Source organism: Excalfactoria chinensis, chromosome 17, assembly GCF_039878825.1.
Source record: "Excalfactoria chinensis isolate bCotChi1 chromosome 17, bCotChi1.hap2, whole genome shotgun sequence".
In the NCBI taxonomy this organism is placed as follows: Eukaryota; Metazoa; Chordata; class Aves; order Galliformes; family Phasianidae; genus Excalfactoria; species Excalfactoria chinensis.
In genome coordinates this window covers 96,129-222,840 of record NC_092841.1, presented here as the reverse complement: position 1 = coordinate 222,840, position 126,712 = coordinate 96,129, and the positions used below count along the sequence as shown (strand labels likewise).

At 44.4% G+C, this 126,712-nt stretch overlaps 1 protein-coding gene across 5 annotated transcripts; it reads left to right on the top strand.

Moving 5' to 3' along the window:
• Positions 1–10,639: 10,639 nt before the first annotated feature.
• GAS7 (growth arrest specific 7) lies at positions 10,640–115,294 on the top strand. 5 transcript variants are annotated; one of them, XM_072351631.1, is made up of 15 exons: positions 10,640–10,919; positions 49,767–49,887; positions 70,309–70,380; positions 71,366–71,451; positions 74,053–74,106; positions 82,380–82,469; positions 85,287–85,402; positions 90,337–90,423; positions 96,081–96,155; positions 99,955–100,033; positions 104,099–104,227; positions 106,120–106,243; positions 109,605–109,684; positions 111,921–112,019; positions 112,715–115,294. In XM_072351631.1, exons 1-15 carry the CDS (start codon positions 10,737–10,739, stop codon positions 112,826–112,828), a joined length of 1,509 nt encoding a protein of 502 aa, XP_072207732.1. In that variant the 5' UTR covers positions 10,640–10,736; the 3' UTR covers positions 112,829–115,294. The 5 variants fall into 5 exon arrangements, with proteins under 5 accessions (XP_072207732.1, XP_072207731.1, XP_072207734.1 ...); XM_072351630.1 differs by having other exon boundaries at positions 49,764–49,887; XM_072351633.1 differs by lacking the exon at positions 90,337–90,423.
• Positions 115,295–126,712: the final 11,418 nt, after the last annotated feature.

Genomic DNA, 126,712 nt, shown 5'->3' with positions numbered 1-126,712 from the left:
ACAGCATGGGAAAGCAGTGGGGGGAAATGCCATGCACGCGAAGCATGGAGGACGGCTGTGAGCAGCCCAGGGCAGAAGCAGGGGCAGGCGGCCATACAGTAGGACTTTCCTTCTCCTTCCTTCGCAGAACTACATAGTGTCACTGCTCCTCCATCCTCATTTCACCCCCAAAGATGATGGGCTGCATCCTTAGGTGCAGCTCAGCATCTGCAGGGCATCCCTCACTGTGTTCTGGGCAGGGTCTGGATGACCAGAGCTTGTTATGAGCCCTTGGCCAGCCCAAGGAGCCTGTGGCTGTTTCCACAGCCTTAGTTTCCGTGCACCTACTTTGGGCTTCTCTAGCACAGCAGGGCTGTGCTCTTACTGCCCAACACCACTCTGGCACCCGATGATCTGGTGCCCTCTGTGCTGGGTTAGGGCTGCACATCAAAAGAGAAGAGCCATGCTGAGTCTTCCTTGCCCAGCACAGGTCTTAAATGAGCTGCTTGTCATTTTATTTAAATCAACCCTAAAGGGATCACTTCTTTGAATCATAGATTTGTTTCAGAGGAAAAAAAAGAAAAGAAAAAAACAACAAAGATGTCCAGGAGACAATGTGCTGGTTGGAGCTTCCAAATTTTCTTTATAGAATGCCTCCACGTTCACTGTAAATGGGAGCTTGATTTTATGGTGTTCAGCAGGTTCATCTGACTGCCACTCAGTGTCCTTGATCAGTGCTGTCTTTCATTTGTGTTGTCAGTCAGAAGTGCCACCACATCTGACAAGGTTCCTACCTCTCCTCATTTGAATTCAGTAATTAGCAGCCTGCTGTCCTTTGTGTTCCTTCTTCCATGCCATTCCTTTTTCCTTTTGCCAGTTCATCTGTGGCAATTGTTCTTGTACCATTGTGTTCAGTTTGGGACTCTGCCATCCTCTTGTGTTTTGTACCCTGTCATCACTGTTGGCTGTCACCCATCTGCCTCCTGACTACTCATGGGCCTCCTTGCACACAGGCCCATTGTGCCAGTCTCAGCTCTCTGATGTTTTGTCTCTTGATGCCCCACCTCATGAAGATCTGTGATTACTGTCTGTCAAGCTGATCAAAACCATCTCACTGTTCCTCTGCTCTGTGGCTACCTGCAGTCACTGGCTCTGGCATGGATGTTCTTTAGCACAGTGTTTTCTGTTGTTAGAGATGTATAATGGACAGTCTCATCTCAAATACAGCAGTCTATGACTTGAATCATTATTGAGTCCAGCCCCCTCTACAGTAGCAGTCCTGCCCACACTCTCACATGACATGATGCAGTTTCATTGTACAGCTGTGGACATCATGGCCATGTCTATCCCAGCCAACAAATTGCTGTGGCAAGCACAGTGATGACAGAAAGATCATAAGATTAGCAGAGTTTGCGCTTTTCTGAAGAACAAACTTGTTCTCATACTCTCGTTTGTATATTCAGAAAGAAAAATATGAAGAGGAGAAACAGCATCTGTGCTGGAGTTTTGTTCTCAGGAGTGGATTTAAATGCTATTTTCTCTTTATTGTGATTAGAGCTACAGGTGTATTTATGAAGCTGAAAGAAAAGACTTGTCTGAAAATGTCTTTGCAATCTCAGAAGCTTCTAAATGTGCAATGTTGCCACGAGATCTCTAAAGTCTAGGGGATATGGTGTGAGTACGCAAAGCTTACCCCTCCTATGCATGATGCCTGCTCCTCCTCTGAGGTGCTGAGGGAACTGATGGCAGTTGTTCATTCCAAAGGCCTGCAAGGGCTTTTGTGATGAAAGAGGGTAAACTGGGAGTTTGCTTACATCTGTGACTGACATCAGGCCTTATGCAGCTCTAAAATTATTTTGCAGAAAACTGGGATTTTCCAGGCATGAAACAGTACTCCCATGTGCCATCATTGCTCCCTACACAAATTGTCAGACAAAGCAGAAGGAGACTGAGTGTCTGGCCTTTTCACCTCATGTTTGGTCTAATTGACCTCATGTTTGTTCTAGTTCTATGAAATAACCCTGTTATGTTCTCTACCTGGAATAGAACAGCTCCTGCATCAGTGCATGCTGAGTATTAACTGGCTAGAGTGCAGCTCTGCAGAAAAAACTTTGGGATCTTCATGGAAAACAAGCTGGATATGTGTTAGCAGTGCACTCCTGCACTGATAAAGCTAATCAGATTGCATTGCACTCAAGTAGTAAGTAATCAATAATCATGCAGGTGGCGGAGGGATGTGATTATTCCCCTGAACTTGACACTGATGAGGCTGCATCTGCAACACTATGTTCAGTTTTGTGTCCTCCCACAAGATGTTGACATACTGGAAAGAATCCAGCAAAAGCGCTCAGTATTATCAGTCAGCTGGAACAGATGCCACATCAGGAGATGAAAAGGGAATTAAATTTGTTTGGCCTGGACAAGAGGATGCTTAGGGACTATCTGACTCAAAACTAATACTGCTTTGAAGCAGAGTGCAAGTTAGATACATCCAATCTTTTCCTGCAAGTGCACAACGAAAGGCCAAGTGTTAATGGTCTCATGTTGCACACCAAAGTTGTTTTCTGATAAAATGAACACATTATTTACCATAAGAGTGGTGCTACCCAGAGGGGTAATGGAATCTCTGTCCTTAGGGATCTCAAGGATTTGCATGGGCAAGGCCCTGAGTTTTGAAATAAGCTCTGCTTGGAGTCAGAAACTGGGTTGATGACCTCCCGTATCTCTTCTAACATATTTTTCACTGATTCAGTGAACAATAGCTTTCTGCTGTTTGAAGACTGATCAATTCAGTGAAAAGACTGGGAAATACAGGAGAGTCAGAACAATGCATCTAGCAGGAATGGTCATGGCTGGGAAAGAATAGCAGGGATTGTCTCTCAAACACCATCTGAGTGAGCTATGAAATCACCACCTGCAGCCTGTAAGTGCCCAAGGCTATGACTCTGGGTACAAGGGTTGCCCTTTTTCCCTCATGATATTCTTACAGCATAGATTTGTAATGTCCATCTTTGAAGATATTCAGGAGCCATCTGGACATGATCCTGGTCAAGCAGATCTAGGCAGCCCTGCTTTTGGAGTAGATGACCTCCAGAATCCCTTCCAGTCTGAACCATTCTTCAATTCAGTGATGTCTTGGTTTTAACATCTGGCCCAGCTCCGGCTACCAAGGTTCACTCACATGCACAGTAGGCTGTTTCCTTTCCCATATTAGCAGCTCTGACCCCTTACTTATCACATAAAATCTTAAAGAACTTTTAAAATCTAAGATTAAAACTTGTAATTAAAAAATAAATCTAACTAAACATTTTAATCTGGTGTGAACAAGTTTCCTGGATGTGGTCTATGTATCTAGTTTGACAGTATGCCACAAAGCAGAAATTTACCCACTAGCCAGAAAAGCTCACTTAATTTTCAGAAACCCTTCTCTCTCCCATACACAGGAGACTGTCTGAGAAAATCTTCTAAATATTCCTTTTTTTTCACCAATTTCCAAAGTCCCCAAACTTGCTAGGTATGGGAAACAAAGGCCATGGTTATTAGAATCACAGAATATTACGAGTTGGAAGGGACCTTAAAGTTACAACTTTCCTCTGGACCAGGTTTCCCAAAGACACATCTAGCCTGCCTTTGAACATCTCCAGGGATGGGGCATCCACAGAATCTCTGGGCAGCCTGTGCCAGTGCCTCATCACACTCTTGGTGAAGTATTTCTCCCTTATGTCTACATCTCCCCTCTTTTTTTTAAGGCCATTTCTTGCCCTATCACTACAATCCCTGCATGTTTTTAGTTTAAATCCATTTCTCTTCTCCCATCACAACACTTTCTGATACAGAACCCATCTCCATCTTTCTTGTAGGATCCTTTTTAAATGCTGGAAGGTTTCCCCCAGGCCTTTTCTTCTCCAGGCTGAACAACCCCAAGTCTCTCAGTCTGTCTCCATAGGAGAGGTGATCTACCCCTCTTGTGAAGGACAGATCTGGTTTTCCTTTTGTTGTCTCAAAGCTTGTTTTGTGATAAGACTCTGACTGGCGACTGCTAACTATCTAGGAGGGTGAATGGTGGTTGCTATTGTGCCATCTCTGCTTATGATTGCAAAGATAAGCAGAGACAGGACAAGCAGTCTTTTTCAGGGGTGCTGCTTGAAGGAGCTGACCACTGCAGAAGGTGATAATGCTTGTGTCTGGCAAACAGAGGCACCACCAACCCCTGCTGGCCTATCTGTGGGCCAGGAATGTCACAAAAGCTGGTTTTAAACCATTTTACAGAGTGTTTTCCTGCTTGTTTAGAAGTTCAGTGTTTGTTCGAGATACATTCCCAAAAATGCTGAGCATTCTTGTAATCCTCAAACTTCAAAGAAGAAGAAAAACAACCCCACCGAAATGGGGGATAAAAGGCCCTCGCTAAACTGGGGATCTTGAGAGACGATCTTTGGAGACAATCTCTGGAGACGAACTTTGGAGACGAACTCCCAAAGATGGCTTTGACGGAGAATTCCCTGAGGGGAAACCTCTTCGGAAGGCCGGCTTGCTGCAGAGCTTCCTGACTTTCTGCCATCCCCCGCGGTGATCAGACGAGTTCCTGAAATCAACGGACCTACTGTGTACCTCGCTGGACCCACGGTGGTGACTATCTCTTTTGCTCTCTATGACTCCTTGCTTATTTTTCCTACTTTTCCTATCGCCCACCTTCCCTTCCCCATCTCCCTAAAAAGGCTAGGACTTTAATAAACTGGTTGGACCAACATTTGAACCGTTGCTTCTTAATCTCACGCCGGGTATACACATATCAAAGAACCTTGCCTCCCTCCTACAAATTGGAGCGAGACACCTCTGAGCATTCTTATGGCCTCCACTGGACCCACACCAACAGGTCCATGTCCTTATGCTGAGAGCCCCACAGCTGACAGCAGTATTGCAGATGGGATCTCATGGGAGTGGAGCAGATGAAGGGAATCTCCTCCCTTGACCTGCTGACCACTCTTCTTTTGATGCAGCACCAGGTATGGTTGGCTTTCTGAGCTTCAAGTGCACATTGCTGACTCATGTTGACTTTTTTATCCACCAATACCACCAAATCCTTCCCTTCAGGGCTGCTCTGTATCCACTTGTAGACAAGTCTTTATTTATGTTTGGGATTGCCCTGACTCAGGTCCAGAGCCTTGCACATGGCCTTATTTTTTGATACCAGTATGAATGGCTCCTTCAGATAGTCCCTGTGGCCATCTTCACAATATTTTGGGCAGCTCCAGGTTTAAGTATAGCTTGTTGGGTGCAAGAAACATTGACCCAAAGGGCTGAAGAAAGCAATCTATGAAGGTTAAGACAGATTAGTGAGTTGAAAGAGTTGCTAGGTGGATCTGCACTGGAAAACAGAGCAAAGAAAGTGTTGGTCACAGTAAGCAGTGCAGTACTGGGTCTTTGTAAGAAGGTTTACTGAGGAGGGCTAGCAGTGGACTTGCAGTGCCAATTTGTTGCTTGCTGCTAATCTGTTGTTTGTAAATGTGTGTCAGCAACAGCATATTTTAAAAATTAAAGCCATCAGAGAAAACTAATGCTGAGTTTATGAGATTGAATTTTCATGTTCATTTCTACTCAGGATGAACACAGTTTTTCTGCCTAATTCTTAGAGACTTTCCTATATGAGTCATTGTTCATGAGAGAATAGAAGCTTTATACACAGATGGTTGCAGAACAAAGTCACCATTGAGAGGAAAACACTAAGACATCTATGTCCTGCAGATACAGGCACACACATATTCAGAGATCAACAACTTTATCCACAGAAAACAGCCAGTCAGTCCTGCTCAGTATGTTCAGGCAGAGTCTCTTCTCTTTCAAGACATAAGAAATCCCTGATGGGTTTCAAGTCATGAGCAGTACATGGTGAAAAGTGGAAGTTTAGTGTCTGTGAAATATCAGTGTCCAGGCTTGCACATCCAGGAGGATTTGGGATGAAGGACTGCCTGGCTGGGTTGCTCTTTTTGGCTGGCTGGAAGCCTGGCTCTCCTTGGGATCAAAGGAAAAGCTCAGATGCTCTGGGACCCACCAGGCTCTGTAGATGATCTGGCAAGTCCTGATCACAACACAAAAAATTGTATTAAACCAGACAGAAGGATATTTGAAGGAAGGTTTATCTGCTTTCATCAGAGGCTTCTTGGGATGTTTTTCTGCTTTTTCCAATGCTCCTTCATGTGATCTTGGACAGGTTCCTTAAGATGCTTAAAGTAGGTGAATCACGGATGTGCGTGTACACATCTCCACATGCAGGTAGCTTTTAGTTTAGCACTTCAGGTTTGAACATCAGTAAAGCTATAACAGTAGGAATCACAGAATCACAGAATGACCCGGGTTGGAAGGGACCTCAAGGATCATGTAGTTCCAACCCCCCTGCCTAGCAGGGCCACCAAACATACGCCTTTACTAGATCAGGTTGCCCAGAGCCCCGTCCAACCTGGTCTTGAACACCTCCAAGGACGGGGCATCCACAACCTCCCTGGGCAGCCTGTTCCAGGACCTAACCACTCTCCTAGTAAAGAACTTCCCCCTAACATCCAACCTAAATCTTCCCTCTTTTAACTTAAAACCATTTCCCCTAGTCCTGCTATTATCAGCCCTTTCGAAGAGTTTGCTCCCCTCCTGGGAGTAAGTTCCCTTCAGGTATTGAAAGGCTGCAATGAGGTCACCCCGCAACCTTCTCTTCTCCAGGCTGAACAAACCCAACTCCCTCAGCCTGTCCTCATAGGGGAGGTGCTCCAGCCCCCTGATCATCTTCGTGGCCCTCCTCTGGACCCTTTCCAAAATCTCCATATCTTTTTTGTACTGAGGGCTCCACACCTGGACACAGTACTCCAGATGGGGCCTCACAAGAGCAGAGTAGAGAGGGACAATCACCTCCCTATCCCTGCTGACCACCCCTCGAAGGAAGGTCAGTGTGGGTGGGTTGTGCCTTTGGTAGCAGGCCAACACTGTCATAGATGAAACAGGCAAGGGACAGATTCCTAAAATGGAAAACCTGTCTACAAAATCATATGGATACCAAAAGTTTTCATGGGCTCTGACAATTAATACCTAGAGTAATGAAAATGAACTATTATAAATAGAAGGTACCATTTCTCAATGGGGAAGACATGAACTACAATTTTCAGGAAACTGAGAGGATGTTCTGCAGAAATAGCTTTCTGCACAGGTCCCTTTTCCTACTCTTCTCTTATTAGACATTACTGGAAACGGGATAATAAATCAGACAGATCCATGGTCTAACCCAGAACTACTTGCCTTGTGTTCTTGTATCAGTGCTAGAAACAGAAATCCAAATGGCCATAATTTGACTGCTGCTGATCCTTAAGCAACATGATTCACATGTAATGTATTTCTATCAAGGGCTTTTCTCCTATACATGAAATAGTTAAACTTTCAATAAAGAATTACTTAAAATTCTAGTTATAGAGATCATCTGGAAGAAGACACAAGAAGGTTGGTTATAGTATCTGCTCTAATGAATATAAATGTTCAGCAGTCATTGAAGAAGTCTAGAGTCAGATCCCTGTAAGTATTCTCGCCACTATGAAATGCCCCAGCCTATACCCAAAGCATACACTTCTTGCACCAAAAGAATAGCAGCAAGACAGACTGGTAGAAGATCTCTGCTGGAAGTCTGTAACCAGCTGATGGGAGCACATTTTTGTAACTTAGGTACTCCAGAGTAGAGAGCAGAATGCTGAACTTCTGGAGAAAAGGCACGGCATCAAGATTTCAAGCAAGGGGTTTTGTGACAACAGGATGTTGTTGACACCCAAGTTGGAGAGTCATTTATGAGACACATTCATATGACTACACATGTCCCTGCCATGTAATAGGGTGGGACCTGTCCCGCCTCTCCACAGGGAATATGTTGACTGTAAGGAAGCTGATGTTATCAGAACAGTTTGTTGTTCTCAGCTTGTTTTCAAGACAGGAGGTGAATGGAAGCAGTCCGCTCTCCAGGTGAATTATTCTGGCAAGCAAATCTAGTTTAGTCTTAGGTGATTCACCACAAACTTCATTCACTGCATATCACTATCCCTTTACAGGCAGAAGGTGTTTATAACTGACTCTAAGGTAGTAGGCACAGCTCTGGGTGCTGTTAAGAAACAGATGACTAAACCTGCCCTGGAACATCACTATGTTCTGCAGCAGCCATGGTAAAACGATGCTGTGAACTCTGATCTAATTTGTGGAATTAACTATGTACACAGGGAGTCCCAAGATCAGCAAAGCCATCTGAAACAGGGCTAAATGCAGAATCAAAGGTAAAGCTGTTCTGTATCATTATTTTTAACTGTGTTCAAAACCTATATTTGGTCACATGAATATGAGTCGTGAATCTGACTCCTCTCCCTGGAATGTCTGAATTCCTGGACACCCAGTTTCCAAGTGTGATGCTCCAGAGTATCTGGCATAGGAGGTCCCTATGTTGCAGTTTGGTGGATGATGGGAGATTTTCCAGGGGAAGTACTGCTCTACATTATCCCGCTCTTTCACTCCACCCCTTGTATTCTCTAAGTTGCTTTCGGAAGCACTGCTGACTAGACTAAATTTTGTTCTGTGCTCATGTATCTGTTCTTATGTCTTGTTGTTCAAAGCACTCAAAATGGTCCTTACTCATAAAAAGCTATAGCATTTAAACATGTTAAAAACTGTATATTTTCCGTACAAACTCAGAATATTTCCTCTCCAACAAGAGAATTTCTGCTAGACAATTAGATGACAAAGGTCGTTTAAATATCCAGTGCTACATGTGTCTTCTTTTTAGTCTCTTCCTGAGCTGATTCTTGGCCTCAGGAGATCTGGTGCTGCTGTCTCTTGAAACAGGTAAAGCCTCTTTGATAAGAGCTGCTCTCTCTGAAAGAAGTAAAGGCATTCTGCAGGCTCAGGAGGTGGGCCAGACATATCTAAAGAGAAAATGGCTGTGTAATTATCTGCAAATTGAAATGATTGCTTGTGGGACCCGTTCAGGAGACATGCACTTCCAGTGACTGAAAAGGATCCTCTGTAGTGAACAGAGCGCTTCTGTTTACAGGTTGGATCTGTGAACGAAGCCAAGTGAAGCTGTACTGATAGATTCAGAAAACAAATATGTTAAGTATGATCTTAGTGCTTACACTGGGTCTTGTCTGCTACTAGGTGTAAAGTCCTGAAAAGCTGAACTTTGTTTCGGGAGATGGACAAACCCAGGACTAAAAACCGACTGAAGGCTTTCTCACTGATAAAGTTCAGCAACAGAACGTATGCCCTTAGAAAAAGAGAAAGGAGAACAAGCTGGAAAAGCATAAAAATAGCAGAGGAATAAGTATCAGAAACTAACAAAACTAACCACCATTTCTTAAAACTCCGAGGAAAAGAGAGAAGGAAAAATACCATAATAAACTGTCACATGAATTAAAGCCTGAGACCAGGAGACATGCATGTGATGATCCGTGATGGGCACAGAAGGAGGCAGTCTGTTCTGAATGTGCTCCTCGTTCCTATGCACTGATTGCAGAGCGTGAACCAATTGAACGAATGAATACGAGGCTAATCCTCCTTGCATAAGGATGGAAGAGAAAGGAATCTGAATCATAGAAATAGGGCAGACCATACAGGATACAGTGGCCAGATAGGGCTGATTAAATGGACAAAGCCCATAGAAAAAAATGCCATAAATTCTGCACACCCCCAGGTGACCCACAGAAGCACACCTGTGTCCTCTCCACTGGAAAAGAATTCGACCCATGAGCCTGAAGATGCAGAGCCACACCAGCACCGGCTCCTCGAGCTGCTGGTGGGACACGGCTGTGTGGGACACGGCTGTGTGGGACAGGCAGCATACAGGTGCTGTAGGGTGAAGCCGTGCGTGCAGAATGGGCGCTCACAGCCCAAGTCACAGTCATGGTGGTGTCACAGGGGTGTCACACAAATGAAGGTGGCACCATGTGGTGTGCCTCATGCACACACAGAAGTGTTTCACACGTGCAACATGTACACACTGAGTGCATGCGGAGCAAGCGGGGTGCTCAGTGAGTGCCACAGACGCACACTTGGGAGTGTGTCACCCACACCTGTGTGTCACTGTTGCAAACCAAAGCGGCTTGTGGTATTGATCCCAGACTCTGCAAATAAAGACTTGGAATGGAGTCAAGATGTTGACTGAGCAAGGGTGTGCCTTTATTTATTCAAAGATGAGCAAGAGAAACCCGTAACACTGACACTGTCACACACACTCGTGTCACTCACACACGTATGTCGCTCTCACTGGTATGTTATGCTGACCTGTCCGTCACTCACTCCTTTACCCCACACGCACACCGGTATCTCACACACCTGCATGTCACACAGCCTCGGCTGTGTCTGGCGGTCAGGCAGAACAGATGTCCCACACAGACGCGCCTCACAAGCGCACGGCTGACATCATCACACGCGCGTGTATCTCACACAGTTCAGACAAGCGGTGCCTCACGGGGCGCGTCGTGGCTCCTCTCCGCAGCGCGCACTTCGTCCCCGTCTGAGGGCCGCACACCCGCCCCCCCGCGCGCCCCTCCCGCTCTCTGCCGCTCCGGGAGCACCGTGACCGCCCCGCCCCTTTCCCGCCGCGCTCAGCCTGCGCCCCCGCAGCGGGCGGAGTGGGACGGGGCGGGGCGGGGCGGGAGGGGTGCGGCCCTCCCGCAGCCCTCGCTCCGCGGGCGGGCGGCGGCGCCCCGGGCGGGCGTGGAGTGGGGGCTGCGGCGGCTGCTGGCAGCATGTCGGGATCGCGCTGCCAGACGCTGTACCCCTTCTCCGGGGAGCGGCACCGCCAGGGGCTCCGCTTCGCCGCGGGGGAGCTAATCACGGTGCTGCAGGTGCCGGACGGCGGCTGGTGGGAAGGGCAGAAGGAGGACGGGCTGCGCGGCTGGTTCCCGGCTAGCTACGTGCAGCTCCTGGAGGTAGGAGCGGGGCCGAGGGGCGGCGGGGCTGCGTGGGTGGGAGCGGCGGACTGACCGGGCCGGGCACGAAGCGCTCCGCAGCGGTCCCGTCCCGCGGGGCTCCGAGCGCCGGCACTGTTCGCGTGGCGCTGCGCCGGGACGCCCGTGGGAGCGGGCAGCGCCCCGGGGCGACCGGTGCTGTGGAGCTGCGCTACGAAACGCGGACCGCTCCGGACGCTTCTGTTTTTTCGCTGTTGCTCAACGGCAGCGGTCAGCGGAGGAGGCGATGCAGCTACTGGCAGCCATGCGTGTCCGCCAAGTGCTGGGTGAATGCCTCCTGCTCCTCTCCCTTCACTAAGCATCTCCTGGGTTGGTGCTCTGGAAGAGGTAACCCAGATATGTCCCTTCTGCTGCAGAAGCTCTCAGCTGGCAGGGCACCCTTCCAGCTCATGTGGTCTTGCCCAGAGCGCCTCAGGGCCCTGCGCAGCCCAAAGGCCGTGACCTCAGCACTAGGATGCCAGGAAGTGCTGTACCTTCTGTTGTCCTGACAGCCCTGTGGCTCGAGCAGCAGTTCCATTCCTGAAGCACTGCTTGCTCCTCAGCTGGCTTGTTTCTTTCGTTTCTGTGCAGGGAAGACACTATCACAGAATGGCCCAGGTTGAAAGGGACCTCAGGGATCATGAATTTCCAACCCCCCATCCTGCTGCAGGCAGGGCCACCAACCTCCATATTTAATAGCAGACCAGGCTGCCCCAGGCCCCATCCAGCCTGGCCTTGAACACCTCCAAGGATGGACGGGGCATTCACAGCCTCACTGGGCAGCTGTTCAGCACCTCACCACTCTCAGAAAGAGCTTCTCCCTGACATCCAACCTAAATCTTCCCCCCCTCAACTTAAAACCATTTCTCTTTGGCCTGTTGTTGTCTACCCTTTCAAGCAGTTGACTCCACTCCTGTTTATGAGTTCCCTTTAGGTAGTTTAGGCTGCAATGAGGTATTCCAGATAGGGCCTCACAAGAGCAGAGTAGAGAGGGACAATCACCTCCCTGGCCCTGCTGGCCACCCCTCTTCTGATAAAGCCCAGGATCCCATTTGCTTTCCGCGCTGCACGAGCACACTGCTGGCTCATGTTAAATTTCTCGTCCCAGGACCCCAGGTCCTTCTCTGCAGGGCTACTCTCAAGGACTGCTCCTTCCAGTCTGTATAAATGCCTGGGGTTCCTCTGGCCCAAGTGCCAAACTTCACACTTCGCTGTGTTGAACCTCATTATGTTCACCCAGGCCCACCTCTCAACTCTACTGAGGTCCCTCTGAATGGCATCCCTTCCTTCCACCATGTCAGCCGCACCACTCAGCTTGGAGTCATCAGCAAACTCGCTGAGGGTGCATTCAATTCCATCGTCGATGTCACTGATAAAGATGTTAAAGAGCACCGGTCCCAAGACAGACCCTTAGGGGACACTGCTTGTTACCGGTCTCTACCTGGACATGGAACCATTAATCAGCACCTTCTTTCTGCGGCCCTTCAACCAATTCCTTATCCATCAGGTGGTCCACCCATCAAATCCACATCCCTCCAATTTGGAGATAAGGATGTGATGGGGTCCATGTCAAAGGCCTTTTCAAGTCCAGATAAATGACATCGGTCATCTTCCCTTTGTCCACCCATGCCTCACTCCATCATAGAAGGCCACCAGATTGGGTACGCATGACCTTCCTTGGTGAAGCCATGCTGGCTCTCTTGGATCGCACACTCATTTCTCATGTGATCAAGCATGTTGTCCAAGTGGATCTGTTCCATGATCTTCCTAGGTAAAGAGGTGAGACTCACTGGCCTGTAGTTCTCTAGGTCTTCTTTGCTCACTTTCTTATAAATTGGACCTCCAGTCATCTGGAACCTTACCTGACAGCCACAGTTTTTCAAACATGATGGAGAGCTGCTCAGCAGCCACCTCAGTCATCTCCTTCAGAACCCTGGGATGCGTGCCATCTGGCGCCATAGACTTGTACACTTTCGGTCTCATGAGGTGGTCTTGGATTTGCTCTGCCCTTACAGTGTCCAAGTGTAAAATTCATATCTGCCTTCACAGTCTTTGCATTTGCAAAAGTGAAATTTGCAGCATCTCTTAGCACTGCCAGAATCTGCCGTGAGCCCATCATCCCTGCTGCCTGTGCCCCAATGTCACTCGGTCAGGCCATGGACATGGTGCTGTAGGGAAGCAGTGAACAGTGCAGTGCTTCTCAGTCACCTCTGCCTTCCAGGTTTCTGCTGGGATGCATTTCCTGCTGGGCTGTGTGTGCCCCAGGCCTTCCCCTCCAGGACATGGGGAGGGCAGGGTGCGCGGCACTGGGCAGAGCTGGATCGTTGGGTGCCTGCAGAGCAGTGTTCTGGGGGCAGGATGATTGCCTGTAGATCCGCAGTTACCCTTCTGTTTTGCCAGTCCAAATGAATATAAAAAATCTGCGGTGTTTCCATGGAGTTGCTTTTGCTCATTCTTAGCTGGCAGAATTTCCCCACTCAGCATTACAGGAGCGAGGCCAGGGACTACTCTCTGCCTCTGGAGCAGTTGAGAATTTTTGTTCTATAGTTTAGGAATGTGGGAGCCCATTTGTTTGTCAGGTTTGCCACCTACAAGATCATTTACTGAGATACGTGAATGTTTGTGGTCTCACACATTGCCAAACATTTACACATCTAACCAGGAATTTAGAAATCGTTGGAGGCAGAGTGGATCATGCAGTGAGACAAACCTTGATCAGTGGGAAGTCACACAATGACTTTTACATCATCTCCCTCTTGGAAACTCTTCCCTTCTTGCAGAGATCTGAGTGTGTCACACTGTGCTCGGTGTAGCTGACCCAAATGAAGGCACCACAGCAACCCTGTATCTTCCATTCTCTATCCTGCACGCTGACACTGGGACTGGCACGGGGGAGTTAAGAACACGTGGAGGATGGGGCCATGAGCACGATCCTCTGATCAGCACCCATGCTGGCTTTGGGTGCCCCTTTCCCACATCTTCTGGTTGTGTTCAACTCTACGTTGGGAGCAAAATTTACACTCACTGCTGTTAGGACAGGACCTCTGGTGGCTGCCCTAATAGGGGCAGTGCTCACACCATCAGGTACTGCAGCTCACAGATCTTTGCCCTGAAGGACAGCTATCTGCCAGCTCTGCTGCAGCGGGAGGTAGCAGATCGTGATCCTTGTCCTTGTATGCTGATAGCACTTGGCTCTTGTAAAGAAAAGTAGGTGTTTATGCCTTTTGGCTCACCAGGGCTGCTTTGAATGGCACAGGGAGGTAAGAAGGAGGTTTGGCATCCTCTGGTTTCCGCTCCCTGCCATTGTAGGTTGGAAGGAGCAATATGATGGCTGGGAGGTCCCGGTCATGGCAACGATGGAAGTAGTGAGAGCTGGAGAAACAGTGCAGTCTGGGGAGGATAGCTTGGAAATAAAGATGCCTCTGTGAGCTCAGGAGAGGACACAGATGTCCCAGGGCAAAAGCAATCACATGGAAGGAACGTCCTATGAGGAGAAGCTGAGGACACTTGAGTTGTCTGTTTTGGAATGATGGAGGCTCACGGAGGGAGGTACTGGTACTTTGCTCCCTGGTCACTGATGACAGGATGTGTGGGACTGACACAAAGCTTTCCCAGGGCAGGCTCAGACTGGACATGAGCAAAAAGCTCTGTACTGTGAGGGTGGTCAATGACTGGAGCAGGTTCTGAGTGGGGTGGCTGATGCCCTGTGCCCATCGGAGTTCAGGGCATATGGGTGCTTTAACTTTTGGTTAGCCCAGAAATGATCAGGCAGTTGGATCTGATGATCTTTGTAGGTCCCATCCAACTGAACTCAGGAGGTTCTAGCTCTGTGATGGGGTTCCAAGTGGACTCCCCGAGGCACAGCTGGTTGGTAGTCAGTAAGGCTGCTGTGTTCTTGCTGTCAGAATTGGAAGATGTGTCTGGAGATCACCTGGTCTTTTTCCCTTGACTTTGACCTATGAGGTTTTGAATACATTCCATAGCCTTTCTGGGTAACATATTCTAGTGCTTCTGTTTCAATGGGGTATTGTGTGTCTTAATTTGTGCCCACTGCATCTTGTGCTTTCACCGGATATCACTGAGAAAAAGCTGTCCCTTTTATTTGTTTACTTATTTATTTTTTAAACTGCCCCTCATAAGTTTTTATATGTATTGATTTTGAGTTATAGCCATGTCAGCAATGACTGACATGACTTGACAGTCTACAGCATGGATGTCCAATGAGAAATTTGTACTTGAGGTATAAAAGTAGCAAACCTTATTTTTAATATTTTTTTATTAAAGCATTTTTTAAAAAGGAAGTGAAAAAAATCATAAAGCTAGTGGGATAATTGAGCTTGCTTTCATGAAATGAATGCATCAGTCTGGTTTGATGGAAGTGGCTGCAATTCTCGGTGAGTTCTCAAGGTGTTCAGTAGGGATTTTGAATGATATTTTACTCTTCCTGTGTTTGATCCTTGAAAACAGTTGTTCACAGATGTACATACTGCCAAAAAGTGATGACATGAAGTAGTCATGGCTGTGAAGTGAGGGGTATCTTTCACTGGTAAGAGAGGGTGTAATCAAATTTCTCTTCAAGTTGAACATCTGACTGCGACTTTATAGATTCCATTAAAAAATTTGCAGGTAATCAACAATTTTGCAGGTATTTCTGTTCCCTGAAAACAGAGTTGCAAATGTACAAACAATTGTTTTTTTTGGCAACATGAAAACCTGTTCTCAAGTTTCTTTATCAAAGTGGAAAATGAGGCTGCATGTTTTTCACAGTTCTCAGGACTGCATTTAGCCTGTATGTCAAAATGTATGAAATTGTTTTTCATAACTTGAGTTTGCCATCGCTGAAGTTTCACTTTGAACATTGTCATGGCTTGAAACGTAGCACATACAAGTTGATTTCCATCATGAAGACACATGTTTGACTCATTTAAATGAGTGGCCAAATCCACCACAAAGCTGAATCTGTGAGCCATTTTTGTCTTCAAGTTCTGGCACAAGTTTTCCCTCTGATTTCGTAACTGATTTGGTTTCATTTCACAAATGATAAAATCCTTTCGGTATTTCACCTCAACACAGCCGCCTTCCTTCAGAAGAGGAAATGATGACCCCATAATCAGCACCTGCACTTCTAAGGAGCTCCTGGGATCGGTAATGATTCAGTCCCTGAACTTCATGAAATTCACAGCTTTCAGGATAATGTAAAGTGTACAACATGTGGGTCTCGATCAGTCTGCGTGTGTGTGGCAGGCCCCAGAGGTGGGTCAGCCCTGTACCGTGCCCTCCTTTGCCCAGAGTTCCACAGTCACCTACTGTCTGTGCTTGAGCTATGTGCAATCAACTCATGAAAACTAACACTAAAATCATAAAATAATGTTAAAAGGTTATGGCCTTCCAAGGTTGCATTACCAGCTGCCCAGGGCTGCATGCAGGCTGCAGGTGGCTCGTGCTTGGTTTAGGGATGGTCATGTACTTCTGCCTTCTCCTCCCTCACATGCACTTCTGTTTTGGTCTGACCTTTTGGCCACTTGAACAGAACCAGAGACTCTTAGACTGCTGCATTCTAGGGCTTGTCCTTCCTAGTCTGGTGCAAAGAGGAGTCTGTGTGTGATGAGCAATGCTTCATTGCAGTGAACACAGATGCTGAACAGGTGGAATGTGGTGTGAGGATGAGGATGTAGATGAGTGGGGATTTCTTAACAGCTGTAGGCAACAGTGTATTACCTACCCAGAGGCTCTGCACCCTACCTGCAGCAGAGATGCGTGGGATGATAATGTGCGCAGACATGGAGCAGGTCTGTGCAGCTCCAGACCTAGGATAATCCCTGGAGAAGTTTCAGCTGTCTTCCAGTTTGCCAGGATGGGTATTGGTGCAGAACAGCAGCAAGAGGTGGTGGGGGATGGGTGGGAGGTGTGGATTGTACTCCAGGACATGCTTTGTGTGGGGTCCTGTGGGGAGATACTGGCTGTTTCATCTGTCTGTTCTGGGATGCACCTTGCATGAGGATGGAGAGGTGTCATTCAGTCACATTTGCAAATGGTTTGTTTTATAATCTATTTTGGGTGCAGTTCTTTGTATTTGTGGTTAGCTGGAAATCACTTTTATGAGCAGCAGCAGTAGCAACAAATGCAAATCTGCTGATAATTGTCAGTGCAGCCATCCCCCAGATGTGAGTCTTTGTGTGAAGTACAGCATGTGCTTCCAGCCTGGCGGGAGGTGGCTGTGGAATCTGATTGAGCTGGATGGAGAAGGGCTGATCTTGTCTGCACAGCATGGCGTGCTGCAACTGTGAGATGTTCTGGAGGGAAGGAGTGGTGTGCTGTCCCCTATGCTTGGAGCACATGCTGGCAACGTTGCGTGTTACTTCTACCACCATGTAACATCCTTGGGAGAGGAACTCATCTCATGTAACCCAACCTGTGACCCATGGGCATGGGAAGTGCCAGAGGCAGAGCAAGGAGGTGGGGGCATGCTGGGCTCCAGAGCTGCTTTCTTCTTTGTGCTGAGGTAGTGATGAGGTAGAACGGGAGTGAATAGATTAATTAAAGCAGTAATACCTGTGATTTATTTGATAATGGCAGAAGAATTGTAGAGGATTTCTGCATCAAGCTGTTATCTTGTAAGCTGATGTGATCTGTGCTTAAGGAGAAACTGGAATCTGTGAGCTGATTAGCAAGGAGTATTCCACTGTGTGACATAATTCTGTAAAACAGAATTTCCTGATGCCTTCATTTCTGTATCTCTCCTCTCAAAAATCCATGTTAAAAGTCACAGGGAGCAGCAAGGGGGATGTGTGATGGGCTCAGAAACCAAGTGCAGGTGCTGCTGCTGCTTTCTCAGCTGTTCCCAGGGTAGGGACTGGCATATGTTGGAGGGATATGTGCTGTGCTGTAGCTGGAGGCTGCAGTGTTTTGGGGGCAAGGGAAGAGTTTTCAGAACTCAGTGTGCACAGCTGTTTCGGCTTCTCCATGTGATTTAACAGCCAGCCTTTGTCTGAAAGTGGATCTTAGAGGTATTTGTGATATAGCAGTGACAATGAGAACGGTCTGATATTGTTTCAAAATTTGAGAGGGTGACTGAGACTGCTATGGACAGATGTAGAGCATCCAGCTCCTCCCAAACACATTGCAGTCAGGATATATGCAGCTGTGGCTTGCACAGGCACTTTAATGGCAAAGGATAGTTTCTGATGTCTGTGACTATCTGCATCTTTTCACATTGGAGCACCTACATTTTTGGAGAATGAGAACAGAACTAAGCAGCCTATCTTCTCCTGCTAAAAGAGTGGAGAAATAATGTTTTGCTGTGAGAATATCACTTTTTGATCAGGATTTTTGAGATTTTAAAGTACTGTGGGAATGTGCAGGCTGCAATCCCTCGCTTGTAAGAGTGTCATTTGTGTGCATGGTGAAAATTATCTTCAGCTGTAGAAGTTCTAGGAAGAATTTCAAAACTGAATAGTACTGTAAATACCCCAAAATGTGTGTAAGGGGGCGTTCCTGTTGGCAGATGGGGGATTTTGGTGGGCTCTTTTTCCTTCTGGACAAGGTGAGGCGTTGCAGGATCTGTACTCATGGATGCTGTGTCTGTAGCACATGAGAACAATCAGACCTCTTGCCTTGCTGAAGTTGCGTGGAACAGAATTTTTACAAATGTTTTTATTTATCTTCAGCAAAAAGATGAAAATGGGTCACAGAAGACTTATCCTGGAAGACCCTCTTTCTACCCATGGGTTGCAAAGGGAGTCTGAAACCCATTTCACTGCAGGGATCTGCCTTGTAGATACTGAAGATCAAAAGAGTTGCATTGTAGGGGGTGGATATATAGGGAAGATGAAAAATGCAGATAATCTAAAGACTGCTTTCTTCACTGACAAATGTCCTGTTAATTCTGTGCTCTGAATGGGACACACCTCCTGTGGAAAAGCTAAGAGTGCTTTCTGTAGAGATGGTCTGTCTCATTTTCTGGTGTGGGTGCAAGATTAATGTTCAGCATCATGAGTGTTGCACTGAAAACCACATCCACCGAATATATTACATGGTGTATTACACTGAATACTTTTCAAGGAATAGTGGGAAGATGCTGCTGTCACGGGTTACCTAGATTTACCTGTGCCCGTGACAGGGGCAACCGCTCCGTAGGGCCCCCTGGACCAGAAATGATGGGAAAAAGGGGAATGGAAAAACAGCGGCAGCAATCTAAGGAGGAAAACTTATTTTACTAAATACCATATTGGAATACGAGATAACACAATATAATACAATATAATCGAGGCTAATAAATCGAACAAAACAGAGAGAGAGAGTCCCCGAAAACCGAGAGGCCTACTGTGAACTCTAGGCGACACGGCTGGAACGCTTCCCACTCCCTTGGAGTCCAAGAGAGAGAGAGTTCCAGCCTGGGAGCGAGATTATATACATCATCGTCCCGTGATTTATCTCTGGCTGCGATGTCCTCTCTGATATGTTGTTCTCCTCCGAGAGCTGAGTACTCGGGACGCTGCCATTCCATGGAACTAGAGCGTGAACCTTCCAGTGATCCATACTGCACTGACGTTATGATGTAGAATATTGACAGCAACATCACAAAACCATGACAGCTGGACACTCAGTATTTTCTAAAACGACTTTTATTTTGATGCCCAAATTGGTAAATACTTGTAAACAAGACCAGAAGATTCTTGCAGATTTTCTCTATTTGTTTCACTTTTACCTGTGTGATAATAAATGACCAGGTAGAATTAACTGATCCTTTTAATAACAACATTAAATTCTTGTTTTGTGTTTGTTGTGTTTTTTGTTTTGTTTTTTTTAATCTCTGGTTGCTCATGTTTCATGGCTCACATTATCATCATTAATGCACCTTCATTCTACGTTAAAAGAGTCTTGAATGTTCAGGTATGTATGCAGAACTTGTTTTGGTTCTTTCACTGGCTGCTGACACTAAGTACAACCTCAAAGACAGGGCATTCTGTTTTGGAGAAGTCCCATAATAATGGTAATAAAAACATGGTCCTGCAACATTTGGAGATTGTCTTTTTTATGGAAATATTTGGGACTCTTGCAGTTGTTTTTACAGTGGCCACATTATAACTTGGGCCAGAGAGTGTAATATTTCTCAAGTTCTTTGTGTTAATCCTATTGGGATGAGGAACCACTCCGATGGGCCTGGCGAGCAAGCAGCACTGCCAACTTGTGCCTTAGAATAACTGAATTAAGGCACTGATATCTCTGTCTTTGGTTTCTGGTGCTTCCAGAGTGCACTTGCTCTGTGTGGCTTTGTCATAATCCAGCACTCATGGGATGCATCTCACTGTGCATACACGACCGATTTGCTGGGAGCTTCCCAGGAGTTTGGCTTGTTGCAGTGGCTGCTCCCTGCTGTGCACACTCCATCAATGACATGAGGCTCTTCACTGGGCAGAATTTGCAGACCTACTGGGAAAACCTGAATAACCATAAAAGGCTTGACCATTGTGTGCTCTGCTCACTGTCAACTGTTAACGACAGTTTGAAGTGTCCTTGGCTGTATTTAATTACTCATTGCACTCCCTTGTATTGGTATGAGCCACTCAGTGCAGAACAGTGTGAAATCAAGACCAACCATTTCTTCAGTTGGTTTTTCAAGAGCAGGGTGCTTCAACAAGTGTTTGCATTGAAACACATGGGTATGATATTGCATAGCTGGAATGTTTACGTCATGCCACTGTGTAAAACATTACTTATTAAGTGGACCTCATGTAAAGGACTAGTTTGTGGCAGGAAGCCCAGGCCATCAGCTGTGCAGATCTGCACTGTGCAGTGCAGCACAGAGGCCAGCCCTCTGCAGCATGCAGCTGCAAGCAGAGCAGGGGGTAGGTATGGGCAAGCAGCGACCAGTAGGAGCCCCTGGCACACCTGCCTCCGCAGCCACAGTGCACTTCTGTCTGATAATACTGGCTTGGCTTGAGGGACAGGGCAGGCTGCATGAGGGTTGCAGAGCTGCTGCTGTGTGCTGTTGGCCAGAGGACTTCCTCTATGGACGCTGTGGTCACCGTCTGGGGGAGGCACTTGCTCCTGCTGGTGACCCAGTTTTCCGCATGATGCTGTTAAAATAGCTTTTATATCAGTCTAGTACATTTGTGGTTAGCCTTTTTTACTGGCAAATTCTTAAAGGATGCAATGGGCTACTCAGGAAATACCACTCCATATTTTGTAGAACACCTACAGCAGTGGCACAGGCTGGCACATTCTTGTCTTTTTCATTGCTTGTGAGCAGTCCCTCTCCAGTTTTCAGTTGCTTTGGAATGAATTTAGGCAGACAGACAGGTGACATTCAGAGGCCTTTGGTCACTGATGTTTGGGTTCCTAGGGAGGCACAGAACCGAAGGTCAAAACTACTTCCTTGGTATTGCTGGGGAGTGGTCTGGCACTTCATCTTGTGCATCCAGTTGGTAACAGTAGACTATGCAGAATCTTCTTGAGCAGCAGATTTCTCCACTGTGATGCTGGCAGCAAAAGCACCATGGTCTTCCAGGTTTGTTTGTACAGATTTCTCAGCTCTATGGCATCTTGAAATAGCCCTCTGCACCTTGCTACTGTGGTGTCCAAGCTGTAGCAAAAAAAAAAGTGACTTCAACATTAGCTGTTTTGTCTTGTATCACTGTTTGCATTTGTATTGATCAGTTCTGTGTCTGTCTGTTTTTTTTTTTTTTTTTTTTTTGTTTTGTTTTTTTCTATTGGGGAAAGGTAATTAAAAGTTTTAGAAGACCTGGGAGGGGTCAGGTCAAGGTCTGGAAGGAAGATGTGTGAGAGAGCTTTCCATGGCTGTCTCACACGGTGCTCCAAGGCAAGGAAAACAGCTGATGTGGAAGCTGTAGAGTGTCTTCCTGGCACAGTTGTATTGTCCTTTGCCACTCCAACAGCAAATCCAGAGCTGAACAGCATTGCTGGTAGTGCTGCCAGAAGATGGGTGATGCTGCAAGGCACATTACATAGAAAAAAAAAACAAACAACAAAAGCTGTCTCTGGGTTGCTTATATCACCTCTAATTGTTAAGTTATCCCATTAGCACTGTGTCTTAGTCTTTGAAGTATCTTCTTGCACTCATCTAGTCCAGGAATGGATAAAAGGGAGAATGGCTTGAGAGGGCCATGAAGATGCTCAGAGGGAACACCTCTCCTGTGAAGACAGGCTGAAGAAGCTGGGCTTGTTCAGCTTGGAAAAGAGAAGGCTGCTGAGGGACCTCATTGTGGCCTTCCAGTATGTAAACAGGAGGGAAATCAACTTTTTACTTGGGTAGATAGTGACAGGACAAGGGGGGGTGGTTTTAAACTAAAGGAGAGAAGATAAGATTTTTGTTAGAAGATTTTTCCCCTGGTACTCCAGAAAGTTCCTTTAAATTGGCCGGTTGGAACTGTTTCCTCTTCCTAATCCTTTCTAGTTCACCTATTCAGCACTCATTCAGGTTCCCAAAACAAAACTGCAGTTGCTGTGTGCCCACATGCTTCTCCTTGAACCACATGCCACAAAGCCACAAATTGAGATCTACAGTGACAAGCTGCTGCTTAGCAAAAGCAGTTGCAAAGTGAACAGTGTTTGTGTGCTGCAGAGGTGAGGCTGGGTTGTAGAAAGGCAGCGTCACAAGCTGGCAGATTTCTGGGAGGAGAAATTGAAATTTGGAGGGACAGAGATTGCAGGGGGTGGCAGAGAATAAAAGATTGAAGAGTGAATTTGATTATTGATATGGAAAAGTGCCATATAAAAACTGCACAGAAGATACTTCCATGGGGTGGGGAAATGCTCAACTCAGAAAGCAGCAGGCAGAAACTGGATTGATGAATGCAATGTATTTTGCAGTCCCAGGGAAATCTTTGTACTGTTTGCAGAATTCTTTTTAAAATTCCTGCTGAGGGCTGTGTGTAGTACATGGCTGAGTAGTTCCAGCACTGCCCTTGTAACAAGCTGCCTTAGCAGCAGATTTGCTTCTCTTGTGCCAGCTTCTGTATAATAGGACTAATTCATTACCCAAGGCCAAGTAATCACTCTCAATAGCAAGATTTAGAGGAGAGCCTATGACTTATCTCATTGTGCTATGAACTGCTGATTATCAGTGATGGCTGGCACCAAATGAAGACTGGAATTGAACCTCAGTGTGTTATGGGATGAAGAATGGAACTTCAGGTATTTCGAAGACAAAATCATGTTTAAATGATCTATGGGTCTGTTTTGGAAGACTGTTTTGATTGCCATCTCAGCTGCACTGCCCCAGGCATTGCTGTACTCCTTCACTTCTACACCCTCTGCTCCTGACCAGTTTGATTTACCAGAGCTGAAAAAGACTACAAAATTATAAAATCAGAAAGGCTGGAAAAGATCATTAAGATCACCAAGTCTAATCATCCTCCCATCACCACCATGCCCACTAAACCATGTCCCTTACTGTCACATGTGCACATGTGCTTGCTCCCTCCTTCTGGATATCCAAATGAACACCACGCCAGTATGATCTAGGAAGCATGGGGACTGCCAGCTCCTATGTGACCATGACCAACAGCACAGTGTTCACCACAATCCCTTCTGCAGGCCAAAAGCTGCTCCACACAAATCTGGGCTGAGAGACAGTTTGCAGCCATTTTAGATAAGCAGATCATCTTGTTATATCATTTGCATGAGTGTCACATGGGAAGCTGCCCACATCTTGTCAGTTCTGGCCTGCAGACTGTTTACTTGGAGAGCTGGGCTGCCCCAGCCACAAACTGACAGTGCCACAGCCTCGGTTGCACAGATAACCTCTTGGGAAGGCTGCTTCTGCCTCCTCATTTCCCTTTCTGCTGACCTCAGTAGACTTTGCATTAGGCTTGGTGTCTCAGGAACCAACAGGTCTCATTCCTTTCTCATTGTTAATGATAAAGAGGAGTGTTGGCACTGCTTTTCGGTGCTTTGGTAGGACTGGAGGTGTTGCTGGTGCTGGTATGCATCTGAGTGCTGTGAGCTGAGTCTTGTGCAAAATATGGGCTTCTGGACTTTGCACTTAGAAAGATGGTGATTCTTAGAACACAGAGGATGAAGCTGGCTGCACTGAATGGGGTGGCTTTGTGCTGAACAAGATAATGAATCTCTGGAAATAGCTCTTTTGTGACTCTAGGATGAGAAATATGAAAGCAGGAATCTCTGTACTCTTTGTGTTAGCACTGATTGGTGTTCTGTGAGTGTGCGTGCGTGAGTGTCCCTGATTTATGCAATGTTTTTAAAGTCACATGCCTGAGCCTCCTCCTCCCTTATCCCTTGTGCTGCCTTTTGCAGCATGTCTGCTCCTGAGCTCTGACAGCACCACTGGATTCAGCAGATGTTCCCTTCCAGCCGCTGAACAGGCGATCAGGAGCTCCAGTCTGTTTCCAGCCCCACTGTCAGCCTCCAGAGCAAGTGAATTTCCAGTACAGAAGTTCATTTGCCTTGCAGTGCTGGAGGATCCAGTGGAGGGCAGAGAGCTGGAAAGCCTTTTTCCCCCTCCCCATGGTAGGGAAGAATGCTGGGGAGGTTACTTGGAACTGCTGTGCTCAGGCTCTTCCCTCACTGCTGGAATGGAAGGTTTCCTGCTCACCAATACTTATGCAATCTTTTTTTTTTTCTTTCTTTTTTTTTTTTTTTTAAAAATCCCCTTACAGACTTCATGCTTTGCCCTCCCTGCACCTTCATCATTAGTGCTGGTAAAGCTTCAGGAGAGGGCTATTGCACCCTCTGCATTCCTCAGAAGCAGTTATGTGCTCAGGGTGCTGCGATTGCCACTGGAATGTTGATATTTTTATGCCTTCTCTAATGCCGTAGGTGAACCAGCCAGAGAGCTGGGTCTGGGTGGGAGGTGATACAGCAGACAGCCTTATCTTTCAACATATAGGGGCTCATGAATTGCAAAGGATTTGTGCCTGAGGGCACAGCATCTCGGAAGGGTAGATTTTTGCATGGGGATTTTAATCTGCTGAACCTGCCCATTCATAGAGCTGTGTGCTGTCACTGCTGGTTTGGATGTTTGAGAGTAAACTAATTGCAAGTTCTGTTTGGTAAATCAATCCCCTGGTCCTTTTGGACCTCTGATAATCCAGACTATTGTCTCTCTTGTGTGTTATCTGAATAGGAGAGCGATCAACCTTTGTCTTCTGCAGCCTATTGACTACCCGGCTGGTCACAACCCATGCCACTCTTTAGAGCTACTGGTTGAAAATTTCGACTGAGGAGAGATTTGCAGTCCAAACAGTTTCTTCAGTTTCATTGTGTAGAGACAAATGTATTTTATTTCTCTGATAGGGTGCCATTGTCCTAAATTGTGACACTGTGCCTGAAAGCTTCACCCTCCCCCACAGTCAGTGTAACTGCATTCAGTTGCCACATCAGCAGTAGGAAATCTACTCTGCACTCTACAAGAGTGGCTGCTGTGGGAAGACTGTCCCTGCAAGGATTCAGGCTGCCATGTGTGCATGCACTGCCTGGATCTTGGCAGAAATCAGTTCAAGTTTTCTCCAAATGTGGTTGCTTGCAGGAGTGGGTATGTGCACGCACAAGACTTTCTGCAGTACCCCGCAGGAACTTGCATCTGTGGTCCATTCTGTTCTCTGGATAACTGGAAGAGAGACTTTGTGCAGTTACATTGCCACAACTGCAAGAAGTGAGACCAGCAATACAGATTGCTGGGGTTGGTAGTAAAGCACCAACACTGCAGCCTTGCAGGGCTTATCCAAAAAAAAAAAAAAAAAAAAGCCGATGTGGCCTTTATTGATGAATACTCTGTTGAAGTTATCTGCTACAGAAGTGCTTGGACAAAGAACCACTTACAAGTTAACGTTGGCAACCCATTCCAAGTGTTTTTTTAATGACTGCTTTATGATGAGAGGTAATGGCCTTGAGTTGCGCAAGGGGAGGTTCAGGTTGGCTGTTAGGAAACATTTATTCTCCATAAGAGTGGTGAGGTATTGCAACAGGCTGCCCATGGGTGTGGGGGAGTCCACATCCCTGCAGGTGTTCAAGAAACATGCAGATGTGGCACTGAGGGCTGTGGCTTAGTGGGTATGGTGGGGTTGGAGTAGATGATCTTACAGTGATTCTGTGACAGTCTACTTGTGTTACCTTGCTATCTAGTGCTTATATAGCGTTCTGTTGTGTTCCAGGCAGTCACTTTCAGTCACTCAGAGACGTATGCCAATATCAATCTTTAGTCCTTTTTTTGAAAATAGAGGTGATGTGGGCTGACAGCTTTTGCCTTGCTCTGTGTGATGGAGGGCTGCAGAGTGGTTCTATTGCTTATTTAACAGTGTAGCTCCCAGCACCTCTTGGTGGCATCCATCTGGGGCGTACACCTCTGCTGAGAAATGCAGCACGAGATTTGTTAAGACTGTTTGGCTTCAGTGCAATAGACAGCCGTCAATGAGTAGTTCTACCTGCCATGTCAGATGCCAAGCATACATTTTTAGGTCATAATTAGTAGTCATTGCCTCCCCTTTGTTCAAATAACATGCAGCTGGAAGGGTAGCTTGTTATAGCTTGAAAAGCAGTACATCTAAAATCCATATAAATACCCCCTTTTATTTTAACAAACTAGTTTACTGCTAAAGCTCTGATATAGCCCGTACACCCAAGCTGTATTATTATGCTCTTTTTGTGATGTAAATTACGACTGCCTAAATTGTCTTAGCAGAATTTTGCCAAGGAATCAATCATTGCAACACAGGACACAATTTTTCATTTGTTGTAGACTTTTTCCTTTATTTATGATGTTCTCTTCCTTGATAATTTCTACATGTAATTCTCAAGGTGAGACATTTATTTCTAAGTTTCTATGCCCCTCTTTGGCATTGGCTCAGTTTTTTCCCTCTGTCTGCTCGGCATCAGCTTGGCATCAGCTCCAGCAGTAGGAAGGCAGCTTCTTCAGTTGAAGGAGTTAAATATATCACCCCAGAAAAGAGCAAGCCAGATCTGAAAGCTGTTCCTGTGAAACTAAATTTGATCTTGGCCATGCCTCCTATCTAAGGAGTTTCTGTTTCAGTGCAGACCATGCTCAGAGCATCCTGAGAAAAAGGTTTTCAGCTTCAGAGATTCCTTCTTTGAGGAGCACAAGATGAAGGATGAGACCCATAAGTTACAGCATAGATGTTGATTCTCTGTATTTTTAAACAATATTATGTTGGAGAACAGTAACTAACATTAATTGAATATTAATGAGATGACCTCCCATATTTCCCTCAAATAATGCAGGCTTTGTTTTTCTTCACATTGTGAGATCCTGCAGCTGTGTGGGATTCACCAGGGGAATGAATAACTTCTGCAATCACACCAACTATTCGCTCTTAATCCAGTCAATTACAGAAACATGGGATGGACAACAGAAAGCTTCTGTGGCAGGAGCACTTCTGCACCAGAAAAGGTGGGGAGTGACAGAACCTTAGCGTGAATGCTGTGGGAAGGGTCACAGATGCAACACAGACCCTGCTGATCTTTGTCCGTCAGCTCTCACTGTTCTGGTTCAGCAGCTGTCGCTGTGATACTGAGTCCAATGCAAGGGATGTTGAGGCTCAGGATTTGGTTGTCCCCTTGGTGCCATTGCCTGAGTGGCTTTGGCAGGGTGGAAGGTTGGTTTGGTGTGGTTTGGTATGGCCTGCCCTCCAGCCCACATTTGGCAACAGGCCCATGCAGCCCCTGTAGCCTCCCTTTGTGAACCAGGTGTCTTAGCAGGAGGTGACTGTTTTCCTGGTGCAGCTTTCTGCAGAGTGAGCTTGCAGGGCTACCAGAGCCTGTTCAAAGCTTGGGTGGACACTCTTCAGGACAGCTCCAGGCCTGCTGGCGCTGCTGCTGGGGCCACACAGTCTGGACTCAGGGTCACATGACAACAGATGCAAGCTCCTCCCTTGCCTCTCTAGAGGTTTGGTGCTGGGGTGAGGCCTGCTGAGCACACAGCCAGGGATGAAACGGGTCCAGCCACAACCAGGCTCCTCTGAGGAGGAGTTTGGAAACCAAGGGGTCTATTCTAAACCTTGTGCTGTGTAGGAGGACCACATGTATTTGATAGCTCTTGCTGAGGGAGCCTCATGCTTTATTAAAAGCTACAGAAGGAGGAGACTGTTAACCACCACCTCTTGCAGCATGTGAGCAGCTTGAGGGCAGGAAGTTGGTTATAGGGCTTCTCTTGTTCTGAGAAGACTCAAACTTAAGAGATCTCAGTTCCTGAGGAGCACATTAGCTGTCAGGCTGTGCCCTGAAAATCCTCCTGCTTGCATGTGCTGGCTGTGCTGTCAGTGGGTAGGAGCCCAGGGGCCACAAGAAGAGCAAGCAAAGGGAATCCGCGGGGACTGCAGGTTGCTTTGAGGCCTGTTTCTGATGTGATGGTCCAGTGTAGGCAGACAGGTGAGCTCTGGAGGAAAAGCATCCCAGTCTAACATGCAGACAGCAAAGCATAACTTCACCTTACCTTACTTCAGAGAGACAAAACAGTTACTCAGATTCCTTTACAGTCAGATGAGAATAAGTTATATCTGAGTTGAGCTCTCCCAGTGATTTTTCAGATGTCCTGCCTGGAGAAGCTGAATCTTCCATTTCTCACCAGCGGTTATGGGGCACAGCTGTAGACACCTGTGTTCACTCAGATGAACTCTGCAGTGCTGTACCCAACTGGAAAGTTTCACCAGCTGAGTGTTGATGTCCCTACACTCAGAACTCTATGACCCTTTCCATGAGGAGGCACACTGAAATGCAGTTCTTGTGTCTTGCCAAACTGTTCTTCCTATTGCTAACTCAAAGTTCTGGAGCTTGAGAGAGTTGCTGTCATTCTGTAGTCTGAATTTAGCATCTGTTCTGCATTATTATGCTTCTCTCCTAGGCGTGAGGCCAAGGCTGGCATTTGGTGGCCTGGAGGAGGTGGGACCTGCCTGTACGTGTAGTGCTATGCTAGGGCTTCTGACTCCTTTCTGTTGCAGCAGAACATGAAAATGCAATTAGTTTTTTTACCAGACAAAAAGTGTCTCTCAGGTATAAATCGTAACTGTTTTGGTTTTCTTTTTGTTTTGTTTTCTTTCTGTGTCTGTGTCTCTCTGAGCCTGACACAGGTATTCAGGCAAGGGGGTTCAGTCCCACAGAAGTCAGAGGGGTTGTCCCGTGGACTTCATAGCACAGAGTAGTTTCAGTTTTGGATGGGCCTTCATAGATCGTCTGTTTCAATTGCCCAGCAACTTCAGGGCTAACCAAAAGTTGAAGCATCTTACTGAGGGCATTACCTAGATACCTCAGCAACCCTGACAGGCGTGGGGCATCAGCCACCTCACTCAGAACCTGTTCCAGTCTTTGACCACCCTCACAGTACAGGGCTTTTTGCTTATGTCCAGTCTGAGACTGCCCTGGTGCAGCTTTGTGCCATTCCCACACATCCTGTCATCAGTTCCCATCGGTTCTTCTCCTCAGCAGTTACAGACAGAAATGAAGTCACTCCTTGGCCTCCTCCTCTTTATACCATATTACCCAAGTGTCATCAGCCTTTCCTCACAGCATGTGCCTTCCAACTCTTCTACCAGCTTTATTGTCCTCCTCTGGATGCTCTCCAGTGCCCTAATGAGCTTTTTATACTGTGGAACCCAGAATTTCACAAAATACTCCAGGTGAAGCTGTGACAGTGGACTTCTATGCACAGCTTCAGGAGAGAAGTGGTGCAGAAGGTGAGGTACTCTGAAAAGGGCAAGCAAGCTGTTGACTGACATCTCAGGAGCTTTCTTTTTTGCGTATTCCTTGGAGGGCATTTACCTTGCTTCTGGATCAGCTGTATCAAAAGCTGTGCTGCAATGCTCCTCTGCTTTTTCTTTTTTTTTTTTCTTTTTTTTTTTTACAGTTTTTTTGCAATCCCCAGCTTTAGATTTCCTCGACCACAAGTAAGATTGTGGTTCCTGTGCAAGCTGTTCGCAGGTTCATGTGGAGAGGGTTATAGCCTAGGAACTACTTCTCTATACCTCTTCAAGGTAATATTGTCCATGAAAGAGCAGAGGTTGGCCTGCAGAAAAAATGTCATTTACTCAGTGTTAGGTGTACTGGAGTGCTTTACTTCTGATTGCTGGTAACTTGATGTGCTTGGGCTTCATTTAAATGTAATGTATGTCCTTAGTTTCCTGCAGTTAGGATGACCATTGATTTTGCTAATGTGAAGATGTTCAGTTTTCTATTGGTAACAAGCATGCCTAGTTTCTTTGCATCGGCATGAGTGTCATTCATCCCACTTATCTTAAAACATTTAAAAGAATATAAATTTCCACTAATCAGTTCTTTACAATGAAAAGGAGAAAAATACCTGGGGCTGTTGATGTGAACTGTATTAGAAATTCCTTTTTGGAATGGACTGCATTAGATTTGGATATTAACTTTTGGATATCTGCTTGAACTTGTGTGTGCAGTTATTTTACATTTTTTTCTGGAACTTTCTTTTGTATTTGGTTATTCCTTCTAAAGAAACAGCCACTGAGGATGAAGTCCTTTTTCCTTAGGACAGGATGTTTGAGCCAGGAAATGTTAATAGATGTTACTAATAGACAGAATAATAGACAAAAATATTTTCCTAATTTTTATGGACAAAAATTAATTTGCAAATAACCTTCTCAAAATTTTACTTTCAAGTTCTGAAAATCTGAAGTTAGGATTCACAGGTTTTTTATTTTTTCCTTCTATCATCTTAGTAGTAAAAGAAAATTAATTATCTAATCTCATAATAAGTATCCTGTCACCTAAAATTACCTAACATTTCAATTAATTGAAATCTTTTACAAATTTCACCTGTGAAGATTTTATCTCAAACTCCATCTGGGATTGTGAGTTAATATGATTAAATAATTTAAATTTACAGTCACCATATCCTGTACGTACTAACTTTTCTAGCCAGTAAATAAAGTCATATATCAAATACAGTCTGTTATATTACAGAAAAGCTTTATGGGATGTATTCTAGTATTCTAAAAATACATGATAACAAACGATTCTGGGCTTATTTACAACTGGACAGAACAACTGACTGGAATGAGGAGCTGGATGTCATGATCCCTTCAGGTTCCTTCCAGCTCAGGATGTTCCAGATACATTGTGATTCTGTGAGCAGGTGCTGTGGCTGCGGCTCTGGGCTGGAAGAAGAAGCAAGCAGCTCTGTGTTTCAGCCCCGACAGAAACCCTCAGCTGTAAGCGTGTGTGCGCTGTGCTGCCTGAAGCCTTTGGCAGAGACCACTCTACCACATGGGCTTAGAACAAATCCAAGGTCACTGATCTGCAGAATCCTTTGTATAATGCAGCACAGGCTTGGATCTAGGATGGTAGAGGTTCACAGGTTTCCTTAAAAACAGACTTTGTATCTCTGTTGCTCAAGTGCCTCCATTTCTACTGGCATTTTCTGAGGCCGTTATTTATGTGGGCTGAGGAAGTTCTACTGGATCACTCCAGAAGCTTGTCTCCTTCAGAGTGGGCTGAAGAAGTCCTCTCACATTTGGCTTATGAAAGCAAGTGAAACATGACTGATCTCAGAAATGACCGGAGAGCAAAACTGACCCCAGGCCCTCTGTGTTCTTTCAATCTGTTGTGGTTCGTGTCTCAATAGGGAGATATTACTGGTTTGGCTGATGATAGTTGAATGACTTGTATTTTTTCATAAGTGTCAGGATTAAGGAGAGGTAAAACCCACTCCACAGTGATCTCTGGGGCCTTGTTTTCTGTTGCTGTAAGTGTAAATGGTTGTTCTCTCAACAAAATCCATTACCCTCCTAATAAATTATCCTCTAGGACAGGAATGAGTTAAACAGTTTTTCAGTAATTGCAAAACTTTGGCATCACAGGCCTATAGAGGAAAATGGTTTGTGATAATTATTAAAGACTGCAGTATGCATGCATTCAGTAAGATCACATACTCCCCCCCCCCCATTCTGTAACTTTCAGTTCTAAGTGTTGGCCTTTCCTCGGTAGCATTTCCTTACATTAGATATTGTTTTCATTACACAGTCCCCTACTTTAAATAATATTTCCATTTGCTAAACAAGTGAATACATTCCAAGTCACCTCAGGGAACATCTGCATAGTGTGATCTTTGAACATACTTGCCCAGGGAATGTATGCATATTGTACTATAGTCATAGGCTTACTCCTCTGCTCCATGCAAGGCTTGATGATGTGTATATTATTTCTGAAAAGCAGTTATCTGGTCTTTCTTTAAGGAAGTTCAAGCTGAATCTTTCTGCCTGCAACTGAAAACTGCAATGCATTTTTATCCTGCCTATTATGAACAGGAAAAGAAACCATACTTTCTCATATTTTTTCTTTCTTTTTTTTCTTTTCTCTCTTTTTTTTTTTTTTTTTTTTTTTTTTTTTTTTTTTTTCAGCAGCTTTGTGGCATATCTGAGATGCTCCCTTCTTGCATGTTTCTCCTCTATATTAAACAGCCTTTCCTCTTTCATTTCATGTCATTTCTTCCAGGTCTCTGGCTTTTACTCTGTTCTGGATGACCCAGTTTTTCGTATCTTGAAGAATGAAGTTCAGACCTTGGCACAAAATCCAGCCTACCAGGTCCATATCGATCAGGTGGCTGTCTTGTTTTCCATCTTACACTAGTGTTCAGGCAGATGATCAAACTCATTTAACAGATCTACCTGTGACAAAGTGCTGTAGGCTTTTAATTATATCTTCTTTTTCTCTTCTCAGAGTCCATTAAAAATTAGTAAACAATTTATTCAGCTTTTGTTCTAGAAATTGGAATATAGACCGGCTGCTTCATGACTTCTTCTCCCATTTCTACAAGTGGGATTGTGTGTTTTGCCTTTTCGGTGTTAACTCTCCATCTGTGATTCTCTACTAATTCTCAGAGGTGATAGCAAAGGCACTCATATTTATGAGATGGTTCTTTAAAAGTCTGACTGTAAAGCTGAATCCCAAAAACAAAATTAACATGCTGGATGTAAAACAACCAAGTAGACAGATTTGCTTTGCCCATTTTGAGAAACAGCATGGGTTGGTGATGAACCTTGAGTAAGCAGCAGGCTGTAGTGTCCGGACACTGTAAGAATGTATCCTCACTGTGGGACAGAATAAGAGGAAAATGATCTGGGACTGTCTGTTGACAACTGGCTGAAAGGAAGCCAGCAGTGTGCCCTGCTGGCCAAGAAGGCCACTGACATCCTAGCTTGTATCAGCAGTAATGCAGTCAGCAGGAACAGGAGGTGATCATCCTGTTGTGTTAGCACTGGTGCGGCTGCACCTTGAGTACTGTGTTTACTTTTGGGCCTTTCACTGCAAGGAAGACAGTGAAGCCCTGAAGAGTGTCCATAGAAGGGCAATGGAGGTGTGAGGGGTCTGGAGCACAAGTCTTATGGGAGCAACTGAGGGAACTGGGATTGTAAAGTCTGGAGGAGACTCAGGGGAGACCTTATGGCTCTCTGCAACTCCTTGATAGGTTGTGGCAAGATGAGGATCATCCTCTTTTCCCAGGTAAGCAGTGATAGGATGAGAAGTAATGGACTTAAGTTGCTCCAGTGAAGGTTCAGATTGGATAGCAGTAAAAATTTATTCTCAGAAAGAGTGGTGAGGCAATGGAATGGACTGCACACTGAGGTGGTGGAGTCACCATGCTTGGAGGTGTTCAAGGAAAGGGTAGGTATGGCACTGAGGACATGGTTTAGTGGACATGATGATGATGGGCTGATGGTTGGATCAGAAGATCTTCATGGTCTTTTCCAAGCCTAATGATTCTGTGTTTCTTTAGTCCCAGGCCTCTTCCAAATGAGTACATTCAGTTCACAACTGCATTGAGCTTTGTATACAATGGTGATCAGGTCTGATGCACTTGGTGCCTTTGCCTTCCTTTGTATAGCTGAAATAACACAAAGTCAAAATTGCATTTAAACTTTGATGTGCTAATAGGTGATTTCTGTGTTTGCTCATTCTGTAGCTAAGACACATGGGCTGAAGCTTACCTGGAATAGCAAAAGCTGTGAATTTCACAGAAATTCTGATATCTGGGGTCAGCCCTGAATTTTGTACAGCTACGTCTCATTCCATGTCAAAAACAGTAATGCCATGACATGTTTCATCAGTGATGCTTGTCACTGCGTAGAGTCCATGTTCACCAGTAGAACAGCTTTGCTCCAGGTGGAAAGGAAACCTCTGGTGGTACATGCAACATTACAATTTGCACTATTTCCCAGAAAAACTTGATTTCCCAGCAAAAATCTATTTCCTACACACACCACTACCATATTGGTTGTCCATTAGCATACCCCTGCTTTAAGACCAGTCTTTTTTCCAAGAACTGCCAATTTGGGGTGAAGCACCCTCATATACTAGAGGCTTGAAGTCTGGGCAAGTCCAATTGGGAATGGAGTGTCAAGAGGGAAATATGGCAGTTTTAAAATGGGGGAATTTGTTAATTTCCTCTATATCAGTATTAGTGGAAGGGAGGAGTGACTTGACAAAGGGGTGGTCCAGTGATGCTATGTTCGTCTGAGGTTGTGCTCAGTGTGGAGCACATCATAAGTCATCGATGACTGTTTCCCAGGATTTCTCTCCCACAGGCTGGCTTTTGGGCTGTTTTGTTGTACTTGCATTTTTCCGAGCTGAATCTTGTTATTTCCTGTCCATGTTTCTCCCTGCTTTACTTCATTGTGTGCGTCTGTCCTGGCTGCAGCCGATCAGCTCTGACTGATGGCTCCTGCTGTCCTGGACCTGCTTGGCTGCAGCAGCTGGTGCTTTCTTTCTAGTGCCTTTGTCATTGCTAGTATCTGCAGCCCTTCCCACTGCCTGCAGTGTGCTGGGTTCAGTGTTATTGTCTTATATGGACTGTTCCAGGACTAAATGAATTTGAACCAGTGACCTGGTTTCTTTTCTCAGGTAGAACTCTTGCACTTTGAAGTTTCGTTTCAAAGAGGTAAGCTGTACAAATGAGATCTGAACTCCCTTTGGAGCAGCAGCTCTGAGGACAAGAAACTGAGGTTTATCAGATGCTTAAATGCTCGAAGTTACACTACTAGTTAGGAAGTATACATGAACAGACATGTCAGTGGTGAGATGTCAGAGGTAAGAGGCATCTGTGTTGTCACAGATGGCCCAGTCTGTTGAAATGTCAGCTCACTTCACAGTCCTGTGAATGTGGCATGTGGGAAAGACCTGGGCATCCTCCTGTGTATCAGGCGGGCCATGGGAGGATCAGAGCCCCTGGGCAGGGAAGCCTGGGGGAGACATTGGCCACAGAGCACTGTGAGGGTCCTTATGGGCTGTGGCATGGCCAGCCCTCACCCAGTGGCCAGGCCCTGGCTGCTCAGCACACAGAGGGTCGGTTCCAGAAAGCTGATGTTGCTATCTTACCTGCACCTTGTGTTCACACTTTTTTCCACACCTGTATTGGTAAGAAGTTTTAAAGTGAATATAGCGTCCTGTCATGCCAGCAGACATCTCTGTCCATTCTGGTGTGTCCCGGAGCCCCAGCCCTGCCCTTGCTGCCGACGTCCTGTCCTGCAGGCCCCTCCTGCCAGCCACACTCTGCCGGTCTGGCGGAGCCGCGACTGGGATCTCCCCCCAGGGCAGCCACTGTCTGTTAGCGTGTCTGGCTGCTGCCTCTCCAGCTGCAGCCCATCCGCCTGTCTGTCCTTGGTGCTGGTGGGGGCAGTGGAAGACACAGCCCTGGGGACTCCAGCTGTGGCAAGTGCTGGGCACTGCCTCCTCGTCTTGCCTTTTGTTTGTTTGCACATTTATGAAGAGTTTTACTGTTTGGTAGCTGCAAAAACAACAGCTCAGTGCCATGTGTCTGTCCAAGAATGCTTTACTGCAGACTTACAGGCAACAACAGTTACATTCCCCGCGCCTGTGAGGGATTATGAGGGAGTGTGCAGGAATGTGCATCTGGCAGCACTTTGTCTCTTGGCCATTTCATTGTTTTCTCTGCATCTGAGGTTCCCAAAGTTTTGGTCATGGAGGGCCATTTAATCTAGGGAATATCAGGTCAGGGCTGCACAGCAGATTTCCTCTGCAAGGAAGCACCACTCCAGAAAAGCAAAGGACAATTGAAAATAAAAAGTCCCATCCAGGCTGCGTGCAAGAGTAGGTAGGAGCTTTATTTGATCTACCACAGCTACAGGGAGAAGCAGTTTTCATCTTAAAGTGCAGGAAAATGTAGCAGCAGCATGCCAGAGCCTTAATAACTCTGCTGAAGTCCTGGGGCCAGGAACAAAATCTGAATCAACGATTCCAATTTTAGTTTAATTGCAAAGATTTTGAGATAATGTTTCCAATAAAAGTATCTTTTTAAACATGCAGATCATCAACATAGGTTTCTCTGCAACTCAGTCTCAATATTCTTCCGAAAAGAGAGAGGATATTTGCAGTCATTAAATAAGTAATTAAATAAAAATACCAACCACTAATGCGCATTGTGACAATCTCAGAATATCCTTTAATTAACCTCTCTCAAAAGGAGAATACAGCTGTGGAGGTCACAAACTCTTTGGTGTTGCTTTCACTTCTTTCCTTAACCTGCAGTTTTTTACTTGGTACAAAATGTTTATGCAAATATCCCTTGCTGACAGATGAGGTGAATGATGCCTGAGCTTTGCTGTGTGTGTGTGCATCTGTATAATTTTAGGGAGAATCCCTTCCTTCTGAAGAGAACAGATGCAAGCTGTGGGCTGTGACAGGGCTATTTCCTCACTCCTGGGAAGCTACAGAGCACAGCAGCAGAATTGTGCTCATTAAAAACATGTGGAAATGTCTGAGGGATGAAACTCAAAGCCCTGACACGAGACTGACACTGTGAGCAGTGTGTGTCCACCAAGGAGTGCTGCGTAGGTGCATTGTGCCCTTGAGAGAACAAATGCCTTGTGAGGTGACAGAAAAACCTATGGTTTTGTCACTATTGTTTTATTTTCACTGTACTAGTTCTTTTTGCATCTTTTGTGTTGCTGTAATGGAAGAGCATTCATGCAAACCACAAAAGTAAATGCCTCTACTGCTAGGAGCTGCTGTGGTGGTACCACACTCACACTGTCCTGCTGCCTGCCATCTGGCACTGAGTGGGAGCATTCTCATGGTGCTGCTGCCATGGTAGGTGTGGGGTTCTGTTGCCTGGCTCTGTGCTTCCGTGTCAGCCGGTGTGTTGCAGCAGGTGCTGGTAGTTCTGGGAGCTGTAGAGCACTTTCTGGTCCCATGAACTGGTGGGGACTCAGCAGTGCAGGGGGGCAGCCCTCCTGCCTGGGCCTCAAGTGTGGCTTTGAGGTTCAGAGGGGGCAGTGTGGAGTGGTGCCATGCAGCAGGTCAGGGCCTAGGGCCAGGGATGGAAGTGGAAGAGCCGAGCAGTGAGCAAGGAGGGATTTTCTCTGCCACATCTTCTCGTTTCTGTTTTTGTTCAGCTTTTTCCTATTTAAACAGCTATTTCTTCCCATTTGCCTTCAGATAAAATGAGGCCTCTGTTTGCAGAAGTCATAGAATCATAGAATTGTTTGAGTTGGAAGGAACCCTTAAATGTCATTTAGTGCAACTCCCCTGCAATAAGCTAACCCATAGCTCTTGTCAGGTGCTCTGGAGGTTCCGCTGGGCCTGCTGCTCAGCCTGTTTGGGTCTCTCTGGATGGCATCCCATCCCTCTCAGGCATGCTTACTGCACCACACAGCTTGGTGTCATCAGATCCTGTGGCACTATGTTAGGGGTGGCCGGAGCTAACTGTGAAACTGCATCTGACCCCACATCATTATGAACTTTAGCCCTGACTGGACAGGCCAAGCACATCCCTGCATGAGACACTCGGGACTCCATCTTGGGCTGAGAAGAGTGCATTCTGTCAGGGCATATGGAAGAGCGAGCTTAGCCAGGCTGAACTTTCCCACAACGTAAGTAGTGGAGGTCTTGTATAAAAACATTTGGCATTGTTCCCAGATGTTTTATTTCTTTAGAACCAGATGCACTCCCTGGGCCCCAGCAGCACGGAGCTGGCTGGGCTGCCCAGCTATCTGCCTGCTCTTTGCCTGCTGTGGGTGACTTCTCTGCTGCCCTTCTCCATGCTGTAGCCACAGTGCACTGCAAGGCTGTGAAAGTCATAAGCACGCTCAGTTAAGCAGCACAGGGACAGGCTGCAAATTTGGGCAGCCATGGAAGATGTCCTTTTTTTAACTGCTCCCAGTCTTCTTCACAGTTTAGAGCACCCTCAGCACACAGCGTGCCTCAGCTCCACGGCTGCCTCTTGAGCATTCAGTCATCTTCTGAGTGTGCCATGCTCTGCAGTCCCTCAGAGGTGGGTCTGTCACTTCCAGCTGGAGACAAGCAGTAATGCTGCAGCTGGCCAGGCCTGCCCTTGTGACTCTCCAGGCATATGCGGGGTAAGTCTTACAGTACAAGATTTTTCCAACAACAGGCCTGTTGTCCCGAGCTGCCTAGGGCAGCAGAATCTTTCAGAGTGCTTGGCCCTGGTGCTCTGCCTTGTACCAAATGCTGATGTCAGAGATGGAGCTGGAACATCCTCTGGAACATAGCAAGTGGAGGGGGGTGCCACGGGCTGTGCTGCAGGCTGGGCTCCTGGGCTGCCCAAATGCTTGTGAGGTGCTGGCGGCGCCTTATCCCCAGGCTTGCAGCTTCTCCTACGCATTCCTGCAGTGCTGCAATAGTCCCTTCCTGGGGAAGACTTAGGATTCAGGTGAGCCAGCTCACAGTGGCCTGTGCAGAGCTCTGGGTCTCAGTTCCTGTTGAAAAAATGGGGTGTGTTGCAGTTAGCTCACCTCAGAGTTTGTCAGCTAAGTTTATGTAATGGCAATGCAGAGTTTGGGCATGGCAGCCCGAGTCTGTGTTACATTGAGCTGTGGATCTCTTGAGAAATGAGCTTTGTCCCAGCTGGCCTCACTGGATGATTCTATGATCCTATTCTTTTGAGACAGCATGGTGAGAAGACTTCACAACTTCATTTCCTAACAACAGAAACGTGGGTGTGCTGTTTGTTGGTGACCCAAGCTGATTGTGTACAAACATATAAAATGTTCCCAGATCCCCATAGCCCATATTGGCTCTGCTAGTTGGGAAATCAGATGCAAGGTATTAACTCTGAACATCAAGAAACAATGCTGGTGAGAAGAAAGCAAGAGGAGTGGGACAGTATTATCTTTGCTATTTCTATTTGAGAACAAGAAAAAGGACTACAGGTATTTTGTAGAAACGTGCTATGGGGCAGCAGACTGCTGCAAGGGATTGCTCTGTGTTTGAGGGATGCAGTTTGACACAGCTGTGTTGGTAATGGATGAGAGGTATCCCCTCAGTCCTGGGCATTTTTACACTTGCCTCTTAAGTTCTGTGTGGCGTGTGTAAGTGCCAACTTCTCCCGGGTGTCCCCAAGGCCTCACAGAGATGCTGAGATCTGCTTGTTTTCTCTTCACAACCCGGTGCTTTTGAGTGGTGGTATGTGAAGTCTTTTCATACCCAGCACGGTAGAGCTGAGCTTCTGCAAGATGGAATGAATGTGAGGTGGTCTGCATCGCTCCCCCATTTTCCAAGGATTGTAGCAGGGCACAGACATGTGACTCAGCTTTGTTTTGACCTGGGATTATTAAACATCAGCTAAATGTCCTCCATGTCAGCAGCTGGAACCCACCCCTGTGGGCTGGGAAGCACGTGAGCACTGTGTTAGGAGCCGCTGAGTCTGTTAGACAAGCAGAGGTGAGGTTATGAAAGCTCCACGTCCCAAGGTGCAGGCAGCAGCAATGCTAAGCATGTACTCACAGTAGGTATGTGACAGCATTGCACATAAGACAGTATTTACATACATACGGCCAGCTGCACACATTCAGACTGACAGAAACACTCATCTCTCTCGCAAACAGCACCAATAGTCTCATCCTTTCCCCTTTTAGACACCTGTGTATACTTTCACCTCTCACACACACAAGCAGATGGATCTCAGCCAATTTCCAGAACACACAGCCCCTGCGAGGGATCAGGTCTGGACCTCCTGGACCCTCATGTTGCCAACTCAAATAGCTTCTACAGTGTCTGGCCCTCACTCATGTCTGTTCTATTACCTGGATATCATACCATCTTGATATGCAACCACAGAGTACACCTGTACTCTCATGGTTTCTACTGTATTTTCTACCACGGTTAATTAACTCTTGGGCAACCTCCCCCCATGTCCATACTTTGCATCCTGACTGCAGATGGTTAGATGTTTCTTCAGACACTGCCCAGGTTCTTTCTCCCTGGGATGTGGCCTGTATCTTCCCTTGTAGTTGTATGCCTATGGGTTTCAGTGCTTCTGGAAGCCCCCTGATTAAAGGGGTCGTCATCTCAGGATCAACAGGCATCATCACAGGTGATTCATGGTGTGGATGCAGCTTTCTGTCATTTGGAGACAAGCAGCCTTTTGAACATTTTCCACTAATTGATCAACTGTCCCAATAATGGGAAGAGGGTCTCCCCTTTCTATAGGGTTAAGACTACCTGTCCAATAGGCAGCCCTCTGTGTTAAGGACCAAGGAACAGGATTGTTGCCAGTAGTTAAAAATACTCCTGGCCCCCAGTAACCTTCAGCTTCCTTTTCAGATAACAGTATTTGGTCTCCACCAGCGAGACTAACCTTCCATACATACTCTGTCTCTGGTTCCTTTGGAGAGCGGCTGTGCATCACTCAGCCTCAGCCACATGCAACACCGAGATTCCCTAACAGCTGGTACAGGCGAAAGGCGCTTTTCTCACTGAGGAAGCAGATTGGTGTGGCAGAAGATGACCAGAGCTGAGGTGCAGTGCCCAGAGAAGAAGAATGCCACCCACTGGGCTGTGGCAGGCAGTGGCCACATCTGCCTTTGCAGAGTCTGCTGAGTTTCTACTGCAGAAGTGGAGTCTGCAGGGACACCCAGGGAGGGGCGGGAGGGGCACTTCCCGCAGCACCCCATGCCATCAGATGCAGCTGAACGGGAGTTGTGTTGGTTGCCATAACAACTGGGTGAGCTCATATGACCCGTTCCACTTTCTAAATATAAATCTGTTTCACACAGTGTATATGACACCATGGAAACCAAATGTTGAGCAAGAAAGATTGCATAAAAATGAAGAAAACACAAAATGATTCAATGTGCTAGAGAGACTGGGCAGTGCCGGAGGGGCTCCAAGGGGCCCCGATGTTTCCATTTGCCATGGTGTGAGTTACAGTGACTGTGCTCACACCCAGCCTGCAGAGGCCATGTGGGGCATTTCTGGGGTGGGAGCTTTATTCTGGGGGGTGGGTGCAGGTCTCAGTGTCTCAGCGTCTCACTGCTGCTGCTGAGGGCTTTCACAGACTTCTCTCAGTAACAATCCTGTTTGAAGCATCAGCTACACTCAGATGCAGACTCAAACCCCAGTTCTTTGGCTGCACTGTATTGGTCTTAATTCTGCTTCACGCAATTGTATAGATGCATACCTTTGTCAAGATCAGTGTTTATGGAACCTGTAGCTAGACAGAAACATCAGCTCATTGATGTCATCACAGAGCAAGCTTTTCTACCCAGGACAGGGACTGTTCTTGTGCAGAGTTGTGGCAGCTTTTCCCTGTTGTGTCACTGCATTCCTTCTTGCAGGTGGTTTCACTGCATTTTGTTGTCTGTTCTCTGTGCGTGATCCTCTGATACTGGGCAGAACACTGCAAGGACTTTGCAGCCTTTCTCTTTCTCTATACTATCAGGCCTGCTGCAGAAGTGCAGTATGACTCCAAGCGAGTGGCATTAGCAGGTAGTACTGCATTTAGTTCATAGGATTGTAGAATGGTTTGGGTTGGAAGAGACCTTGAAGATCACCTAGTTCCAACCTCACTACTATGGGCAGGCATACCTCCCACTAGTCCAGGTTGCTCAAATTCTCACAGCTAGAGATATCCACTTCATCTGCTTCAGGGCTGGGTACTCTGCTTTAATAGGGCCGTACAGTCATAGAAGAACTGAATTTGGAAGGGACTTCTGGAGGTCATTGCTTAGGGTGTTCAGAGGTTGACTTGCCTCTGTGGGCTGTGTGTTTGAGAGAGCCTCAGGGTTGCCCTCCCCTGGAGTGCAATGTGAGGTAACACATCTCCATGAGGCTTTTAAGCACACAGATGTTTCCTCCCAAGGATCCCTCTATGAAGGAGAAAGGGGATTTCCTGCAGTTTGAAAATGGGAAGTGATCATACTCTGTTGAGCAAGGCTAGATTCATCTCAGTGGATCAGTCATCATGGGATGGACTGATGTGTGTGGGCCCTTCATTCCCTGTTGCCTCATTTGGCTGCATAAAATGAAATGCTGTTCTGTGGCCAAGACTGTGGCTCCCAAGCAGGTCATGACACACTGGGGTGGCTTCTCTGCCCCCCATTTGTTGTCCACTCCCTAACATCCCCCATCTGATGCCCATCAGTGCTGGAGGACTGGGTCACAGGTAGTGGTCAGGTTCATGTGCTCTGCCATAAGAAGCACATCTTTCTGTCTCCATCAGTGCTAGCGTGGGTTGGTCCTACTTTCTTAGGTTTGCTTTTGTTATGCTCTCAGTGGAATCATTAAGGGTGGAAAAGACCTCTAAGATCATCAGGTCCACTCATCAACCCATCACCACTATGCCCACCAAGCCATCTCCCACCCAGTCCTATCTTCCCCATTGTGGGCACAATCTCCCCAACCACAGCTGCCCAAATTCCCCTCCACTCCCACCCAGCTCCCTGGCTGTGGTGCAGATGTACCCAGAGCTCTGTTTTATGGCAACACACCCCTAAAGACTGTGTTTGCAAGGAATTTGACTCTGGGGGCTGGCATACTTGTCTCTGCCAGCACCCTACACTTGGAAAATGAAAACTATTTCTGAGACACAGGCTGAGAGATGTGTTGTGACTTCATGCTGTGGGAGAGACCAAAATGAGTGCTTTGGTACTAAAGAGCTCAGTGTTTTGAGATTCATCTGATATTTCATGTGTATTCCTGGTTCCTTTCTGGCTTTCATGTATCAGAAGACTCTTCTCCCTGTGCTTCTGCAGACGGCACATGAAAACAATTTGTCATGGAGAAGGAAGCCTGCTGGGCAGGTGGCTCCTCACTCAGTGCTCCTGCTGAATGGATGTCTGATCTTAGAGAATCTTATAGGAGAGAAATGCTTGTGCTCTTGATTTTGAATGTTTGGAGAGACACTTGGGTTCCCTTTCCAGTCAGCAAACACAGATGCAGAAGGATTTTGTTGGGGTCACACATTCTCATTGTTCACATTTCCTGTTTCCTCCATGGTGTGCTGCAGACATCCTTTCCAGGTCCAGATTTGCCCACCAGCACCGTGTAGAGGTTGGTGTCTCTCCCAGCAGTGACAGCTGGGGGTGTGGCATTGTTTCTCCCAGCTCAGAGGCACTGTGGGAGTTGTGAGATTTGAGAGACAGGAAGGCTTGCCAGCCCACCCAACCCCAGCTTCTGCACAGCCGGATTGGGGAATTTCTGAGTCCCGTCTTATCCCCTGACTGTAATAGAGCACTTCTTCTAGAAAGGGGAACTTAATCTTGATGGAGGAACTGCAAGAAGTGAACGGTCCCCTGGTAAGTCATTCCAGTTAGTAACTATCCCCATGACTGACAGATTCTGTTTAATATGAACCTGTCTAGTCTCAACATGCAGTCATTGTCTGCTATTCTGTCTTTGCCTGCTGGTTCATAATGCTCTCTGCTAATAACAAAACCTCCTGTCCATGTTCACTGTCCTCTATTGCGATTTACAGTTCTCATAAACTATACTTTTTGTTTTTATTCTCCTAAAAATAGTAACAAGATACTGGAGTGATGGCAGGCTTGCCGAGCTGTCCAAGGCAGGGGTGTGCAAGCAGACATGCTTCTTCTCCTGTGATCCGAGTTGGGGCACAGGGTGTGCTCTGCTAAGAGCGGGGCTTGGGGAGAGAATTGGAAGCGTGTCTGTGTGTGCAGTGCCAGCTTTGGAGCTGGGCTCTTGAACACCATCTGCTGGTTGCTTCCTGTCCCTGTGTTGCCTTCTGGCTTTGCCTTGTCTCCTGCACTGTGAGTAGAATTGCCTACATTACATGCCATGTTAGTCTGAACTCCTCTTGTGTGGGTGTGCAAGTATGGTTCAATTGTAACTGTGCTGATGCTGGAAAAAGGGAATGTCTTGGACTGGACTGTGTCTGCCGAAGCAGAGTCACTCTACTCTGACTCTGATCTCCTGACAGAGCTGGGATGGTGCACTGTCCCCGTGGCCTCCACAACACTCATTTCTCAAGGATGCACAGCTGAGTCAGGCAAAACTATTGACTGTGATGCATTTTAGAGCCCAGTTCTATATGCCGCTGTCCCACACCATATATCCCAGAGCTTCCTGCTATCTCTGCTTCAGTGAGTGCAGGCTGCTGAGGAGTAGAGGTTGAAAACAAGTTTCATTTCTTCCTTGATCCCTTCTCTGTTCCATTCTCACTTCCTTTCTTCCCCTCAGAGTATTTAACGGGAGCGGAGCTGTGATGGGAAGTGCAAGTGTGTGCAGGAGGGGACTCCAGTGGGACCAATTAGAGATTCTAATACAGAAGTGGCCCTCGTAAACAGAAGTTCTTCTTTTGCAGACCCCAAGGTGGGGTAAAATACTGCACAGTATTCTAGACAGAGCTACTGTCTAGAATCATATTCCTCACAAATAAAAGGAAGAGATCCACATATCCGTAGTTCGTGTGTATCCAAGCAAACCAGTGTTCTGTTGTTTATTAGAACTACTGCATTTAGCAGCCCTGTGGTTTTCCTTATGTTCAGCCCTCTTGACCATCATTCACAGGGACTGTTGTGCTCTCAGCACTTTAGTATTTGCAGAATCAGAAGCAAGAGTAGAAGTATTACTAACTTCAAAATAGAATTAGTAATTACAAAACATGTTTGGATGCTTTTTTGAACTGATACATTTTGACAGAAGTTCGAGCTAAAACATTGGCTTAATTTTGTTCTTTATACCGTTTTTCACTCTAGTTTAAGTGGTGGTCACAGTGGTGCCCAGTCTCTGTTGTCTGCCTCCATCTCTTGGCTTTTATTTAAGAGCACATCTGTAGCATCTGACCTCTGCATTTGCTGCAGCCTGCCAGGGAGACCAGAAGCAACTGAAAAGGTCGCTCAGAGGATGTTGGAGCAATTGCAAAGCTTTCATTAAGCAAACCAGTGGGTGTCTGTCCTTGCAGGGTGCTGGTGCCAGTGGTGTGAAAGGAAGTGATATAATGGGGCCCTAAGAGTGTGCCAAACTTTGTTTTGACCTTCTTGGTATAGGGGTACACTGTTGGGCTTCATTAAGCAAAAGGAGGAACAGGGATGGATGTGGTTTCAGCTCCAGGAGGCAAAGAAGGTGTAAGGACAGAAGTGGGAAGAGCGCAGTAAGTGTATACAATTCTCTAACTTCTATATTCTGGAACAGAACCCAGGATGGGATTACCCTGAATTCCTCTTCATTAGGTCATCTTGCACAGCTGAGATAGTCTGTTGTAGCTTTGTAACTATCTTCAAGGTTGAGCAGTGAATCCCAGTCTGCTTTCTAATTCTTCTGGAGCTGGTAGACTCTTGCACTGTGGAATTTCAATTTTCTTCAGTATGTTTTGTCAAGCAATAATGAGGGTCATTAATCCTTCAGTAGAGAGTTCAGGAGCTCACCCCAGAGTTGTTCCCTTACTCTGTGCTGCCCCTTGGAAAATGTTTGGAGAAGGGCTGGTTTGTAGTTAAAAATATAACCTGGAACTGACTTGCTTTCTGTTCTGATCTGAACTTCCCTGTGTATGTCACTTGACCTCAAACCTCTGAGCATCCTTTGGGCTCGGCTTTCTTTACAAACCTACCTGTGCTCTGGATAAGGACTGTGTGTGGGTACACTTCAGGAGGTACTTCTGTAGAAATCAACCAGCCTTCCTCTTCGCTATCAGCAGAGTGACTGGGGTAACTGCACTGATTGGGCACACTTGTTGAAGTGTCCTTTCTAGTTCCCCATGCTTCATTCCATTAGGTGGGGCTGTAGAAAGGGGGAGCTGAGAGAGACAGAAATGGAGAAGCTCCTCAGTGTGGCAGGAGAGAGTGACGTATTCGCCAATTAACCCGACTTATCCCGGGACCTCGACTGTCTGGGGGAGAGACACAAACATGGATGCCATGATGTCTTCTCTCAATTTATTGCTGCATCCCATTTCTTATATACCATCCTAAATCCCGCGCAGACGCGTACACCCGCTGCGCAAAACCCGATGCACGCTAGAGAACCTGTACACACACCTACCTAAACCCCCCGCCCACTAACTCTTAAGCTACAGGCCTAACTTAGCTATTCTAGAACACTCCATCTACTCAGAACTACTGTATTCACTCATAAATCCTTACAAAGATAACTTAGTAACCCAACAGGGGAGCACACAAACGAAGAGCAGCCAAAGCCATCTGGCACAAAAACAGTTTTGTCTAAGGCTCACACGGTTGGTGCCGCAGACCCAGGCACTGGTCAGCATTGCCTGCGCGAGCAGTGGGTGCTCCCAGTGACATCGCACCTTTGGGAGCTGCAGGGAACTATTTTCAGTCCTGACTGAGAATAAAATCAAACAGAAGGTGATGGTGGATGCTGGGTCTGTATGCATGGCTGGGCAAGCAGGTCCTTTTGTGGTGCCAAGACATGGCTGTAAGGAATTGGAAACAAGCATGTGATTGGCGGAGCTGTGTGCAGAGTGGCATTACTAAGTGAAACAAGGCACTGCTGTCAGCAAGCACTGTGGTGGAGAGGAACTCAGATAACCCAAAGATGAAGGTGGGATACCGGTTTTTCTGTCAGATTCTTGAACTTCAGTGTTTTCATTAGTAGGATTAGTCACTTTCACAGTGGGCTGTATGAAACATGGAGGTATTTCTGTGGCACGTGAGGAGCAATCCTGCCCACAGAAAAGTGGATATGGTCGTGCTAGTTTGACTAAGACAGGAATTTCATTTTGTACATTTCTAGGCAATATGTAAGAGAGGTTTCCCTGGCATGCTAAACTGAGATCAGCAAAAAGTAAATATTGAATAGCAACGTAAACCATGAAAAAGTCTGCTTCCTCACATGTACATGATTTCATTAAGCAGAGAGCAGAAGAATCATAGAATGAGAGAATCACAGAATTACCAAATTTGGAAAAGACCCACAGGATCACCCAGTCCACCCACCCAGCCATCACCAACAGTTTTCAGTAAACCACGTCCCTCAACACAACATCCAAACGTTCCTTGAATGCCTCCAGGATCGACATCTCCACCACCTCCCTGGGCAGCCCATTCCACTGCCTGACCACTCTTTCAGAGTAGTTCCTAATGTCCAGCCTGAGCCTCCCCTGGCACAGCTTGAAGCCATTCCCTCTGGTCCTATCACCAGTTACATGAGAGAAGAGGCCAAACCCCAGCTCACTAAAACCTCCCCTCAGGTAGTTATAGGGAGCAATAAGGTCTCCCCTGAGTCTCCTCTTCTCCACACTGAACATTCCCAGCTCCCTCAGCCTCTCCTCATAAGGCCTGTGCTCCAGACCCCTCACCAGCTTTGTTGTCCTTCTTTGAACACGCTCCAGGGCCTCATTGTCTTTCGTGCAGTGAGGGGCCCAAAACTGGACACAGCATTCAAGGTGCAGTCAGGGAACAGGAACAGATAACAAAGATCCTACTGATCAGTTGTGTGAAGCACTGTGCTAGCCTCAGGCATGCAAAACATACACTTGAGTCATATTCTATAGAGAGCCACAGAATCAGACTCACAGAATGTCTGAGGTTGGAAGGGACCACTGGGGACCATGTAGTGTAACCCCACAGCGTCAGTCGGGGTCACACAGAGCACGCTGCCCAGTAGCACATCCAGGCAGATCTGAATATCTGCAGGGGAGATGTGCAGCATTTGCCAGGGCTCTGCCACCATCACAATGAAGCATTTGTTTCTTGTGTGCAGATGGAGCCTCCCAGGTTTGAGCCTCTTGTCCTGTTGCAGGGCACCACAGAAAACAGCCTAGTCCTATACTTCACCTAAGATACTTGTGCACATTAATAAGATCCCCTATCTGTCTTCTCCAGGCTGAACTGGCCTGGTATTCCCCTTAGTATCTCCCTTGCTAACTTGTCCAATTCACATTGGGTCAGATGTGTCTCCCAGGCTCTATCTCTGCCCAAGAGAGGAGCTGAAATCTGAATCAGCACAAGCTCAGTCTGTGCTGCAGTGTCAAGATAATGCTTATCTCACACTGGATCCATACGGCTGCCTTGCAGGCTGTGATCTGCCTTTACCAGCTACCTGATGAGGCACATATATAAGATGGTTTTTTTGTTCATTGCTTCCTGAGGACCATCATAATCCATCTTCTCAAATTGAAAAGAAAAGCAAAATAAACTTTTGGCTCCAAAAACACTAAATGTCTCATTTGTTCTGTATTGGAACAGAGTTGAAATTTCCTGCAGAAATCAGATCTGTAGGAGAAAGGCACATCACAGTGTGTTTTTTTTTTCTAACAAATCCATTCGTTTTGTCAGTGTTTGAATATCATATACAGCAGATGCTGAAACTCTGCCTTCCCTCAGTGTGGCTGCCTTTGAATTTAGTGCTGCCATTTCTTACCTCTTCACCACGTCAGAAGGCATGTTCTGGGTGGAGATTTGCTTCTGTTGAACAAATAAATCAATTTCACATGTTTTTCCTTGTTCTCCTTTATTTCTAAGGCAAGGCAAACAAACAAAAATTCCTAAAAATCAGAATATTACATGCCTGGTTTGCCTTAGGGAGTGAAAAAAGACAAAATGATGTTCTCTGAATGTGAGCCAGCAAGAGGCTGTTGGGCTCAGAGTTGCAGGCCTGTGAATCTGCGACTGGCAGTCTCTGGCCATGTATCTCAGGTCTTGTCATTCAGTGTCCCTGGTTGAAGGGAACAGACAGGGATGAAGCCCACTTTGCTGTTCTCACATCAAGCAGCTGCTGTAATTCCCTCTCTACCAAGGAACTACCAGAGCTGCTTGGAAGAGGTGATATCACCAGGTGTTACAATGTCGTGCCCTTCAGCTTCACCTTTTCCTTTTCCTTGCAACCTGAACTCCAGCACACCAAGGCCTGCAACTGAGTTGATGAAGAGATGTACAGCTGAGGTGGCACTTGAACCTTCATAGCAGTTCTGAGCAGCAGCATGATGCTTATTCCTTGCTCTTCCGAATGATGTGGTTCACTCCTAGTAAGTTGGATCCTAACCATCAGGATGATAGCCATATAAAGACATCATCCTGCTTCCACATGATGTGGATGCAGATTACATCTGGATCAGTAATTTATGCACTGATAATTGTATACATTATCAGTATATAATCAGCATACTGATGATTGTACTTTAGCATGCTGCTCCTTTTAGGCAACAGGGCTCTGCAGTTTCTTCTTGACAACGTCTAAAGCTGATGGTGCCACTATAGATTAAATTTGGACAGAACCTTTATGACCAGTGCTTTCACCTGCCAGTATATTCATGTTAATGTAAATGATAGTGCCACATGCAAGTCTTTCTTTCTCAGGTAGATGATTGCCTTCTGCTATGCACATTATCATTTAATGAGAGTGCATTTGTTAGACAGGTCCAGTGCTTGTGGAGCATCAAATAGATTCAGATCAAAGAAGCTTAGAAGCTATCCCAGAGCTCCAAGGGAAGATTTCTAGGAGATAAGCTGTGTTCTGGGGACAGGACAGATAAGAAGAGCAATGGATGGAACTCTTTGGATGTCTTGCAGTCTCTGGAATGCTAAACCATATGATCCTTTTCCAGATGTGTGTCTGGTCAGACTTTACATTATCTAGATATCAACTTAAAGGATTGTGTTTTTTCTTTCTTTTTCTTCTTTTTTTTTTTTTTTTATTTTCCCTCAGCAGAAGCCCAGAAAAGCAACTCATCAGCCAGGAGAAGATACCTTGAACGGCCATCTTCCCCCAGGCTGGCAGAGCTATATGTCTCCACAGGGCCGCAGGTACTATGTGAACACCTTCACAAATGGTAAGTGGAGGCTCCAGTAGATGTGTCACTTCATGGCAGACATCTGCTGCAGGTAGTTGTCTCTCAAGTTAGTTTTGATAGTTGCTAGTCCCAGAGAGTTACAGAAATGAATGAATGACCCTGCTGCCATATAAACTGATTACAACTAGATCTAGTCTCTAGCCCTCTTTCATCTTAATTATGACCATTCAAAGATGTCTGTAAAGTAGAAGCCCTGCCATGAATGAATTAGAATATAAAGCATCGTAACAATTTAATTTCTACTACATTTGTTTATTTCTTTTCCTTTCAGCTGGAGATATGTGTACCTATCTATGTACATACATTTAGGGTTGTTTGATGCTGATGTTCAGCATCACTAAAGCATCTTCAGGGGAAAACAGAAATAGTTAATTGGAAAGTTGCTCAAGTTGGAGTCAGTTTCTCTGTGGAATCAGAAGAAGAAATGCATGTGTAATGGGATATCAGAGATAGACTTTTCAGTCCATACTTCTGTCTTTAAATCACTGTCTTGCTAATAAACAGACTTAACTCATAGTCTTATCAGCAATTCAAGACCTGTCAAACTTGTACCACTTGACTTTTACACCGTCTTACCTGCTTTTCTGGTCGTGAGCTTAGAACACCATTGCAAAACTTGTGACCTGCAAAACCAGATGTTTGAAACAGAAATAATGACAGGATGAGGAGAGGACAGCAAGAGATCACTGTGTTTACAACATAACCAAAGCCACCAACCTCTTTCTGACTCACTGTAGGGGCAAGAAAGAGGCATGGACTGTCAATGAGCCTTCTGGTCCATTCAGGGACTGATGTGTTTTGCTCCAGATGACTTTGTCCTAGAAGTCTGCCAAGTCCTTATTTACCTTAGCTTTATGTGCTGACATCTCACTGGACTATTTAGAAAGCACGTTACCATTAAACACTTGCCTTCATTTTGAAGCATAGTGTGCTCTGGCTCATTGACAACATCTCTTGCAGGTTGGAGAGATCATTAAAAGTTAAGTGCCCTGCAATCGAGGTGGTGGTTAAGCTCAGTCCTGAGCCAGCTTTTTACAGACAATACAGCAAGGAACAGTAGCCCTGTCCTGCTTCAGAACACTAGGTCAGAAATCAGGCTCTCACCAAACAGACAGGGTAGCTCTGGTATAGGCTGCGTGGAGAGGTGGTAGAATCTCCATCCTTGGGGGTTTTCAGTGCCTGGATAACAAAGCTGTGATGTGTTGTTGGCAGTGATACTGCTCGGAGAGACTTCTCACTTTCAACCTGTCCTCAGAGAATGCCCAGATCACCACTATTTGCCATCTCACTTGATGCAGTGGGATTGCTGTGGAGCAAGGAATATGGTTTACAGAGCAGCAGAGAATAGAAGAGTGGATAAAAGAGGGATTTCTGTATTCTGGTCCTTGCTTTAGGGAGCACTTAAGTTCTGTTTAGGTGTTATGGTTTTGTAATCTGGTTGGTGTTGGTATTCCACATCAGAACATCATGTAGGATAATGGGAGTTACGGGGACAAGTTTTTTTTTCTGCGGGCTGCCTTAAATGGGCACGTGGGGGGCGGCACCGGAGGGGAGGTCGGGAAGGGGACGGGGTTTCTGGCCCGGCTCCCTGCCAGGAGACAGCGTGGTCGGGACTTGTGCCTCCCGCAGCCCGTCGGTGAGATTAGGATTTGGTTTTCTCCTTGTTGAAACTCTCTCGTTGTTGTTTAGTGTTACTGGGTTTATTAAATTGCCGTTCGTTCTCAGATCATCCTTTCTTCATTTTTTTTTCCTCCCAGACCCATTCGCGGTCTCCCTTCCCGTCCCCTCTCCGGGAGCGCACGTGGCCGGGCCGCGCCGCGCCGCACCGCGCTGTTAGGGAAGGGAGGTACTTTTGTTCCTGCTCCCCTGGGTTTGTTCCCTTGTCACGAGGGAGCTCTAGAGAGAACCCCGTGACATTAGGTGAGTGGGTAAAATATATAAACGACTTTAGGAAGACCAATTAGAGTCTAAAACTCCTCCCTAGAGTAGTCATAAATTCAAGTGGTATCGAAGCAGGACTTTTCTGTCATGTTTGTCATACTGCACTCAAGATCCATGCATTTCTGAGCCTCCCACACCTTCCATGAAGTCTGTAGCCCTTTGTGAGACAACAGTATTCTCTTGCAAGCACGTTCAAGGACACTGTACAGGGACAATTCCAGTTTACCTGGTGTTCTTGGCCAGCTCAGTTTCTCCCAGTCTGCTCAGGCAGAATGTGCTACTGCATGAAAATCTGTGTGTATATTACTTTTGTTTGCTAGACAGTCATTTTGATGGTTTTGCTTGTTTTTTCTGTTTTGTTTTGTTTGTTTTTTGCTAAAGTTGGGACATACTGTGGTGTCACATTCACATTGCAGATGTCTTCCTCAAAGTGAGCTGTTTGCCAAGGAAGTGTGACACCTGTAGTGTCATTCAGGCCTCAAACAAAGCAGAAGTTGGATGCAACCTCCAGACCTTTCAGTTGAAGCAGGTGATGAAGCCCCATCCAGCCCTGGCAGGACAGTAATTTTATTGCATCTGACTGGCTCTGAGCTTTGTTCCTGAAACATTGGTAGTTCAGGACATAGGAAGCTTGTTCAGTCTCATCTTGGATATGTGCTTTTTTCCTTGACTTTAATGCACAGTTGGTGCTGCTGTGCCATGCAGTCACCACAGTCACATTCGGCATTTGAGGCCTGCTGTTTAACAGTGGGATGGCACCTTGGCACTCACACTCAGAGATTATTACTCAGCTTTGAGACTAAGGGTATGTCAAAGATAATATGCTATAAACCTGCTGTCCCTACCTTTCCTGTGGCAGAGCTGCATTGGCACAAGTAATGTTTATAGCAAGTTTCATAGACTGGACATCTCACTGATGTCACCTGCTGTTTTTTCTTAACTGCTTATTTGTCTTGTCAGTGCTGCAGCTGCTACTGGCAGTGTTTATCATGGGGATATGGTGCCAGCATACATCTCTGTCACAAAGTTTCATGTCCCTCTATTTGCCACCTTGGCATCATTTTTTTCAGTAGCAGAACCTAGTTTTCCAATGAGGTCTTTTCTTTTGTGTGGATGCACTGTAAAATTAGTCTCTGTTGTAGCAAAATGATGATTGATGGAATACCACAGAGATGTAACTGTTAAGTTGCACAAGCATGGTAATATGAAGGCCAGTAGCTATGTTCCTAGAAACTAACTATGTTCCTGGTTGGCTTCTAGCCTCTCTTAAAAAGTTAAAGGTATTTTGCTTACCATTACCCACCAGTAACAGTTGATCCAAAATTGTTGGCTTGTGAGGTTGTAACCATTTTACATATCTCCCAGGAAGCAGCTGTCTCTTTATAGAATCACAGAATCAGAGAATTACAAGATTAGAAGTGACCTACAAGATCACATAGTCCAACCATCCTCCCATTACCGTAGCTACAGCAAACCAGTAAACCACCTCTTGTAGCTCCACATCCAGATGCCTCTTGAACACCACCAGGGATGGTGACTCCACCACCTCCCTGGGCAGCCATTCCAGTGCCTGACCACTGAGAGAAAAAGCTTTTCCTTATGTCTAATCTAAACCTCCTCTGGTACAACTTGCGGCCATTTCCTCGGGTCCTGTTTGTTGCCTGGCAGAAGAGGCCGAGCCCTCCTCATTACAACCTCCCTTCAGGAAATCATAGAGTGCAATGAGGTCTCTCCTGAGCCTACTCTTCTCCAGGCTAAACAATCAAGTGTGTCTTCTCCAGGCACTGAAGCGCCAAAATTGTCTAAGGCAACTGTAAAACTTTGTTTTCAGCTTTGTTAGAGTGGTTTGTACGTTATGTACCCGCCCCCTCCCCCCCCACACACACACACTTAAATCTTTAAATCCATAAAGAAATTTATCTGTCTCAGACTTGGTCTGAACTCAGCTTGGTGAGAGAGCAAATGGTTTTGAAGAAAAGATGACAGGCTATTCTCTTGGTTTACAGCTGGTGTGTCGAGCTGCTGTGAAGACTGGAGTTCTGTATTTTTTCCCTTTTTTAAAGAAGTTAGAATATTCTTCCTACCAAGGCATTTCTCTGTTATTTGCTCTGTGCCTCCTACCCACTGGGGCTGAAGCAGGCAGTGAAGCTGAAAAGAGGGAAGAATTTAATTCTGCTAATTCATGCAGAAACTTCAGAGGATAAACTAATAATAACTAGGAAAAGCAAACAACTGCCCAGTGGGAGGAGTGGGAGATGCAAGTGTGCTTCCTCAGGTAGTGATATGGGGGAAAGTGGCCAGAAAGTGAATGGAAGGAAGGGTGAGCTCGTCTCCATGTCAGAGCATCCAGGAATATCCTCAGCTCTCCCTGCCTGGAGGCCTGCTTACAGTTTGTTTGAGGTCTGCCTTACCCATGTTCCATTCATGCCCTGGGGAGCCTGTCCAGCCACTTCCATCCAAGAATGCAACCGCTCAGCCTCTGCCTACAGGATGCTGCAACAGAAGCTGTCTCTAATCCCACCTCTGCCAGAGTCTAGAGTTATCCCAACTTGGCCTGCCACAAGACACCTAAATGCTAGTTTTAGAAAGTGGTGGGATTTTTTCTTCTTAACTTCAATACTGAGGTTAGGAAGTAAATGTAACATTGCATTTTTGGTTGAAAGGTGCTCTACAAGGTCTTCTGTAGTCTGAAGCGCTCAAAGATCCCAAAGCTTCCAGCTCATTTTTATATGTGTTTATTGCTATCATGTGTATGTCCTTTGATTATCATTGTATGCCTCTCATGCATGAGGTAGAGGATGGTCCCTTAGTTCAGCCATATGCTAATCATATGTGGAAGGTTCAGGCACTGGGTTCACTGTCTATTAATTTAACTACTGTATTTGGATATTCCCTGAGTGACAGACATGTCCTTCTCTTGCAGTACTCCAGGTGTCATATGTGCCCAATCAAGTTGCCCTGTCAGACTTATCTCAGAATGGCGTAGGCTGTGGCTGTTCACCTAATTCAGAATTGTGGCTGAGCCCTGGGATGGGTAGGAGCACAACATAGCTTCCCACCACACTCTCACCATGGTGTGGAGCTGCAGGGCGAAGCATCACCTCACAAAAGGTGAGCGCTGGCAGAAGCAGGCTTTCTTGGCAAGGTCACAGCCATCTTAGTACTTCTGTCACCAACAAGAAGTAATCGGATGAGGCATGCACCCTCTCGGCAGGACTGTGGCTAAACATCTGTGCCTCCAGGCAGGGCAAGGACCCCACAAGCAGCAGGGCAGCTCTGTTACAGGAAGTCAAGTCTTAAAAACAGCAAAGGCAATTTGAAAGCTGGCTGGTGGAAAAGCAAACTAAATAGAAGAAAGACTTTGTGAAATTACTATAAAGATGCTGCAAAACTGCTGGGAGAATCATATTCAGAAGAGTGGTTCTCAATGGTCCCTTGTCAAGGGAAGTTAGCACTGAAGGAAATCCTGCAGAGATTTCCCCAGGCTTTGTTCTAGTCAGTATTTCCAGTAATGAATGGCATGTTGACACTGAAAGTACTTACTCAAATGTTAACTTCAAATGAAAGCTGGGAGAGAACATTGTGTACTGCACAGAACAAGCTCAGAATTCAGAATCATGCTGCTAGAAGGGTAAGAAACTGCTCAGTAAAGATGTGTTTAAGATGGGAGATTTCATCAGAACTGATTAAGTGACAAAGGCAGGCAATGGAGCAGTATACAGACAAAGATTTAGAAGGTTTGGAGGGTCTGAATCTGAGTGCAGGCCAGAAGGTTTGTGCTGTTACAAAAACAGCCAGTATTTTTCATTGTATAAATAGGAGTGTTGTCTGTGCGGTATGAAGTAATCCTTCAACTGTACATGGAAATTATAAAGCCTCCACTGGAATGTTTTATCCTGTTTGGCCTCTACACTCCAAGAAGAATGTAAGCTGGCTGGATAAAAAGAAGAAAGCAGCAAGGAAGATGGGAGATGTGGAAAGCGTGGCATGTGGGTGCATGTTGACGTTGGGTCTGAATGCCCAGCTATTTCCCGAGCAGCAGCAGCCCCCCTAGCCAACTCGCTTTTATAGCTTTTTCACACAATGTCATATGTTGTCCAGTTTGGATCAGTTGTCTTGGTTCTGTTCTCCCATCTCCTTGTGCCACCCAAAAATGATTATTTATATTGAAGACTGTTTTGATGTTGAAGAGATTGGGGTTGGGAATGATAAAGTCTAGTGTCAATGGATAAGGATCTGGGAGAAGGCCTGTGGGGGAGACATCTTGGTTGGGATTTGCAATAGACGGCCTCATCAGGAGGAACTGATGGATGAGGCATTCTATGAGCGGCTTGCTGAAGTTGTGTGATCACCAGCACTCGTTCTCATGGGAGACTTCAAATTCCCTGATATATGTTGGCAATTTAATACAGCAGAAAGGAAGCAGTCCAAGAGATTTCTAGAGTGTGTGGAAGATAGCTTTCTTACGCAGCTGGTATAAGAGCCTACCAGGGGTTGTACCCCGCTAGACCTGCTCTTCACTAACAGTGAAGGACTGGTAGGAGATGTGAAGGTTGAGAACTGTCAGAAGGATGACTACAAAACTGCTGTCTTGAACTTCCAGAGGGCAGACTTTGACCTGTTCAGGACGCGTGTAGCACGGGTCTCTTGGGAGTTGCTCCACAAGGGTAAAGGGGTCCAGGAAGCCTGGATGCTCCTCAAGATGGAAATCTTAAAAGCACAAGAACAGGCTGTCCCTGAATGTCACAAGGCGAGCCATAGGGGAAGAAGACCAGTGTGGATGTACCGGGAACTATTGTTGAGACTCCGGAAGAAAATGAGTCAGTGCCCTCTGGAAGAAGGGACAGGCTACTTGGGGAGAGTATGAGGAAGCTGCTAAGGTATGCAGGGAGGAAGTTAGGAAGGCAAAAGCCTGACTTATAGAATCAAAGAATCATAGAATTACGCAGGTTGGAAAAGACCTTGAAGATTATCAAGTCCAACCACAGCCTAACCAGTACCCTATCTAAAAACCCTCTGCTAAATCATATCCCTGAGTACCTCATCCAAAACAGCTCTTGAACACATCCAGGGATGGTGATTCAACCACCTCCCTGGGGAGCCTATTCCAGTCCCTAACCACCCTTTCTGTAAAGAAGTTCTTCCTAATATCCAACCTAAACTTGCCCTGGCGCAACTTGAGGCCATTTCCCCTCATCCTGTCACTTGTCACTAGTGAGAAGAGACCTGCCCCACTCTCACTGTAAGAACCTTTCAGGTACTGGCAGATGGCAATAAGGTCTCCCCTCAGCCTCCTTTTTCCCAAACTGAACAGCCCCAGCTTCCTTAGTCTCTCCTCATAGGGCTGATTCTCCAAGCCCTTCACGAGCCTCATTGCCCTTCTCTGGACCTGCTCCAGTACCTCCATGTCCTTCCTGTGCTGAGGTGCCCAAAACTGGACACAGTACTCGAGGTGAGGCCTCACCAATGCTGAGTACAGGGGCAGGATGACTTCCCTAGTCCTGCTCACCACATCATTCTTGATACAAGCCAGGATGCCGTTGGCCTTCTTGGCCACCCGGGCACACTGTCGGCTCATGTTCAGCCGAGCATCAATCAGTTCCCCCAGGTCCGTTTCCTCCACACAGTCCTCCAGCCACTCCGCCCCCAGCCTGTGGCGCTGCCTGGGGTTGTTGTGGCCAAAGTGCAGGACTCAGCATTTGGTCTTGAACTCAGATTGGCCAATGCAGTAAAAGGGATAAGAAATCTTATTACAAGTATATCAATGGTAAGAGAAGAACCAAGGAGAATTTCCATCCTTCACTTGATGCAGTAGGGAATGTGACCACTGAGGAAGGTCCTCAATGCCTTCTTTACATCTGCTTTTAATAGGCAGATCAGTTATCCTTAGGGCATTTTATGCCCTGATCTGGAAGTCTGGGATGCTATGCAGAATACACCCCTGGTGATTCAGGTGGAGATAGTTAAAGAGCTCCTCCTCCATCTGGACTGTCACAAGTCCATGGGACTGGATGGGCTCTACCCTTGAGTGCTGAGGGAGCTGGTGGGGGTAATTGCTGAGCCGCTTTCCGCCATCTACCAGCATCCCTGGTTATCTGGAGAGGCCCCAGAGGACTGGAGGCTTGCCAATGTGACTCCCATCTACAAGAAGGGCTGTAAGGAGGATTTAGGGAACTACAGGCCTTTCAGCCTGACCTCGGTACCAGGTAAAGTTGTAGAGCAAATCATCTTGGATGAGATCACACAGCATGTGCATGGTGTCCAAGGGGTCACGCCCAGCCAGCACAGGTTCATGAAAGGCAGATCGCATTTGACTGTCCTCATCTCCTTCTACAACTGGGTGACCACACTGGTAGACGAGGGAAAGGCAGTTGATGTAATCTACCTAGACTTCAGCAAAGCCTTTGACATGGTCTCTCACAGTATTCTCCTGGGGAAAATGTCTGCCCATGGCCTGGACAGGTAGACCCTTCTTTGGGTAAGTAACTGGCTGGAGGGCCATGCCCAGCATGTAGTGGTTAATGAAGTTAAGTCCAGCTGGCAACCTGTTACAAGCGGTGTCCCCCAGGAGTTGGTACAGGGGCCCGTCTTGTTTAATATCTTTATTGATGAACTACATGAGGGCACTGAGTGCACCCTGAGTAATTTTGCAGATGACACCAAGTTGGGAGGTGGTGTTGATTTGCCTGAGGGTAGGGTGGCCCTCCAGAGGGATCTGGATAAGGTGGATCACTGGGCTGAGGTGAATGGGATGAGGTTCAACATGGCCAAGTGCCGGGTCCTGCACTTTGGCCACAACAACCCCAGGCAGCGCTATAGGCTTGGGGCAGAGTGGCTGGAGGACTGTGAAGAGGAAAGGGACCTGGGGGTGTTGGTTGATGCTCAGCTGAACATAAGCTGACAGTGTGCCCAGGTGGCCAAGAAGGCCAGTGGCATCCTGGCCTGCATTAGAAATGTGTGGGCAGCAGGAGCAGAGAGGTAATTGTCCCTTTGTACTCAGCTCTGGTGAGGCCGCATCTCTAGTACTGTGTTCGGTTTTGGGCTCCTCACTACAAGAAAGACATTGAGACCCTGGAATGTGTCCAGAGAAGGGCAACAAAACTTGTGAGGGGTCTGGAGCACAAGTCTTATGAGGAGCAGCTCAGGGAGCTGGGGTTGTTTAGCCTGGAGAAGAGGAGGCTCAGGGGAGACCTCATTGCACTCTACAACTTCCTGAAGGGAGGTTGTGATGAGGAGGGGCTTGGCCTCTTCTTCCAGGCAACAAACAGGATCTGAGGAAATGGCCGCAAGTTGTACCAGAGGAGGTTTAGGTTAGACATAAGGAGGAACTTTTTTTCTCAGAGTGGTCAGGCACTGGAATGGCTGCCCAGGGAGGTGGTGGAGTCGCTGTCCCTGGCAGTGTTCAAGATGCATCTGGATGAGGAGCTATGAGAGATGGTTTAGTGACTGTGGTAGCAATGGTGATGGGGGGATGGTTGGACTAGATGATCTTGTAGGTCCTTTTCAACCTTGTGGTTCTGTGATTCTATGAAAAACGATATACTAAGACAGAAAAGGAACACAGAAACAAAACTGTGATGACAACTATATATCAGGTTGCTGGAAAAGTAGTCCCTCCTATTTATTTCCATGGAAATGACAACAGATAAAAAGAGCACAACAACAATATTTGATAGAGCAAATTCTCAGCTGCAAATATTTTTTCAACACAGACAAAATTATTAGCTATGCTTTTTTGCCAGTGATGAACAAGAGCCTGCATGCTGTGCAACTTGAAATCTGCATCAACATAGTTGACCCAGTGTCACTGTCACCACTTCTGAAACACACCACCCACCACTTAACATGCACACATCCACTGATTGGTCTCCATAAACATTCAGGTTTTTCCACATGGAGGAATTCAGTTCCCTACCTTTACTGCATCTGCACTTTCATGTCAAGATGGTATTCAGAGTGCCCCTTTGCTGCCATTTATCACATGGAAACAATATGTAACAGGATATTGGTGGGAAGGTTCAACCTCTAATGCTAACCCACTGACATCTGCCATTGATGCTGTGGGTCAGCATAATAAAATAGGAGGCATTACTTTCAGAGCAGCCATCATATATGTATATAAATGAATAAATGTACACAAAAGTAATGCCTATTCACCGACCAACACCTCACCCTCTGACTGATGCCTAGGAGCCCCTGAGCAGCAGCCACTCCCAGCCATGTCCCACAGCTTTATGACCTTCAACATGGTGCTACATGGTATGGAATCACCCGATTCCCAGTTCAGGCCACCTGGCCTGGCTCTGCCCCTTTCCCTGCCCTGTACCATCATGGCCACAGCTCTTCCCCACTGAGTGGCCTGACCTGCCCTGACTGGGCTGAAACCAGGACAATATCCAACCCTTAATCAATATCAATTATATCATACTTAGGCCCCACCCTTTCCCATATACCCCCATTAGTCACAGATATGGTCTTTGGGCCATTCCTCTAAATTGTCTGTGGAGTTCATTCAGTTCATGACTTTGGGTTCCATCTATCACAGCAGTCTTTCAGGACAGGAGGGATGGTGCATGGTGCTGGATCGTTGCATGCTGGAGCCAGTTCTGGTTTGGAGTAAAATGTCAGAATTCATTCTTTAATTTGGGTGATGGTTACTGTAATAGCGTTGATAAAGCAGCAACCATAGCAACAATAGCAGTGATGACTTGCAGTATTATATAATTCAATTATTGGCTGTTCTCACCCAGCATCGGATCCCCTTGAGGTTCATACCAAGTTTCCCCATTCTTCTACATTACTCACCAAGTGCACCCAGGTCCTTGAGCATGGATGACTTGCCTTCGCCTGTGGTAGGAATAACCCAGACAGTCTTGTCCAGCATGTTTTTCATGTCTACTACAGGGACTTTATCTCCTTCTACAGTGCACAGGAAGTTTGATTGGGCAGGGCCAGTTCTATTGGCAGATCACCAGGTGCTGACTGAGTGACTTTTGCAAAATGTGTGTCCTGGTGTTCGAATGTTGCAGTACCCATTGATCTCAGTGTAGTTTTTAACAGTCCATTTTATCATTCAGTTTTCCCAGAGGCTGGTGTGTGATAGGTGATGTGATATGCCCTCTCAGTGCTGTGCTCTTAGGCCCAGGTATCTATGAGGTTGTTTGGGAAATGAGTCCTGTTGTCTCACTCAGTTCTTTCTGGGGTGCCATGTTACCACAAGACTTGCTTTTCAGTGCCCAGGATAGTGTTTCAGACAGAGGCATGCAGTATGTGGTATGCTCCCAGCAATCTGGATGTTGCTTCCACTGTTGTAAGCAGATGGTGCTTGCCATGGTGGGTTTGTGGGAGTGTAATATAATCCATCTGCCAGGCCTCCCCATATTTATATTGATATTGTTCTCCATACCAAAGAGGTTTTATGCACTTGGCTTGCTTAATTAAAGCACGTTTCATGTTCATCTATAACCTGTGCAATAGTATCCATGGTCAAGACCAGCCCTCAATTCTGAGCCCAACATCTCTTTCGTGATGACATTTATGTGATGTACCTTTACAGTCATGTTCTCTACCTGAGCAGCAGCGTCTTTCCGTAATGCAGCAGCCCAGATGGGTTTGCCTCTTTGCTGCCAGTTATTCTGCTTCCATTGCTGTAACCACTCCCATAGCACATTGGTGACCATCCATAAGTCAGTGTAGATGTAGAACACTGGTCAAGTTCTCTTGTTCAGCAGTATCTAAAGCCAGCTGGATGGTCTTCTGCAAATTGGCTCAATTTACCTTCTCCTTCAACAGTTTCTGCAGCTCATCATGTATCATCATAGTATCATAGTATCTTGCGTGTTGGAAGGGACCTTAGAGATCATCGAGTCCAACTCCTGGGATTCAAGACCTCTGTGTAGCAAAGCGGCACTTGCGCCACGGGGGATTCGAACCCGGGCCTCCGGTGTTGCAAGTGGCAGTTCTTCCACCATGCACCACCAGGGACTCTGTACAGCCTTCCACCTCTGATACTTAGAATCATAGAATTACCCAGGTTGGAAAAGACCTCGAAGATCATCAAGATCAAGTCCAACCACAGCCTAACCATAGTACCCTATCTCTAACAGCTTTCTGCTAAACCATATCCCTGGGTACCACATCCAAACAGCTCTTAAACACATCCAGGGATGGTGACTCAACCACCTCCCTGGGGAGCCTATTCTATTACCTAACTTCCCTTTCTGTAAAGAAGTTCTTCCTAATATCCAGCCTGAACTTACCTTGGCACAACTTGAGGCCATTTCCCCTCGTCCTGTCACTTGTCACTAGTGAGAAGAGACCTGCCCCACTCTCACTGTAAGAACCTTTCAGGTACTGGCAGACGGCAATAAGGTCTCCCCTCAGCCTCCTCTTCCTCAGACTAAACAGCCCCAGCTTCCTCAGCCTCTCCTCATAGAGTTGATTTTCCAAGCCCTTCACAAGCCTCGTTGCCCTTCTCTGGACCTGCTCCAGCACCTCCATGTCTTTTTTGTACTGAGGTGCCCTAAACTGGACACAGTACTCGAGATGAGGCCCCACCAATGCCGAGTACAGGGGCAGGATGACTTCCTTAGTCCTGCTTGTGTCCTTTTTCCAATTGCTTTGTCAGTGCCCTATTCCCTAGAAAGACTGCCCAGTAAGTCCAGACTGTTATGCCAGCACTGGAGCAGCAGGGTGACAATGTTCTTGCCTGGATGACAGCTGAAGTCTTTTCACTTGCAGCTGACCGACAGTTAGAGATCGGACAATTATTGCCTCTTTTATGAATTTTGAATTCCTCCTCCTGTCCCTGTGGCAAAAAGACACAGAAGTACAGGAAACAGTGACAATCACCCTTGTACTTAATTCCTAAACTTCTGAGCCAAAATGACTCCTTCCTGACCTCCTTCCCCTTCCCCACCATCTCTCCAATTCTTTTTTTCTTTTTTTCTTTTCTTCTTTTCATCCAATGTTGACTTGTTTGGATAAACTCAAGTCCCAGCATGATGAACACCCCAGTGCTCTGTGCAGAATCCTCTGTTTCTGTTTGTGACTCAGGTGAGGAGTTGTGATTTTTGGTCTTAATGAGGAGAAGCCATTAAATGTTTAAGTGAATTGCTGCATATCCCTGTTTGGTTCTTCCAGCCTGTGTCCCTTTTACCAATTTGGCTGAGATTGCTTGTTGTTTCTGTGCATAGGGATGTCCCTTCCCAAGACATGTACCATTACAACAAGTCAGCCAGAAGCTCTGTTGTTCTGCTGGAATTACAGGAAATGTGTTTTTCCAGGTTGGTCAGAGTTGCAAAATCACAATGTGCAAAGCTGTCAAAACCTTTCATGTACATGAGCTGATGGAAGGACTGAGAATAGAAAGAGATCCTGTCTGGGACAGAGTACAAAATAGAGTGCTAATATTTATGTTCAACCTTGAGCACATCCGAACAACCTCTGGGTGATTTGGAAGCTGGTGCATGTGAGATGAAATAATATCGGATAGGTGTAAGGAACTGTGTACTTCATACAGCCTCTGAAAACTGTCTTCAATGCATAGACAGTATTTATCCATCTTTAAGAAAACTTGAGAAATCACTTCCTTGACTTTCAGTTAAACCTCTTTTCGGCAGGAAATTGTTGTAAAGTATTGACTGAATTGTGCTGGCAGAGCAGAGAAGAATGTACATAATCTGGATTGTAAAGGCATGTGGAAAAGTTTCCATGCTTCAGAGCACTGGTGACATTGGTTTTTCTTGAGAGGAGAGCCCTAGAATTACTTTGCTGTGCAAAGTCTGAATGCAGCATGTGTTCAAAGTGCACAACTGCTTACTACTGTGTGTGGGTGGTAGATTCAGCTGGAAAATATTTGATGATGCTGAAGAACTTCTGTGATGTGCTGCAGCTGTAATACCTCTTGTATTAGTCAAACAATGCACTCCAGCTACCTTACCCATCACATTAAATATGACATATACTTATGACACAAGTGTTTGTGTGGCTTGCTGCCATCTTGCATTCTCAGCTAAGGTCAGTGTTTCATGGTGCATCCTTATTTCCAGGCTTTTCTCATCTGTGATGTTACGTTCTCATTTCCTGAACAGCTTTTTGTCTCTTGGTAAGCACAGATTTTATTTTCACATTATCTTCATCATAATTAAGACCCATTTATTCTCATCATCACAAAAACAGTTCTTGAGAGGAATCTTGAGAAGTCCAGAACTTGAGAGACTCAGGAGAATGTTCTCTGTTTGCCTCAAAGAATACATTTTCCTTAGTATCCTCCTGATTCTACCAGCCAGCTTTTCTGCTTCTGTTTTCATAGATACTCATTTGTGCTTATTTTGTTTTGGCATTAACCTTTATTTCACTGAAGCTTCTAATTCCTGGCTGGTCTCTGATCCAGCTGTGCAACCATTGCAACCTGTAGCCTGCTAACCAACATTAGGAGGATCAGAAACAGCAAGTTGTACTTTTCCAGACAGTGCTCAAACAATAGCTGAAAACTCATTGCCAAAAAGGTATCGCATTTCCCTTGCAAATATAATGTTCAGTGACCTTAAGCATCTTACAGCTGGTGAACAGCTGGATTCCTTCCATCAAGTATCCTTTTATCTTTTTCTTGTTTCCCAGGGCACCAAACCTCTACCTGCTAAAACATCTCGGTGGTGAAGAACTGACACATCTTAGCCCCCTTGGAATCACAGCTGGAAGCTGCACTGCTCTTTGTCCTAGTTGTACTTTGTCCATAGGCCACTGTCGTGTGAATGGTGCCTACTACAACATCATAGTATCATAGTATCATAGTATTGTGCGAGTTGGAAGGGACCTTAGAGATCATCGAGTCCAACTCCCGGGATTCAAGCCCTCTGTGTAGCAGAGCGGCACTTCTACCCCCTGCTCCACAGGAGGGGATTCGAACCCGGGCCCCCTGGTGTTGCAAACGGGAATTCTACCGCTGCGCCACTGGAGGCACATGTACAAATAGAACACAGTCATGGTGGTTATAGTCATGTTTTCTGCAATACCATTGCCAGCAGGACTCTTGTTTGGTCAGAGAGTATACATGGAAACTCAAAGGGTTTTGAGGTTCTCCATCCTAAAATTTATCATTTGCTAAATTTATGTCTCATAGCTTCTATGCAGTGCCAGAGCTGATAGAACTGTAACCTTATGATGCCACAAGCTCAACTATTCTTTCCTAAGGTACATAATTTTTAAGTATTGTAAGTGCATAAAAAGGATTAAATTAAGAAGCATCAGGTGTAAAGGAAGCCTCCTTGCTGCCCTGTAATAAGCCACAGCTTAGCTTGAACATGAAAGCAATTTTAATACTGCATTTCACTGAGTAATTAAAAGATGACAAGAGACTAAGCAAGAGAATATTGTGACCTGTAGTCTCATATTTGCTTTTTCACTGATGCTGTTTTGAGAAGGGGAAAAAAAAACAGTTAAATACAGGGATTGGCCACTGTACAGAGGAAATGCATACAGAATCCATCCTGACAGCTCAAGCACAGACTTGAAAGAATCTCACTAAGGGTGCCATTAAGGCTATTAATAACACATTGGTCATTTTGTAGCTTTGCTTCCAAGCTCTAACAAATCTTGAACTCTTTATTTTGACAGAATAAACAATAATTATTTTATCTTTGCTTGGTTAGAAGACAACCTCAAAGACAAGTGTCATGCATTGGATGACCTCTTTCCTGTGTGGCAATCAGTACTATAATGCTGGAAAATATTGAGGATGTTCCAGAAATCTTCTGAAGTACTGGTTGCTCTGCCTGAAGTAAGAGATGGAAGGAACATAACGATGACCTGCTCTTGTACTTGTTCTACTTAATTATTTTCCATCTCTTGGGAGAGTTTGGAGGGATTCGGTCTGTAGGTTGAGATTTTTCTTTTGTATCTCACCAGCCATAGGGAACACACTCAAACCAACTAAACTTAAGGACCACATCTGAGACACTCTGGAAGCAAGTAAGAGATGGCAGGCATTGCAATTGTGTCTTTTCTATTGTTTCTTTTTTCTCCTACTGATAAAACCTACCAGTGACAGTTTCCCTTTGATACAGTAACCTGCCCTGGAAAAGTGGCCTAAATCCTAGAAAATCAAAGCAAGTCTCAGGAAATGCTGGAAATAGCATTTCTGTCTCTACCAAGCTTGCAGTATTGCAATATCAGTCTCGCTTTTGTGCGTCATGGTCTTTCCAAAAGGAGGGCATGTTACAGGTCCCCATGCTCATTTTAAAAGATACTCTGAAAGATGAAATAAAGACTTTGTCTGTAGCTTTTCCCATGTGTTTGAGGTAGTAACAACATTCTTATAAACACAGAAAACTGTGTTTACATTGCAATGGTTAGGGCCAGAGAATAAAAGCTATACTACAGTCTCAGTTTCTGCATCGAACTGCCTGTAGCAATTGAGTTGGATTTGAGATCTGAGGCTGTAGCTCCTGCTGAACTAGTTCATGTACTACATTGAGCTTTACTTTCAACACTTATAAGACTGAATCTTATATTTCATGCAGGTGCAAAGAGATTTGCATCTGTCATTTCTGCCTGCTTTTCCTGTCCCTTGAAATTTAAATATGAGGATGGAAGTGAAGATCAGGGTCTTGGGAGGCCTGTGGGCTAGTGTTACTTTGAAGCGCAATGGGAACACAACATGTAGAGGACAGTGCTGCAGTTTAGAAGCTCATGCATAGGATGGTTGGTTGTGCCTTTTAAGCTGTTGTTACCACAGCCATGTACTGCAGGGCTCAGTGGGTCAAGTTGTTGGAGTACAAAGAAGAAACAGCTGCTGTGATGAACTGGGAGACCTCTCCCATTCTGGTCTGCAGGAGATCAGGAGGGGAGAGCCAAAATCCAACTGTGCACCGTCTCTGTGAACTGGTGAGACCTCATTCAAACTAAATGAAATCTCCTTGTGCTAGATGTCTGCTATGGAACAGGGGAAAAATATTTTCATTGTACTGTCATTCACCTATCCCTTCTGCTTCTAAAGTGTTGAATGTTTTACTCTAGTCTTAGGGCATTGCAAATCATTTCCCTCCTTTCATGCACAAACCTACACATTTCCTCTGCCCTTTTTTAGGGCTGTTTTCTCCCACTCACAATATCAAGGAGTGAAGCATCCTCAAGCCTTTTCTGACTCATTACAAATGTGATGAATATCTTAGCAAGAAAGGTGAAGATGCAAGAGCACTGACAGCAGTCTGTCTCTTTTCTGCTGGGTGAGGTGGCCTCCCATCAAAGCCAAGTGAAGCGTGGCAGCGCCAGGCAGCCTGGAGGTTTGGACTGTGGAATGCGATGCTGTGCAGTTAAAGGAAACCTGTTTTCAGAGCAGGCATGTTTGCACTCCCTTTGACTCATGGGTCAAAACAAATTTTGGACTATAAGGAGCCACAAAGAGGCAGCAAACCTTGCCAAAAAGGCAGCAAAGCAGGGCATAAGCAATTCATGACATTCCTGGAATGCATTCTCCAAGAGACAGAGAAACCAGTGAGGAGGTGCTCTGCTGGACCTCTGTTCTCATCAAATGGAGAAGTTGATGTGGAATATGAAGCTCAAGGACAGCCTTGGCTGCAGTGATCGTGAAATAGCAGAGCTCAACATTCTTAGGGCAGCAAAGAGAGCAAACAATAAGCTTACTACCCTGGGCTTCAGGAGAGCAGATTTGGTTCAGCTCAGGGATCTGCTGTCCACTGACTGGATAAGAGGAAACATAACACCCATTTTTTAAAAGGGAAAAAAATAAGAGAGGTTTCTGGGAAGACCTTATGATGGTCTTTCATTGTTTACAATTGGCCTGCAAGAAAGCTAGAGAGGGGCTCAAGAGAGTGTAGTGATAGGGCAAGGGGTAATGGCTTTGACCTAGCTATTAAAGGGGAGATTAAGTTCGATGTGAAGAGGAAATTCTTTACCGAGAAACAAATGCGATAGCTGTGGCTTGCAATAGGTGGCAGCACACCAGTACAGTCCTGGTTCGGTAACATTCCACTTGCGCTCTTGCAGCTGCACTATCACTGTTACTATGTGTACAGAAAGGGATTTTCTTTCCTCTCAACACTGAAAACAAGAGGTGTTTAAAACATTCTTGTTCATTTCCTGTCCAATAAAATGTTTCTATTTTATACATTTTAATTGATTTTTTTTTTCTTTTTCAATCTGCATCAATCTACAATCAACTTAATTTCTGTATTTTGAAAATCACTAGGTACTTTGGATCACATTCACAGCTATGCTAACTGCTAAGCAATGGGCTTCTTTGTGCAAAATTTCTGCCTTCAGATTATGTATCTGGAGTTTTTGTATGGCTGGAGACCAGCTCCACAACAGCCAGCAGGCAAAGCAGAGACCACTTACTGGAAGCAGCTGGGAATTTAGAACAACTAATTATGTTTCAAATTTATTTGTTAGGTTTCCTCTGTACAGTCTCAAAAATGCAAAAGCTACACTTGCATAAAAAATATATGAAAGTAACTAAAGTACCTTCTAACTGCCAATGTCCAAGTCAGTTATGATAAAAATATATTACCTTATGGATTGCGCTTTGGCATTGAGTGGACATCATAATTCCTCTACAGAGTTGCTCCTAAACCTCCAAGAACTTGTCATTTACAATATTCAGGAAACAACTTCTTACATTAGAAAAAAAATACTATAAAATGTGAGTAGAATATTTTACTGTTTACTTTAACAATGCAATAAACATTAATCAGATTTTACCTATTTGACCACACACAGACGTGTTTTCAGCCAAACTGACTCATAAAAGACAACTTGTATCACTTGATTTTCCTTCTGTTTAGCTAACACATCCCAATCCTGCCTCATTGGCCAAGACTGAAATTCATTAATTTGCTACCCAATTCACAAAAATCTGAGCATAATTTAAATATTTCCTCAGTGATTCATCAAAGCTCCAGTTCACCAGGCTGCAAGAGAAAAAAATAGTCAGAATATTTTGATTTGTAGACAAAATAAGAAGAGAGGGGCAAATCAAGCAGCAGAGCGTGTATGTTCAGGAATGTGATAACCATAGGTTTGGGGTGCAGCACCTTCCTCCTTCTGGGGTCTGCAGCTCCTGAAATAAGGAATTTGTGATCACTTTTTCTGAAATGAGGAACCTAAAGCAACACTTAAGTAAAGGCCTGTAGCAGAGGGGTTGGAACTAGATGACATGACATTAAAGGTCCCTTCCAATCCACAGCATTCTGTGATTTTATGACTGTGTTAAAGGCCTTGCACATGTCCAGGTAGATGAGATCAGTTGCCTTTCCTTTGTTCACCAATGCTGTCTCTCCATCCAAGTGGTTTAAAGTCTTTTTTGATAGTTTTTTTATTTCCTAGTCACAACTGCATGTGACTTAGCTTGAGAGACCAAAAGTAGATAGCAGTTCTCTGGCTTTATCATATCTGATGTCCTCTTGATGCAGGTATGTTGTCACATGCCAGTTCCCATCCAGAATATTGAGAGATGCAGGATTTCAGTCTTTGGTGGGGTTAGATTGCTCCAGGATGGGCTTTGTGAATCACAGTTTGAAACGAAGTGGTTGATGTGTTGACTTGCTTATTTTCTTAGTCGATATTGTCTGGCAGCCAGCGGTATTTATTTTGTTTGATACCAACATATTTGTTCCATAGATAGGAATGATGGTTTGGGCTTTATAGCTACACTTTTAGAGAAGTTGCTGTTCTAATTCCACTATGCGCCACTTGCAATTTTAATGACATTTTGCAATAAAATCCTCTGTGTTTAGCATGTCACCAAGGACAATTGTCTGTTTGCTAAGAAAATGGGCAAAATGGCTAGAGGAGAAAAGAGGGAAAAAGCAACAGCAGTCTTTTGAGTATCGAAAGTGGTGTGATGTGCATTTACTAGGGGACCCAAGTGGAATTTGCTGGGGCAGTAGCCTTTTTTGAGGGGGAAAAATGTGCTGTAGTCTGTGTTCCTGTTGCTGAAGCTACATCTTTGAATCCCAGCTGAGTTCAATGTGGAGAGCGGGGACAAAGACAGTGCGGTTCAGTCCCTGTCCCCAGGCTGTGCTGTGTCAGACTGGCTGCTGTGCCCACACAGGCCACAGATGGGGCCCAGTCTGGGCTTGCTGGAATCTAGTTAGAAATCCTGACTGCATGGGTTGTGGCAGCAGCTCACAGGCAGTGAGTGGCTTCCACATGCAGCTGTGGCCCTGCTTTCTTCTAAGTGGCCCTGAGATAGAGCTGCACTGGAGGAATCAGTGATGCTGTTGCTACTGATCTCAGCTAGCTGCTGAGGACTGGGGGTTGGGAAGGGAAGGCAAAGGGATGAGGGAGGAGATGAGGTGCACGAGGGGGCACAGACATACTCCTCATGGGGTGCAGCCCTGGAGTGGAGAACACTGGGGGTCAGAGCCATTTGTGTGTCACAGGCACATGATGCTGTTGGCCTCTTGTCACTCTTATGCTGCTGTTTTCCTCCAACAGAGACAACCTGGGAGCGGCCGAACAGTGTGCCTGGGACCCCAAAGAGCCCTGTGACACAGCAGAGCCCAGCAGGTACTGTGCATTGCCACTCCTGAGCGCTGCATTGAGTGAATCGCCTTCTCTACCAGCCAGCAGAGCAAACAAAAATGCTGTGATTAGGCAGGATTTATACTTCATGTCCATAGTCCTGTAGTCCCATGTACCTGCTCAGGGCTAAGGTGGTCCTTCCTGGGGCACAGAGGCCAACAGCAGCTGCCAGCATTGGGGAGCACATCTGTCTCTCCCTCCTGCTTCTTGCAGCTGTGGGAGAAACAGGTTCAGGGAATGTGGGCTGCCTGCAGCTGCTCCCTGCACAGCTCATGTACACGAGGACTGTATTAACACATGGTTGCTGCAAGGCTGACCAGTTTGCTTCTGGGGGAATCTCATACCAGAATCAGCTAAAAATCTGCAGGGGCTGCATGAAGACAGAGTAAAGCAGAAACTACACGAGAATAAAAAGGGTACTTCTAGCAGCTGACTGTAAACAATACAGTCTAGAGAATGTCTTCAGCCAATTTTTTGTCAAATTGATGCGGGTCTGTATTTACTGAACTGAGAGGGAACCATGCTTGAACACTGTGTTTTGCTGTGACCAAAGGATATGTAACATAGCTGCACTTATCTCTACTTAGACCATTATTCTTTGCTCATTATTTTCCAACCATACAGCTGTGTACATAAACCATAAACATCTTACAAGGCATGTTTTCTTGGCATAACAGCCCATCTCCATGAAAGCCTTGCTTTCTACATACCCTGCTTCTTCAGTCACATCATGTTATCAAACTGTGGGATGCAGGAACTGTTTGGCATTTTGGGACCTCTTTTTTTGACTCTTCCAATTCACTCACTCCTGTTATAACTGCTGATAAAAGCCTGCTGCAGGGTGCTGAGGGCAGAACAGGCCCACGGGCTGAGTTTCAGTACAGTACACAGACTGATATTCAATTACATGACTTGTTTTTAAAATGTGCAACCTGCAGCAAGCCTGCTCACTTCTTACATGTTCTTACAGTGAACGGCTACCACATTTCTGGAACCCCGGTACACCAGCTAGACTCTGTTCATATGAATCTCCGAAAAGCCAGTGGGGACCCCCAGGTAAGTTTTGGGGGAAAAGGTCCAAGCAGTGTTATCCACACATAAGTGGATGTCTGCTTAAGCAGACTGAGAGTCTGGTAGAACAGGATGTCGAGAGGCATTTTCTTTAAGGAAGTGTCAAATCAGTCAGATTCATTGCATCTAGAAAAGTCACTCTTTGTATTCTACTGGTAAAACAGTACAAAATACCAAAATACTTTGAATTTTTGTGTCCTATCGCTCCTTTTGGAAAATTCCCTGAGGCCACTTCAGTCATAATTAACAACCCTGCCTTTTCAGCCTGAACTCAGAGCTTGTCTCCAGCACAGTCCTCTCTAGAGATGAACGTCCGCCCATGCCTCTATCTTATTGTATTTTCTTTCAGCCTTCCCACCCAAAGACATTATTCACAAAGAATCCGAGTGACGCTGTTTTATGGATTACTTCATCCATGTCAGCGTGTCCTTTTGCAGGCCCTCCTCCTGCCTTTCACAGCCTGTGCCACACCCATCACCACCTCTGGCTAGCATTCCAGATGCTGACTTGTTGACAGTCTCCCTCATCTGTTTGGCTAAATTGTCACTCAGTATTTCTGCACTGCTGATTGCAACACTTCTTGTCTCCAGGAGAGTCTTCCCTGCAGATCTGCCAATGCAGCACAGGGCCCTCTTCCAGCTCCTCCCACGAGGTTCTTTGTTCCCTGCCAAAGCAGCAACAGCTGAGCAGTGTTGCTGGGTTGCACTCCTGGTGTGTTGTGCTTCCTTGTCTGCTGGCTGGGAAAAAGGGCACAGGACCTCAGTTCTGTTTCATTTCTCTTATTAGCTGCTAAATTCTTTTGCAAAGCAGCTATTAGAACGCTCCCTACAAAATGTGTTTTGTGCTGCCTCAGAGTTCCTCTGAAGTCCTGTTTCTTGGTCTAAATTGTATGTTGTCTGCCAGCTGCCCCACTTTGCTTTTACCATCTCCCTTACCATTTCTAGGCACTGGCCTTCAGTGCTGTGCTTTGCACTAGCAGTGCTCTTTCAGCTGAGCCTGTGTTTCTGGGTTCCTTTCCACATGGATTCATGGCATTTCCTGGTACACAGTGTGTCATTTCAGGCTCCGCGTCCATGATCAACATCTCTCACTTAACTGACTTGCATTGTTTCTTCTCTGAGCATCTTACATAGGCTGGAGATGGAACATATGGGCACCAACGGAAACTTAAAACCATTTTAATAACCTCTACAGCCATTGGTGGACTCCAGTGTTGAGAGAACCCAGATCAACTTGCAGGCTCTGACTTCTTTTAACATAAGCAGTATAAATCTTTGTGCAACAAATGCCATTTTCCAAAGGTATCTGCTTTGTCTACCAGCAAGTCTGCATAACTGACTCCCCCAGAACTTTATTTCTGGTATTTGCAGTTTTTATGGTGCTGAGTCTGACTCAGGTAAATCTTGTAGACTCAAATCACCTTTGTGCTTGGATTTGCTTTAGAGATACAGTTTCCATGCACTTTTCAGCTCTGATGAGATGACTCAGGTACAGGGCCTAAAGGAGTCCTGTTCGTGACTTCCTCCATTCACTTCAATAGCCTCCATCACACTTTCTTTCCATTACTCTTTAATTATCAGTTTTCCCAGACTCAAGTCCTGGCTTCATTTGTGCCCTGAGCTTGAGAGCAGCTTCTGTCCACACCCACGTTGGAGACAGCTTTTCCTGGGAGCTGTGGATGCTTTTGCAGAAGAGCCCTTAGTAAGGAAGAAGTCCACTGTGTGCTTGCTGGTTATAGGAAGGGTTCTCCAGACCCCAGACTCTGGCTCAGTTGTGCCCACTCCAGTCCCCGTTCCCGGGCTGCTCTGTGGTGACTGTGACTCTGCAGCTGCTCCCAGCAGCATGGCTTTCTCCTGAGACAGCCGCCTCCAGGTGTGCTGCAGGAACAGGGCAGCAGCCACCACGCAGACGAATGCTCGGGAAAGCTCAGCCACAGTTCTTGGAAACAGGTCAAGGAGGAATGAGCTACAACTGAGCGCGAAGCTGCGCCGTGCCGTGCTGGGCAGAGGGCCAGGCCTTGTTGACGACTTCCTAGATAGCAGAGCCGCGCTGCCCGCACCGATGAACAGTCACAAACGAGCAGCAGAACAGTTCCACCGATCTCGGGCTGCAGCTCAGAGTAAATGCCGCTGCTCAAGGGTTGCAGCAGAGCCCAGGGTGACTCAGAAACGCTCCCCCCACACCGCCCCGCGTCACCCGCAGCCTCCGGGCACAGCAGGGGAGCCCTGGGCCCAACGCTGAGCCCAGCGCGGGCGGGCCGCGACTGTGGTGTGTGGCTCCGCCCCGCACAGCACTGCGGGCTCTGCTCCCGGCCCGGCCCCGCTGGGCGCCGGTCGACACCCCTGCAGCTCTGAGGAACGCGGGGGGTGCGGGGCGGTGCTGAGCCGAGAACCCGGCCGGGATACGCCGGGCAGTCCAGCGCTGCTGACAGCGGCGAGAGGGCGCAGTCCTGACGGCTGGCGACGCCGCCTCCCGCTCCTCCCCGCGCCGCCGGGCTATGGGGTCCGCCTAGCCCCGGCACGGCCCGTGCCCGCCATGCTGGGCTCCGAGCGCGCTCTCGACGATGTCATCCGCTTCTCTCCACAGACCCCGGGGTCCCCGGCGGCGCCGCGGAGGCAGAGCAAGGAGAGCAGCCTGACGGTGAGTTCGGCCGTGTGGCGGTGCGGGGCACGGGGAGCGATGCCTGCCCAGGACGGGGCGCTGCGGGATGGAATGAATGCCGCGCGGCGGGATCTGCCGCCGGCGAGAGTAGTTCTGCTCTGTTTGAACAGTGCGTCCGGGGGGGCCCAGGAAGGCTTCGGGGTCTCTGTAGCGAAGAACTCATCCCCGGGACGGGTTCGCTGATGCTGGCGGGGCCCTTCCAGATCGGGATGTTCTGTTCTGGCCGTCCCACGGGGTTCTCAGAGTGCAGTTCCTGTCAGATTTCTCCGTTTGGTTCTGGGGTTCTGGGATGAGCAGGAGGTGAGGGGGTACTCGAAAAGGGATCTGACTGTGGGTCCTGACCAAACGCGCTCCACTGTGGGTCGCTGCCCGGCCCTGGTCTGTCCGGACTCATTGAAGCAACAAAGGGTGAGAAAGGATTAGCAATGGGGATCACTGCCCTGTGGGAGAACTTTTGTCTTCTCAAAGAGGCATCAGAAGTTGTTTTTCTTTGCCAGTGTCCAGTTGAAGATTTCTGGTAAAGGCAGAGATTTTCAGTATAAAGTGATCATCAGATTTGCTTTGAATACATATATATAATTGATAAGATGTTCAAAGTGTGAGGTTTACAGACACTGATGAACTCTGCAGGACTCGTGACTCCATCTGGAACACGGCTTACAGTTGTGGACTCCTCAGTGTTGAACAGATGTTTGAAATCGGGAAAGAAATCAAAACAAATTAATGGAAGTGACTGGGCTTGCTACGATTCATTGAAAAGGAAATAAAGATTAATGAGAAGACAGACAAATTGCAGTGGTAAAAAAGAGGGAATAAAGGTATCTGCTCTATCTACTCTGCTCACAGCCTGCTCCCTGTCTGAGTATAGAGCAGGATGGCAGCAGGCTGCGTGGGTAGCCCTGAGAGTACAGACATGGTCTGTGTGTGCTGCAGAGAGCAGAGCATGAGAGCACCTGTGTTTGTGAAAGACTCGCTTTGTACTAGGCGAGGACACGGGCTGCTCATTGGGGTGCTTTTCCATGTCATATTTGCTGGTCTGTGTGCCATCTGGTAGCATCTGCAAAGCAGTCAAATGTTGTGTGTTACGTAAGGGTCACTGTGTGCCTTTCTCCAACAGAAGTCCGGAGCTTTCAAGTACAATGCTTCAGACAGGCAGAACCAAGCTAATTTTAACAGCCACTTGCTTCAAGCCACTGCCTGCGTCAAGGAAGCGTTATGAAAAATAGCATTCTCAGATGGAGTGTAAACTGTAAAGCAATGTAAATTCCCTCTCTGCTGCCCCCTCCCTGGAGGTTTTATTTGTTCAACACTGCTCCAGCTGGCATTGGGATGCTTTGGTTAACAGGGCCGCAGGGCATGTCCTTAGCTTGCTTTTGAATGGCTTTCCTTGGGCTGCAGCAGCACTCAAGCATAACCTCTTGTGAAGAGGATTTTTGTCATCAGTTTGGGTCTGTCAGACCTCCATTCAAACAGAAGCCCACTGATAGAGAAGTTGCAAACATCAGGTCATGACACCTAATCAGCAGCTACAGCCCAGCACCCTGTTTAACTGCTTTCCTTGGGGGAATGGGACCTTGTTACTGTCTTCCAAGGAATGTAGGTGTCTTCTCTATGTCTGAAGAGCACGGATTTACTCTTCTGGTAGTCCTGAAGGCAGGTGTGAGCTGGAGTATGTATCCCACAGGAAGAAGAGTATGGCATTCTCAGTAAATGAATATTACCAGCATTAAGGATCAGTTTTCACTGGAAAGGAAACTCTGATGGATTATATCATAGGCTGCTACAAATCTGCCATACGCGCAAATTATTGTTTCTCATAAGGAAGCAGAAGTGCAACTCTGTGGTCCACATTGATTTTGAAGTGAGTTTCAAGGTGTATTTACTAGCTTTAGCATGGATTGTTTGCTGTCTGATTTCTGAAGAGATGTCCCTCTGGACAGGAGTTTTGTCTGTGGAAGCTGAAGCAGTAGATGAGGGAAGGTACAGTACATGTTGTGTACAAGGGAGAATAGAATTGTATTTCACCTGAAGAGCAAGAAAACTGAGCATGTCTGATGATACAGTAGTTTCTGAGTGTGGATTTCTTTCTAAGAAATGTTTTAGTGCTTAATGAAGGTAAGACATGACTCAGAAAATGATGGCGTTTATATTCCTTACATTGGACACCCAAATGAACATGTGCTGTGTATGGAAGAGGGGCAGCCTGCATGCAGTAGCTTAGCATTTTGTGCATCTGACATAAAGAAATTAACACAGTGCAAGGCTGCCTATTCAGCAGTGTTCTCTGCTCTGCCCTAGGGTTGACAGCATGGCAGAAGCTATCAGAAATCCACTACTTTGGTGCACACTAAGCAAATGGTTTGCAGACATTTCTACAGATACATGAATGAAGAAGCTTCCTAAACACTTCTGGCAGAACCTAATGTTCTAAATACAAAGTGGATGAGTTTTCTTTGTTAATGTTCAGAGCTTCAGTTGGCTTTTCTCCCTTCCTGTCGTGCTACAACTGTGACATCACTGCCACATACAAATCTGTGATGCTGAAGTTACTTAGACACTTGTCATTTACCTGGATTTGAAAAGGCCTTTGACATGGTCCCCCATCACATCCTTTTCTCCAAATTGGAGGGATGTGGATTTGATGGGTGGACCACCTGATGGATAAGGAATTGGTTGAAGGGCCGCAGAAAGAAGGTGCTGATTAATGGTTCCATGTCCAGGTGGAGACCGGTAACAAGCAGTGTCCCCTAAGGGTCTGTCTTGGGACCGGTGCTCTTTAACATCTTTATCAATGACATCGACGATGGAATTGAATGCACCCTCAGCGAGTTTGCTGATGACTCCAAGCTAAGTGGTGCGGCTGACATGGTGGAAGGAAGGGATGCCATTCAGAGGGACCTCAGTAGAGTTGAGAGGTGGGCCTGGGTGAACATAATGAGGTTCAACACAGCGAAGTGTGAAGTTTGGCACTTGGGCCAGAGGAACCCCAGGCATTTATACAGACTGGAAGGAGCAGTCCTTGAGAGTAGCCCTGCAGAGAAGGACCTGGGGTCCTGGGACAAGAAATTTAACATGAGCCAGCAGTGTGCTCATGCAGCGCAGAAAGCAAATGGGATCCTGGGCTCCATCGGAAGAGGGGTGGCCAGCAGGGCCAGGGAGGTGATTGTCCCTCTCTACTCTGCTCTTGTGAGGCCCCATCTGGAGCACAGTGACCAGGTCTGCAGCCCCCACTACAAGAAAAACAGAGAGCTGTTGGAGAGGAGGGCCACAAAGATGATCAGAGGGCTGCAGCACCTCCCCTATATAGACAAGCTGGAAGAGCTGGAATTGTTCAGCCTGGAGAAAAGAAGGTTGTGGGATGACCTCATTGCAGCCTAAAGGGAGTCCAGGAACAGGAGCGGAGTCAACTGCTTGAAAGGGTAGATAACAGCAGGACACAGGGAAATGGTTTTAAGTTGGGGGTCGGGGGGGGGGAAGATTTAGGTTGGATGTCAGGGAGAAGCTCTTTACTGTGAGAGTGGTGAGGTGCTGAAACAGCTGCCCAGTGAGGCTGTGGATGCCCTGTCCATCCTTGGAGGTGTTCAAGGCCAGGCTGGATGGGGTCTGGGGCAGCCTGGCCTGGTGTTAAATGTGGAGGTTGGTGGCCCTGCCTGCAGCAGGATGGGGGGCTGGAAATTCATGATCCCTGAGGTTCTTTCCAACCCAGGTGATTCTGTGATAGACACAGCCTAAGCATGCCTGGGTGGAGTTCAAACTACCCAAGCTTTTTTTTTTTTTTTTTTTTGCCTGAGCTCTTCAGAGATGTCAGCCATCCTCCCAGTCTGTCTGTTTGTCCCAACAGCCCTGTTTGACAGATGATCTTTGCAGAGTTGGCTGTTGTAGTTTTTGTGTTCAGGTATTGAGATTGTAAAGCAAATACAGAAGTTAAGCTAGCTGGGGAAGTTGTGTTGTCTTTAGGTTCTGTGAGTGTGCTTAAGTTGAAGAAAAGAGCAAGTATGTTGCCCCTCTGTAGTTGTTTTCACTTCAGCACAGCGCAGCGCAGCTCACAGGCTGTCTGCTCACTTATCTGTGTAGCGTCTTATGTAATAAACATGTATTTGATTATCTAAACCTTCCATCTTGTTTTATGCATGTTGCTTGGCATTGTGTCATTTACAGAGGCTGCTGGTAGCCACTTCAAATCATGCAGACTACTTTGAAGTCTGTGGAGTGGATGTTCGTGTCTTGCCCCAACAAAGTGTCTTGTGCAAATCCTGCAAACACACCTATGTCCCTGTGACTTTTTGTGTGTAAACCTTTAGCATTTCAGACCTAAAAATAATAATAACAATTAAACAGCTCATTTTACCATCACTCATGAAATATGAGCTGGAGTGTTTGGCTGTGAAGACTGCAGTTGTTTTTGCTGATGATCAGTACACAGGCAAAAGTATTTTTTATGTGTTTCTTTATTTGATAGAAAACAGAGTTGTCCAAGAAAGGCACTGAATGGGGTTGCTCATCTGCTCTTTGCCTTCCAGCTTTGTTGTCACCATGTTTGTCACAGCACGGCTTCTGTGTGCTTTGCTCTGACTTTGGCAATCCAGCAGGTGCCCAGACCTCTTAGACAGGTTTTGTGTTGCCACCAGCATTCTGTGGCAGCTTCAAGGACAGTCTGCTTTCCTCCCATCTCTTTGCTTAGCTCATGTTTGGAGCACACCTTGCTGGCATCTTTTCACTGAGGTTGCTTTGCTGCAAGCTAACAACCATTATTTTTGTTAGCGAAGAGTCCACTTGAGGACTTAATGCCATGATGAGGCTGATGGTCGCCTGGGCTGTCCCAGTGACATCCATGCAAACATAATGCGAGTCATAATGCCTTGTTTTCAGGTTCTGTGAGTCAGTCATTAGTTATGTTCTTTAATATATATTTAACATACATATGGCAGTAACAACTGCAGCAGTCATTCCTGCATGTTTTTGTATGCCCTATTGGCTCAAAAGTCAATGTTTTTGAAAGAAATTAGCACAGCTGTTGTCTTTCATGTTGTTTGAATTTAGACTTTATACCTTGACCCACTGTCAGATATTTGATTAATGAGATTGGTGGTCCCTTGAGGAGGGAGCAGACACCACACTTTATGGGGTTGATAAGGCTATTTAATGCCATGGGCTGGGCTTTTAAACATCAGGATGCCAGTGCAAATGACTTTGACTTGATCTTGCATCAAGCAAGCAGCCCATTGGCAGGATGGAGCTAGTGAACCAGTGTGTTTTTCCAGCTATGTTTGATTTCAGAAACAAGAAAATGAACAGTTCAGAGGAAGACTTGTTGGGAAAAAGAGATACAGTGCTCCTGCATGGCCTTGGCCTGTTCAAAGCTTACCCAGTGATTCCTGTGCTGCTGAGAAAAGCTGAGACATTTCAGAAATGTTTGGAAATTAAAATCCAAGAGTTCGAGTAGAAGAAATGTGGGGAGATGAAAGGGGGAGTCATGGGACAACTGTACTGTTTTAGTAATATTTCTAGAGTTTAATAATTTTTCATGCTACATCTGGGTTTTAATGTAGGAAACAGTAAGCTCTCTTTTGTGCTTAGGTATGTTTGTTCGTTTTCTTGTTTCTTCTCTTTCTTGAGGACTGCAAAAATCTTCTGCACTGTACTTCTAGAATTCTGACATCAGAATATTTGCTTTTAAATACTGTGCTAAACCAGGCTGTCTTTTTTCCAGCCAATTCAGCGTCATTTCTGTACAACCAAGAACAAACTTTTGAGAAGTGAATAATGTTTGATTTATTCAGAAGAATTTGAATCTCATTATAGTCTCTGAGAAACACACGAATTAACCCTACTCTCATCACTTGTTGTTAGATACTCAGTGTTTTTCTTTCTTCCGCATGTCTGGAAGTGGTATGGTGTATTCAGTGCATCTCAGACACCTTCACCTTTCCAAGTGTGGGACTTTCAAGTGACCCTGTTTATTTTATCAGCATATGAATGACATAATAGCAAGTCTTAAATAAGCAGCTTCCAGCTAACACAGGTTTAGTTTTTATGAAACTTGCCATATTTAACAAGAAATATGAATTTCCATTGTGCTTGCCCATTGCAAATTTAACAGTTGCAATAGTAATGCTCCTGACTGGGAGATCTGAATTATTTCTGGTGTCCCTAAGGCCTCTTTCACCAGATTACACACAGTGTTCAATACAAGCAAGTGGCCTTTGTCATATGTGGAAAGTAGTTGTGCCTAGGTTTGGAGGCCATTTTATATTTTAAGTCAAAACTAAGATACAGTCTGTCATTTAAGAAAAGAGATGAGGCTGTGTGGTGGGCAGCGTGCTAAGATGCAGGAGCAGTCCATGACTAGCAGTTGTTTGCAAGGCTGGTGCTTGTTGGGTGCTGTCTGAAAGCAGCAATCTGGCCTGGGATTTCAAGCTGTTATTTTAAGGCCCTTGGACAGATCTGTTTGGAAATGTCCCAGTGGGGTGAGAGGAGCTGCCATCTAGCAGGGTGATGCTTCTGCCTGAGCTTCCCTTGCCCAGAAGCTGCTCAGCAGAACTCTGTGTGATGTGGACTCCTCTCTGGTGCTGTTTCGAGAGAGCGGTGGGCTCTGCTTGCAGGCCTTCAGACTTAGTGGTCCCTGAATGGAAGAGCGAAGGTAACCTAATCTACCTAACGCAAAAATAGGACATGATAGGCTTGCAGTGCTGTTCTGAAATGATTAAGCTGACAAGGGAGAGGAAAATGTTAGCTGAGGCAGTAGGTTTCCTCAGAAAAACTCCCTCAGACAGAGTTAGTGCAGAGACTGCAAGGACAGAGGTCAGCCTGGCATCACATAGGTGCCCTTCGCTGCACCATCTAGCTCAGAATTGAGCTGGCTTTACTGTTCCTGATGCATGACACTTCTGATGGGGGAAGCTGGACACCACAAGGGACAAGTCCTGAGCTCGCTTTGAAATAGAGCTGGCAAGCTCTGGAAAGAAAAAGTAATCCTGGAGGAGGAGGAGGAGGAGGTGGAGGAGGAAGAAACCTTTGTGATTACATACAGTACAGCCACTGAAACTTTAGTGCAGGCAAACAGTGGCAGAGTTGCCGTGGGTTTGCAGGAACAGCGTTGTATCAGCTAAAAGCTTTATCTGCATTGATCTGGCATTGTGGATTTATCCCATGTCAGTGCTTTGCAGCAGCATGCTGTATCCTTTCTGCTACTCTGAAAAGCCCAAGGGCAGATTTACAGCATATCAGTGCTAGATGTGGGGCAGCTTGTGTTATTGTGATAGCCCTGTCCACAGTCCCTTGGATTTCCTTTGTATGTTAAGCAATCCCCCCTTAGGAAAAGGTAACAGTTGTGATGCTGTGATGCTTGCACATCCCTAATTTCTCTTGATTCTTTGGTTAATATACAGGTACCCTTACTGTCCAGTGAACCTGCTAGTATGCTGGGAGGATTGCTTTTAGTGTGCCTGCCCAGGAGTTTTATGAGAGCAGTATGTAGTGACAGAAGTCTCTGACTCATGCTGGTGCTTCCCCGATGGGCTTAGCTGCACCCAGAATTATTCTGCAGCGTGTTCTGCAGTAGCTGTCACATCCTTCGCTTACGCTGTGCCTTTATCAGGCTGCATTTTCTTCTGTGATAACTTAATGAGCACTTGGACATTTTTGTGCCTTTGTTTAATGACTATGTGATGAGTTCTGTCTTAAAAATGTGTGGCTTTCATGCACTGAAGACTAGCTAATTTTAGAGAGTCCATTCCCATTTCTTTCTGCGGGATCATCAGCTTTATGTGAAAAGGTCTCTAACTGACTGAGGTGCTGTTTGCTGAAAAAATGAGACCTTTTAAGTAATCCTGCAAACCAAAACTGGCTAATGAGATAGGCCAATAGCAGTGCTTTCAGTGTTTTCAGATCTTCACGGTATTTCTTGTGGTCAGGGCTTGCTCATGTCAGGTATTTCACCACAACTTTTTTAGGGATCTAGAAGTTGGTTGTGGTACTTTTGAATCGGACAAGCATTCCTCATGAGAAAAAGTTCATTTTCCTATGAGCTGATGCTACTGCTTGCTCAGATGAGCTTTTTGGGAATACTGAGCTGCTGTTTCCATGCAACAACCAATTTCTCTTCAACAGCATGCACTCACTATGTTGTTGGTTTCTTTTTGTTTGGAGTGCACATATATAATCTTTCATTTGCATTTTTCTCATCAGCAATTAGATTTCATTACCTTCTAACTATCTTCTGCCTTCTTTTTTTTCTTTATTTTTTTTTCCAGATAAACTCTGTAACTTTCCCCCACCCTGACATAATGCCAGAGCAGCAGTTGTTGAAACCTTCAGAGTGGAGCTACTGTGATTATTTCTGGGTAAGTAGTAAGTAGGCAACCAGCCACATGTCATATTGCAGCTCTTGAGCTTCTGAAAAAGAGGAGTGAAAAGCTTGCTTTGTGGTACAAGGTAAAGAAGGATTTGGACTGAGCTGCAGTGCAAGAGAGACCGAAGAAGCCAGTGAAGATTGTTGTAATGCATCTCAGATGAGGACAGTTACTGGAAGAGTGTCCTGAAAGGCAGCACGAGCTGTTGGGACATAGTTTTGTCAGGAAATGGATGGGATGTAGAAAAACTACACATCTCAAAATACCTCAGCCAAACAGCTGTGCAGCAGAAGAAGAATACACAAATAGGTAACATGTCAGTGAATGTTACTTCGGTATTTCTAAGAGCACAACAGCTAGGAGTGCACAAGTAAACTAGAGATTTAACATCTACAGTCTTTCAGCAAAATTGTGAAGATCATTCTCGTAGTTTACTCTGGAGGCCAGATGATAAGTTCATTTTTTAAAGGGTTAGATGTATAGGGTTACCCGGCAAGGTTTTGGTAGTGTGGGGTGGGCTGCAGAGATGGCCTCTGTGAGAAGAGACTGGAAGCTGCCTCATGTTACAGATGAACCAGTTTATGAGCTTTTGTCGTTGTGTTTTCTTCACCTGCTCTTCTGTGAGGGGAGAATGAGAGACCATCACTGTGGTACTGAGCTCCCTACCAGTCTTAAATCACCACAGGCATTCAGGATGGCAGTGTTTTCTGTGTGCTCTCTTCTACTTTGCTCTGCTTCTAGGATAAGATCAGATCAAATTAAACTTGGGTTTGTTATGATAACAGGAGTCAATACTTCAAGTGTGGAGCTGATAGAAAGGGTCCTCCACTGGAAAACTATTTTTTGGGAGGGAGGAAGGGTTACTACCTCAACAATGAAGATTTTATGAATTTCACATGTTTCTGATTACTAACTGTTGAAAATGACAAGATGGACGTGAGCTAATGATGTGCCCTCACAGCCCAGAAAGGCAACTGTATCCTGCACTGCATTAGAATCAGTATGGCTTGTGAGTCAAAGGAAGTGATCCTGCCCCTCTGCTCTGCACTGTGAGATCTCACCTGGAGCACTGCATCCAGATGTGGAGTCCTCAGTACAGGAGAGGTGTGGAACTGTTGGAGCACGTCCAGAGGAGGGCCACAAAAATGATCCAAGAGATGGAACACCTCCCCTGTGAGGGCAGGCTGAAAAGCTGGGGCTGTGCAGCCTGGAGAAGAGAAGGTCTGGGGAGACCCAAGAGCAGCCTGTCAGTATCTAAAAGAGGGGCTATAAGAAAGCAGGGTCTGTGGTGATAGGACAAGGGAAAATTGTTTCAAACTAAAAGAGGGGAGATTTAGATTTGTTGTAAGGAAAGTTTTTACAGGGATGGTAAGGCAGTGGCACAGGTTGTCTGGAGAGCAGTCCTTGGAGATTTTCAAGCTTAGGCTGGACCAGGTTCTGAGCAACCTGGTCTAGCTGAAGATGTCCATGTTTATTGCAGGGAAGTTGCACTAGATGACATTTAAGGGACCCAACTCAAATGATTCTATGATTCTATGAGGGGTTTAAAAAAAAAAATTAAAAAAAAAATTCACTATAAAGTGTGCAGTTCTAGCTGCTGCAGCACTTCCCCTTCAGAGTGCCCAGCATTGTGTGAGGCACATGCAGCAGATTATGATTAATGGCAGTAACTTGCTAAAATACTGTATCATGTTTTCCAATGGTCACATTACCAAAATAATAGCATTCAATTTCTTCCAGGCCTCTGATCCCACTAAACAATAAAATACTTATGGGCATATTTTTTATTTGCCTTTCAGAAGACACCACCCCAATTGTTTCTTTTCATTTACATTTGATTACTGCTTGGTTTAATTCACATCTTTCCTTTGGTGGAACTTGACTGAAAGTTGCCTTTCTTCTGCAAGTGTTTATCCTCCCATTTCTTCTTATTGAGCTTTATAATCTGTGATCTGACTTCTTTGATGCACTACATTCCTCCAGTCTCAGGCTTGTAACGTGCTGCTGCCTGTTGTTAATGGACGTTCATTCATTGTAAAGTCTCACTCTTTGATTATTGTGGCATTTGTGACAGCAAAAGCTGTAATCATTTTGGAGTGTTCTCTGGACATGTTAGAAGTGAGTGGGAAATTAAATTCTGAAATTAGAAAAGCAGAGATAGAATAGAAAAGAGGACACAGTGTTGGTCCTTGCAGTGAACTTGAAGTCAGTGAGGGAAGGGATTAAAAGGATCATGTAGGAAAAATAAATGAAAGACGGGATAGATTGCATTAAGCTACTGAACAAGTTGCTGTTTTGCCCTGCTTTACAGACTGACTGTATATTTTTTTTTGTGTGCAGATCAGAACAGAATTTTACAGTCTATTACAGGTTATAAAAGACTGCAGCATGGTCTTCTCCTTTCCTGCAGCAATTCCATTGTGCTGGCCCCAGGGTCCATTTTTTTCTTTGTAGGGTGTTGTCAGGGATCATGATTGTCAGAGCCAGCCCTGGGGATTTAGCATGTGTGAAAGGCTGAGAGCAAATGGAAAGGCAGTACTGCCCCAGCAGCCTTTTGCTAGCTGAAGACAACCACACAACTTCTTTTTTAAGGGAGAAATGAGAGGGAATGAGAGTGTTTGAACATTCCCTTGAGAACAGTTGAGGTGGGGGTGTGGTTAACAGATTTGTCACAGGAGATGCTTTCTGCAAAATTCTCTTCAAAAACTTCTTCAGTGTGGTCAGATTCCTTGGAGTCTGCTGCTGGGAACTGTGTGTCTGCCTTTGATTCCCCTATATCATTTGGTTGAAATTCCTTTTTTCTTTCAGGCTGATAAGAAGGATTCACAAGGAAACAATACGGTGTCAGGATTTGAAATTCTGCTTCAAAAGCAACTTAAAGGGAAACAAATGCAGAAAGAAATGGCAGAGTTCGTTCGAGAAAGGTAATCAGCACTTTGCTATCAAATTAACTGTTCTGGCCTGTATTTTTTTTTTTTTTTCATGTATGAGCATTCTGTGTACATAAATCATAGAATTTAAACTGTGTAAAAGATATGCTACCAATTCTTGAAGTGCATTAAATACTTCCCTAATATCTATCCACATTCTCCAGTTTTCTACAGCTATCACTTATGTCTCAGCTATCTCGCTTATACTGCCCAGTATGACCATTTAGATGGAGGGAACCCGGAAGTTTTAAGTTGCAGAGGTAAGGGAAAAACCTGGATATGGGAAAAACACAGATGTTTAGAAAGGATTTTTTTATTTTTTTTTTTCCCTGAAAAATATAAAAGCTCTAGTGACAACTTTTGTTTCTTCAGGGGTTGGTATCAAGACTGCTATTTAACATTTTTGTCAGTGACAGCACCCTAATTGCCAGTGATGTGAAGCTGAGTGGTACAGTCGACATGCTGGAGGGAAAGGATGCTACTGGAGAGACCGTGATGTGCTTGAGGGTCCATGTGAACCTTCTGAAGCTCCACAAGGCCAAGTGCAAGGTCATGCACCTGGCACAGCGTAGTCCCAGGCACAAGTATAGGATGGACAATGAGTGGATAAAGAGCAGCCCTGGGAAGGGCTTAGGGTTGCTGGATGGTGGAAAAACTCAACAGAAGCTGGCAGTGTGCTTTCAGCCCAGAAAGCCAACTGTATTATGGGGTGCATTGAAAGAAGTGTGGCTAGCAGGTTGAGGGAAGATATTTATCTTCTCTAATCTGCTTTCATGAGACCCTGCTTTCAGTACTGTATTAGCTCTGGGGCAGCCAGCATAAGGACAACATGGATGTGTTGGGGTGGGTCCAGAGGAGGCCATGAAGATGATCGGAGGTCTGGTGCACTTTTCCTATAAAGACAGTCTGAGAAATTTGGGGCTATTTAGCTTAGAAAAGAAGAGGGTTCAGGGAGACCTTGAAGCAGTCTTCTAGTATTTAAATGGGGCCTTCTTGCATAGGAAAGCTGCAGATGTCAAAGGGTATAGTGGTATGACAAGAAGTGGTGGTTTTAAACTACATGAGGGTAGTTTGAAATTAGGTATTAGGAAGAAAATCTTTACTGTGAGCGTGAGAAGGCAGTGAAACAGGATGCCCCATCCCTCAAAGTGTTCAAAGCTGGGTTGGATGGGACTTTGCACAACCTGGTCTAGTGGGAATTGTCCCTGTGGTATGGGTGATAGAGCAAGATGATCATTAAGGTCACTTCCAACCCAAATCATTCTACTAATTGTTGGCGTGGAACAGCATAGGCATAACTTACTAGAAGCTGTATAAAAACATTGCTTGGAATTCAGGCTGTTAATGGAGCTAAATTATACACACAGATATTTAGAGTGAACCTGAAATCATAAAGACAGATATTAATAGCAGAAAATGCCAGAACGGTATAAATTGTCTGTTGCTCTACGAACATGGTAAGTGCACTGAGCACCAACCACACCGTTGATAGATACACAGTTCAGTCAGGTATTAGAGATGGTGTGACATTAGTTATGAGTAATGTTACCATCATTTGAAATTGCTTGTCATGTGTCCAAAACAGTATAAGTCATCTTGAGGATGACTGTCAGAACATGAGAACAGCTCATAGGGAACAAATAATTAATCTCAAAGGAAGGTCAGATTGTGTTTATCTGTGTTCTGTCTTGGAGGCAGTTGAAGGAGCTGCTATCCTTAGTTATTGCCTCTCTGTTTGGGCTTCCTGCTGTGCTGATGTTTTCTTCCTGCTCCACTTCTACAGTCACAGCATTGTTGTACTGATGGTTCATTGCTGTGGAAGCAATGAACAAGGCAAGAAGCAAACACAGACATTGAAGCTTGTGGAGTAGTTTGAGTGAGCAAAACTTGTAGGTAATTCCTCCCTCTTAGCTTTTTTTAATAACAGAGAGGTATGGCAGCAGCAGTAAATAGGGGTATGGCAACTATACAAAGTACAGCATAGTCAATGAAGACAGCCTGATGTAGGAGGTTCAGTGTGCCTGGCACCCATATTTGGTTCCTGTTGTCTTTGGTGTAAGATAGTCTTAGAGACAGTTGCCTGTATGATCCATGAATAAATACGAGCTGTGGAAGTGGGCAGAGAAAAATATCATCTGGCAAAGGAAACATAAAATTGAGACATGGACATGCTAAGCTAGAAGATGGAAAGAAAGCAAGCAGAATCATGATGGAAATGGCCAGGGAATGCGATCTGAAGAAAACAGTATAAAATGGAAATTTAACAGAAACAAAGCAATGGAGAATTCAAGAGAGGCAGATTGGGCATGAAATGCAGGTAGGCTGGGCTGGAGTAAGGAGAGACCAGTTCTGATGCTGGGAAAAGGCATGTTTGTTTCATTACTAGGAAAGTTACTTGTTTCCTTTATTGGAAGAAGTAGGCATGTTGTGGAAGAAAAGAGAAAAGATTCACTGTGTTCTGGTAACAAAGAAGGTTTGGTATTGAATTTGGAGAGGGTCTAGAGAGGAGCTACAAAAAGCTGAGTATATTAATGTTTGGAACAAACGATTCAAGATTGCTGCATATGGAAAAGGAGGATGTACAGTTAAACAATTATACAGTCAATAGGTAAACAAAGGTTAAACAGATGTTTCATATGAAAGATTATTGTGATAGAACAATGATCTATGATAAATGGAAAATACTCGCTGATGTTGAAGGTTTGCAGTAAACTCCACAAAGGAGCAATCTCCAGAGAAAAAGATCCTGCCTTAGTGGCAGTCAGCCCTTAAATGAGATCTGGGAGAGGTGGAGCCAAACTCCACCCCTTCCGGTAGCACAGCTGAATTACCTTCACCTGTGCTCCCGCAGCTGACTCATTGCTTGCCTCAGGTGGTTAATCAGAGGATCAGGCTGTGATCAACAGTTTCCCATACACTCCACCCCTTCACAGCATGAACCAAAGATTAGGTGAGCTTTCTCCTTTTATAGAGATCTGGCACATCATGATGCTTATCCAGTTTCCCATTGCAATGTATGCTGACACAATCTGAGCGATGACTGGTGAAGGTTCACGTTCTTCTGTGGGCTAGCGCTTGATTGGTGTTACTGGAGGCATGAAATCATGAGGTGCATGTCCATCTATGTTTCATCAGTCCCATGTAGGTCATTACGAAGTATTGCATGATGTGGCAGCAACACTGGAATGCTTTAAGGATATTTTCTTCCAGTGGTCCTGGAGGCTCAGAGGCTCAGGGGGAGTAATGCAGATATGTCAACGGTACCAGGAAGGGAAGGTCTGTCCTCCAGGGCAAGATGCAGGCTGTATTTCTGTCCTAGGTCAATGATTCAGGTTGTACCGGGACATGCCCTGGCCACCAATACCACACCCTTTGGCCAGATATCTATGGCTGCATAACTATATCAGGCACCAAAGGAGGTGTCTTGATCTTCCATAGGGTATGATAGGGGTCCCTTTAGCAATGAAGATTGGAGTGTTGACCACAATATCTGTAGGCCATGTACCTATTGCTGGAGGGACTACCAAGCCTCCCACCTTGAACAATCTCCCCCAAGGTGCAAGTAGGCCACACCACTTGGGTCCTACCTGCACTTTCCAAAGCCATTTTATTCTGTGGGTTCTTGGATCTAAATTCTCAGGGGCAGGGCGCAGAAGATTATTTTCATTACCAATCCGGGGTTTTACCTGATTATCAATGCCTTTAATTTGGATTCTAAGTAGGAAGGCCCATATTATCTGTAGCGTTTTCAGGGCACTAAGTCTGTCATCTTGAGGTCTTTCATTCAGGTCCCGCAGGGTTTCATAGAGTCTCTTTGTCCACACCTGCAGGGACTGGGAGTCTGTCTTCAGGGCAGCCTTGAGAATACCGTTATAACGTTCTATGAGGCCTGCCCCTGTTGGATAATATGGCTAGTGGAATCGTCATTCAATGTTGTTTTCTTCTGCCCAGAGCTGCATCATTGCACCAGTAAAATGGGTCCCTTAGTCGCTTTCAATAACTTGAGGTGTCCCGTAGGCAGACATCAGTTTAGTTTAGCCTTGATGGTATAAACCTGATGTGCTTTTGGCACTAGGTAGGCCTACAGTAGCCCACTTACAGTATCGACACAGGTCAGGGCATATCTTGCCCCCTCAGACCATGGCAGGGGCCTGATGTAATCAACCTGCTGTTGTTGGGAGAGGACTGTATCCTCTAGCAATGTGAGCTGTTATTTCAGTCAGTGATCTCGGTCTCATCTTAGAGCAAGCATCGCAATCTTGGCATGCCTGGGCAATGTCAGATAGTTGTACGGGCAGCCCCCATGCTTTAGCAGCTGCCCACATTATCTTTTGTCCAGCATACCATAGTTTCTGGTGTAACCAGCAGGCGATGTTCTCAGACTGTGAATTCTCAATCTCATTAAACACGGCCCAGTACGTTGGCTTCGTCATTTCCTGGTGACTGTAGGGGTTGGTGACCAGTGACATGGTAGACACGTACAGTCCTGTGTTTAACTGTATTCCATATGTCTAACTACATGTCTTTACCCCAGATTGGTTGGGTGTGGATAGTCCATTCCTGGGTGGCCCACTGTGCAATCCAAAGAGTGAGCCCCCAGTACACAGCCCAACTATCTGTGCAGATGTTCAGGATACCATCACCGGGTTCTTTGGTTACAACCATCCACACGGCTCACAGTTCTGCCCATTGGCTGCTCTGACCATTCCCCTCATCAAACCAGATTGTCTTAGTGGAGGGATGATATGCTATCCCTCTCCACTTGCTCAGGTTGCCCTTGTTGGATCCATCTGTGTAAAACGCATCTTAGGAATAAGATATTTTCCTTCCTGAACAGGACTCTTTTGTGGTGAAGCAAGCAATGTTTCTTTTGCTGCATCACTACGGTGTGTCACTGGGCCCAGGATCTTCTGTAATTCTTCTTTCAGGGGTGATGAAAACAGACTACTTCTCTGGCTGAGAGAGGCGACCCATCATGCCACTGTTTGTGCTTCGGCCACCCCCATCTTAGGAAGGTGGGTCAGATCTTTTACCCACCCTTGAATCCCATAAGTGCAGTAGACAGGTCAGTACACTCTCTCCAGGTTTCTGTTGATACTGTTGTACCAGATCCATTAGTTCTGTTGCTGTGTATGGTCAGGCAGCGATATGAAAATGTGCTTGGGCAGGGAGCCATTGATCAGGAGGCACCCGTGCTGGTCTAGAAGTTTTTTTGTTTTATGGGTTATGAGAGGATGGAGTTCCAAGGAGGCGGTCTTAACTGGCTCTTCTAAATCAGTTGTAATGATTTTATTTTCTTGTTCAACCAGGTCCATTCTTTCAGAGATATGGTTGTTATTCATTGAAATATTATGGACATGGGCCATTGGGGAATGTACGGATGGTCTTTTCTCCATTAGTATGCTAAGTTCTTGTTCTAACTTTCCAATACAATCTTTCAATAATTGATTTTCATTTTCCAACGTGTCAGCTCTGACTTCTGCCTGATTTAAGGCATTTAACAGTGGCCATGCCACTGTAAAGGCAGCTATTTGTCATTCTTTTGTAATCAAATTATCCTTACTTAATCCTTGAAAATATTCTGTCATGAGGAATGGGGAAATATTCCCCATAACCCACAGGGGACCCCACTTTTCAACTGTAGCGGACAGTTGATAATAGAGAGAACTCATAAATTCTGGGATCTGCCCAGGAATCATTTTGTCTAAGGGGGTGATGTTCTCCCCCCGAACCATTTATAAATACCCCACAAAAAAGACATTATGTCTGTTTGGCCTGCCTGGTTCACCAAATGTACAGTTATACAATTATACAGTCAATAGAGAGTTATACAGGAGTTAAACAGAGAGAGTTATACGGGAGTTAAAGTTGTGTGCCTCCAGTGGCGCAGCGGTAAAATTCCCGTTTGCAACACCAGGGGGCCCGGGTTCGAATCCCCCCCTGTGGAGCAGGGGGTAGAAGTGCCGCTCTGCTACACAGAGGGCTCGAATCCCGGGAGTTGGACTCGATGATCTCTAAGGTCCCTTCCAACTCGCACAATACTATGATACTATGATATGATATGATAAACAGATGTTTTGTATGAAAGATTATCATGATAGAAAAATAATCTATGATAAATAGAAAATACTTGCTGATGTTGAAGGTTCAGAGTAAACTCCACAAAGGAGCAACCTCCACAGAAAAAGATTCTGCCTTAGTGGCAGTCAAGCCTTAAATGAGATCTGGGAGAGGTGGAGCCAAGCTCCACCCCTTCTGGTAGCACAGCTGAATTACCTTCACCTGTGCTCCTGCAGCTGACGCATTGCTTGCCTCAGGTGGTTAATCAGAGGATCAGGCTGTGATCAATGGTTTCCCATACAGAGGAGGATGGCTGAAGAGGAAGTGAGAGCTCAGGCCTCCAGGGGAGTCTTTACTTCTCTGGCTAAGAAGGAAGAAATAATAAGATTTTTGTGATCATCATCAGGCTACTGCTACTAAAACCATTTCAAAATGGCTAAATCCAAGAGTCAAGAGCAGAAAACTCTACATTTGCTAGAAACTGCGTTTTGGAGTTAAGGCTTAAACAGCTAATAAAAATAGCTACAAATAGTAAGCCAGGATGAGATTTACATGATTTTGCATTGTGACAGACACTTTGAGGAGGGGCAGAAACTCGGTAAATAATGGAAGTACTGGAAATCCTAGTACCAGGTTATGGTTATGTAACATAGTGGCAGGCACATGGTAAAGAAGCATTTCTAAAGCTAAAGTGTTTAGTTCTTCAGAACTGAAGGGATGGGAAGAGATTAAGAGAGGTGAACTGAAAGATCAAGTGTTTGGGTGTGAAAGAAGCAAAGAATTACTTCAAATTGGAGCTGAATATATGGTCCAACATTTGCATTCAAGTGATTTGGACTCCAAAACAGCCTGGAAAACTTGCAAACAGCACTGAATGGTATTAGTCCCTCAGAGTATAAGAAGGAAGGTGTTTTTATTAACCGAGGAACAACACTCCTCAGCGTTTGGCCACTCACACTTTTTAGTTGAGCTAAATTGAGATTAGAAAACTGTAAAATAAATATCAAATTATTTAACTATGAGAAATGAAACATAAGCAGGGTAATGGCTGCACAGAGTGTTACAGGTCTTTGTAGCCGAGAAACTTCACTCTGAGCATACCAGCATTCAGGGCTTAGGAGAAAACCATCAGAGCCTTTATCCTCCCACCTTATGTGTAGGGATTACCAAAAGCAGAGTTGGCATGAGGTTTGCCTTGTTCAGCAGGTATTTGTAAACTAATTTTCACTGTTTGTCTAATCCTTAAAAATCTTTTGTTTTTTTGACAGTGGTAGTGTTTTACAGCAGAGACTTCTGCAGTGCACTTATGTGCCACAGAAAGTAATTCTGTTGTCTCATAATTTTTAATCTCAAATGATAGTGTAAAAAGACTCCTACCCACTGTCTTCACACAAGTGACAGTTGTTTAGGTGTCTGTCAGATATCCTCTGTCACCTGTTCCCTGTGTTCTCTGTGTTGTCATGATCTATTTCATTTTTCCCTACATGATGGTCGCATCAGATCATCTTTACCTCCTGTTGTAGCTCCCTAGATTTTCTTTATCTATTACAGGATGCCATGACTGGAACTCTTAACTATTTGAATGTGAGCACACAATGTACTTTAAAAAAAAAAGAAAAAAGAAAAAAAAGAAAAAAAGAAAAAGAAAGAAAAAGACAGAATAGGAAATAAACATCTGAAGAGCAACTAGAACAAATAAAAATTAAGACAGTACATATAAAAATGTGCTCAGAAACTGATGCTTCTCACTACCCAGGGAGTGAAATATTTTGTTTTCAAGCAAGTTAGTGGAAACAAGAAACTTTATATCTGTGTGAAGCTGAAATAATTGCATATCAGTCGGTGATTTCCTGGAAGTTGTCAAACTGATCTAAGGACTGTTGCATATCTGGTGTGTTGCTGTTTCAAGATAATCACAGATGAGTATTTGCAGGGTAGGCAAATTGGGCAAGGCCAGGAAACATTTTTTTTTTCCCATTTTTGAGGCATACCTTTGTCTTGCTGTTTTCTTCCACTGAATCTAATGCCTTTCAGGTCTTTTTGCCAAAGGTTGGAGTGGGGGCCACTTTTGTCTTAAAGAACTACTGACTCCAGTAACATGTCCTTTCCCCTTGCCTTCTTACTAGTGTCTAATGCCTAGTTATATATTTGTTTGTATCCTGAGACTTCAGTCCTGCATTTAGTTTGACTGTACAATTACACTTTCCTTTTTCATACAAATGAATTGTTTGTTGTGCTTGGGAGGAATATTAAATAAAATACATTTTAGGTAGTTGGTATGCTTGTTGTAGGATATGACTCACTCATGTATCAGTACAAAGGCTGGAGATTCAGAAGGTACTTCCCTCTCTGCCCCAAAGTGAGATTGATGGGATTTCTGCAGGCTTTACTTCTCTCAGTTCTGATCTGTTGTCCTTTTCAGACTCCGTGGGAAGAATTTCTTAGACAGTAGACATTAGCAGGAGCTAGATGCCATTAATCTTGCTTGCAGATATTCTCTGGCACATTGTAACAGGATTTTTTATTCCTGGCACAAAGGAAATTATGTTGGTGGGGTGGAGTGAAGGTGAGTTGCTGGCTAGAGCAGTGCTGCTGGGAAGCAGGCTCACAGATCAACTGACATGGAAATTAGGTCATTCCTGTGAATCCTTCCAACGCTTAAAGTGGGCCTACACAAAAGCTGGAGAGGGACTCTTCATTAGGTATAGCAATAATACAGGGGATAATGGCTTTGAACTACATAAGGGTGGATTTAGATTAGATATTAGAAAGAAATTCTTTACAGAGGGTGGTGAGGCAGTGGCACAAGTGAAACTGGATGCCTCATCCGCAGAGGTGTTTAGAGCCAGGCTGGATCGGATAGTACAAGTTCCAGCCCCCTGGCAGGAACACCTCTCACTAGATCCAGTTGCTTGATCTGGTGGTCTTTTAAAGGGCTTTTCCAATCCAAATCATTTCATGATTTGATGCAAAATTATCCATATAAGTATGCTTTCTTTTGTCATATGTTCTAAATTGACGTGAGAAGAGTGCTGGCAGATAGTGGTGTGGGTGAAGGAAGAGGTGTTGAGGCTGAATTAGCATGGTGCTACTGGTCGCTCTGACTTGTTCTGGTTCTGCGGTCCAACCAGTGACCTGCAGATGGGGACCAAGATGTGGACAGTCAGCAACTTGATTGTTGACCAAAACTGTAAACCTCTTTGTGGCAGAGGTGATATCTGAGTGGTGTTCTTGTAGAATTGGCATTGAGCTGGCTGATTTTGTACTCAGAAAATGGAAAGAGAACTCACTGTGCTGGGTGAGGTTGGTAGTTGCGCTCTGCTGTACTGCTGCAAAAAGCTGGGTATCACCTTGGTCTCAGCCAGCTGCATCTCAAAGTAACATCCACACCATGTTTTCACCAGCCCAGAATATTAGGTGTATCTTAGCTAGTCAGAAGGATCCCTTTATCTTGAATGCACCACACATGGCAGTGTGTATTCATCTAGCTACTGCAAACTGGTATGCCAGAAATATCCCACCTTCTGTCTTACTTTTCTTCTGTGTATAGCTTAGCACAGAATCAGGAGCTGCTCCAATTGGGTGGCACACTGCTCTTTGTCAGAGGTGCTAAACTGAGCAAACTTGTTTGAAAATTGGCAAAGCAGTTGTCCTCCATAGTCAGGAGAACTTTGCAAATGTTTGGCTAGGTGAAAATCATCAGTAGAGCTGGATTTTAGCTTCAAGCATGATTCATGTCACCTCTGAACCACTAGCTGTTCCTCCCCTCCTTGATGTGCAGTAAGAACTTACCCCCACCACCTTGCTTAATGGTTCTTTTCCCTGCGGCCATTTCTACAGCTATCCTGTGCCAACAGCTGCACTCTTCCTCCCCACCAATGCTGGCAAGTTCAGCTGTTACTGGAATGGTGCTGCCGGGTGAATGTAGGCAACATACTAGGATCCTGCTTCAGCACTGGATGCGTAGGTGAAAGTCGTGAGCTGCCCTCCTGTACATGGGTTGCAGAAGCCTTGGCCACATATTCATGAGCTTTGTCATCTGTAACAGCAGCTAGGAAGCATTTGATGTCACTATTAAAGGTGCAGTCCAGCAACCCAGATTCAGGTACCATGGCAAACACGGAGAAGCCATTTATGTACTGGATACTTGATACCATGTCTCCACTTGATTTCCTCCTCTGTAATCAAATGGAATTGATCTCTTTCACTTGCTGTCGGTTATTTTCTAAACTCTTCCTTATCTTTGCTTCAAAGATGTGTGACTTCATATTTAACAGCGCATTGAGACATATATGTCTCGAGTGAGCTCAGTTTTGCAGACAGTTCATGTTGTACCATGGAAACACTTTGTCCTTGTTATTTGTACTCCAGAACTGTAGTTTTTTTTCTAACTTTGTTCTCCTGCATGTATCTGTGTTCTTGCCACTGCATTTTTAGCATATGGAAGGGAGAGAAAGATCTTGAAACTGGTGCCAACCAATGAAGATTGGAAGGAAAAATCCTGTGGCAAGATCCCTTTTAATACAGAGATTTTCCTTAAACTATGTGTGTGGGTTTCTGGGTTAATGCTGATTTACTGCTGTCTTTCTATTTTCTCTGTGTGTGTGTTTAGGATAAAGATTGAGGAGGAATATGCTAAGAACCTGTCCAAACTGTCTCAGAATTCCTTGGCTGCTCAGGAAGAAGGGTAAGTTTGTCACTGACTTTAGCAGTAGGCAAGAATTTTTAACATTAAAGTCATTCCTCCCACACAGATACAGGCATTCTTCCTGAGCTCTTCCATTCACTAGAGGTTTATTTAGCTTAGCATTTTGAGAGTACTGGGAAAGACAGAATTGGTGTGCAATGTTTTTATTTTGAAGATATTCGTGGTAAATTTTTAGCAATACCTATATAAAACCTTGCATTTCTAATGATGTGTTTAGTGCTGTCCTTGTTGGGACGAGCACTATATCCCCTAGGGATTAGCATGTATGCATACTAAATTACTTTGAATATGGAACAATGTATAGAATAAAAACGCTGCTGAAAGCATATTCACTGCTGGAAAGGGAGGGATCAAAGAGGCCTTGCTGAGGAGCACAGTAGAACGCTGTTGATTTTCCTGGCATTGGGATGTCCCTGGCACCAGTGCTTTTTGCCTTAACAAAGACTGAATAACAAACCACAGCAGCAATGCATCAAAAATTATCAGGAAGATAATAAGCAATATACTTTGACTAAACTACAATTCTTTAGTAATAGTGAAATTATACAATTCCTGAAGGCTTAAAAATAGTTAGCTGTCTATTCCAATGCAAACCACCTAAGCACTGGAATCTGAGGCTGGAAATCATAGAATGACTTAGGTTGCAAGGGACCTTACAGCCCACTGAGCTCCAGCTTGGGCTGGTTGTCACTCACTAGGTCAAGCTGTCTGGCCTTGAATACGTCCCAGGATGGGGCACCCACACCTATCTGGGCAGCCTGTGCCATTGCCTCGCCACCCTCATAGTAAAGAATTTCTTCCTAATACCCAATTTCAGTTTCTACTCTCCTAGTTTAAAACTGCTCTTTCTTGTCCTATCACTATCTACCCAAATGACTGTCCTTACCCAAGTTCTGACACTTCTAATAGAAGCTCTGCTTCTAATAGACAAGAGGTCAGCCTTTTGTTAATTAATTTTCTAAGCATCTAAACTTAAATCCAGGCTTCAGCTGGGACAGAGTTGATTTTCTTCATAGAGTCTGATATTATGTTGTGCTCTTGCTTCAGGAGAAAAACAGTGTTGACAACAGCAGTGTTTTAGTTTTTGGCAGCTTTTCTTGATGTCTTGCCAGTAGTAGGCCTAGGGGGCACAAGGAGCTGAGAGAAGACAGAAACAGGACAGCTGGCCTAAATAAATAAATAAATATGAATATATATATATATATATATATGTAAATGTTATTATTATTTTCCCACCATGGTTGAGAGGGCTCAACTCATTGCAGCACTGTTAGGAGTTTACAGATTGTTATTTTAAAATTAAAGATGATGGGGAATTTTTAATGCTACTAGGAATGGGTAAATATAACTGTTTTTGAAAAGGAGGTGGGGGAAAGAGAGAGAAGGATCTGTGAAACTGTAGATCAGTCAGCTTTATATAACCTTGAGAAAGTGATGGAACAAGCAGTCAGGCTTTTTAGAAGCACTTAGTTGAAAACAAAGTGATGAGCAATTATTGTGGATGAATACAGAACCAATGATGTCAAACAACTCAAATCCTTCCAATATGAGAATAACAGACCATGTGGAAGAAGGAATGTGCATCACAGCCGTTAATTCAGTGTAGCTTTTGACAATGGGAGATTCTTGTAGGCAGGCAAGAAAAATGGGCAAAAGGCTGATGTTCAAAACTAGATAAGAAATTATAGTTACCACTTATCTATATGAGTAGCCATGGATTGAGAGTCCACAAACTTTGTCTTAAGTCTAGTTGTGCTTTTTTTTTTTCCCCAGTATATTCATTAATGATCTGTGATAGAAAAAAGAATGGGTTTATTGAAATCAGAGATGAGACTGACATGTAAAATTTGTAGAAGAGATTTCATTTCAAAGTGATTTTGGTAAGCTAGAGGAATGATCTGAAAAAAAAATTGAAATTCATTTCAGTAAGGAAAAAGTACCAGGTTTTATGCTTCCACAAGGATGTGAAGGATACAGTTACATAACAGTTTGTGGGAGAAGGATCTGTTTATAGTGAATCACAAGCTTATTCATCAACAACTTCATGCTGTTGACTAAAAAAGCAGTTGTACTGAGGTCTGCAGAAGAAAGAATGTCTGATACAAGATAGTCTGCGACCAGTTTAGCAACTGGAAGATGATGTAGCTTTTGTTATGACACATAGGTATCTAGGCTATTGGAGCGGGTCTAATGAAGGCACGTCCAACCCGTGGACCCCATGCAACCCTGGGCAGATAGTAATGCAGCCTCATAAGATCATGAATTTTTAACATTATAATGTGATTTTTAGCATTATTTTTCATTAGTCAGTAGCTCAAGCACTGACAGTAGGTGACTGTGGAACTCTGTGCAAAGGAGGGCACGGTACAGGGCTGACCCACCCCTGGGGCCTGCCACACACACGCAGACTGATTGAGACCCACATGTTGTACACTTTACATTATCTTGAAAGCTGTGAATTTCATGAAGTTCAGGGACTGAATCATTACTGATCCCAGGAGTTCCTTAGAAGTGCAGGTGCTGATTGTGGGGTCATCATTTCCTCTTCTGAAGGAAAGCGGCTGTGTCGAGGTGAAATACCAAAAGGATTTTATCATTTGTGAAATGAAACCAAATCAGCTATGAATTCAGAAGGAGAACTTATGCTGAAACTTGAAGGTGAAGAATGGCTCATAGATTCAGCTTTCTGATGAATTTTGCCGCTCATTTAAATGAGTTAAACTCGTGTCTTCATGATGGAAATCAACTTATCTGTACTACATTTCATACCATGACAGTGTTCAAAATGAAACTTAAGTTACAGCAAGATGAAGTTAAGAAAAATCATTTCATACATTTTCATGCATTGGCTAATGACTGCTCGCAATGTGCCGGTGCCTCCCTTGTTATAAACAACCTTTTTCCTTATATCCAATCTAAATCTCCCCTGATACAGTCTTTTGGCAGTACATACATTTGTGAACAGCTGTTTTCAGGAAGAGTAAAATTAGATTAAAAAAAAATCTTCGATAGGCAACTTCAGAACTCATTAAGATTTCGGCCACTTCCATCAAACCAGACTGATGCATTAGGCTCACAAAAGCAAGATCAGATATCCTACTGGTTTTTTAGTTCTGTTGTCTTCTTTTTTATGTTTTAATGAAAAATATCAAAAGAATTTGTTACTTATATACAGTAATTATGCTATATATTTTGTATGTGGCAAAGACAATCTTCACTCAGGGTGGCCCAGGCAAACCAGAAGGTTGGACGCCTGTGGTATAGAGGATTGTACCTAATGTTATATTGTCTGGAAAATAACTTGTCTGAAAGAAAAAGAAGGTGAGAGAAAGGACCTGTCATTTTTCAAATACACAAAGAATTAGAATAATTTGCTCACTGACTCTAGTGTTTAAAGCAGAAGTGGTAAAGGAAAAAATGCACTTCTGAAGATCTATTTTAATTGTAAAAAAGAAAAAAAAAGTTGGATAAATATGTCTTTAAAACTTTAAGGATAAGATAGAAGAGTATCTGTCTTAAGGGCACTGGAATCTCTGCAACTGGAGGTGGATATGAGCAGTTTTTTCAGAGAACTGCCACATATAGTGCAAATGTGATTAATTATTCCTTGGTCACAGAGACCAGTTGTCTTTGCAGATTTCTGCTGTCGCTGTTCCATGATTTTGCAGAGCATGGTTTGTCACAAGTCTTTGCTGTTTCATATGAATCTGCCCGATGAATCTTGATGTAAGGATGTTCAGAAAACTGCACTGATCATTGCTATGCCATGTTTTTTCAGCACACTGGGAGAGGCTTGGGCTCAGCTGAAGAAGAGTCTTGCTGATGAAGCAGAGGTTCATCTCAAATTTTCTTCCAAGGTAAATAGTTTGTTTTCCCTGTTGCAAAAATCTTTGCCCTCCAGCTGATCAGTTGACTCCAGCTTGTACAGATTACTTTTCTAGAGGAAGAAACAAAAATAATACTATTTGGTTTCTCACTAAGAACCTACTTTACCTGTCTTCGAGGAAGAGAGCCAGGACTAGTTCATATTGTTAGTCTTTCTGAAAAGGGCAGCGGGAACTTACTTTGTATTACTTTGTATAACTCAGATCTTCTCTCAAGTGATGACCAAGGAGACTTCTTGTAGGAATTTTTGTCTGTACAATTCGTTTGTACAGATCTGTTTTTTTCCCACCAGATGTGTTTGACATATGCTTGCATCCTGTTAAATGGTGTTAACATCTGTGGGTGATCGAGTTCAATATAGATGCAGATATCTCAGTACAGCGGCTATATTCTGAAAGAAAATTGTAGCTCTGCAGTAAGTGATTATGCAGAGGTTACTTAGGCAACCAGCTGCTGCCCTGGTAACCCACTGCTCTGCTTCAAACTTCTACTTCAAGGTTGTAATTAGTGAAATACTTTTTGCTCCCTATTGGTCTCCCAAATTGATCTCCAGTGGGTGCAGGTGCACCCTGAGTGACATGTAAATGTAGTCAAGCAGTGAATAGGACTCTTATTTTATTATTATTACTGCTCCTTAAATCATAGAATCATAGAATTACCCAGGTTGGAAAAGACCTTGAAGATTATCAAGTCCAACCACAGCCTAACCAGTACCCTATCTAAAAACCCTCTGCTAAATCATATCCCTGAGTACCACATCCAAAACAGCTCTTGAACACATCCAGGGATGGTGATTCAACCACCTCCCTGGGGAGCCCATTCCAGTCCCTAACCATGTGTATCCCATTCCAGTCCCTAACCATGTGTATCCCATTCCAGTCCCTAACCACCCTTTCTGTAAAGAAGTTCTTCCTAATATCCAACCTAAACTTGCCCTGGCGCAACTTGAGGCCATTTCCCCTCGTCCTGTCACTTGTCACTAGTGAGAAGAGACCTGCCCCACTTCACTGTAAGAACCTTTCAGGAACTGGAAGAGCACAATAAGGTCTCCCCTCAGCCTCCTTTTCCCCAGACTGAACAGCCCCAGCTTCCTTAGTCTCTCCTCGTAGGGCTGATTCTCCAAGCCCTTCACGAGCCTCGTTGCCCTTCTCTGGACCTGCTCCAGTACCTCCATGTCCTTCCTGTGCTGAGGTGCCCAAAACTGGACACAGTACTCGAGGTGAGGCCTCACCAATGCCGAGTACAGGGGCAGGATGACTTCCTTAGTCCTGCTCACCACACCATTCTTGATACACACCAGGATGCCGTTGGCCTTCTTGGCCACCTGGGCACACTGTGGGCTCATGTTCAGCCGAGCATCAATCAGTTCCCCCAGCTCCGTTTCCTCCACACAGTCCTCCAGCCACTCCGCCCCAAGCCTATAGCGCTGCCTGGGCTTGTTGTGGCCAAAGTGCAGGACCCGGCATTTGGTCTTGTTGAACCTCATCCCATTGGCTTCAGCCCAGCTCTCCAGCCTGTCTAGATCCCTCTGTAGGGCCTCGCCACCTGCACAGAATCCTGGACAGAAGCTCCTGTAGCATCCTCTGAACTTAACAGCGATCCTTTACCTGCTTTTTCCTAGGTCCAGCTTTCTTTTATTTATAGGGTATTTTTTAAGATACTGATTATTGCTGTTATGTTCAGGAAAAAATATTTTAGAAGTGGTAAATGCGTTTCTCATTGATAAACAAAATCCGACAATGCTGGCACAATGCAGGGCACACCAAGAGTAATCAAAAGTAAACCTGACAATGAAGGTACTTCACAGTGCTGTTACATGAGGAGGGACTGCAAATACACTGGAGATGGTGACAGTGCTCTTGGGGCATTCAGAAAGTGTAGTGTTATTGCATTAGTGATATGTGTAGAGACTGGAATGGCAACTGTAGATACATGCACACATGAAGGCTGTCATGGGATTGAAGCACTTCTCCAGCTGATTATCTCTCACTGAGCTCCAGGAAGTGAGTTCTGCTCTAGAAGAGAAGATATGTATGTACCATAGTTTAAGTAATGGTGGACTGGTCTGGTTGTGATAGTATTTTACCAGCCATTCTGGAAATAGTGCTGATAAATCAGATAACTGTTGTCACTGAAAAGTCTTCTCTAATGTCCAGCATACAAAAATGGAGAAAGTTGGCTTGCTTGCATTTTGAGCCTCTTGATGTGATCTCCCATTGTTTTGGAGATCTCAAAATTTTCCGACCTCATTATTAAATACATATAATAAATACCTTAACTTTCTGTTGGTCAAGGACCATTACCACTGAAATTTCTTCTGTTTGATGTCTCTGGCTCTGGGGATTTTCTTCAGGGTTTTTGCAGCACTGCCTGCTTGGATCAGATGAGTCAGGTTTCTGTCTTTCTTACCTAGGATGATGGACTCATCGTGAATTGTTTGCTCAGGTTAACTCAATTACTGATGGAGGGATCTGAAGGGCTCTCTGACTGTTCAGTAAATTCAAACTCAGTTGCATGCAGACATGCATGCATGTCTATCAGTTATAATATGCTGCATCTTCAGTTGCCATTGAAGCCATGCAGAACTTCTCTCTGTGACAGTTCATATTTTCATTGAGCAGTGGAAATGCTACTGGCACAGACATACATTTGTACCTCAGGTACTGAACTTTTAGCACTGTGGTGGACCACAAAGCTCTGAACAGATCTTTATTAGCTTATCTGGGGTCATCATGACTAGAGGGTCATAAAAATACTGTCTGGAGTTTTCTAGTCCAAATTCCCATTGGGAGCAAGATTATTACCTGCAGTGGATTGAATCAGCTACATCTTTGTCTGGCAAAATCTTGCATAAGGATAGAAATTTCACAACCTCTCTGTTTAACCTATACCAATTTTCCACTACAATTCTTGTAATACTTTTTAAAAACTGTATTCTATCTGAACATTCCAAAGATAGAATTTGTGGTCATTATCTATTGTGGTATTGCCTGGCCCTACGAAGAATTTGGCTCCCTGACTTTCAAGTAGTTGTAGGCAATATTAGATCATCTTGGTACTACTCTCCAGCTGCCTTATCAACTTCAGCTGTATTAACTTCTCTAGGAAGTGCTATGTGGCCTATCTCTGTAGCATCTCTCTGTCAAAAGGCTGTATTGAACTCGAATGAATTTCTCCATTATAATGGTTCTACAGGAAAGGAAAAAAAAATACTTGGTTTTAAGGACTATTTAATATCTCTCTGCTGTGGGCCATGAGAGGTGACTGAGGACTAAGCTTACCTGTGTAAGCAGAGCCCAGCACATGCAATGGAAGAACAATAGAAAACATGTACTGGGTTGCTTCTGGGAAGGTGAAATGTCTTTATCCCTTTAGAGTGGATTTCACATATATATATGTATGTTTGTGGGAAAGTTACAGAGCAGTGGGATACAGACTCTGTCAGAATTATTACTGACTGTAAAGTCTGGACTGTAAGAGGTAAGTACTTGCAGTCACACATGTGGTCTCAGTGGTTCTTTCCTGAGTCCATTTCACAGTGGTTTTCTTACCATTATTTGAAGACTTACTTCTCGTTAGGCTCCCTTACATCTAGCAGAAATAAATAAATAAAATGGACCCTTTTCCCAGTGTGTACAGACACATAACCTTGGTGTGTTCAGTCCCTTCACTGCAGTCAGGTTTAGCAACTTGTTTGTGTTCTTTTGGGTGGGTAAATTGCATCAGTTAGGTCAGAATTGGAGCACTGCAATTAGTGCTATAGCAATTGCCTGAAGATTGATTTAAAAGAGAAATAGGAAGGCAAAGTGTATGCCTTTCTGCTTCCCTCAGTGAATATTCCCTTAGCAGAGCTGTCCTATGAGGAAGTGATGTTTGTAGTAGCATCACTCAGGGCTAACTTGGGCAAGAGAAATGCTGCAGTATAATACTGCCTGTGTCTACAGTATTTGTATTGCTTACTCTATCTTTATCTTTGATCAGTAGAAAAGCCAGGAATTCATTCTTCATTAATACCATTTTCCCTTTTTTTTAATCAGCTTCAGAGTGAAGTAGAGAAGCCCCTGCTCAACTTCAGAGAGAACTTTAAGAAAGACATGAAGAAGTGTGACCACCATATTGCAGACTTAAGGAAGCAACTGGCCAGCCGCTATGCAGCGGTTGAAAAGGTGGGAGTGGGGAACAAACTGGAGAGTTTAAGATGTTGCTGTCTGGAACACAAGAACAACTGCCCCGTGAAAAGTTTCTGTTCTATTACAAGAAGCCACAAATATTTCTGCTGAGTACTTTCTGCTATTGGTTATACTTTACCAGGCTCCAGGTGTGGTTCGGTGCTTAGCTGAAGTTTGGGAAGTTGGGAGCTGCAGCCAGTGCTCCTGTGTTATTGCTGAGCTAGCTTTTTGTTGCATCTTCTCTTTTCCAGTATGGGATAACTTATTTCTGATACATTTGATAGAAACACTCTTAGCTCATGTGCGTCCAGAAGTCAAATGTATTTCTCTCAAAATCAAAAACAGCAAAGGCCAAAGACTCATTCACTTCAGTATCCTCTTGTACAAAGGAAGCAGATGGCCAAGAAAGTTATCTCAGACTTGGCACAGCAGTTTGTACACACTCTCCTAGTACTAATTTTCTGTGTCACTGCAAAAATCAGCACCCTAGTTTCAGGTGCTGTTTTAACATATGCATCTAGTAGGTAGCTGAGGTCATGATTATAAAGCTTTGCCTATGAAAAGAGCTCTCTTGTGAGTAGCTGTTGGGAAGTAGGATCAGCTGCCAAGTTGTGTTGTTCTTTGTTGCCATATCCTCACTCAACATTGTCTTGGGTATGAGCTGGAAAGGAAAATATATAACTCAGTTAACCCAGGAGGTTGTGTGGACTTCCATTAATGATCAGAGTGCATATGAGAAAGTTTGCTCAGGGGCAAAATTGTGGCAGATGAACAAGATTATTAGACTCTGTATATTCAGAGAAAGAACTTTTCTTTACAGTCTTAATAAGGGGTGTTGAAAAAGATGAATCAGAAGAAGTAGACTAAAGAATGGTAAAGAGAAAAAAAAAAAAAAGCGGCATCTGCAGTTTGCCAGATGAAACACATCTCTTTTCACCACATTGCTTTCCTGCAGCTCCCTCTTGCGACCTTCCAAACTAAGCCCAAGCCTACTGTCTTTAGCACTGAAATGAAAATTTAGGCAGTGCTTTTTGAGAGCATCTTAAGTTACTCTCAGGTGTGACGTGGGAAAACTGTAAGGCAGTAACAAATCTAATAGTCCAAATTTAGTTTTTGGCGCTCTAACTTGAGAGTATGACCTATTTTGTAACAAGCAGAACGGCTGGGGCAGAACAAGGTTTCCTTATGTATTTAGGCAACTTCAGCAAAGTAGGAGACAACTTACATTGGTATTTCTGATTATTTGTTCAGACAATTTGCTGATTTGCCTGTACAGTTTAAGTAATTATACTGATAAATGAAGTCTTAAAACCTTACAGAAGCTTAAGGAAATTAAAGTAATAAGTTGTAAATAGGTCTCAGGTTTTTCATTCCTATGTTATGAACTGCTGTCGTCACTGGCCTGAATTAGTTTTTCTAAATAAGTGTAAAATTTCCTATTGTTAAAGTTGCTGATAAATGTATATTGAAACTAGAAGGTAGTTGAAAATAAGTTCTATAATGTAATTGAAATCCTTCAATTTGTACTGAAAAAAGCATATGTAAGAGGTATCTGGTTAAGAGATTTGAAAGAAGCTTCAGCTCCTTTTTGTTCCAGAAGGAGTGAGAAAGTTATAAGGAACGTTACAGTCTGATGATACTGTACAGTAAGGCAGGTAGACCTGAGAGTCCAGATGATTTTGCAGTTTTGTCAGTGAAAAATTCTGTATGGTGGTAGGACCCTTCCTTGAACACTATTATGATGTCCTAGGAACTTGAATGCTAGTTAGAACCCAGTTTTATGCAGAATCCCTGGCTTCTTACTGACACATGTATGAAAAAGTCCTAGATGGCTGAAAGCGGCTAGAAGCTCTTTTCATGTAAAAAATATGATCTTTAATTACTCCAAGGCCCGGAAGGCTTTGACAGAGAGACAGAAGGATCTGGAAATGAAAACACAGCAGCTGGAGGTGAAGCTCAGCAACAAGACAGAAGAAGAAATTAAAAAGGCAAGGCGGAAGTCTACTCAGGCAGGTGAGTACCTGCAGTTGTGAGCCACTGGGAGGTAAGTGCAGCACTGGGAAACAGCTGGGAGATTGTGGCATGGATAACTGGGATATAATTGCCTATCCATCCATCTGTGTGTTTCTTGCTTTTTAACACTGCAGCAATGAAATCTAACTGAATCATAGAATCATTTGAGTTGGAAGGGACCATTAAAGGTCATCTAGTCCAGATCTCCTTCAGTGAACCCTGGAAGCAGATAATTCTTCTCAAAGAAAAAAAAATAAAGCCAGGTTTTTCTAATGTGACATCAGGAAATGACTGATAATTTTGCTAACTGAACTAAAAGGAGAGTTTTTTGTAAAACTGTACTTGTGTTTTTAAAGTTCTGTTGAGATGACAATGTTTGTGAAACTTTAGAAGTAGGAGTTAAAGAAATTTGTCATAGCCTGAAGGGTCTTTGAAATGGAATTAGTGTCCAGTTTTAGTCATGTAGTTCGCCTGCTTACATGCTTTAGTTTTCAGATAGAAGCACTTGCATTGTGCTTTGATGTTGGTCATGCTAATGAAATGCTTGTCTCCTATCTGAGCCCTCTGTTTTTAAGTTCCTTAGGGTTTTCAAAATATGCTTGTAACTCAGACTGTTCTTAGTTCAGCTGAAAAGTCTGCTAGCACAAGATCTACCAGTCATGTAGCAGGCTGGTGCTTGCACAGAACGCAGCAGATCTATGGTTTAGGCTCTCTCAAATCAGAGATGTAAACACACAGCTCCCCAACCACAAAGAAGTGTAAGCAAACTATGGGTGTTCTGGAGTAAGATTACTCTGCTTCAACTTCAACTCCTGTTGAAGCTGTGTTACTGTGCAACCAGGAAGGCAAGTTTTATGGGTCCAGAGGAAGAACAAGAAAGAAGGAGCCTGATTCCACCTATCAGCTAGGGCATCTAGATGGCAGCAAGGAGTCCGGGGCTTTCCTTGGTGTGATTATGGATCTGCAAATTCACACTTTTTCAGGTATGCTCAAATACTCTACCAAAGTGTTTTTAGCCCCTGGAGATCTCAGAGAAGCTTACTGCAGACTTCCTCTCTACACATCACATGTAAGTGATGAAGGTAGCATGACCCACCCACACTATATGATTCCTGGCTGAAACAGTGCTGTTTACAGCTCAAACTAAGTGCAGTCTTACCTTTTACTGTTTTTCTAAGGACCACAAGTAAATGCAAGATTAAAACCCATAGAATTGATTCTACTTACATAGTTGCTTGGGGGACAGTGTTTGAATTTTTTGCTTTTCTGAAGTTCCTGTCAGAGGTGGTTACAGGTCTTTGCTCAGCTGTGGATGTTTCTTCTTTAAGTTGTAGTTCCTTCCTTGGTAATTTACTAAATCACAGTTATCTACAGCTGTTTGGGTGCTTGCTGCACTGCCTACCTCTTTCCTTGAAAGTGAACTTTTTGTCTTTTTCTGTTAACTCAGCAATTAAATGTTTTCTGCTCAAGGCATACTGAGTATATAGTAGTGTGTGTTACATTGTAGTGAAGACAAAACTTAACTTGATGTTATTTGTGCATGCTTTTTACAGAGACTCAAATCACTTTCATGGGATCCATTAGGAACTGTCTTTCTTGAGACCTGTAAAGCTGACATATGCAGCACTGTTAGTAACATTACTACAAATGCTTTTTAACTGGGGTTTCCATAGTTCATCACTTCACAGTCTGTCCTGTGGTAGAGTGGTCCTTTACAATTCTAAAACTCTGAACTTTCTCAGCTTGTCTGGGTCTTGAGGGCACTAGTAAGAGACATTTGCAGTTTGTGTATACAGACAACCATTTGATGAGAAACAGATGCTTCATTGGTGACAGGAGGCTTTTTGGTGAATGTTTTGTCTGTTCACCTGCAAATTCACAACCTCTTTTTTTTACTTTGATCATCAGAAATTGTTTGTAATAGTTATTTATTAATTGTTTATTGAACAAACAAGGGAGAGCTGAAGGTCAAATAGGAGTAACCAGTAGTTTGGCTTGAGTTTCCCCATGACTTTACTAGACTTTGTGCCACTGTTGAAGTGCATGGAAGTGGAAGGACTTGCCTTATCCCATATATATGGCTATGCAGCAGCCCAGCTTAAGTGCTTGGGGTGCATGCAGTGTTACTGATCTAGCTTTGAACTTACGCCAGCTGCAAGTGGATGGTATGACTTGAGACTTTCAGATGCTCCTTAAAACTACACACTTTCTATAGTGCCACCAGTTACTAACAAGTGATGTTGCTTTCTTACTTCCATGTCATGTGTTTGTGACTTTCATGTTCCTTGCTGTGTAGTGTCTCAGATTCACCCAGGTAGGTGAAGAATATCCAGAGTCTTATACCTAGGGAGTCTCCTGGAGCACACACAGTTTTCCTGAAAGCATAGCCTTTAAGTCCTGAATTTCAATGTCTTTTTTGTTTGTTTTCATTTTTTAATAGACCTTAGTTGCCTCCCTAAATTCTGAGTCTGTGCGAGATTTGTTAGATGCATTAACTTCTTTGACACTTGGTTGATCTATATAATCCTGTTCTCAATTCTTTATTCTGCCCTGGTTTGTGTATAAAAATCTCTTTGCACCTAAAAGAACAGTAAGAATTTGAACTCTTGCCCAAGTCATTAAACCATTTGTGAAGACGTAACTAAGAAAGAGAATTAGTAGCCAGAAAGCAGGAATCTCTGAGAGTGACAGATTTTCTACCTGCATTACCTTCTGTATCAGGGCAGAGTTCTGCAATGGAGAAAGATTGCAATAATTACACCTTATTGTTGTACTGCCCTGGACAAGAAAGGAAGCCTGCAATGGAATTGTGCATCTTCAGGAAAAAAGAGAATATGACTGTGCTAGGTTTAGTTTGCTGCAAAAAAAAGCTTTACTGGATCTTAGGCACCTAGAGTCTGATGCTCTCCTTTTTTAAGCCCATGCTAGAATGCAGTCTTAGCTACAGGGTTACCATCTAATAGCTCTATTACTCATTAGCATTAATTTCCAATTTTAATTATTTTGTTTTTCTGATACAAATTTCTGACTACAACCAGCTTTAATTTAACTGTAGTAACTATCTTTCACAGTTAAGGTTATTTTGTAAAATATTACTTAGTGTTCATATTTTCCTTTTAAAATTTTCTAATTCCACTTCATTGTTCCTCACCCCCAACACCTGATCTTATACTAAACATCAATTGCATGCATTGCATTGAAATTGTTTTTATTCTATCAGATAAATACAGTGCAGCAACTGTGTTCAGTTCTGCTAGGACTGAACTTCAAACCTTTGGGATGCGTATTTGAAACAATTTCCTTCCAAGCTTCATAATCTTGGCCAGAAAGAACTAATATGCTGCTGTCCTGAACTTTTCAGGAGATGACCTGATGCGTTGTGTGGATCTTTACAATCAAGCCCAGTCCAAGTGGTTTGAGGAAATGGTGACTACCACTCTGGTATGTTGGAATTCTGTGTACCATCTTAAGTTTATAACACTGCCAGGTTGTAATAGCTTGAACTAGTTGCAGGAAAAAGCACTGGGAGAATTAGATGATAAATCTCCACTGGTATATTGCGTTCTTATTTCTAAGTAAAATCATTTGGAGAATGCAGATATAATTGTTTCTTTGCAGAAGTCTCAAAACTAGTTCAGAGCTTCTTAGAAGCCAGAATGCTGGAATTTTCCCCCGGAAAGATGGGGAATGACCAAGGAGCAAATGAAAAGGCACACAACATTTATACACTAAACATTAATGAATTTTTGTTTCCCATGATTTTACAATTTCTTCAAGAGTATTGCCAGCTTAGAAGAGACAGATTTTAATTTCCTGTTGCTCTACTTCTCTGAAGATCAACATAGCTTACAGTGTTCACCCAAAGGACACATACTTTCAGGGTTAGCCACCAAAATGTTAAAATACTCTTCTAGCTCTGATGTGCAGAGTTCCTTGAAATATATGTACTTCAGCATAAGCGCTCGTTTCTCTGATGTCGTTCCTTAGAAACTTTCCAGACAATAGCCGGTTATTTTCAAAATTGGGAAATAAATGCATCTTTTGCTAGTATTTTTCTCACTGGACAAACACAAAGCATCAAACTCCTCATAATAAAGAAGCAGAGTAGTACATTGCACAGCATTTAGAAGTGTGTCAGTGCAATATTTAATCTGCACTACATTAATAAATCATAGATGCATGGAAATCAGGAGGTGGATATCTTCCCAAAAGCAGAACAAGAGAGAAAAAATTGGTTCTTCCTGCCCATAAGGGATCTGATCCTCCTCTCACCTGCACAGGTGTTTTCTCAGTGATCGGTGTTAGAAACGTGGCCACATGTGATTTGCCTATTTAATAACAGAATTCCCTAATTTGGAGGGGACATTAAAGGTCATCTTGTTCCAACCCTCCTGCCATGGACAAGGTTGCCAGCCAGCAGATCAAACTGCCCAGGATCCTGTCCAGTCCAGCCTGAATGCCTCCATAGGCACTCTGGGCAGCCTGTGCTTGCGACTTGCCACCCCATGAGTAAAAAACATCTTCCTAACATCTAACCAAAATCACCTGCCCTTCAGTTTAAAGCCACTGCCCCTTGTTCTCTTACTATCAGATTGTCTAAAAAGTCAGTCACTCTTCTGCTTGTAAGCTCCCTTCAAGTACTGGAAGGCCACAGTGAGATCTCCCTGGAGCCTTCCATGCTAAAAAACTCCAACTCCCTCAACCTTTCCTCATAGGAGAGCTGCTCCAGCCCTCTGGACCTGCTCCAAGAGCTCCACGTCCTTCCTGTGCTGGGGGCCCCAGGCCTGGATGCAGAACTGCAGATGAGATCTCAAAGGACAAAGTAGAGGTGGACAATCACCTCCTTCTCTCTACTGGCCACCCCTCTTTTTATACAGTGTTTGTTCCTGGAGAATCTAAAGCTTTGTTCCCTAGCTTTAGAGGGAAGTCATGGCCTGGAGGCTGCTCAGTAGGTTTGTTTGTTGGGAAATGCAAGCTAAGGATCTTGTAAAATTATGTCTTGATATACATCGGTATAAAACCCAGAAGCAGCATCAGAAGCCAGGAGACATGCTGCCCTTCCACAGCCCTAACTGGCCCTCCTGGAGGAGAGGGAACAGAAAAATTCAGAAGGAAAGTTAGAAACTACCTTCCTTTAGAAACTACCTCCCTTTGCAACAGAAATGTTGCTGGGCTTCTCTCACTGCCAGCTGAGCGATGTGGAGACTTGTCCCAGCCTAACATCTGGTGAACAGATAAAACTGTTCTTTTTGGGTCTGGTTAGACTGAAAATAGTCAGGCCCTTTGAGTGATACATCCCAACAGTCACCTGCTTCTCCATCTTCTGGTGTTAGCAACACAGCATGCAAAGCTTTTTGCAGGAAATAGATTCCCTCTTGCTTGCACTGTCCCTAAAGACAATGTCTCCTATCTCTCTCAGGGAGAGCCCTGAGAGGTCTCAGTTTTGGAAAGGTTTCAACCTTTTTTTCTGTCCTTTGGATTGGGATGAAGTGAATTCTTTTGCTTGCTGCCTCTGCTTCTTTGCGATTTGGAGCAATGTGCAAGCACAGAGTTCAACTCCAAAGCATGAACATGGGGTCGTATTGCACTGATGGGCAAACTTTTGTATATTATCCTTTCTTTGGGCCTTTAAGCTCGTCTTCCAAAAAAAAAGTGTACTTATTTTCCTCCTCTTTAGGAGCTTGAGAGACTAGAAGTTGAAAGGGTTGAGATGATTCGGCAGCATCTCTGCCAGTATACACAGCTGCGGCATGAGACAGACATGTTCAACCAAAGTGTAAGTTTGCTCTTTGTGCGTCTTTGGTCTTTGATGAACTTCAGCTGAGCTGAATGGTCCCCATTCTGATCTGACTAACTTCCTATCAAAAGGAGGTGTGAAAACTACATGTTGTCAGCTGTTAGCTTTCAGCAGTACTGTCATGCTAGCCTGCAGTCCTTCTCCTCCAGGACTCCCTGATTCACTTATATTTCATACTACTGGATCTCAGCTTTTTGTTGGAGTTTTGAATTCATTTGACTAGCATGAGATGTTACCAGCTCTCCTAGCAGCTCAAAATTGTTTATTCTTGCAAAGAAAAATAGTAAATACACAATTTCACTGTTGGAGGAGGGAGTGTATGTATTTATATTTTTTTCATTTAAAAACTCAAAAAAAACTGTCTAGTTTTCAAATATTAAAATGAGGGGAGTGTATGCTGACCTGTACTGCTTGGTTTTATTTGATGCAAGATATAGTTGACAGAATAAGAGTCTGAAGTTGGACTAGCCAGTGCCTGGTGTAGGAAGCTTGTCTCTGCCTGGCATGGCAAGCCTGCTTCCCATTCTGGCTGTTGTTGTCTCAAGTGCATGTAGTTCTCAGTTGTCTGCAGATGTCACATATGCATGCTCATAGATGTTACACAGTTTAGAGCAATGACTGTCTCTGCTTGAAATGCACCCTTGACTTTTTAATTCTTGTTTTGTTCATTTCAGACTGTAGAGCTTGTTGATCAGCTGCTTCGGAAAGTGGATCCTGCCAAAGACAGGGAACTGTGGGTAAAAGAACACAAAACTGGAGATATTCGGCCTGTGGACATGGAAATATAGACTGTTCTTACAGTTGTGATGAGCCCGCTGAATTAACCAGGCTAATAGGTTTTTTTTAGGGGTCAGAAGAGCGTAGGGCAAAGGCTGTTCCACTACCAGACACCTTGTAATTTATGCCTGTATAGGCTGTCTGTAAAATTTAGTCATAAAAATGGTCCTTGTTGTGCTAAGCCTTAAGCACCAAACATTCCAGGGTGAAGAAAATAGATCTGTGCTTCCCACCAGAGGTTCCCAATTGCACTCAGCTTCCAGAAGAAATCTACTTTCTGGTACAGAGAGAGCTCTGCTCTTCAGTGATTTTTGTGCTACATCTCTTGCATGACTATCATATATATTATGTTAGAACAACCACTCAGTGCGCTTCTGGCCAGCCAGCAAGTAGGTAACCAAACACAGTGCAGAAGGCAAGGAAGTACTGCTCAAGAATCCCAGGCCTGTCACTGACTGCTTTCATAACTACAGACATGTCAATAAACTTTTCTGGCTCCACCATCAGTTAAACATACACATACATATCTTGCATTAATGTTGTATGAATACATTTATTTCATATAACATAGTTTCCCACAGTGACCCTTTGGAAATACCTATGGAGAAGACTCCTCCCTGTTTTATACTCCCTCTCAGGGATATATAAACCCATTATCATTGTTTTTGTGCTAGGCCAATCTGTAAAGTGTTACCATCCCTGTTATTTAACAGGAAAGATTTGGTTGTGCTGTACCTACCTCATTAGCTGTTGGAGTGCCCTCAGTGACAAAAGGAGGTTGCATAACAAAGAATAAATGAGTTGTTCTAAAGCTTTCTGCTTATTAAACATTTTGTTTGGGATCTAAATTTAAATTGCTCTTAGTTGTTTTCTTCAGGTGAATATCAGAGCCTTTAGCTATATTTATTTACCAAATTTGTCTAGATAAATTGTGACATTTATCTTTTTAGAGCCTGATTTTCAAAAGTGCCATAGTGTGATTCTATTCTGCATCAGGTGTAGATGTAGGTGCCCAACATTTCTGAATCAGATTCCTACTAGTTTCTCTGTTTTTATCTATAGTGCAAACTACCAAAAGTTCAGTGCAGCTCCTGCAGTACAGGGCTGTGTAATTTGGAGACTGGTTTTCAAAAGGTATTTTCTTCTCACACTGTTATTTCAGAGTGTTGCTGTTAATCTGTTTTCCAGTTTCTCTTACTCAAGACTCTTCAAGTCCAGCAGAAAGTCCCTCTTGGAGATCTTCAGAAGCTGCCTGGGTATGGTCTTGGACCAATGCCCTTGGTGGCCTTGCTTGAACAGTGGGTTTTGACCATATGATCTTTAGAGGTCCTTTCCAAACTCAACCATTCTGTGAGACTGTGAAGACTTCATTCTCACCACTGCGGCCTTTCCTGTGTACTGTGGTGTTAGCTGCTGTTTCCTGAACAGTGTTATTCCATTTGATCCACATTTTCATTCCACTTTTATCTCTGTTAACATTCCTTTTTCCCTGGTATGAAACTTTCGTCTTTCGTTTGTCACTCTTTTAGGCTTTCCTTCACCAGTCTCAAATTATTGTGTTGTGGGAAGATCACTGAGAATTAATCCTTACAAATACAAACTGAGACGCAGAGAAGTCTGATCTGAAGTACCTTTTTAATAATCCTGCAGGTGATTATTTTTCTGGCTTGTCATTTCAAACTTGTGTTTTCCTGTTGTTCCTTTTCTTTCCCCACCATTTCTTTACTAGTATAGATTCACAGAAAAAAGTTTGGTCACCTTTTATTCACCTGAGTTACTCCCATCTTGCCATCTCTTCAGCTCCTTTCTCTGCTGTGTCACTAGCTTTATAAACTTTCTCATGTTGGCAGGTCCAGTGTTGTGACTGTTGCATGCTTAGGATCATTGTTCCTGGTGTTATTGATTGTTAGAGCTGACGCCTCTTATACTGCACTTTTATTACGCACTTCAGAATTTGCAGCTGTAATTTTATTGGTGTTGGAAGCATCCAGCATGCTGATACTTGAAACATGGTTTGCCTAAGTGTCTCTCAGTCTTTGAGCTCAGTGAGACTACACACTCTTCCCTCACCTCCTGTTCTGCTTGAATGGGGAGGTTTTGTGCTAATTTGTCTTTTTCAGTCTTCCTATTCATTTACACTCTGTCCTCAGTATGGTTCTTACTGGCATACTGATGTGTACTGCTGTCTCTGCCATGCCCTTTGAGGGCAGGTATTTTTTGTTTGTTTTTTGTTTTCCTTAAACCACAAATGTGTGGTGGACTTTCCAAACTTCAGTGTCCAAAATTTAGTGATGTACATAAGTATCTAAGGTTGACCCCTGTATTCTAAGCCATGTTGCAAATTTGAATGAGCAATCTTGATGACTTGTCATCGCACTCATGGTTGGATTACAAAAGCAAGCTAGTCATGCACTTTATATGGTATTTTCCTTATTAAATACTTTAAATACTCTGTTAGCAATTACAGTTTATTTTTTCCTCACTTTTTTTTTTTTTTTTTTTTTTTTTTTTTTTTTTTTTTTTTTTTTTTTCCCACTGATATTTATCATTTTACCTGTTTGGGGCTGGAAATGTTGTCCTTTAGCACTTTTCTCTCAGGGCTGAAATTTCTTTTGGTCACTCTTCTAAGGTGTTCTTAAGCTGCTTTCTCAGTTGAATTTTCTGATTACTGGGGGTTTGTTGCTTTTGTTAGGTTTTAATTATATTATTTCTAGACAGTTTTCCTGCTTCTACTATTTGATCCATTTGAAATGTTGCAGGAAAGCATAAGCTGCACAGAATGATAATTATTTTGGTGGAGTCTGTATCTTTTTTTTTGTTTTTGTTTTTTTCTTCCAAAACACGAGGAGTGCACTTTCACCTAGCTGCTGCTTGCCTTTATTATACTCAGCAGATTCTCATTTGGAACTACTCTGCAGCAAATGAAATTCTTCCCTTACAATAAGACTTAATAATTTTCCAGCTGGTGAAAGTATTAGGAGTGTTTTGCTATTGCTTGTAAATTTTATTTCCTGGGAATGATACACCTTCATGGTACCACACTGCAGGAAGTGGGATCAGTGATACTTTGCCCATTGCGTTCTATGACTGATGGATTTTGGACAACTGAGGCATATCAGGGAGTGTTGGAGACCTGGTGTTTCTGAATAGACTGCATCTTTAAAACTAGTAGTGGTGTTTTTGTTCCTAACAGGTGATTCTGGGAGTTTCAGCATTTCCTTATTCATTTCCTGGTAAATTGCAAAAATGCAGTTGTAACCAGTGTTTAGAATCATAGAATCACCAAGGTTGGAAAAAACCTAAAAGATCATCCAGTCTAACCGTTCATCTATTACTAATAGCTCCCACTAAACCATGTTCCTCAACACAACATCCAGTCTTTCCTTGAACACCCCCAGGGTCGGTGACTCCACCACCTTGCTGTGCAGTCCATTCCTTTACTTCTCCAAGCTTCGTGTTATGATGCAGAGTACATGTGAAAGCATGAGGATGTTTCAGTGTAACTGATAAATAGAAACGGCAAAATAAGTCTCTTGCCTCTATAGGTCCTGAGCCCAGGTGTTCATTCTTTTTTTTTTTTTTTTTTTTGTTAGGCAAGTACACACATCATACAAGTTTTCACTGTTTGAGTCACTGCAAATAATACACTTCTTTGTGGTTTGATGTGGCTGTCTTGCACCTTCACGTGGCTCCTTGGTCACAGAGCAGAAAATGGGCTTTTGATCAGCACTGATTGTTTTTACCTAAAGGAGTGCTGTTCATAGGAGTTTGCCTCTGACTTCCATCTTGTAGGCCTCCTTGCTCTGGTGTTTTTGAAGCTGCCTGAGTTTTGGATCACTGCCTCTCCTGTGCAGTTCCTTCTCTGCTCAAGTGGTGTAATGATGTTCTGGTCTTGTGCTGTCAAGCCTCTGTTTCCCAGTGACTGATCTCTTCTTCAACCAGAGCTTTTGAGCTCTTGTTTGAGCTAGAGGGCTTCATGAACTCCCGTAGCTTCGAATCCTTTGAGTGTTCTCAGTCAAAACAGATGAAGTTTTATGCAACTGTAACCTCAGCTTCCTAACAGAATGCTGACATTTTATTCATTGTTTGTTTCAGCCTGCCTGCATGTTCTGTTTTCTGGCTCAAGGTACCATTAACTCAATAGGAAGTCCTTTTTGTAAGTCTTTCCTTGGGGTATTCTCTTATACACTAAATTCTCAGATTTCCAACCTGCTGCAGATTCTCTAATGCCCGTAACCCATGTCTGCTACTTGCTTCTGTATGTTTATCCTGGTGACTCTCATCCAACTTAGTATGTTCCATGATTTAGTGGACTTCTGTTGAAGGACTGCAGTTGTTCTCTTGTAGGAGATCTGTTATTTAATACTGAGATCTTTAAAGATGGTTTTAATTTATTTTTTTAGAAGTTGAAAGATGGTAACAGCATTGAAAGACATGGGTATCCTGTCTGTGTTCTCAGAATACTTTTTCCCCTCTGCAGCCCTACCAGAGCTACTGTTTAGTAGCTGGATTCCCTCCATGTTGAACAGTTAAAGTATATTTTGAAATTGTTTTTCTTTTCATGTGTAACAGGTAGCATGCAAACTTGTTCTCTGCTTCTCTTTGCACTTTATACACCCTGAGTTTCGTGTTGCAGAGTTAACAGTTCATGGTTTATTGCAACCCCATGCTGTAGTGACAGCAGATATAGCTATCTTTGGATGGTGAGTTGCATGCAAGTCTTTTTTTCTTTTTCTTTTATTTTTCTAACAGGAGATTTCTATAAAGCATTTGCGGGAAGCATTTACATTATGCTGGTAAAAGTCCTAAATGCCCAGACCTTCTCAAAATGTCTTTACACTTGCATCTTTTTTTTACATCATCCTTCAAATACTTGCTGGAAATAGTCTTTATGTAGAGAAGTGCACTCTTCTTTTGACCTTCTCTTTGGAAGTGCTCAGTACTCAGAGGTTTCTAGGAGGTGAAGATTGTGTGCATGGGTGATAACAAAGACTTTGAAAATCAGGCTACTGATTAGAAATGCACAAACATTTTCTTTTTTTTTTTTTTTTCCCCTTAGTCTTTCAGTACACTTATAAGGAAATACTTCTTATATAAGGAATTACATATATAAGGAAATTGAGATTCTCAAATATTTAATGTATACAGGTGTTGTATGCTGTTCTCAGCAGCTCTGTGAGTGACACTGTAGGCTGGGGTTGGAGCACATCTCTGGAGCACGGGCTGACAGCTCTCCTATTGCAGCCCAAATGATCCAAATCCCAAATTAAGTGAAAAAGAGGCTCTGACCATCTGTTTCTTTAGTCACACACAGGCAGAAAAAGAGCATTGCTTACCCAGGTGGATCCTTCACAATGAAGCACCTTAGAAATCCCAACCAGCACCTGTAAGGCACCCCTGGAGTGAGTAGATGTGACTTGCTGTGATCAGTTGTTTGCTTTATTCTGAACAGAAGAAAAACAACTATTTGTTATTTTGTAATAGCCAGCATATTGTTTTGCACTAGTACAGCCTGCTTGGCATGTTCCTAGAGATGAGGTTCAGACTTGTGTCCTAGAAGAGCAGTGCATTGTTTCCTGATCACTGAGCTTTCTGGAACATCTGTAGGCTTTTTGCTATTCAGCATGTGTTGATACAGGAGAATGAAGTCTCAGAGGCTGTGGTTACCAAAGCATTGCTGTGAATAATTGTTGCTATCTGGGCATTCCTCCTGAACTCATACAGTGATCAGGAGTAGCTGTCTGATGTCCTTCGGTGCATGTTGGAGGCATCTAACAGTTCACAGAGGAACCTATTGGTCCCACTTAACCAGTTGGACAGTAGTCACAGACAGATTGCATTGAACATGGAAGCTGATAAAATATTTAACTGCCCCGGTGAAATTTGAGCTTCTCAACTAGGCACTCGTCTCCCTCAGAGCCCTCCTGGCTGCAGTAACAGGCTCCTCTCTGAATTTTGTTTGGTGTCCTAAGGGCTCTCTGGCCAGCACCTGGTTGTGCCTGCAGGAAACCAGTAGGTGGCAACACCACAGTGATGACTGAAGAATGCTTTTTGGATTTGCCAATAGCATCATGTCCTGTGCCACTGCACTGAGCTGGCTGTAAACCAGGCTGCATCAAGCCTGGCTTGCCAGTGTTCTCCAGGAGTTTGGAACATGCAGTCTTTCTGTTGCACAATGGCAGTGTCATCTTTCACATCAGAAGTCCTCGTCTTTTCTTAAGAACTGTTGTTTTAAAATAATATCCATTACTTTATCTAATGGTAGATGTTAATCACATAAGAGTGCATCAGTCAGTTCTTATTTCTTCATTGTTACTGTACCCACCACTCCATCAATGAGATATAGCACTTTCCAAGATGCTCACAGAACATCTCTTTTGCTTTAATGTTTTGTCTGATCTTCATGCTTTCGGATATTTTCTGAGACTAAGGAGTTCTTGTTTTTTGTTGGCTTGTTTTGGTTTCTGTTTGGGTTGTTCCTCCAAGCTGCTGGGTTTGGAAGTGCAGACACTTTTTTGTGTTGGCCGCAGCTTCTTTTCTGGAGATTTTTTCTGAAGGGACCAACCCATAGCACAATTTGACTTAAATTTCTAATTCCATGTTCCTGAACATAGAAACCTTTTGTGCCTAATGAAACATCTGATTCTAACAACTTTACATGAATAAAACCTCCTAGAGAACCATATAAATTGTCTTATAATAATAGTGTAACAATTACAGAAAAAATATATATAAATTTGAAACATTCAAATTTAACTCCCTCTGCTTACATTAAGTTAAATTGTTCCAGGTGTATCATACAAGACAAACTCAGTGGATATTCAAAACAAAAGCTTTTCAGCTGGTGTATTCAGGTTCAGGAGTGTACAAGACCTTCATTTTGAATATATGTGGTCTTTCAAGGCTACTGATTTCACAAATAACTGAGCAATGACTTCTATCACAACCCTACCGAAATTCATCCAGTAATTCTCCTTGAAGTGCCTATTTAAATTGTACCTGCTACAACCATATAAAATACACAGATTCACCCTATGAATTTTCAGAACTCAGGAGCAGCTGGTATGCACTGAGCTGTGCAGGATTCCCAACCCTCCTTCTTTGTTCTGCACTGTGCACTCTTTTTAGAGTATCCACATACCCACAGACCTGCCTTGATCTCACTAATCATTTGCAGTCTAACACAGTTATCACAAATTCTCAGTGCTGAAAATGGAGTAGGAAATGTTAAGCCATAATAAACTTAGAAGTAACTGCTTTAAGGAACTTTTTTTTTATTTGCTGATACATCCTTCAGTATGGGGGTCTCAGTAGAATAAGAATTCTGCATAAAAATAGTTGAGTAAGTGGCATTTGAGATTTAACTAGTTCTGTTTTGTAAAAGCAAACCGTAACTCTTCTTTAAAGCAGTTACTTAAAGCAGTTTTGTCTGGTACTGGAATTCTATAAAGCTGAATGATTTCAGGGATCTCCTGTCTGCATGACATGGCAGTTTTAGTCATTCAAATTTTGGAATGCTCATTGTGAAATCCTGTGTTCCTTTGGATAGTTTTTGATGTGGTGATAGAGATTTTCAAAATAGCATCAGGAATTTTGATATCCATTTACCACTCTGTTACTGCACTATGGCAGAAACACACTTTATGGACAACAACTTCTGTCCATTATGGAAATAAGCAGGTAGTAGTATTGGGCAAATCTTTTCTTCTCCTAAATTCCTTTCTGGCAGCACAAGACAAGGAAAATTCTACCAAACAGTTCTGCAGACATTCCAGCAGTAGGGATTCAAAGGTAGGCCAGGTCACCACTCATACAGTTAAAACAGTTTTCTACTAAAATAAGGTTGCTTATTTGGTTCATTTTGTGTAATTTGCTAAATACTTTCTAAACTTTTAGAAAAGTTGTCTTTTGACAGTACTAATGACTTCTTCTTAAAGACGTTTAACCGATATTTTATAACTTTCCATAAATTCTGGCTGACAGGGCCCCTTAAAATAGTTTATGTATCATGCAGCCTCTATCTGGGTAATTAGTAAATCTTGGGTCGTTTTGCAAATTATAGGATGGGTTTTGTTTCGTAAGGGTGCATGAAGGAATCACCAAACTGAAGGAACTGAATGCAGGAAAGATATAAGGGGCAGATCTTCAGCTTGGGTGAACTGGCAGAGTTTGGTGGAAGATACTTGATGTCAGTTATGGATCTTGTCCTTCAAAGTTGAAGGCATTTCCTCTGCATATTTTCTGTCTTTCTGTAAAACTATTTCATATGGTTAAACTGTATTTTGCTATGTTGTACTGCAAGTTTATATGCACCACAGTGCTCATCTCATCTCCTGTAAAATAAACTGTACAGAGAAATATTGAGCATGGAATTGTCTTTACTAGAGTGCTTTTTCTTCTACCTTTGATATCAGAGTACATTCGGGGTGCCATGTGCACATTTACTGCTTTGATAAGGCTAGTATGATGAAGCTTGAATTCACGCATCAGTAGGGTATAGTTTGTTTGTCCATATCCTTTTCAGACCTTTGGATGATACTCAGATACTCAGTTGCTAAAGTTTCATTTTTATTATGAAACCAGTTTTAAAGCCACTAAGTGGGTTTGATAGGTTAACTAATGAATCACTGTGAAAAAATAGGCATGACTTACATGGTCTGTAAGTCTTGTACACCCAGTCCATCATCTGCAGGTTCCACATGTGCCTTGAAGCTTAGTTGAAGAGAAGACACTTGTCAAATAATATAAATTCTTATGTCTCCAATGAGTAATACTGCTGGAGACTGCAGCACAGAACAAGGAGGTGTCAGCAGCTCTGCAGAACATGAGCATGCTTTCCCAGCAACACAACAGCCTTGGAAGTAAAGGCATTATCTGCACATCTCTTAAACCTCAGTGGAGCTTTCTTCTAAGAACTCTTCCAGTGCTGAACTTCTGTAAAAACTTATTTTCTTCACCCATCTGCAGAATGCTGCCCCGTGGCTATATGATGTGCTTGTGAAAGGAATGCAGGAATTGCTAGTGACGGAAGCGTCTTAAAAATGGATGTGGTAAGTAGTTGCAGAGTTCTCTGTGCTCAGAAAAGGAAGAGACAGGTATGATGCTGAGGAAGTTCCACATGAAGGTTGGTTTTCATAGCAGTACATAGTTGGCAGTTCTCTTCATGAGACGATGGATTTCATTGCACCTTATCAGCAGAGAACGTTTTCAAGCGTGGAGGACTATGATAGAACTTTGAAAACAGAGGTGAGGAGATAATGTATTTGCTGTGCTGGTGTGGTGCTCTTGCAGATGCTGCAGGACCTGGATCAGCCATCCTATGTCTGTGACCCTTAGATGCAAATGGCAAGGTTTTTTACACCCATTTTGTACAAGAACACCTGTGGTAGTATTTTGCAACCAAGGCAGTAATTAAAAAAAAAATCAGTCTGGATTTCACACTCTGCCTTTGACCCTCTCACATTCCTCAGAAGCAGAAAGAAAGCTGGAGGGACGTTGGTCAGGGGATTTGATTTCATAACATTTTTGGAACTAATGCATACTTTTTACCTCAAACTGTTACCTAATGCATCAATAGTAATAAATAATTGTAAATAAAATCCCATCAGTTCAATTTACAAGGTTAGCTGTTTCTCTTATCAGCAATACAATCTTGAACTTACCAGATAAATACTTAAAAATTGTAAATATTTAGATGGAAATCAGAGCTGCACGCACTCCAGAAGTTTGAGCCAGGTCCTGCTATGGGCGCAGCTACATAACCTTTGTTCTGTTTGTGTTTTTCCTGTGTCCCTGCAGACTCAGTCTTAACGAAGTCAGTTAATTTCAGAGCAGTTTAGTTGCGAGGCAACTTGAGAACAGCATGCTTCCTGTGCTGGTGTGTCTGGACGTGTGCCCAGGTGGGATGCGCCCAGCCCCTTCATGGGCAGTGTTGACCTACTGGCCCCACTAACAGAAATAAGACCCAACACAATTCTGAGAATTCTTATAAACATGGAAGAAACTGCTGATAGGTTTTTATTTTTAAATGACAGGAGGTGGTGTGCCCACGATAGCTTTCCCACAGATAGTTCCCTGCAAGCAGTTTGCTCCCTGAGGGTAACCCCAGGAATACCTGAAAGAGGGAGCCCTTTGGCTCTCCCTCACTGTTCAGGACCATTTCTTCCTCTAGAATTGCAGGTTTTGGTTTCTGGAGTGCATGTTTCTGTCTGTTACACTGGATGTCAGTGTGTCTCTTTTTGTCTTACTGTGGTTCAGACTGAGAAAGCTGCAGCTGTGCTGAGATCACCAGCTCTGTTGTCAGGACTGGTGATGGAGCATGTGCAGACACAGGGCTAGAAGCACAACAAGCCATGCATCTTAACCGCATGTGTCATCTGCCTGCTTGTTAATATCTGGTGTTTTTGTCATATTGACTCGTCCTCGTTTTCTGCCAGAATTTATAGTCTTTCTGGCTATCCTGACTTGAAATGGAAAATGGAATGAGAAGGAGACGTTTCTAACCATCCCTTTCTGCACAATTTTGTTGTGTGGTATGGTCAGCAGAGGGCAGCACACACTGACAGCTGCATTGTTTCCAGTACCGTGGCTCAGCCTTAACCTCCAAATCCCTTTTTTTTCATGCAGAAGTGCATCAGTTAGTCTCCTAGGGCAGAGCAGTGGTGGGTCAATGTGAGTATTTTCTGAAGGGGTAGGGCATAGCTTGCAGCTTGGGAGAAGGGATAATCAGTCTTTGTACAACAGAGAGCTACGTTCTTGGAAGCACCAATGGACCCAAGACCTTTGCCTGTTGGGTAGAGGACAAAAGCCAGTCACAGCATGGTTGGGTTGGAAGGGATCTCAGTCAAGAGACCCTGACTGCCCTTGCCATAGGCTGCCTGCCCCTTCAGCTCAGGCTGCCCAGTGCCCATCCATGGCTTTGAGCACCTCCAGGGATGGGGCACCCACAGCTCGCTGGGCAGCAGTGCCAGGTCCCCACCGCCTCTGCGTAAAGATTTTTCTCCACATATCTAACATAAATCTCCCCTCTTTCAGTTTAAAACTTGTTATATCACTGTCGGACTGTGTAAAAAGTCGGTCTTCCAGGATTCACCTGTTTTCATCCACCATCACTAGAAAAGCACAAGAGGAGACAACTCTGTTCTGCAAGGCTTATGATGGAAAGAGAAACAAATCAGTTTGCAGACAGGCAGAGATGCCCACAGTGATTTGTAGTGCTTGTGGTGGAATTCATACAAGATCATAGAGCAGGAGCAATCATTACTAATTCTGGGAATCAAATGAATAACAGAAAACTTCCTCTATCAGCAAAATAGTCTGAAGGTGTTAGCGAGGTTTTACTGACATGCCCTTCATAAGGCCCTTAAAAGCGAAACATGCAAAATTAATAGAAATGGCTGAATGCAGTTCTAGTACTCTTTCCAGGTTTGCTATACAGGCGCCAAATACCATTGCTCTTGCATGATTTTATTAAATACTATTACAGTTTCTGAACTAAAGGTCAAAACATGATGGTTTAGGGAGGGCTGTTTGTAGAACTCACACTAAATCTGACCACACACGAATGAACTTTTGGGAGTCAGGTTCTTCTACTGGAAGTCAAACCACAGACATACTAACGACACATTTCTTACTCAAAGAATCTTTCTTGTCTAAATTACTGTCTCAGCCCTTATACAAATAAAAGAAAAAATTACAAACGCACTTGCGAAGTATTTATTGTGGAGACAAACAGTTCAGATTCGCTGGTTATGCTGCATGCTCTATTTATGTGTTTTTTTTTTCCCTTCAGGTCCCTGAAAGTAGATGAGAACTTCTAGCTCTGATTTGACTTCCTGTTTTATAAAGCTGAAAAGTGGATGTTCAGTCTCCTGATGCTACAGCATAAATTATAGTTGTTGTATTTACAGACCTATGATTTTTTGTAGACTTAGCAAATGCTTTAAGACTGTGTCATTTGCTTCTGCTCTCTGCAAGAGATGAGAATGCTTTCTGAATCAGCTGCTTACATATATTTGATCTATACTCAGCAACGTGGCTGCAGTCATCCATTGCTTACAAGTTCAGGCTTCAGGAACTCTTTTTACTGCCCCTTATCTTTTCTGGCAGAAATATTGCTGGGTTGTGATTCATTTAAGGTGAAAGTAAATAAAATAAAAATTTGTAATAGGCCAAAACTATACAGCCCAGTATCTTGGCTCAGACAGTGACCAGAAAGTACTAGTTTCTCAGGGAGGGTGTGAGATGAAAGCTTTATTCTGAAATGTATTTTGATTCCAAATGTTTTCTCCTGTGAGTATTCATATAAATTTCCCATGGCATTTTGAAGAAAACAGCTGCAAAGCACAATGATGTCACCTGCAACTCCAGGTTAGTTTGTTGCCATAATGCTGGTATGGGGGAGACTGCTATTTGCCTTCTGTAGTCTATCCACAGTCTGATGGCTCACTGCCATTTTCCTCCCTGCCTACCCCAATCATTTGCTTTTCAAGGCATTTTTCATCCAGTGGCATCTTCCCATCCAGCCTCCTCTTCTCTTCCTTGAAATGCTGATTCAGCTATTCCCCGAATTACTTCAGCTGCCACCTGCTAGTAATCCACTCCTGCACCCTTACCCTCTGAACACTGCTTTGTTATTGCACAACATCTGCTGTTCCTGGAGAATTCGATCCCATAAATCCCCTCCACAAGTTCACTTTTGTCATTTCCAGCACTTCTTCAGTCTTATCTGCTGCTTTTCTTGCTCTCACTCTAGCCCTAGCAGGGCCACATCCCCACCCCCCAGCCCCAGTATGCTCTCCTGGATGCCATGACTGCAGGGGCTTTCCACGTTTAATATATTCCAAAGTCCCCCTTAGCACATCCCAGAAGAGTAATAAGGGATTAAAAAGCCAAGAACACTCCAGGGCTGCAGGGACCTCTCAGTTGCTGTCCGGAAGATAAGTGGTGCTGCAAGGCAGCAACAAAATCTGCTGGCGGTGGGAGCCCTCCAAACCTTCCCCCGGCAAGATCCATGAAGGTTTTGCTGGAATGGCTGTGTGGTGCAGAGCAGATGCCTGCCAGTGTGATGACATTCTATAAACTTCATACATGGACAATTACATTTTTGAGCTTTCTCAGATTTTTGTCTGTGTTCACAAATTCTCAAAGCTTAAAGTTTTACTGCTCCTCATAGCTGCTAATCCTGAACAGTCATCATCATACCTTCCCCTTCTGTCTTAAGGATGCCACTAGAAGAATGCTACTACAATTTCATCAAGCCACCCAGAAGAGGATTGGCCTGGAAACAACAAAATTTAGAGCAAACTTAAATAAATAAAAGTGCTATGTTTTAGCCTGTCTTTGTATATTTACAGTTCTTGTGGGAATCTCTGACACTACAGGTTGGAGTGAAGCACTGATTCACTTGCTTTGAACAACCAGACGTCATGGTTGCCTTCATTTCACACAGGACAAACTGAAGAACAGAGAGCTGATGTGACTTTCAAAGCTTGCGATAGAAGCCATCATCTGTAAAATGCAAACATGCTGAGGCCCAGTTCTCTGCTCACTGTGAATTCAAACACAGATGTGCTTAAACCACGTATTGACAGCTGTACATACAAAAGCCTTTTGCTTTTATCACCCCTATGCTCTGGCTATCTGCAAGAGATGGGGATGCAAAACAACAGAGGCAGGGAAAATCTGAAGAATAAGCCCTGGTAGGAAATTGTCTTGTTTTCTTTAGCCCTGCTAGGCAGCATTCAGCTCCTCCTCTGCTAAGCTTCATTGCATTCCTGAAGAGATGACTGCTGCAAATGAGACTGCAATCCCAAAGAACTATACAGAGATACCTAAAAACCAGCCCTGAAGCACAGAGGAGAGGATGTGAGGAGTGAAACAAAAACAAAAAAGAA

Coding starts and splice junctions, on each gene's coding strand:
- GAS7 (XM_072351630.1), top strand. CDS start 10,737: ATGTCGGGATCGCGCTGCCAGACGCTGTACCCCTTCTCCGGGGAGCGG. Junction 71,452..74,052: donor AAGCCAGTGGGGACCCCCAG/GTAAGTTTTGGG, acceptor TTCTCTCCACAG/ACCCCGGGGTCCCCGGCGGC. Junction 104,228..106,119: donor GCTATGCAGCGGTTGAAAAG/GTGGGAGTGGGG, acceptor AATTACTCCAAG/GCCCGGAAGGCTTTGACAGA.